Source organism: Brassica napus, chromosome C9, assembly GCF_020379485.1.
Source record: "Brassica napus cultivar Da-Ae chromosome C9, Da-Ae, whole genome shotgun sequence".
In the NCBI taxonomy this organism is placed as follows: Eukaryota; Viridiplantae; Streptophyta; class Magnoliopsida; order Brassicales; family Brassicaceae; genus Brassica; species Brassica napus.
The window spans coordinates 24,187,859-24,296,436 of record NC_063452.1 but is presented as its reverse complement, the minus strand read 5'-3'; the positions used below and the strand labels follow the sequence as shown (position 1 = coordinate 24,296,436).

General features: G+C 37.1%; 11 protein-coding genes and 3 pseudogenes across 12 annotated transcripts; 10 read left to right on the top strand and 4 right to left on the bottom strand.

Moving 5' to 3' along the window:
- Window positions 1-15,461: 15,461 nt before the first annotated feature.
- Window positions 15,462-16,547, bottom strand: LOC106404409. The gene is made up of 2 exons (XM_013845131.1): window positions 16,091-16,547; window positions 15,462-15,910 (listed from the first exon to the last, which is right to left on the bottom strand). Exons 1-2 carry the CDS (start codon window positions 16,545-16,547, stop codon window positions 15,462-15,464), a joined length of 906 nt encoding a protein of 301 aa, XP_013700585.1.
- A 9,236-nt stretch (window positions 16,548-25,783) lies between these two features.
- On the top strand, window positions 25,784-28,487 carry LOC106404408 (annotated as a pseudogene).
- Window positions 28,488-32,340: 3,853 nt separating this feature from the next.
- On the top strand, window positions 32,341-34,119 carry LOC106402727 (pentatricopeptide repeat-containing protein At2g01740). Its single transcript, XM_013843511.3, has one exon. It carries the CDS (start codon window positions 32,341-32,343, stop codon window positions 34,015-34,017), a length of 1,677 nt encoding a protein of 558 aa, XP_013698965.1. The 3' UTR covers window positions 34,018-34,119.
- Window positions 34,120-34,856: 737 nt separating this feature from the next.
- On the top strand, window positions 34,857-37,385 carry LOC106404407 (uncharacterized protein At3g43530-like). 2 transcript variants are annotated; one of them, XM_048768511.1, is made up of 5 exons: window positions 34,857-35,424; window positions 35,874-36,085; window positions 36,160-36,864; window positions 36,949-37,110; window positions 37,192-37,385. In XM_048768511.1, the coding sequence occupies exons 2-5, from the start codon at window positions 35,903-35,905 to the stop codon at window positions 37,237-37,239; spliced, it is 1,098 nt and encodes a 365-aa protein (XP_048624468.1). In that variant the 5' UTR covers window positions 34,857-35,424; window positions 35,874-35,902; the 3' UTR covers window positions 37,240-37,385. The 2 variants fall into 2 exon arrangements, with proteins under 2 accessions (XP_048624468.1, XP_048624470.1); XM_048768513.1 differs by having other exon boundaries at window positions 34,857-36,085.
- Window positions 37,386-37,884: 499 nt separating this feature from the next.
- LOC106405770 (protein FAR1-RELATED SEQUENCE 5-like) lies at window positions 37,885-41,657 on the bottom strand. Its single transcript, XM_013846311.3, has 2 exons — window positions 41,252-41,657; window positions 37,885-40,662 (listed from the first exon to the last, which is right to left on the bottom strand). The coding sequence occupies exon 2, from the start codon at window positions 40,653-40,655 to the stop codon at window positions 38,139-38,141; it is 2,517 nt and encodes an 838-aa protein (XP_013701765.1). The 5' UTR covers window positions 40,656-40,662; window positions 41,252-41,657; the 3' UTR covers window positions 37,885-38,138.
- A 7-nt stretch (window positions 41,658-41,664) lies between these two features.
- Window positions 41,665-43,423, top strand: LOC106405771. Its single transcript, XM_013846312.2, has 4 exons — window positions 41,665-42,311; window positions 42,396-42,479; window positions 42,640-42,721; window positions 42,800-43,423. The coding sequence occupies exons 1-4, from the start codon at window positions 41,763-41,765 to the stop codon at window positions 43,225-43,227; spliced, it is 1,143 nt and encodes a 380-aa protein (XP_013701766.1). The 5' UTR covers window positions 41,665-41,762; the 3' UTR covers window positions 43,228-43,423.
- Window positions 43,424-46,047: 2,624 nt separating this feature from the next.
- LOC106405979 (protein VAC14 homolog) lies at window positions 46,048-50,944 on the top strand. The gene is made up of 20 exons (XM_013846547.3): window positions 46,048-46,336; window positions 46,423-46,536; window positions 46,613-46,678; window positions 46,774-46,863; window positions 46,949-47,068; window positions 47,161-47,189; window positions 47,302-47,444; window positions 47,536-47,630; window positions 47,782-47,868; window positions 47,956-48,063; window positions 48,148-48,239; window positions 48,331-48,412; window positions 48,504-48,569; window positions 48,685-48,800; window positions 48,880-49,000; window positions 49,157-49,318; window positions 49,411-49,539; window positions 49,628-49,696; window positions 49,796-50,086; window positions 50,336-50,944. The coding sequence occupies exons 1-20, from the start codon at window positions 46,247-46,249 to the stop codon at window positions 50,468-50,470; spliced, it is 2,205 nt and encodes a 734-aa protein (XP_013702001.1). The 5' UTR covers window positions 46,048-46,246; the 3' UTR covers window positions 50,471-50,944.
- Window positions 50,945-59,983: 9,039 nt separating this feature from the next.
- On the top strand, window positions 59,984-61,050 carry LOC111213990 (pectinesterase inhibitor 10-like). Its single transcript, XM_048768510.1, has one exon. The coding sequence runs from the start codon at window positions 60,136-60,138 to the stop codon at window positions 60,748-60,750; it is 615 nt and encodes a 204-aa protein (XP_048624467.1). The 5' UTR covers window positions 59,984-60,135; the 3' UTR covers window positions 60,751-61,050.
- A 10,154-nt stretch (window positions 61,051-71,204) lies between these two features.
- LOC106404543 (HMG-Y-related protein A-like) lies at window positions 71,205-72,129 on the bottom strand. Its single transcript, XM_013845261.3, has 2 exons — window positions 71,965-72,129; window positions 71,205-71,882 (listed from the first exon to the last, which is right to left on the bottom strand). Exons 1-2 carry the CDS (start codon window positions 72,016-72,018, stop codon window positions 71,361-71,363), a joined length of 576 nt encoding a protein of 191 aa, XP_013700715.1. The 5' UTR covers window positions 72,019-72,129; the 3' UTR covers window positions 71,205-71,360.
- Window positions 72,130-72,569: 440 nt separating this feature from the next.
- On the top strand, window positions 72,570-77,554 carry LOC125592892. Its single transcript, XM_048768509.1, has 3 exons — window positions 72,570-73,487; window positions 73,596-73,939; window positions 74,323-77,554. Exon 3 carries the CDS (start codon window positions 75,804-75,806, stop codon window positions 76,866-76,868), a length of 1,065 nt encoding a protein of 354 aa, XP_048624466.1. The 5' UTR covers window positions 72,570-73,487; window positions 73,596-73,939; window positions 74,323-75,803; the 3' UTR covers window positions 76,869-77,554.
- Window positions 77,396-80,826, bottom strand: LOC106402391 (putative clathrin assembly protein At2g01600). The gene is made up of 15 exons (XM_048768508.1): window positions 80,564-80,826; window positions 80,386-80,455; window positions 80,210-80,307; window positions 79,865-80,003; window positions 79,644-79,771; window positions 79,458-79,550; window positions 79,302-79,352; window positions 79,144-79,209; window positions 78,994-79,059; window positions 78,827-78,907; window positions 78,657-78,737; window positions 78,395-78,574; window positions 78,233-78,314; window positions 78,006-78,121; window positions 77,396-77,921 (listed from the first exon to the last, which is right to left on the bottom strand). The coding sequence occupies exons 1-15, from the start codon at window positions 80,651-80,653 to the stop codon at window positions 77,550-77,552; spliced, it is 1,713 nt and encodes a 570-aa protein (XP_048624465.1). The 5' UTR covers window positions 80,654-80,826; the 3' UTR covers window positions 77,396-77,549.
- A 2,098-nt stretch (window positions 80,827-82,924) lies between these two features.
- Window positions 82,925-87,145, top strand: LOC125592891 (annotated as a pseudogene).
- A 9,868-nt stretch (window positions 87,146-97,013) lies between these two features.
- LOC125592890 lies at window positions 97,014-99,898 on the top strand (annotated as a pseudogene).
- A 6,381-nt stretch (window positions 99,899-106,279) lies between these two features.
- Window positions 106,280-107,080, top strand: LOC106404405 (uncharacterized protein At4g02000-like). The gene has a single exon (XM_013845129.1). The coding sequence runs from the start codon at window positions 106,280-106,282 to the stop codon at window positions 107,078-107,080; it is 801 nt and encodes a 266-aa protein (XP_013700583.1).
- Window positions 107,081-108,578: the final 1,498 nt, after the last annotated feature.

Here is a 108,578-nt window from a genome sequence, read left to right as displayed (position 1 = left end):
TGATAAGTAACTTCAAGATATGTAAAACTCATATTTACAAAATATGTTCTCTCCCTTAGTTTTACTAAATTTGACTAAGTTTTTCAACGCAAACTTATAAAAAAATATGATATGCCTTGACTAGTTACTATTGTTTGTTTCCATCTCTTAAGTATTATTGTTATAGACAATAATGATGACTATTGTTATGAGTTGGAAGAAGGGTTAAATGCTTCTTAAGATGTTGTATCAATATGAAGCTACCAACATTCTTGTTTATTAAGATGAGAAAAGGCCATTGGAGTTTATTATTGCATATGAGAGATCCAAAGATAAGAAAAAGGGTACTGAAGTCTATTATTTCATTGATTTGTAAATGTGTAAACACATTGTTAGCACATTTAATACATCTTGGAAAACATTATTACTAATTTTATAAAAAATTCACAACTAAAAGAGTAGACATGCAATTCACAAAACAAACCACAAACAAAACTATTATAGATCATTCCTCTACAAAGACAAGCTTGGATTCCACTTGAGTAGACAAGACCAGACGACTTTTAAGAAGTCCAGACGACTTCTAAGAAGTCCAGACGACTTCTAAGAAGTCCAGACGACTTCCAGGAAGTTCAGACGACTTTGTCAGAAGACTTTGAGGAAGTTCAGACGACTTCCAGACGACTTTACAGGAAGTCCAGACGACTTTTAGGAAGTCCAGACGACTTTCAGACAACTTCCAGACGACTTCCAGACGACTACCAAGTAAGTCGTCCAAGAAGTCTTCCAGATCTGAAAAACCTGCATATTAAATCCAGATCTGAAAAACCTGCATATTCAAAAACGTTCAAATGGCTTAAAAACAGAAAAAAATGAGTGGAAGATTAGATAAATCTACCTTTACAGAACACACCAAAATACATATCTAAAAATAATATATCTACCTTTAAATTAGTGGAAGATGAGTACCATCTAATTAAAAACCTGCAAAAAGATAGATTAGTAAGAAAGACATGAGACAAAACTGAAAAATTCATATAAAGTTTGGTGTTTTCAAGTCAAAGAGATTAGAGTGGGTTTGGAGAGTTTTAGTTTGGGAAAAAAGTAAGAACTTTATACAACAAGAAGTTACCAAATGAAGAAAAATCAGACATAAGAACTTACCAAAACGCTCAGAAAAATCCAGACGACTTCCTGGAAGTCCAGACGACTTCCTGGAAGTCCAGACGACTTTGTCAGAAGACTTCCAAGAAGTCCAGACGACTTCCAGACGACTTCCAGACGACTAACAAGTAAGTCGTCTCAGAAGTCTTCTAGATCTGAAAAACCTGCATATCAAATCCAGATCTGAAAAACCTGCATATCCAAAAACGTTCAAATTACTTAAAAATAGAAAAAATGAGTGGAAGATTAGATAAGTCTAAAATTAATAGATCTACCTTTAAATTAGTGGAAGATGAGTACCATTTGATTAAAAACCTGCAAAAGAGATAGATTAGTAAGAAATACATGAGACAAAACTGAAAAATTCATATAAAGTTTGGTGTTTTCAAGTCAAAGAGATTAGAGAGAGGTTGGAGAGTTTTAGAATGACGAACATTACATTTTTGTTGCAGCCATTTGAGAGGAGGAGAGAGAATGTGTAAATTTTTCTTTATATAGGGAGACAAAAAATCCAATTAGGTTAAATATTTTTGACTCAAACGACTTCCTAGACGACTTACATTTCAGTCGTCTGTTGAAGAAATTAAAACAGACGACTTACATGTAAGTCGTCCAGAAGAGTTTAATATTTTTAGTGGGAAATTAAATATTTTTAGCGGGAAACTAAAATAGAAGACTTTCCAGACGACTTACAAGTAAGTCGTCTGGTTTAAATTATCTAAGCGGGAAAATAATTTTTTTTTTAAAAATTTAGGGGGGAATATTTGGACGACTTACATGTAAGTCGTCTGTTTTAATTTCTTCACCAGACGACTGAAATGTAACTCGTCCGAGTAAAATGATCCGGTTAGGTTAAAACGTACATTGGTAAAATTAAAGGTTCGGTACGATGTGGACGACTGAAATATACGTCGTCCGGGTAAATTATTCAACAGACGACTGAAATATAAGTCGTCCACACCCTAAACATAACCCCTAAACTTAATTATCTAATTAAACACTTCATAAAACCAAATCAAACTTGAAAAATGTTTACTATACACAGAAATAAACGCATATAGGTGAAAACTAATTTTTGAAAAAAACATTTTAGTTTTCCAAAATCTAACCCTAACAATACATACAATATTACAACATATGTTTGTCAAACTCCTAAACCAAAGTATTTCATGACTCACTACTTCCACTCATCTATCTTCAAAACAAATCAATTTTATCATATCTTAATTTATATCACTTAAAACTGTTTATAATTACTTGATTTTTATTTTTCACGAATCAAAATATTTTTTTACAAGATTTATAAATTATTTTTAAAATAAACTGGTACCAGACGGCTTACACTTCAGTCGTCCAGACGACTTCCAACATCTCAGACGACTCAGACGATTTACTGGGGCTATATTCGTAAAAATGGCTTCTGTTTTTTTGTTTGGTCACAAGGGGTTGAGCTGTAATTTCACTAGGCTTTTAGGTTAGTTTTGCATTTGATTCAAGTTTGGGTATAGGTTTGGGATTAAAATCAAGTTGTGGGTTAGTTTTGGCAAAAACTCCAAAATTGTAATAGGGAAAGTTTCAAAAGAATATTTTTCAAGTTTTGTAAGTAAAGAAAAACATTTAGACAAGATAACAATGTTCTAAAAAAAATGAAAAAAAAGGTTCAAATAAAATAAAAATCTTGCATATAATAAAATGTTAAAGTCAATAAGTTAAAATAAAATTACTTTGATAATAATATACATACAAAAAATGCAATTACTCATTCTAACAAATTACTCATTTTAATAAGTATAATACAAATATTTTACTAAAAATGCATGACGAATATTTATATATCAGGTTGAGAAATTAAAAATTAAGACTACTTATATAGCGGGTTGGAATTAGTAATGCATATAACTAAAAATAAACTAAAATATATATTTTAATTATTATGCGTAATGTCATAATAAAAAAAATACATAATACCTGATAAAAAAACAAAAGTATATTCCTAAAAAATGAAAAAGTGATTTCTCTTTTTTACTAAGAACTCAAATGTTGTAAATAATTATTTCCAACGCTACTGAAAGGCTACTAGCATTTCCTTTACCACTAGCCAACTCGATATCGGGTAAATAAAAATGATATTGGTTATATAAAAACAAATCGCGTGATATTTATATTTACAGTTATATAAATCATTTTATTTTTACTATTAGTGGAATTATGTAACAGCAATATATGTATTATTGATGTATTTTTGTCATCATTTTATTATAATTTTTATAGATTATATAATGGTGTAAAAAATATTTAGTTATATTACGTAAACAAAAAAAACACCCGTCCGGTCTATATATTTGTTTTGTAACACAAACTATATATAGTATAACTATTTTCTTTCAAAACAAAATTATAAAAAAAAATATTTTTTGAAAAAAATGATCTTTAAATATATATATATATATATATATATATATATTGTTTTTAAAAACTCATAAACGAGCTTAAACGGGTACCCGTTTATTTAGCGGATATACCCGTTAATGAGACAAGCCTAAACGGACAGACCCGTATAAACCCGTTATATCATAATAAACGGATCACGGATCCGTCCGTTTATAGTAAAGCCCGTTAGGCCCGCGCGTTCAAGCCCATTTTAACATCTCTAATATCTTCGTCCAAGTCACATCAGCACCCAATTGTACTCGTTCACATATGTACCTGCTACGTTTTCGGCAGATTATAAGATTTGTTGGGGTCAAAATCGGCCACGACGGAATCGATGTCCGAAAGTCCTTAGAAAAACCGAATCTCGGTCAAAACTTCAAAAGACGAGAAAAAGAACAGCCGAAGAGTTGCCGGTTGCCGGTTGACTCGCCGCCGAGCTCGGCCGTGACACGGGCCAGCTCGCCCGACGAGCAAGGCCGTGTTGCCGGTCAGCTCGCTCGATCGTGCCGCGGATCGGCTCGCCCGGCGACCGCGGCCAATTCTCCGTGGACCATTCCGAACCCGGTCCCATCCCATAACCATGCATCTTCGTCTGAAGTTTCCGTAGCTCAGTCTTCGGGTCCGTGGATACGACACCAATGTTCCGTCTAAAAAACATCGTCGAAAGTATTCGGGAAGGTTATGTCTCTCGAACGGTTTCCTATTCTTCGTAGTAGAGCAGGTTACGGTTAACTTAACACCAACAGCCTCATGCGAAGAAACAGGGTTCCGTTGGAAGAACCATGCCTATACCAACGGCTACTTCGCGAGTAAAATCATAAAAACGCTAAAGTCTCAATACGGTCCAAAGAGGGTCCGAATTGCGGACAACGGCCCATCTTTGGTCCCAAAAGACTTGAACCCAAAAATTGATATGACGGTTTATCTCATCCGCGGGAAGAGATAAATGTTAAATTTCCGAAGATAATCACAAGGAAGAAGGAAATATGGAAAAGCCCGCTTCACGACAAATCCGGCCCGAGAAGAGGTAAACCGACCTAAGGAGGAGTATATAAGGAGGACCTAGGACGAAGAGCAAAAAGAGAGCATTCTAAGAGCAAACTTAATACTTAGAGCAATTTAAGCATTTTTCCGTTTTTACTATCGAGCTGCGACTCGACTAGGTTAGAACTTAGGTGGCTAGACTAGCGAACATACCGACAGCTCTCGGGGCCTAGGATATTACCTGTTGTTCACGCTCAAACGCGAATTCGGAAATAAGACCTCTTTGTTCTCTTTTCACTCTTTTACGATTTATTACTTTCGAATCTTTCATATTGATTGTGTTGTGTGTGGCCCAGCAGATAACCGGGACCTTCAGGGAAGGCTAGGTTAACTTGGCTTTCCTCCGACTAACAAAACTCGACGGTGTGAATTTCGGTTCCCACAGTTTGGCGCTAGAAGAAGGGGGGGTATGGATCTATCTCTCTCGCAACCACACACGCTCAGTCCGATATGACGACCAACGCTGACAAAGACCTGCACACGCACGACGGGACTCCCGTCGATGCCAACGCTGATAAAACTCCAGCCGGAAACGTATCAACGGTCACTGCCGACGCCGCGATACAAGACCAGATGAAGGAAATGTTCGCCTCCGCTCAGAAAAAGACGGACGAACAAGGAAAACTCGTGGCCTCTCTCGCAAAACAGGTGGAAACCTTAACGGCGAAGGCCAGGAGCAAAGCTCCGCGCGGAACCACAAGAGCCCGCAGCAGCAGAAGACTTGATTTCGAAACTCCGGACAATCGAGCTGCACACACGGACAAGGCTTCCTCAGGCCAAAGCCCTGATGAAATGCTCCAGCCAGGTGCACAGCCAACTGCGGAGAACCTTCCACCTCCTACCAGGAGCAACGAAGGAGAAGAAATCGAGCGCATCGACCTGGATATAAGCGACCAGTCCGAGCACTCGGACGACGGTGCTGACATCCTCCCAAGAAGAACGCGAAGCTAGTCCGCTCGGCAGGACGCGTCCTTCGAAAAACCCATGACCGAGGAAGAAGAAAACCTCTATTGGGTAGAATAGGAGGAGCTGGCCGAGAAGCTGGCCAGGATCCACCGCGGCCAACACATACAAGCTCGCAAGGCTGCCAGAAATCTTGATGAGATCCACGATCTCCGCGAGTACATTGCGAAAACCGCAGCGGAGGTGAAAGCGGTGAAATCACAAATCCACCACTCGACAAGCGCTGCGCCCGAGATCGACAGACTTCTCGAGGAAGCACGCAAAACCCCGTTCACTGCCTGGATTACTGAGACCAATGTCTCGGACCCGGGGAAGATCAAAATTCCCATCTACGATGGCACCACCGACCCGAAAGCGCACCTACAGTCTTTCCAGATCGTGATGGGGAGGTGCAAACTCAAGGAACGCAAATGAGAAGCTGGCTACTGCCTCCTCTTCGTCGAACACCTCAAAGGAGCTGCGCTCGAATGGTTTTCTCGCCTAAAACGAAATTCCATCGGAAGTTTCCGCCAACTTGCTTCAGAGTTTCTCAAGTAGTATTCCATGTTCATGGACAGAGAAACCTTGGACGTCGATCTCTGGAGCCTATCTCAAAGAGAGGACGAGCCACTTCGCGAGTTCATGAACAGATTCAAGCTAGTAATGGCAAGAGTCACCGGGATCAGCGACAAAGTGGCGATCGATGCTCTGAATAAAACTCTCTGGTACCAGTCAAAATTCTGGCAATGGGGATCCCTCGAAAAACCGAGAACGATTCAGGATGCTCTTCATAAGGCAACAGACTTCATCGTAACGGAAGAGGAGATGAAAATCCTCTCCCGAAGTACAACCCGCAGAAGACGCCCACGAAAAAGAAAAGCTCTCAAAACGACAAGTATGTCCACCACGAGGGAGAAGACATCCAGGGCGAGCACAACTACACTATCAATTCCGAACAAGGGAAGACCTCCGGAAACACCTGGTCCAGAAACCAGTATAAGGATAACTCCTACTGCTAGTTCCACCAGACCAAAGGTTATTCCACTACGAACTGCAAAGTTCTCGGTGCAAGCCTAGCCGCAAAACTCCTCGCTGGCGACCTCTCGAAGGTCACTAGCATAAAGGACCTCATCCTGGATTCCGACCGCCCTCCCAGGACTGATAAAGAGTCTCCCGAGAGGGACGCACGCGCAAATCAGTCTGGCGAGAAACGCGGAAGAAGGCAGGATGACCTTGGAGACAATAGTACCCGCCGGAGGATAAACATGATCATTGGAGAATTGCAATTCTACCGCGACTCTGTTTCGTCCATCAAGGCCTACGGAAGAAAGGCGGAAACAAGTTCTAACTGGACGAATCGGTCCCTGACCGACAACGTCCAAACGATAGGATTGTTTTCGAGGAGGAGGAAACCGTCGGACTCGATAAACCTCACTGCGACCCGCTGGTCATCGACTTGGTGTTTCGAGACCTCGAAGTGGGAAGAATCCTCATCGACACAGGCAGCACGGTCAACGTCATTTTCCGCGACACTCTCCGGAGGATGAACATCGAACTCGGGGAGATCATCCCAGAACCAAAACCACTGACCGGTTTTCCGGGCACAACATCAATGACCCTCGGATCGATCAAACTTCCGGTCATGGCAAAGGAAGTCACGAAAATCGTTGACATTGCTGTAGTCGATAACCCAGCCATCTATAATGTTATAATGGGAACCCCATGGATCAACGCAATGAAGGCGGTACCGTCGACTTAGCACCTTAGCATCAAGATCCCAACACCAAACAGAACAGCAGTAATCTGGGTATGCCAGAAACAATCTAGGCTCTGCTTTTTGGCCAAGCATAAGCTACGACAAACTCAGAACACCCCTGCGGTTAGCGCGAAGCGAGTCAAGAAAACTCAGAGTACTCCCGAAGGTTCCACGAAGAGCGATTCGGATTCACTCACCCAGGCAACAGCTCCGGACAGCGACGCGATCCTGGAGTCCATCGCCTTGCCAGCGGAAAACCCGACTCACGAAACGGCCGCCGATTTAATTAAAGCCTCAATGGCCGAAGTAGTAGAAACGGCCCTATCCAACGAGTAGGAACACCCGCAACAACAACGCAGAACTACGAGATGGCTTGATTCTCGAAAGAGGTACGTAGGCAGCTTGTCCTATTGACAAGTTCAGCTATCCCCCTCTCCAAAAGGGGAGGAGGGGAGTGGGTACGTATACTCATATACTCCCACAAAGTTCAGAATATCCACACATGTACTCGATATTTTCGAAACTTTTCCAATAAAACTCATTTTATTACGGTCTCCCGATTCACTTGCAATAAGCCACAACAATCAGAGATTAACCTGAGAAACACCCAAGACAAGGGTCTCCAAACATGCATACCTTTCAAGCAGTCCTTGGATGGGAACTAACTTAAACAACAATCACTGCGTATCAATGGTCAAGTAAGACCAAATACATCTTCTCTAAAAACGAAGATCGTAACTTTCTCACTACAAAGGATATACCTTTCGGAAAAAGCGAGACGTCGTAAATATTTTCGAGAGACATTATCCAAACACACGGTCCGTCCGCGACCCTAAAAATTGCCCGTCGATTGGCCCCGACGGACAAACCGAAAAATGTTCTCAAAAAAAGAAACTTGTAGTCTAACCTTTCGTAAAAGCAAAGGTTCTCTTACATCCGACGAGGATACCATAGCGCGCTATACAAGAAATCCGAAATTTTGGTCAGCACTCCAGACGGTCTCTGGAGAGTGCTCGGTTCATTCCATACAAGTCGTATAAGCCGGCGCCAAGTCGCGGACTTTAAATCAGAAAGAACCAAGTGGAAATCGCCAACAGGCAAAACGAGAGCCAATCAGTCGTCGCACAGCCTTAGAGCCGAAAGTAAACCTAGGTCAGGCCCTAAACCCAGTCCTACTGGTCCACTAACGTCTCAAGACATGATACGAGATCTTAAAAACGTGTCCCATCGGCTATATCTAATACGCTCACGAAACTTTGCGAGACTCCTAAACGTTTCCGAACGCCCTCGTTCAGTAAGAGCAAACGAACAAGACGATAAACTAAGAGTTAAGATACGAAGTGACTACTCGTATCTTTCCCTCACACTTGGCAGAAGTATAAACTAAAACGTACAGAATGTCAATCATTCATCATATATATAGAAGCCGCAAAAAATGGCTAGGACCCAAAGCCACCAAACGACCGGTCTCAAACACATAGTTCACATAGCCTCGCAAGGCCATAACACACATAAATCAAATACGGCCACACTCGGCCTAGATACATCAAACCTCGAAATAAAACTAAGGAAAAAATAATCCCAACAATCTTCAAAGCTCGAAGTCGAGGAACCCGGACATGGAGATCCCGAACGAGCTCACGGGCTGATCCACCTCTCCGTACGCAACTCCGGCACCTCCATCACCGACACCGGTTCCCGCTTCCATCGTGTCCTCCGAGACCTCGATGGAGTCCCAAAGCTGTCGGACCCTTCCTTCGATCGGAGGAACCAAGGATTCGGCATGGGCACACCTGTTCATAAGACCCGACATCTCGGCGACCTCGGCAGGAAAAGAGAAGTCCTCTTTCTGCGACTCGTAGAGGGTAGCAACCGAGCCACGGCACTCGCGAAAATCGCCCACGAATTTTTGAGCATCCTTAAAGCTCTCGAATTCGCTGGCAAACAAAGCAGCCCTCCGCTTCATTTCGGCGACAATCGCTCTCTTTCCTCTCCTCTCCGCACGGACAAGGGCCCGAGAATGGAGCTCAGCCTGTCTTCGGCTCTGTTCTTCGACCTCCTTCCGAAACCGAAAGAGTTCCCTTTCAGCCTCCTCGGCTTTGAAGTGAGAGATACGCGACTCCCGAAAACTTTCCGTCGAGCGCCCCATTGAACACCCTCATCCCCTGCACGAACTTAAGATCGGAAAGGGAAACAAAAAAATATAATTTAGATCAAAGTTCAAAGGATAAACCTCGTTGATTAAGATGGAGCCTTCGGTGACTACTTTCCTCCTCGACTCTTCGTCCAGCGACTTATGAGTAGTAAAACCGGGAGGAAGGTCGGCGAAAAAGTCGCTGGGAAGGGGAACCTCGCTGGTTCCACTCCTTTCCCCTGGGGAGAAACCAGAGTTCCATTCTGGCAGTGGAAGGTTTCCCAAGACGTTCTCGGAGGCAACTCCCTTACCTTTCCGAGGCCTGATTCTCTGTCTCTGAGCAGGCAGGACGTCAATGACTGGTTCTACGCCATACGGAACGTCCAGAGGCTGAGAGACGGCTCGAGATCGATGTAGCTCCACCGCGCTTCGAATCCGTTCGACGGTAAAGGAATTCCAGAAGAACGGCCTGCTGCGGAGAAGATCTCGCTTGGCAAAAAGATCGGCAGGAGTCGGCGGAAGGATCATGTTCACTGCAAGATAATAAAAAATCGTCTTCACATGTTTTTAAGGTATCAAAACGAAAAATGTAGCTATTCGTATTACCACGGGTGAAGTTCCACTCCCGACGGAACAGGTGGAGGTAGCTCTCCTCGACAGACTCCCCATTTATCCGGACAAAGAAAAAGCGCTCGAACTATGCCTTAGGATGTGAAGTGTGCCCCTGAATTATAGCCATACCCTTCTTTGGCGCCATGCGGTATGAGCCATCGATCCCCGTTCCTCTCGTAAACCAAAATCCCTCGAAGTCGCCAGTGTTAAGGTCCATTCCTAGCTCATAACTCAAGATCAACACGCCAAGCCAATGCTGCAAGGCCGGAACGCTTAGCTGGCTGATCGAAAGCCCAAAGTGGCGAAGCGAGCGGACGATGGTACCAGGGATCGGAAACCGCATACGTCAATACACCAAGAAGGCCTCGTAGCAAGTAAAGAAACCTTCCGGAGGGTTCTTTGCACTCTCGTTGCCATTCGGGATCCAAAATACGACTCCACTTGGGATCTGGTAAAAGTCCCTGAGAGTCGTGAGGTAGTCAGAAGAGACCATGCTCGGTGAAAGGGGTGCGGTTGGCGACCTCACGGGCCTCTTAGGAATCGGAATGTCTTGCGAAGGCGGAGGCGAGCCGCAAAGAGCTTTGTAGTACGCATCCTTTGCTTTTTCCTCAACTTCGAACTCTTCTTTCGGGGCGATCACCTCATTTGCAGAAGAGTCACCCGAAGATGAGTGTGAGGAAGAATTCTTCATTGAAGATCCTTTTCTTGAAGACATTTTCTTTGAGCAAAGAGAGATCTTGGAGAAAAAATTCCTATCTTGGAGAAATCTTTTCTTAAGGGAAAAAGTGAGTAAAGAATTTGAAAAAATTACTTCCCTTACTTATACAATTTTTTTTTTTACTATTCACCTTCGATCTTTCGACAAACGATTACGTCTAAATTCCACCTAGAACAGACCATACCGCAAGCTAGGACCTAACACCCAGTTCCACGGATCCTAGCTAGCTGGGGGACTAACTGTTGGGGTCAAAATCGGTCACAACGGAATCGATGTCCAAAAGTACATAGAAAAACCGAATCTCGGTCAAAACTTCAAAAGCCGAGAAAAAGAACAGCCGAAACGGATCGCCCGGCGAGCTCGGCCACGACACTAGCCAGCTCGCCCGGCGAACACGGCCGTGTTGCCGGTCGAGTCGCCGGCGAGCTCGGCCGTGACACGGTCCGGCTCGCCCGGCGAGCACGGCCGCGTTGCCAGTCGAGTCGCCGGCGAGCTCGGCCGTGACACAGGCCAGCTCGCTCGGCGAGCACGGCCGCGTTGCCGGTCTACTCGCCGGGGAGCTCGGCCGTGACACGGGCCAGCTCGCCCGGCGAGCACGGCCGTGTTGCCGGTCGGCTCGCTCGATCGTGCCGCGGATCGGCTCGCCCGGCGACCGCGGCCAATTCTTTGTGGACCATTCTGAACCCGGTCCCATCCCATAACCATGCATCTTCGTCTGAAGTTTCCGTAACTCACTCTTCGGGTCCGTGGATACGACACCAATGTTCCGTCTAAAAACATCGTCGAAAGTATTTGGGAAGTTGGGAAGGTTATGTCTTTCGAACGGTTTCCTATTCTTCGTAGTAGAGCAGGTTACAGTTAACTTAACACCAACTGCCTCGGCTATGCGAAGAAACAGGGTTCCGTTGGAAGAACCATGCCTATACCAACGGCTACTTCGCGAGTAAAATCATAAAAATGCTAAAGTCTCGATACGGCCCAAAGAGGGTCCGAATTGCGGACAACGGCCCATCTTTGGTCCCAAAAGACTTGAACCCAAAAATTGGTATGACGGTTTATCGCATCCGCGGGAAGAGATAAATGTCAAATTTCCGAAGATAATCACAAGGAAGAAGAAAATATGGAAAAGCCCGCTTCACGACAAATCCGGCCCGAGAAGAGGTAAACCGACCTAAGGAGGAGTATATAAGGAGGACCTAGGACGAAGAGCAAAAAGAGAGCATTCTAAGAGCAAACTTAATACTTAGAGCAATTTAGGCATTTTTCCGTTCGACTAGGTTAGAACTTAGGTGGCTAGACTAGCGAACATACCGACAGCTCTCGTGGCCTAGGATCTTACCTGTTGTTCACGCTCAAACGCGAATTCATAAATAAGACCTCTTTGTTCTCTTTTCGCTCTTTTACGATTTATTACTTTCGAATCTTTCATATTGATTGTGTTGTGTGTGGCTCAGCAGATAACCGGGACCTTCAGAGAAGACTAGGTTAACTTGGCTTTCCTCCGATTAATAAAACTCGGCGGTGTGAATTTTGGTTCCCACAAGATTCTATAGTTTGGTAATTTCAGACCGTTGTAATATAGTATTATTCCTAGAGAATTTGTAGTACAATCTGGTGTTTGTCTTGTCCACATGTGCTTTAGCTGCCAACATCATTATTCATGCCTTTTAGGATTCACCTGCTACGCAAAAGGTTAGAATCAGAGTAAATATGAGGTAACTGTCACAAACATCATTTCCATGGATTTAGGATTCGATCTAACGAAACGTGCTGGGACTGTTGGGTTTTAACGAAACTGGCTAGAAAAGTTTAGATTTGGGTTATTTTATTAAAATCATGTCTGTAATCGTAACTCAGTCCCGTCTTTCAAATAGTTTAATATAATAAGATCCGCGCGGAATGAACATTATATATAAAAATTATTTTATGTATTAAATATTTTTACATATGAAATAACACATATTTATATATATATATATATATATTGAATCAGTAACTATTAAATATATAATAAAATTGGTGTAAACATATAAATCAATTTTATTAATCCAAAGAATGTTTTTTTTATATTTGATAGGATATATAATTAAATTTAAATGATAGTAACATACATAGTATATTTTAGTGTCTTTTTAATATTAATGTCTATTAAATGATGATTTCTACTCATATAGTTTTTTTTGATCATTTGTATCTTTTATAGAAATTGTTTTTAAATTACAACTGATAACAAAATTTTCATTATGGTATTAATAGTTTTAGTAATTTATAAATTTCTTAAAAAATAAGTTGTCAATGTTCGTTCAAAACTTTTATAAAAAAAAAATTGTTCAAAGTAAATTTTGAAACTAAAATATTTATGTATTTTATATGGTTTATAGTTTAATTCAAAACGATATATATATAGTAATCTTAATAATTAAATTTTAAACCATGGATCACAAAATTTGAATGTGAGACTTTTGACAGTTTTACTAATTTATAGTTTTTTTTTAAAATTCAAAATATAACATATACAGAAAAATCTAAATTTTTATTATATGATTATTGTTGTTGTTTAATTTAGTTTAAAATTAAACAAATATGATAGATCATATACTAATTTTTATCAAATCTTTATTATTCAAAATCATTAATTGTCTTATATATGTTAGCCACATTATGCAATTCCGTAAATTTTATTAAAAGAAATAATTAATACATTAATAATGAATTTATTGTTAGTTTAATAAAAAACTTATTATATAATTAGATGGACCAACATATTTCTTTAATGATTATAAGAATCATTTTAATGATGACATGTGGTTACGAAAAGAAATTGTAATGTTTTTAAAATAATAGATAGGGAATTTTTTTAAAAGATAGTCCTTATCAGAGCGTCTTTTTTTTCCTCAGAGCGTTCTGCTCTATGTGAACATGGCTAACTTCACAGAACTCTCAAACAGCAATTATCTCATGTGATGTGACCGTCGCCGCATGTTTGTCATCTCTTTTTCTTTGTTTATTGATTTTTCACCGGCGACTATCTCCCACACTACACGAAGCTAGCATATGAGAAAAGAAACTGTTCCTAGACATAGACTTTTATTTTTTTTTTCGACAAACGGCTATTCTATTAATCAAACTTGAGGTGGTCTGGGAAGCCAGACCGGAATAGAACAGCCAATAAAACATAAGGATCTATAAAACGAACGTGCATTCCTAGCTAACGAATCTGCAATCTCATTCTGTGTCCTTGGAAAGTAACTGATCTTGAAGTCCGAAAAACATAACCGAAGAGTTTGAATGATTTCCAGCTCAGTTGAGAAGTTGGGCCAATCTTGTGGTTGTTCTATCATTGCATTCAGGTCATTGCAGTCCGTCCCAAACCTCTGACAGGTCGAGTGTTGTATCATACTCTCCATTGCCCACTTTAGCGCTTCCAGTTCCGAGTGCAGCGGTGTCTCTCTTCTCCGCAAGTTCCTTGACCCCATGAGCTGTATCTTCCCCATTGTATCCTTCCAAACCCATCTCATTCCACTAAACTGAGTTGTGGAGGTCCGTGAACCATCCACCATACAAATATTACCCAAGCTTAAGGCTTGTGTTTCTTCATCCGTCTGTACATGTGGTGGAGTCGGTACAGTGTCTCTTGCATTATACCAAGCTTGGCACTCACCCTCTGCATACCTAACTAGTTCCAATGGATCTTTGTTTATGCCTTTAAACAGCTTATCATTCCTAGCTTTCTAAATGTACCAAATTATCCAAGGATAATGATCTCTATCATCATCTCGCTCCAGAATACCATTCTTTCTCCAAAAAAGGTAGTCCATATTAGCATAAATACTTGGTACAAGGAAAATTTCAGAACTTGACGGCGTTGATGATAATTCCCATGCTTGTAAGGCCGGTGGACACTCGAAGATAACATGAGTAACGGTCTCTTCTGGTGCTCCACATCTTGGGCAGTAATTGTCACAGCGCATATTGCGACGTACCAGATTCCTTGTTACAGCAACATGTCCTGGTATTAATTGCCATATAAGATGACAGATCTTTTGTGGCGCATTCACCTTCCAAGCAAAGGCTTGAAGTTTTGTAATGCTGGGCTGTAGAACTTCTAAATCCTCCTCCTCTCTCATCAAGTTTGTAACAACTCAATATCCCGACTTAATAGTATATTGTCCGTTCTTTGTGTAACTCCAGCAAAATGTATCCCGTCGATGAGTAGAGCTTATGGCCAAACTCAGAATCATCAGAATATCTTCTTGATCTACATATTGTTCCAGTAGTCGAATATCCCACTCTTTTGAAACAGGATTGATAAGGCTGCTTACGAACATCTTTGGGTTCAATGCTGGAGCCCGGGCCCGTGCCGATCTAGCTGGCGTCGAAGGGATCCAAAGATCCTCCCACACATTGATTTCGTACCCTGAATGCACTTTGCTTCTGATGCCCAAAAGTAATAGCTTCCTCGCAGCAGTAATACTTGTCCATATATACGATGGGGTATCTGCTGTGGCCATTCGCAACGGCGAACTCAAACGGTAATATCTTCCCCGAAGAATTCTCGCTATAAGTGAATCCGGAAATTGAACAAGACGCCATAGCTGCTTAGCTAAAAGAGCTAGATTAAATTCATGGATCATACAGAAACCAATTCCTCCCTCTTCTCTAGGTGCACACATCTTTTCCTATTTTGCCCAATGGATTCCTCTTCTTGGAGGATTCGAGCTCCACCAGAACTGTGCAATGGTACTTGCTAGGTTCTCACATATCTCCAAAGGAAGCAGAAAGCTGGACATGACATAGGTCGGAAGAGCTAGCAACATTGATTTAATCAAAACCTCCTTTCCTCCCTTCGATAACCATCTACCAGTCCAGCCATTCACTCTGTGTAGGAGCTTGTCCTTTAAGAAAGCAAATAATTTACACTTTGATCCACTGATGTCCTCTGGGATTCCTAAGTATGAGCCCATCTCACCTTCATTTTGTATACCAAGAGTATCCTTGATTTGCTGCCTATCTTTCGCTGGAACCCTTTTACCGAAGAGTAATGAGGATTTGTCAAAATTAATACGTTGACCTGATGATTTCTCATATTTCCTTACTACTTTCATAAATTCTTCACATTCACAGGGCTCTGCCTTGCAAAAGAAAAGGCTATCATCAGCAAAAAGAAGGTGAGATACCGAGGGGCAAGCACGAGCGGCTCGCATCCCCGTTATCTTCCCTTGATTCTCTGCTTGATTAAGAAGGCTAACGAGCGCTTCCGTGCATAGAATAAATATGAAAGGAGACAAAGGATCTCCTTGTCGTAAACCTCTCCCAGGGACAATGTTACCCCTCGGTTCTCCATTCATGAGGACTTTATACTTGACCGAGGTAATGCATCTCATAATCCAGTCAATCCACATTTCTGAAAAACCCATCTTCCTCATGACTGCCTCAATGAATGACCACTCCATCCTATCATATGCTTTGCTCATATCAGTTTTTATGGCCATTCGTTTAACCCGTCCTCCCGGTTTAGTTCTCAAAGCGTGGAACATCTCCTGAGCTATCATGATATTATCTGTAATTTGTCTACCAGCAACGAAGGCTGACTGGGTCTCTGATATCCGCTGTGGAAGAACCTTCTTCAATCTTTGGCATAAGACCTTAGATACTATCTTGTAGCTGACATTGCATAAACTGATAGGTCTAAACTTTGTCATCTCACTCGGCTTCGTTGTCTTAGGGATTAAACAAATGTTCGTGTCATTCAGTCCACGTGCCATAGTCCCTTCAAAAAGAAACTGATTAACCATACGAGTTAAATCATCTTTTACAATATCCCAAAACTACTGATAGAAGAGAGCTGTCATTTCATCCGGTCCTGGAGCTTTCTCTGGATGCATAGCAAACAATGCTAATTTGACCTCCCATTCAGTCACTGGAGCAGTCAGGTCCTCATTTATTGCCCCAGTAATCGTAGGTGAGATTTCAGATAGCGCTTCAGCTATATCCTCAAGGTTGGATGACTCAAATATTTGTCGGAAATAACTAGGAGCAATGGCTACTAATCCTTCCTCATCCTCCACGACATTCCCATTTTCATCCAGAAGTTGTGTTATCCTATTCTTAGCTCTTCTCTGCTTTACCAGCGCATGGAAATATTTTGAGTTCCTATCACCTTCCCTTAACCAAAGTACCCTACTTTTTTGTCTCCAAAACATCTCTTCTGCCTTAAGAGCAGTAGATAATTCCTTCAGAGCAGCTGCTATTTATTCAGAGGTAGCCTCATCATTCGAGTATAGATCCTCCACCTTTTCTTTAAGCTCCTCTATTAACTTTGCGGAATTCACATTGTTTTGTCTCCTCCAATGGCTTAAAGCTTTCCTACAACTTGCAATGTGTTCCATAATATTCGCCTCCGGAGGCAAGTCCTCCGACTTCCATCCTGCGAGGATGACTTGCCTTAGTTCTTTATTATCCAGCCAGCGTTTGTCAAATTTAAACTTCTTTTTTCTCCTCACTGGCTTTGTTAAAATGTCTGCTAGGACCGGACGATGATCCGATCCCCAAAGCCTGAGATATCTGACAGTTGAGTGGGGAAACTTTTCATGCCAATCCTCATTCCCCATTGCTCTATCCAAACGACATCTAACAGTCGTCCCTCCTGATCTTTTCCCTACCCATGATAGCATATTTCCGGTAAATGGAAATTCCAGCATGCCACAGTCAGTGAGCATTTGCTTGAAAGGCAAGAAAGAGCTATCTGAGCGCCTTCTGCCTCCCACTTTCTCACTATGATCAGTTATTTCATTAAAATCACCTATCATGAACCATGGTCCATTTCGTGTTGTTGAGAAACGCGTAAGACGTTCCCAAACCTGATCCCTAAGTTCTAAAACAGGGTCTCCATAAACAAATGTCATAAAGACTTTTATTCCGTCAATGACTGCCTCAATGTCAATCATTCTGTTATTCTCAAATAAAACATTAACTTGATATTCATCCATAAATAAAAGAGCTAAACCTCCGCTGAGACCAAGTGGCTCAACGGTAAACAAGTGATCAAATCCTAAGTCGGCCTGAATGTTTTGCAACAGCAGCCGCTTGTTCTTCGTTTCAGAAAGGAATACAAGTCCTGGGTGATGCTTCTGACACATCTCCGTAAGGCGTCGAACTGTGAGGTCATTGCCTATCCCTCGACAGTTCCAACTGAGCGTCCTCATTGTAGACTTTATCATGTGCCATACCAATAATATTATACCATAACACAAAATATACACAGCTAAAGCTTATTAAGATTTTCAAAAAAATTTCTTGTCTCAAGAGATTAAAACATTTGAATAATGTGGTTTAGGTTCGGTCGGTTTTAGTGGCTCTATTAGCATCGGAACCGGCCAATTTTCCTCTTTTTTCTGTTGTGGTCTATTGTTGTTTGTTTGGGTGCCTCCTTTAGGTGTTTTAGCTTCTGATTTGGTGATATCTAGGGTGTGAGGGATGTCTTCAGCCTCAGATTTGTGTTTTTTTGTTTCGAAGTTGAAGGTCCGGATTTATAGGATCGTCGGTGTGACTCATCTAAAACCTCTAGCTATGGTACAATCATGTTTTGTGTGGCTGACCTTCCTTTATTTAGTGTGTGGCTCATACTTTGTTGTCAAGTCTAGGGTTGAATTGATTTGGGTTGTGGTGCTTTTGTTTTTTTTGTTGCTTGCAGTCATGGTCAATTCGTTTTCGTCTAGTTATGGTTTTTTGGATTCTTCGTGTGAGGTATACTTGTTGTGGAGATATCTACTAGACCTATCCTTTATCCACCATGGATTGGATGAGTGTTTTGGGACAAAGCAGTGGTTTGATTAGCAGATCTTCTCTTGCAAGGAAGAGACCAGTTGTAGTTGTAGCTCCGTAAATCGCTATTCTGCCTAATGAGTGTATGCATGTAAAACATGTGAATCTTCGCCGGTGTTTTCCTTTTAGCGTTTCAAGTTCGTGGGTCCTTGAGCCTAGGTGTGTGGTTTTGACTTGGTTCTGCCTCGCCTATGTTTTGCAACAGTTTCTAGTGTTGATGAAAGTTTATCCTCGCACATGTTTTTACCGATGTTGCGCCTGTTTTGGTTTGTTAGTGTACCCTTCAGAGTTGGGTTTGCTTAAATCATTGGTTCTTTGGTTATCCTCTCTAATGCTTATTTTTCGTATTATCCTAACTTATTGTTAATTTATTTTTTTGGACTGTTGCTTCCGGAAATATTACTATTTTCTGCCGGCTTTTGTAGTTTACGATGTATTTTATTACAAAAGATTTAATAAAATTTCAGAGTTAAAAAAATGTGGTTTACGAATTACTTTCATTTCCTTGCTGAATAAATGGCTGTATGTATACGTAAGTCGTAGTTTATGAATTGTATAAGCGGTTGTCTCACGTCTGACCACCACTTGATCTAGTTTAAATGAGTAGCTGATTAAAAAAAAAGTGGATGTCTCACACGTTTTGTATGCCATGCAAAAAATGATTAGATATATATTCAATATTTTTATTATATAAAATTTAACGTATTTAAACATATATATTATATGTAGAGTAGTTTTTATTTGAGAAAGGTTTATTTTATGTAGAATAGTTAAATTTACCAGAAACTTTGAAATTTGTGAATTATATAAATTAGTAAAAATTACCAGTTTTTTTTTCATATCAAAACAAAATAACAAAAGGAAAAGTATTAGTTTCTGAAAATGAAAATTAAAGTAATATATATAGTATATTTTTAAGGATGATCTAAAAAGCACATTTAGTCTATTAGAATATTGAATTTAAATTGTAGCACAAACTAAATATTAAAATGATTAAAAATAATAATATTAAAATGATTAAAAAAGCAAAATTAAAAATGTATGTATTTAAATAACAAAATTTATGGACCTAAGCACTATTCTAAATTTTTACCACTTAGGTTGAATCAAAATTTGTGGAATAAAAAACTTCATGAGAATCTTTAGAATCAAAATTTTTACCACTTAAATTTTATCTTTAGAATTTAAGATTCAGACAATAATTTAACAAATTCCACTAAACCTAAAAATGCGCAATTTTTGGAGGAAATATTCCTCAACAATTTTTTCATGAGAATCAGAAGATCCAATGGAATGAATTTAGTTTTTATTCCCTTCAGATTTGTTTGAATCATATTTCTTATTTATTCCACTAGTCATATATATCATAATGTATTTAAAAAAAAAACATTTGGTGATATTATTTAAAGTGTAAATTTGGTGTGGTAAGTTTGGAAAACTTAAAGTATGTTAGTCTATAGTATTTAATTTTCTATATCTTTAAATAACTGTAAGTTAGCAATAATCATCATCAAGAGTATATTTTGGCAGTATTAAAAATATTAAATATGTCACTAGTTTTTCCTAGAGACAAATTATCATAACCAAAACATTAGTTTTAACAAATGAATTGAGATCTAACAATACTAAAAGTTGGATATTATCAAATTCTAAGCTATCCACGTCGGATTAAAAATTCAGTCCAACAAATGTTTGCCAGCTCATCCTAATATACACGTTAGCTTAAAAATTCTCTGCAAAATCACAACATTTCTTTTGACCCTTCGTCTCTCTCTTCCTCCACCATGAAACCCTAACCTTATCTCAGGTGTAACAGTTTGTGTTCCACGATCATGTTTCATCAAATCATCCTCTTCATTATTGTAACATCTAAACGCATTAAGTCTCTTCGATTCCCCAATCCTCACACTATATATTTCAGACCTTATTCCATTTACCTATCTTAAAAATAGATGCTGAAAAATATCTGATGACTCCTAGCAAACAGAATGGCCAATTCCACGACGGCTCATCATCGACGGCTCCGGCTACTCTCTTTTCTCAACGACGTTCTTCCTGGACGTGAAGATGAAGAATCCCTAAACAGTGTGACAGGAGGCCTCCTAATTGGTCTTGAGATGCTGTTGAAGAGAAGCAGAAGAGAGAAGTTGCTGCTTGTGACTCATTTATCGAAGAGCGTTCTGCTATTGTGCCATAGGCTCATCTCTCAGGTACTGTTTTAACCCCTATTACGTTCAGCTTGAATATGACGTTTGAATCATTGACTTTGTGAAGAAAAAAAAGTGAACGAGTCTGTGTAGTGAAATTTCTGTGATGAGTTGTTTGACGGATGAAATCAGCTTCGTCTGATCTGTTAATACAAGTTGTTTGGTCGTTTGTCAATTATTACAATTCTCTTAATGAAAAAAAAGTTTCAATCCGTTGTGAAGTTGGATGATTAAGAAAAAGTAGACGCCGATGATTCATTTAATGTGTTAGTCATATATTAAAAAGCTGAAACCTTTGTGTGCTGATGTAATCCTTTAGTTGCAGGATGTTAATTTTAGAACAGAACACCCTTTTGATTTGGTTTTTATATAGTGATGGAAAATATTTGATGCAGAATACTTTGTGTCTCAGTAAGCGAGCTACAACATAGTTTCATCTGGACCTATGAATAAAGCAGCATTCATTGTAAACCAGTTTGAAGGAACTTCTTTATTTTGTATTCAGCTGAGGAGTTAGAAGCTGCTATGGGCATTGTACCTCATGAGAACTCAATTCTTCACCAAGTACACAAGGTGAATGGGGGAAGTTAATATGTATGTCTCTGTTCTGCTACGGTTTCTATCTGCTTTGATTATGAAAAAAAAATCTGTATTTTCATTTTTCAATCCTAAATTAATAATACACCGTCATGCTTTTCCGGTGATTTCAGGCAGCAGATAAAAGCATTCAGAAGCTGGTGGAACCAGTTCCATTACTTTACCATGTCATACTTCCAGGAGTATCATTTATCAGTGATAACAATGCGTTTGCTGACTTTCTTACACTGTCTCTTTTATCTCCTGGGAATTTGTTAATTCATATGTCTGTTGTGATTCTCTGACTTTACTTGAGTAAGTTGGACAACTCAGTTTTATAAGTTTCACATTGATATATATATATATATAGAAAAATGAGGAGCTTAATTTAGGATAAGGTGCTGCAAGATGACCATAACAACGGCCAGCGAAGCACAAGAACATGTCAGAGCTAGAGTTCTTTGAAAAGCTTTTTGTTCATTACCTTACAGAAACGTAGAAAATAGTAAACCGCAGCCACCAATCAGGAATTTTTGTACGTTTACTATTTTCTACGTTTCTGTTTACAGATTATCATATATAAGGCACAAAGTAAAGGTCCGCGGAAATATGCGATATCCTGAACAACTTCAGAAATAGTACGGAGAGAAAATATCCCTCCATGCTACTAAGAAAAATGATTGTTCCAAGGTTCACAACTACTCATCAGAAATCCAGGTTAGAATGCATCTCCTTCTCAGTTCGCAGTGTAACCCCTCATATGTTTTGGTTTCAGTTTCATGTCATATAGACATTTCTAAGTTTTACAGGAAATTGGTATGATTAGGAGAGTAAAGTATGGCCTTTTCGACTTCCAACCAGAAAGATCCACAGACCGTTCTCTATGGTGTGGCTCTGCCAATGGAAATCTTGTGGTCATTTTCCCACTGTGGAAGCTCTTATGTCTTTGGTAAAAATATGCGCTTTGGTGGACTATTTTGTTGCAAAAACGGTGGGGTTTTTGAGATTGCTTGGAACATGTCAAAAGATCTTTTGTTCTCGACTACTAGATTCTGTGAGGGTTTAAATTCTAATCTTTTCCTGCAGAGTGCTATCTTTATATAAATATTAAAATGCCAAATGAACTGATTTTCCCCGTCTTATATTGGCTGATGCAGGTAACGGAGCAATACACATTAACATACTCGATAGTTAAAGTGGAAGAATAAATAAGAACGAGGACATGCTAGGCTGATCGAAAGCACCACCAATGGCCAAGCAAAAGACTAAGTCTGGCACTCTTGCAAGTCGGGAGTCCTATGTAGAATATTCCCGGCCTTCCAACACTTCGACAAAGACAACAGTGGGTAAGTACAGTAATTAGCACATGCATAACAGTTTATTATAGTTAAAACGAGTGCAACAAATCATGGTCTCCGTTTCCAGATATATCACAATGGAAGCGCTGGAGCAATCCCTGAGGGACATTAATGGCGGAAGAGACATCAATGAAATTATTTATGAAGTTGATGGAGACAATGTAAGTCCTTCTACTATCTTTTATAACTTTGATAAGCACATAAAACAAAAGAAAGACGTTAATTTAAGCTGATTAGGTTGTGTTTTTATGTTCAGAGACGTATGCTTGTGTACCTGGGTTTGGAAAACTCTTGCTGTCCATAAATAAAGAACAAAAACTTGATTAAATTGACAACCAAACAGTTTTGTGCCTTACATTTTCAGCATTCTCACATTGCTTCACTAATGGCTGCCAATTTGGTTTCGATTCAGACTTTCAGAGCAGTTGAGCTTGCGTCGCTTCTTCCTCTTTGTGTCACATTGCTTCTCTGATGTGATTTGGCTGGAGAACTGAATTTATTTACACACTGTATTAGCCTCAACCTTAACCACTAACATACGCTATCTCAAAAGATTTGCTTGCTTGAGAAAGAAAGCTCAATTGTATGTTTTGATCAAATTGAATATGCAGCCATGAAAAAATATTGTGGCTTGACTTCAAATTGGTTGTAATTCTTTCTCTTAATTTTATGCTTTATTAATTATCAATTTATAGTGCTTTTTCAAAGCTTATTTCTGTGAAATCTCTGTACCAGATAATGGGAATGCCAGCTTCAGCATTCTAAAAATCGATAATTGATTATATATTATGAAGAATGATTCACATGACTATGATACAAAAAATCTAAAAAGCATTGACGAACAGAAGGGAAAAAGGGAGGAGTGTAAAAATGAAAGCTGAGAGGTTGAACACCAGAAGACTTAGGAGAGCCAGATGTGTAGCCTCAACAAAACTTATAAATGACACAGCCAGAATGAAAATAAGAATCATAAAAAGTATGGACTTATCTAGCTTACTACATTCTGTGGGTTTGTTTTTGAAATTCTATACACACTTAATGTTACAGATTATCTTTTACACGTATATAAGTTTTATGTTAGCTTTTCAGTCATAAAATTGTAGAATGCAGAATTAGATGTTTTGGTAGTAGGCAAATTTTTTGATAGGAAGTCGTAGAAATGGGACTGCGAGTTTCTGACAATATTATGTTATGGTTTAGAAGGAGGCCATACTCAATCGGAATTTTACAATTTACTTTCATTTTAAACAAAATAGATAATGTATCTCAAGTTTTTTCTTTCGGCTGTCTCATATGATTTAGCATTTAACTTTTACCTCTTTAGTGGACTGATCTAATATTACAAAAAATCGATTATAATAAAGTGAATATTAAATCTATTATCAAATTCAGTCATAGTAGTTACAATAACTGTATCTAAAATTTTACAAAGCAAAAGTTAATTTTCACAAATTGATCTAAATTCTGAATTCTCAACGATAATTTGAGAAATTTCAAAATTTTAAACTTTCTCTGTTATCGACAAAAAATAGCCAAATTGTTGCTTCTGACTGTTCATCAAACACGTTCTAATAATGTTATCCTAACAATTCAATAGGCTAAAATAAGAAAGAGCATCTAAAATGGTACTTGCCAAATCATATAAAACTATATAATAGATACAATGGTGAAGCTTACACTATGGGACAACCAAACAACCATGTTCATAGAGCTACAAAGCATAAGTAATCGAAAATATTAAGTTGTTCTGGTGACAAACATTATCCCAGAATATATAAAGATAAAATAAAATACAAAATTAAAGGTCTAATTTACTGATTAATAACCCTAATTTACAAAAAAAAAAAAAAAAAGAGAAAAATTCTACCTCATCATCAACCACAAGTTTCACTTTGACAAAACAACAAAAATCACCAACGACTTCAAAAAAGGATAAGAGTCATGTTGAATATGAGTTAGAACTAAATCTCCCATCTACAACTCAGAAGATAATAATCGAAGAAACACAACTAAGAACAACTCAACATCATCGGGACTATATATGTATTCAAAACTCAGTTTTGGTATTTTAGAAAATTAATAAATAGATATTTATTACATAAAAATGCTAAAAATTATATGCAACATATAAACAACAAAAACATAGCACTTGTCCCATCTTATACTATATCCTACACACTATATAATTCATATACACATGAAAATTCTACAATGATTTATATTTACACAACAAAACTAATAGTAAGATTTAAGAAGCAATTAGAAAACGACCTAGTATATATAATAATAGGAAGTTTCCTTGTGGAATTTATTACTACAAGCTAACATGATCAATGTATGTCATAGTCAATATATTTATTCACCCATATCCTACTTCGTGCACCAGCAGTGATTATTATCTCCAATGGTCACCGGGTGGGGCTTGATTTGACAATCTTTTTTGCCACGACTCCAACAGTAGTTAAGAAATCCACCCTTAGGAGGTATAATAACAGAAGACTTACTTCCCGGGAGGGTTGGGATGACTGCCGACTCGACTCTTAGAAAGGAAAGAGTGGTTAAAACCAAAAGTGAAAAGAGACAACTCGCTATAATTCCTCTCCATCCGCTATTCATTACGTTGTCTTCCAAAAATAATAACAAATTTTTTCTTTGTTCTGGTCTTGAGGCTAAGTTAATGCTGGTACCTTTCCTCCCAAAAATAATCGTTGAAAATTTTCTAAATTAAGATATAAATGGGTGATTGAATCGTTAAAATTTGTATTTAGCTATGCAATTCTAATAATATAAACACTATGTTAAGATTCACATTTTGCGCATGACGGACATTCGCTATACGGATTTTTACGTATACTATTATTTATTCTGCATTTTACATATTATAAAATACTAAATAATTAATATATTGAATAATTGAGAAGCAAATAAATATTACATTGGTAGAATACATAAATCAAAATAATCATTTTTCTATTTACAATTTTTTATGATAAATAAATCAAAACAATTATTTTTACCTATTTTCTATGGCTTATAATTAAACTTAAATGATATTAACATACATATATAGTATACTTTTTAATATGATTATTTATTAAATAAGATTTGTTATTCATATGATTTTATGATCATTTGTATCTTTGCACTGAAAAAGGAAGGAATTACTTGATCCAAGCTATAGCCGTCTGGTTCGACTATCGGGAATAGAGTAGAATTTTATGTTTCTGTTTTAACACAAAAACTAGGGCCACAAGCTAGATCAAAGTTGCACTAGTTTGTAATTTTTTTTCTCATTTTGAATAGATTTAACATTCTTTAAAAAAAAAGAAGGAATAAAGAGAACTTTGGGATACAGAAAAAACCCCTTAAAACGAAGCTAGATCAAAGTTTTGCATTAGTTTGAAAAAAAAAAAAACTTTTCTATTTGAATAAATTTTAGAGAAAATTGAGAAAAATAGACACTTTCAACTAAGATTTGTCTCAATAAGATTTGTTGAAGATTATTTGGGTAACTAGGATTTATATTTCTTTTAATACCATTATACCCTTTAATTAACCCAATTTATTATGATTTTTTGTAATATATTTATTTTTTTTAAGGAAAAAAAGAGTAAAATACACATAACTGTCGCGTTTCACTTTTTACCCTAATTTCACGACACCCTCTTTTCTCGACCGAAACCTTCTAGTCGTATCAAAGGCCATAAAACTCAACCAGATTCATCATCAACTCCCGAAATAATTTCATATTTCCGGCAATGGAAGGACTATTTCCTGTTCAAAGTGCTGGACAGAGACTGATCTCACCTTCTCTCTATCGGGGTATCGGTTCTGTCTCCATCAGACGTTCGGTTACAGGTTTTTCCATGGACACAAGGATCAGTTCTAGATCTCCGTCGCAGTTCACAATCCGATCTCAACAGGTGCGGCGGCACCGTCTTCGTCCCTTTGAACTTTCTTGCTTCCTCTGTCTCTTTTGATTCAATGAAAAAACCATTAACAAAGGTCGCATCTTTCGTTTGATTATTTATGATCTCTCGCATTTTCTCATGTTCGATTTATAAACCCTAGCTGAAACCAATTTGGAGGTATTCTTATCTAACTATGTTGCTGAAAGTATTTGCCTTTTTCTGTTTGGTTGTCGGATTTGAAGGAGAGCTTAGGTGTTGACATCTTCTTCAGTAGAAAATGATGTTAGAATCAAGGAATGGGAAGTAGACATGTATCAGAATGAATTAGCTATTAGCAAAGGTATCAGGATCAGGAGAAAACCACCAAGCATTGGTCCACTGGGATATTCTGGCCCGTTTGAGCTGAGATTGCTTAACGGCCAAGTTGCTGATTCTCCCAGTAACATCTTGGAAGAGATTACATGGTACAAAGAACAAGAAGTTTCAAGGGTAAATAGTTTTTTTTCCTTCCTTTTAAAAATCCTTTTGGCTTCTTCAATGCTTTGTGAGTTGTTAATGGTGACTGTCATTTTACAGATGAAGGAACTTAACCCACTGGAGGCGTTAAAGAAAGCTGTAGAGAATGCTCCTCCCATTAGGGATTTTGTAGGTGCGCTTAGGTTGGCTCATCATAGAACTAGCTTCCCTGCTTTGATCGCTGAGGTTAAGAAGGCTTCTCCAAGTAGAGGAATATTGAAAGAGAATTTTGATCCCATATGTTTCTTATTTTATATTCCTTTCTGTAATGTTAAAGATCATCTTCTCAAAATATAGTTATTAGGACTCTTATTAAGCTTAGTAAAAGTTGAAGAAAAATTGTAGTCTTTGTCATTTTGCAGTTTCACCTTGAGGACAGGGTTAACACTTTCTCTTTTGAATAGTTCTTGTATGATTCATGCGGATGTGTTGCTGACAGGTTGAGATTGCTCAAGCTTATGAAAGAGGCGGTGCGGCATTTCTCAGTGTTTTGACTGACCAGAAGTATTTCAAGGTTTCACTTGTTGTGTATTCACTTGCAGACATCTTATACACATCTGCAAAATATTTATTTTTACAGAATTTATCTTGGTTTTGTTTGACATGGAGGCTTTGGAAGCAATAAGAAGTGCTGGTGTAAAGGTATTCTCACTTAGCAAACTCTCGTTTCTTCTTTTGTTGTTTTTAAATGATGAAGACAATTTTTTTTGTAAGCCTTGCTTCTCTTGAATATTATTTGCATTGTCCCCTATATTGCAAAGAGTTTGTTGTAGATCCATGGCAGATGATCTACTATGATCGGACTAAAGGTGCCGACGCAGTATTGCTTATTGCTGCTATATTGACTGACTTGGAAATAACCTTCTTGCTTAAGCTCTCCAAGTAGCTTGGTTTGGCTGCCCTTGTTGAGGTACTTGCTTTGATTATTATTGTTGAGAGTGTGAGTTTATTCGAATTTTCCAGGTTTGGTTGGTGAGTCTATTGTGAAGCAAAACGACCCTGAGAAAGGCATAGCTGGACTCTTTGGCAGGACATTACAGAAGACGTTCCCACGTAATATGGTGGAAGCAGGCTTGACCGTTGATATGGGAACTGCGGTTCACTGGTTTAAATGCCTGTGCAAGATCGAAGGTTCTGGTGGTGAGCTCACAGAGACATTACAGAAGATGTTCCCATGTGATTGGAGCTTGCATCATCATCATCACCATAGATTTTTGGATCAGGTTTCTGATGTGGATTCTGAGGAGGATGATGATGGCGAAGATAATGATGATGATGTTAACGTGGTTTCTGGTTTCTTATCTTCCAAGTAAGGAAAAACAGTCATGTAAGCCGTAACAACTTTAGTATAGAGCAAAATCACATTTTTGGTTTGTTTTTGTTTCTTATTACTGCAAATAAAAAGTGAAACTAATCAAATGGTATGATTGATCTTCTTTGTTTAAACTGATATTTCAACGCCAAAAACAAGACAAGAAAAAGAAAATACATATTTAAGTATGATCAACAACATATATTTTGTCAATATGGTGGTGGAGTGTTATGGCTGTCGTGGAGGCATCATGTAAGCTCTGTTGTTCTCGCTGGTGCTTGAACCACCCATTCTTTGCGGGTCCATTGATGGGTAATAAGGTTTGTCCTGGTTAGGTGGTGTTGGGTGCATATGCTGCTGCATTGGTGGAGTTGGTAAAACACTTTGAGCCACACTGCCTTGTTGGTACTTCCAGCCATCTTGGCCATGTTTTGCGACGTGATATCTTTCCCATGTAAGTTTTAGCCTCTGACTGTTAAGGACTAGCCTGTTGGAGAGTTCAACAATGAATAACTGAACTCGGCATTAACAACATTATGGTCCACCCCATAGTCCTCACACACCATCATCTTAAGCTTCTCCAATGGAGTAGTAGTTTCTAATGTTACCATTCAATCCTGCTTTTCTTTGTCTACCACGAAACTCCACTCTTCACTGCAACTAGACATCCATTCACCAGATTTAACATAGATTAGAACCATGTTGTATTGATAGAGAAAACAGATGATTATGTCGATGAAGAAGAGAGAAATACAAAGAACGAAGAGAAAAGATCGTGGGAGAAGGAGAAAAACGTGGGAGAAAATATTCTATGAGATATTTAGGGAATATTTAGTTTAGATCTAGGAAACATCTTTAACCGAATATGGAAATTTCCATATTTTCCGGATTTCCCTAGAATATATATCTTAGCTTACGCAGAACACATTATAGTAGATGAGAAACATATTCTTTCTTAAGCGTCACATAAGGTAAAAGGCAGAACATGTTATGGCACAAAATATAGATAAAGTATATCACTGCGTTGTGGCTATATGTCGTTATCAAGCTGTAGGTATACTAAAGGCATCTTTCTTAATTATAATGTTTCGAAATATAGTTGTGTTAGAATATATAAGAAATGCTAGTTTATGTTGTATATCCATGATATATCTATCTATGTATAAAACTTAGTATCCGATTTCTAGACTAAGTAGATGACCAGAATAAGTATTCTAACTGTAACTAGAAGATAAAATAAAATATGATTCTACTTTTAAAAAAAAATTTAAACAGATATATTGTCATATTTATGTTTACAATAGTTTTCATATTTTTGCCCATTTTTAAAATTCAGTTTACTATTTTTTCCATAAAAAAAGGTAAAATATGTCCAGAATTATCCAAAATATCAGAAATTTCAGTGTGACAAATAAAAGTTTAAAGTGTCCAATTTTTTCAATTTTCGCTAAATTTTAACCATCTTTCAAAAGAGGAAGAAATAAGAGAATCATTATCCAAGTATTTTACACGTGTCTCTTAACATAATTATGATTATTTTTTTTTAAGGAAAATTGTAATTGACATAAGAAACGTCTGGTTCTGGAAGAACCGTCTCCTCCTCCTCTCCCTGTCTCTCCCACATCGATCGCTAATTCAATTCCTTACCTCAGATGCTCTCATCATCATCCGCCAGCCTTCAAACGATCCCTGATTATTCCAATTGCACAATCATCCACCGTGATTGCTCAAACGACGCGTAAAGGCGGTGAAGAAGCGCGAGATTCTTGATTGCTGGAGCGTCGACGGGTTTGTTCGGCCGGAGAACGTGAGACATGGGATGACTGACGAGGAGCTGTTCTGGAGAGCGTCGATGGTTCCGGTGAAGGAGTGCAGATGTTGAACATGTGCAGATATTTGTTCCTATCCATGGTGTTGTACATTGGACCCTTGCAGTAATTAACAAAAGGGAATGCAAATTCATGTATCTTGATTCGCTTAATGGATCTGATCCTACAATTTTGACTGACGTGGTATAGTTTCATGATCATAAACTTAATCCCATTTACTTTTTTTTGGAGATACAATGCTGTAATAGTTGTAAGTAATGATGTGACTTGAGTTGGTTTAGGCTAAGTACTTTGGTGTGGATCTGTTGTGAAACTTCTTAGTCGTGTGAGTTCTCTTTTGAATTGGTTCGATGGATTTAACTCGGATTGCTTGCTGAGTGTTTGTTTTGGCAGGATGATAACTGTGATGGAAGCAGGAAAAATGTGGGTTTGACTTGTCTTCAATGTAAAATCTTCAAGAGTAAGAGTGATGTTTTCTTCTGTTCAAAATGTATCAAGGTTAAGAAGAGCTATTGCTATGCAGAGCTTGTTTGCGAGAGCCTTTGCTTGTCAAGGTAAGTGGGCTTCAGATTCCTTTGTTCTGGCTCAGGAGACCTCCCGCTTGAATATCAGACCTGATATAATATGTAATGATCTCTCTCTTCTCCACAACATATAGTTTCTTATCTCTTCTTGTGCTGATTTCTCTTTTATGTTGTAAAGTGATTACGAAAGCGATATAAAGCTGATTTCTCTGTTTCATTCTTTCATTTGATGTCAGATTCAGATTCAAATCCTCTGTTTTTGTTTCAGGGTGTTTCTAGCTACGTGGAATATAGGTGGAAGAACACCGAACAACAATCTCAACCCAGAAGACTTCTTGCTCATTGAAGGCACAGCAGATTTATACATCTGTGGGTACGAATCTTGATTCATGGGTCTTGATAAAGTCTCAACCTTTATGACACATCGTGTGCTGATTCTATGTTTTTTTTTCTTGTCTCTCAGGTTTCAAGAGATTGTTCCGCTTGAATAGACCCGATATAATATAATACGTAATGGACACAACCTCATATGCTTCTTTGTCGCCTCTCTTTTTCTTCATTGCATTTTCTAATAATACAATTATAATGTTATTTTCTGCTATATTTTATTTAATAAATTTATTTATTTTAAAATTAATGTTTAAAATGTTATCTTCTATTATGTTTTATTTAATAAATAAATTTTATTTTAAAAATTAAAAACTTTTAATTAAGAGATTTGTATTGGAGCACATAAATGTTATTCTTAGCCGAGTTTCTTAGCTTTACAATAACTATAAAAAAAAAAAAAAATTAAGAGATCCTAAATGGAGTCAATGATGGTCTAAGGAACTTTTGGAAAACATATAAGAGCACCCACATCAATGAATTTCTTCTTGGGATTCATCTTTTCAATTTTTTATTGATGAACTTTAGGAGAGAGAGGTTCAGCCCAGAAAGCTTTAGAAGAGATGGGTTCATGGGATTGAATTATTTTATTATTTTTTTTTTTGATTTATGTGTGAACTCCCCCATAAACCCTCAATGCGGATGCTCTTAGTAGGGATTATTGGTTATTGTATTTTAATGGATTTGAAAATCCGAACTAAATCTAGTGTTATTGGTTCTATGATTTTTAAATATGTATTAAAATCATGTGTTATTGGTTTAATGATTCATAAATTCTATATCAAATCAAGTGTTATTCAATCGTACGTATTTACTAATATATTTGATTTAATAATGTATTTGATTGAATTTGTTTAGATTTTTTAGTTAAAAATACAAAGACTCAAATCCGAGGGAAAAAACTCGGGATTTGCATATTTTACTTTGATTTATAAATACTATATGGATTTCTAAATCAACCAAACTATATAACCACCTCGTCGTTTAGAACCGAAACCCGCTGTGGCTTCTTTTAACCTTCTAGGGTTTAAGCCTCTCACTAGTCCGTGAGATTTTAGCTTTTTGAAAGTTGTAACCTTTCGAAATCATCTGAAGAAGAATCCCATGTCCATGAATGGTCAGAGAAGCTCTCCAATTTCTCTCTCGCCTGAGAAAGTCTTCGTCTTTCCCAGACCCACTCACCTGCAACAAGCACATCCATCGGCTCATCAACTCCTGCTGCGGCGTCCTCTCTCTCAAACTCGTAGCTTACCTAGTCTCCAGAGGCTACACTCCTCATCGCTCTTCCTTCAATTCAATCGTATCGCTTCTTTGCAAATCAGGGCAGGTTAAATTCGCTGAAGACATCGTTCGGGCCATGCCCAAGTTCGGATCTTTACCAGATGTTGTGTCTTATAACTCTCTGATCGATGGGTACTGTAGAAACGGCGATGTGGGTAATGCTAGTTTGGTGTTTGAGAGGCTAAGAAGAGTCTCTGATGGTTTGTTTATCTGCAGACCTGATGTGGTTAGCTTCAACTCCTTGTTTAATGGGTTTGGCAAGAAGAAGATGTTGGTGGAGGTTTTTGTGTATATGGGTGTTATGTTCAAGTGCTGTTCGCCGAATGTTGTTACTTACAGTACTTGGATCGACGCGTTCTGCAAATCCGGGGAGTTGGAATTGGGGTTGAAGAGCTTTAGGTTTATGAAGAGAGATGGTTTGGCTCCAAATGTGGTTACTTTCACTTGTTTGATCGACGGGTATTGCAAATCCGGGGTGGGCTTGGAGGTTGCGGTTTCGCTATACGAAGAAATGAGACGCGCTGGGATGTCTATTAACGTTGTTACTTACAGTGCGTTGATAGATGGGTTCTGCAAACAAGGGGAAATGCAGAGGGGCGAGGAGTTGTATTTGCAAATGCGCGATGATGGATTGGAGCCTAACTCTCTTGTATACACCGCGTTTATCGACGGGTATTTCAAGAATGGCGATGCTGATAACGCCATGAAGTTTCTTGCCAAAATGCTTAACCAAGGGATGAAGCTTGATACCGCGGCTTACGGTGTAATCGTATCGGGACTCTGCGGTAACGGTAAAGTGAAGGAGGCAGCAGAGGTGGTAGATGATATGGAGAAAGGTGGTTTACTTCCCGATGAGATGATTTTGACGACGATGATGAATGGTTATTTTAAATCCGGGCGGGTGAAGGATGCGGTTAAGGTGTACGGCGAGTTCATAGCGAGAGGGTTTGAGCCTGATGTTGTAGCGCTTACGGCTCTGATCGATGGGCTTGCGAAGAGCGGGCGGCTACATGAAGCTGTAGCTTATTTCTGCAAGGAGAGAGCTAATGATGTTATGTACACCGTGGTTATCGATGCTTTGTGCAAAGAAGGAGACTTTATAGAAGTTGAGAGACTCTTTGAAGCTGGACTTGTTGCGGATAAGTTCATGTACACTTGTTGGATTGCTGGTTTGTGTAAGCAAGGGAACTTGGTGGGTGCGTTTAAGTTAAAAACCAAAATGGTTCAAGAGGGTCTCGAGCTCGACTTGCTGACGTGCACGACATTTATCAACGGTTTAGCTAGCAAGGGGTTGATGGTGGAGGCTAGACAGGTTTTCGACGAAATGCTGAGAAGAGAGATTAGACCTGATTCAGCTGTGTTTGATCTGTTGATTAGAGCTTATGAAAAAGAGGGAGACATAACTGCTGCTTCAGAGTTGTTTCTTGATATGCAAACGAGAGGGCTTGTAACAGTGGTAAGTGATGCGGATTGCAGTAAACAATGTGACAATGAAGTCACCTGTACTTAAATTTACTAGTGATTTTGTTATATGGGATCTTCTGAGTTTTAGCTGGGAAATGGAACATGTGTCTCTGCTTTATTACTTATTAGATATCGTCTTTAAGATTGATCAGTGGTTCCTGATGTTTGTATTTGAGGGAGGGCATGTTGCTCTAATCTTAAGCCATTTAACGATACAGTTAGAATAGAAATGGTACTTGCAAGGTAAGGAAGAGCATGAAGCTCTGCTCCATCCTCATAAGAACTCAGGCATGCACAACAGTTCTGCCGAAAAGAAAACCAAAGTAGACATCTTTCAAACTTTATTAAAAAAAGTAACAAAAATGTTGTCATAACAGATTGGCTTTACCGCATCGTCAGCAAGAAATGTTCTTTCAGTTGCACAAAACTAATACAATCATTCCTCATAATGCAGTCATCATCATACACGAATGAATCCAACACTGAGATAGTCAAACATGTATCCAATATAAGAGCCCAAATTATTATACCATAGATAGAGCTCAGAAATTATTTAACAGAACCTTGGTTACCTACATTATTCCGCAAATATCACTTGAATAAAGAATCCTCAAATGAGATGATGAGTTTCGAATTTGAACCTAAACTTTATAGGTTGATCTTATCAAATCTAATGAAACAAGTATCCATTTTATTGGATTTGGTAAAATAAAACAAAAGGATGAGGTAGGTGGGCCAAAGGCCCAAAGACAACCACAGAATCGAAATGATAAAACTCGTGGCGCATACTCATCTGATTTACAACCGAAAGGAGACAAAAGCTGCCTCGAACAGCGGGCCTATAGAAATCCTCCCCAAATCCTAATCCTAATCCTTATCCTTTTACGGACTTTACTCTGGATTGCCCCAGTAACTCCTATGTTCATTCTATTTTATCCCACCAATTAAAAACAATATAATTTTTAATATATTTTAATCAGAAACGTGGTGAAAATCGAAATTGCCCTTAATGAAACTAAGTATTTACAGGATCCAACCTAAACTATTTGACTCGACCCACTATTAGTCGGATCCCTAACCAGATCCGCGCGTTCTTTTCTTTTTTCTCTTCCTTTGTCGTCTCTCACTCTCTTCTAAACCTTCTAAACCTGAAAATTGAAAAAAAATCCTAGAACCGACGAAAACGATGAAGCTCACCGCATCGACTGCTTCCTTCACTGTTTCTTCTCTGATTTTCCCTTAGTCCCTCGTGCCCTTCCTTGTTAGATTTCATCATTTCCCCAAATCAGTCTGTAACCCTAGATTTGACGAAATCAATTGAAAAAATTGATCGAATCAACTGCTCCTGCGGCGTATTCTATTCTCCCGCTCCTTCTGTCGGCGACGCAATCGACGGAACCCTAGACTTCATCTCCCATCTCCTGTTTTCGTTCTCGTCTCTTCCGTGTAAAAGGTATGTTCTCTCTCAAATTTTTGATTGATTTTGTTGTGGGTTTGGGTTTGAAAGTCCGTTTGAAAGTATTGTGGTTGAAAATCGGTTAGGTTCAGATTTTTTTCAGAATGAGGATTACAGAGACTGAAACTTGGACACGTTTGGTTTTGAGGTTATAGAGATTGAAAGTTTGGTTTCAGATTTGAGATAAGTCTAGTGATTATTGAAGACTAACTGTTTTGGTGATAGAGTGTCCTAGACTGTTTGATATGTGAAACCGAGTTGAGTGATTGATTAATTGTGATGTAGTGATCGAATTGATTGGTTGGAGTTTTATTATTGAATGAATGATTTAGGGTTTTGAGATCAGACAGCTATAAGAATCAATGATTTATTTTGTAGATATTTCATTGAATGGGTTTGTTAGCGTTGGTGGTTATTGAACGTTTATTGTGTATGTATATATTCAGGGGATCAAGATATTGAGAGGCTATAGATAATGGCAGGCCGAGGTCGAGGGAGAAAAAAATCTCAGCAGAAAAAGTCCACAAAAAGAAACAGTGCTCCTGTAGAAGAGCAGCATGTAGAAGAACTTTCAACAGAGAATGATAGTGATGATCTGTCAGCACACGGAATTGAGTCTGATAATCAGGGAACCGATAATCAGTCTGCATCATCTCAGGTAAATTATTTCCAAATGCTAATAAACAGACTAGTAAGGAACAAATGCTAATGTAATTTTTATTTGGTTTACAGGAGTGCCAACCACTGCCACCTGATGAGCTATGTTTCAAGAACACCGAGTTCACCCAGACGTGTAAGATACAGAGCAAGTGTTATGTGACCGAGACGGTGAAGTTTCTGAAGAAGGCTAGGTTTAAGCCTGAGCTCCAGTGGTTTGAAAACCACCCTCAGTTTTGCCATTTTTTCCACATGCCCGATGAACCAAACTTGAAGCTGCAGGGTATGTGGATGCTTCTACTGCGCACTGTTCCTTTACATGAGTCAGAGGACACATCTTGGTTTGCTGTTAATGGAGTGCCCATTCGGTATTCAATGAGAGAGCATGCTCTCATCTCGGGATTGGACTGCCATGACTACCCGGCTAAGTATAAGAAGATTGGAAGCTTTGCGTTTGTAGACAGGCATTTCAAATCACATAAGGAGATCACTATGCTATCTGTGAGAGAGAAGTTGTTGAGTATGAGTGCGTGTGGGGATCGGCTCAAAATGGCAGTGCTTTACTTCTTAGGCACGATTATCAGAGGGAAGGGAAGGTATAATGCCCCGTTCGACCCTTTCATATTAAGAATCGTCAACGATGTGGAGGTTTGTAAAACCTTTCCTTGGGGTCGGTTGACGTTTGAAGATGCTCTCCGGTCCATCACTCGCGTGATGAAGCATCTGAAAGGGAAACCTAAGAATAATGTCAACTTTCCCGGGTTCATAATTCCTTTGGAGGTAAATTTGATTTATCCTTATGATTTTTCTTTTTTTCGAGTGTATTTTTTTTTCTTATGATTTTTTTTTTCTTTTGACAATCAGATTCTGGCATTTGAGTGTATCCCAGCTCTGAAAGCACGATTTAGAGAAGGTGTAGAAGGCTGTATGAGTAAGTGTCCGAGGATGTGTAAAAAGCGGTTCCAAAGTAACAGCATGAAGGGCTATCCTCTTGAGGATTTGTACGACACACTTGGAGAAATTAAGGTATGTGTTACGTGTTGTTTTGTTTTTATTAAGTGAGTGGAATACAATGTGTTTGATATATTGTTTGGTATAAATTTTCAGGTTATTGAAAGTGTTCTTGTTCCTACTGTTGATGAGGAACTTATGTAAGAAGTTATGTTTTGTTGCTTGTTGGTCTGTAAAACTTGAATGATATCTCTTATGTAGGATGTTCTGTGTTGTGTGATTGTCTTGCAGCAGGTTTGGCCCAATTGAGGACAAAATGATCTAAGTCTTAAGAAAGCACATTTGTACTACTAGGTTTATTATGTATTACTAAGACAAACAAAATTTGTCAACAATAAGAAAAAAAAAATATAAGAAACAAAATGGCACATGTCTAAAACGTGTAAAACGTGTAAAATATAAAAAAAAAAATAGCACATGTCTAAAACGTGTAAATATAATATTAAACAAAACATGTTTGAATACTCTTAGTAGTACTCAAGGAAGTAGTAATATTTCATTCTTCATAGTAATATTTTTGTAAAAAAGAACATTTTTAAGTAATACAACCTGAAGAAATTAAATTTATTAGTAATACAAATATATTTAGACAATTTTAGATTATATATAACACATTGGCATAATTTTTTTAAATAAAATGCGTATTTTCGGAATTTCATCCCATTATGGCCTTCACATCAAGACATTAGTATAGAAGTAGAAGGATGTTTTCTATAGAAATGAGAGGTTTTCAACTAATTTCAGAATTTAAGAGTATTCTATGTCTAATTTGGCAAATAAACACAAATATGACCATATAATCTCGTAATATATGAGATATTTTTTCTAAAAATAAATAATAAGACAAAAACAAAAGTTCTTTGAAACATGCATACTACATAGTAATTCAAAGTAGTTCAAAGTAGTTCAAGGTAGTCCAAAGTAGTACCTAGTAGTCCATATTACACATAGTAGTTCACAGTAGTACCGAGTAGTCCATATTACACATAGTAGTTCACAGTAGTACCGAGTAGTGCAGTGTTACCTAGTACAAGAGTTCCATGTTACTCAGTGGGGGAAGAAGTACTTCCACATTCAAAATACTCATGCAAACGTCCGCCTCTCCTTCCCCTGCCCCTGCCTCTTCCCCTTCCGCGTCCTCTTCTTCGTCCACGAGATTCTCCGGCTGATGGAAACCTTTGCTTTTGAGTGGGTCCTTTCTTTTTTTCGTATACCGGGGGAAGAACTTTAAGTGCTCGAATCTCATCAGGTATGACCCATTCAGACATATGAGGAACTGGATAAATCGTCCTACAGTATGCCAATGCCCACAACTCCACCAAATAGTATTTTGAACAAAACTCTTGTAGATGAAGATCTCTTCCTACGCTCAAGAACTTGGCAGCAGCAGCAGCATGAACACATGGGATTTTGTCTAGATCAAAACACCTGCAGGTGCACATTTTTCTTGCCAAATCAACCGTATAAATCTTTCCGTCACTACCATTGACATTGTACTCAAGGTGGAAGCTGTTTATCTCAACAACATCTAAACACCTCGCTTCCAAACATCTTTTTGACAACTCCTTTTCCACTGTTGGCACAAGCTTCTTTGTGACTGGTATTTCAGCTGCCTTCTTCCTATGTTTGTTAAACCATTCAGTCATTTTCTTGATGATAACATCAATCATCGGTAGCATGAAGAATTTCCTCGCTTCCCGAAGAACACCATTAATGGATTCTGCTGCATTAGTTGTGTTAACATTGTATCTGTCTCCTTCAAAGTAACATCTTGCCCATTTTCTCACTTCAACACTTTTCTCCAGATACGCCGCAGCAGAAGGATACCTTCTGGAAAAGGCATCGTAGAGATCATCGAACTCAGCCACTGTATAAGCATGTGCACACTCTGTAAACTTGCTTGCGCAAGCGTCTCTGTTGTTGAAAACATGTCCTTTGACATTTTGAGACAAATGCCAGATACAATACCCATGTGCAGCCATTGGGAACACCTCACGTATTGACTTGATCAAGCTCGCATTTCTATCCGAAAGAAACACCAATTCGCCTTCATCTGCTATCACTGACCTCAACTTATTCATAAACCACATCCAGCTTTCGTCTTTCTCACCATCAACTACACCAAATGCGATAGGGTAGTGGTGACGATCCGGATCTTGAGCCGTCGCAACAAGCAGAACTCCACCATAAACATGCTTTAGATGTGTTCCATCCACAATGATAACTTTCCTCATCGCTGCGAATCCTTCTATGGAAGCTCCAAATGCGAAAAATAGATACTTAAATCTTTTTGCCGCATCCACTTCAACATAACTTACTGAGTCAGGATTCTTCAACTTAAGCATGTACATGTAGGAGTGTATCATAGAAAAACTCTCTTCCGGAGTACCTCGGACTTCATTAGCAGCCATCCTTTTTCCTCTCCATGCTGTGGCATACGACACATCAACACCAACCTTGTGGGTAACCATACTGATCAGATCAGCTGGTGTTGGTGTGTCATATCTACCGGGATATTCTTCACTCAAAACAGATGCGACAACATGTGGTGTGCCTCTTCTTCTGTTTCTAAGGGTACTTGTAGTTACTACTGAGCATGTATGAGACTTGTTGTAAGTTCTAACCGTCCAAAGATCTGAATTCTTAAGCTTTACTACACGCAAATACCACTTGCAACCTTCTTTGGCTCCTCGACATTTTGCCACAAATCTCACAGTATCGGACTTCAATGTTTCATACTCAAAACCATTCTTATGCGCACCCCTCTGAACTAGAACTTGCATGGCTACCTTAGTTCTGAATTCTTGACCCTTAACCAAATCGAGACCATCATCCCATTCTTCTTCTACTGCAGTCGTGGCTTCAACTCCTCCTCTTGCAGCTGCAACTCCGGCTCTTGCAGCTTCAACTTCCGCTCTTGCAGCTTCAACTTCCTCTCCTCCAGCTTCTTCTTCCACTCTTACTTCTGTTCCTTCATACCCATGCTCTAAATTCTCATGCATCTCAATGTCTTCATGTTGTTCGGGTGTGTAAAGCGCGACCACACCATCCATCTCATGATCCTGATCAGTTCCATCTTGCTCAGTGTCATCTTCCTCGGTCCCATCAGAAAGACCAACATAACTATCATCAGTTTCATCATCATCTTCATCAGAAAGACCAACATAGCTATCATCAGTCTCATCATCATCTCCTAAAAGTGACATACCACCATATGTATCATCCATGTCGCTGCTGATCTCCACATGTAAAACACTTCTACATTTATCATGATTTACTTGCATGAGATAACCCAAAACGTCTTCATCACACCAAATATATGATGGCTTGTTCGAATACAATACCATTGGAAAGTAACTAATCTTCACCATCCCATCTCCATTTGCCTTAATCTTTCTGCATATACTTTCAACCAATTCAGAATACGTAATCTCTTCCACAGCTGTCTTCATCACTAGAGTGTGAATTTCATCTTCTCCCGAGATCCATCTTCTCTCACCCCCATCTTTGATGTAACTTCCTCCGTAATCAAAACATATGATTGTAATAGGTGAGGCCATAGATTTCCTGAAACAAAAATTATGATGAGTTAACCGTTTAAAGAATTTAAGTTGTCCAAGATCTTTGGTACATACTCTATTTAGTAATACAAGTAATACAAGTAATACATATTGTAGCTTAGTAGTACTAGTAATTCCAGTATTTTCTATAAATTTTCATTTTTGTTGATTTAAACCTTTTAACAAACCCAGAGGGTATTATACAACCCACAATATCATCTACCAATATTTTAATGTATTATTTTGGTTTAAAACAGTGAAAAATAAGTAGAAATATACAAAATAGTCCTGAAAAAAACATCATTTTCATACCAATATACCTAAAACTTTAATCTTTCATCAGTTTAAGTATGTTTAATCAACAAATAACATGTTACAAAACCCACATTATCGTCTAACAACATTTTTATGTTTTTTCCTATCAAACTCGTGTTAAAAGAATCGTGTTAAAAGAAGAGAACCTTCTCCAAGTTTTATTTTCAAAACCTTTGAAAACTTTTAAGATTTTTACAGCTAAGTTTTTATTTTTTTCGTTACCCATAACACATAGAACATAAGTAGTATATTAGTATGAAAATTTCGTGAAAAAATCGTACCAATTTTCGTCAAAATAACCTCCAAAATACGCCAATGGAGCTTGAAAGAGAAGAAGAAATCGCAGGTGGTTGGAAAAAAGGGAGCAGGATCTGAAAAAAGGGAACAGATGGACACCTGTGCGAAGGAGAGAGGTAGATGGAGTGTGGGGTCGCCTGTTAGGTGTCCATTAATTATGGACTTTATGTGGGAGGATGAGGGGTCCGCTTTCTATTTTTAAAATTAGAAAGTAAGTTGTGGGGTCCGTGTTTTATTTTTAAAATTAGAAAGTAAGGTGTGGGGTCAGCAAGAAATAGATAATAATATAATAGCTGAGGGTAATAAAGAGAAGGGAAATATGGTAGGGTAGTTAGAAAAGAAGTGGGGTATTGAGAATACAAAATTTCCAACTGGGTCAATATAGATTACTTTCCTCCTTTTACCGTCTCTTTTATTCTCCCTTTCCTTCTCCTCCCCTTGGTCTCCAAGCAATCACCCCGATTACTTCGTTTCTCCATCATCTCAGTGGTCTAGATGATGGAGCTGAGTTCTTTCTTCCCCACCTTCTGCTCCCCTGATCTCTTACTTTTCATAGCGCCGCTCTGGATCGCTGTCGTTGTCGGGGTTTTGGTGGGTTGGGTATGGAGACCAAGTTGGGCCAGAGATGATAAAATCTTCACCTTCTTCAACAACAACCTTCCCCTTCCCGCCGCCACTACTACTACCACCGTCAATTCATTTGAATCTCGCCAGGTTTATAAAGAGAAATCTGGGTTTGTGACGGGCGATGATTTTAGGCATCTATGGAACTTGGTCGAGGTCAAAGACGGTGGTCCTTCCTGGATTCAGATGATGGACCGGTCTACTCCCACCTTCTCTTACCAAGCTTGGAGAAGAGATCCTCACGATGGGCCCCCACAGTACCGTAGCAGAACTGTGTTCGAAGACGCCACTCCTGAGATGGTGAGGGATTTCTTCTGGGATGATGACTTCCGTTCCAACTGGGATGATATGCTTTTGTTTTCGTCGACGCTCGAGGCTTGTAAGGATACTGGGACTATGGTTGTTCAATGGGTCCGCAAGGTTACACACAACTCTCTTCTTGTTTATACCAAGCTTTTTTTTTTTTTTTTGTCGCTCTATTGACTGTGGTATCTTTTGTGGCAGTTCCCGTTCTTTTGTAGCGACAGGGAGTATATCATAGGCCGGAGAATATGGGACGCTGGCCGAGTCTTTTACTGCGTTACTAAGGTAGTGTTCTTTAAAAAAAAAAGTTAAATATATATACAGGCCTTTAAATTTGTAAATAAATAATAATATAAATAAACTCTTACAAAATTGTCTATAGCCCCAAAATTTGTTTAGGTTCTTGTGGATCTGAGTTTTGTTATTCTATTGTATTTTGTTTTAGGGAGTACAATACCTGTCTGTACCACGACAAAGCAAGCCACGGCGTGTTGACTTATACTATTCAAGCTGGTGCATCCGTGCAGGTATGTAGTACCACTGTCATGTACTTTTGTCTATGTTATGTAATTTCATTTTTTTTTTTTTTTTTATCGTTTGTGTAGTTGAATCGAAAAGAGGGAATGGTGAGATGACATCTTGCGAGGTTCTACTATTTCATCACGAAGATATGGGGATACCGTGGGAGATAGCAAAGCTCGGGGTGAGACAGGGGATGTGGGGTGCGGTGAAGAAAATAGAGCCAGGGTTACGTGCGTATCAGAGGGCTAAAGCAGCAGGAGCAGGTTTATCACCAAGTGCCATCATGGCTCAAATCAACACTAAAGTGAGTGTGGAGGAGTTTATGAACGAGAGGGATTCGACAGGAGAGGTTGCAGGAGATGAGAAGCCGTTGTCTGGGAAAAACATACCGAAGATGCTAGTGGTGGGAGGGGCGATTGCGCTTGCGTGTACATTGGACAAAGGGCTGTTGACAAAGGCGGTGATATTCGGAGTAGCGAGAAGGTTTGCAAGAATGGGAAAGAGGATGTAGGAGAATGAATGTGTACATGTAAAGTGGTAAGGGAGCGAATGATGGTGATGTGAGGCAATTCAAATAGAGAAAGAAAGGCTGTTTCATTTGTCTTGGTGAATGTATCAATCATGTAAAAGCAAAGAGGAAAAGAGAGAGAGAGGATTAATTCTTTTAGTGTTGGATTTGTGATAATAAACATATCAAACCTTTTTTATATTGTCTGAATTTCTGATGAAGTGAAAGTCATGGGGATTTGATAACAAAACACAAGAGACGATATATATTTTGAAGAAACAAGAGTAAATTTTTCCTTTGCTTTCAATAAGTCTGAAGTCTCGAGACATTTTTTATTGTTATTGGAACATATCAGAAGCAAATAGGCTTGGGAGCTACCCCTTTGGCACGGGTGAAACTGTTACGCTTGAAGTGCTGCTATATATATTGACTCATTCCTTAGGACCTTTCCCATTGGAGATAACCCAGTCAGAATCTCAGTTGGTTTACTACCATGATAGTGCAGTGATATTGTCACCACCATATCATACTAAGCCATGGACAACTTTCTTTAAGACTCCTAGCACTAGAGTATAGTCGTTCACTAGCGTCGAACCTGCTAACCAAGCTGGGAAAAAGATAACATATGGACCATACTCAATTTCGCACTGGGGTTGCCTTCAGATAACAAGAGGATTACAGGTTTACTCATGGGGGGAGGGGAGCTCGGCAAAAGGGTGTTTTCTCAAGCTATAATGGCTTATTCTATGTAGGAGATTGATGACCTATGGAGCTGGCAGATGTTACTTGAACTTGACCTTTGGCTGACCGCTTGTTGAAACTATAGTTAACAAGTTGACTATCAAAGTGAGTTTAATTAGCATTTTCTACCAATCGCTATAATTTCTTTTCTTGTTGTTAGCAAGCACTCGCTAACACATGGTGCAATCGTAGTATAGCAATAGGCGTAGAATTCATATTTTTGTAAAACTGATTAATGTTATGTGACGTTTTTTGGCGGGTGTACTATACGTTCAAACCAATAAACATGCTTGTATCGGCGTTTTTCTTCGTCTTTGTGTCTTCTCTTGCTTATGTACACATGGATCTCAATATCGCAAAAAAAAGTAGAAATCTCACATAAAAGTCCTTCACTTTCATTTATCGACTCCTAAAAGATATAGACTGTTGTAGTTATCTTTGACTCACTGTGTTTCCAATGAACTGTTGTAGATAGTATTTTGCTCTCAAGTCTTGATTTCCTCAGTTTTGTTAAGCGATGACAAGAGTTAGCCATGGGCATTTTAACCTGACCCGAAAACCGGAACCGACCCAAAAATACCCGATTCGGAACCGGACCGAAAATTTACAAATACCTTTTGGGTCTAAATTTTTTTATCCGAAAGAACCGGAACCGAAAGGAACCGACCCGAATAGATCCGGACCCGAAAAGAACCAACCTGAATATACCCGATCCGATAAGAATCGATTTGTACCCGACTTAAAAACATGTATATCTAAAACTATAATGTTTTCGTGTTCTATTTTATATATATTATTTTATGATTTAGTTGAAATATCTTTTGTTAACAACATTTATTATTATTTTTTAACATTTTTAAGTAATATGAAGTTTTAAAATGTAAAATTTAGAGTTTAAAAATGTTTTATTTTAATTATTAATAGTTTCATTTAAGTTATTTTGTAAAACTTTAAATATATATGACAAATATCAACTAAATTTGATGGAATTAAGTATATCATGTCTTTTTTAGATCCTAAATACCCGGACCCGATATGGATCCGAAAAATTACGGACATTTTATGGGTATTTTAATTATAGACCCGAACCGACCCGGATCCGAGAAGAACCGGTCCTAACCGAAAATTTTTAAGTACCTATTAGGTCTAAATATTTAGGACTCAAAAAACTCAGACCTGAAAGGAACCGGTCCGAACGCCCGGGCCTAATAAGAGTTAACCATTCCACCAAGTGAAGTCGAGGAGATAACCTTACAATGGCAATGAACTTTGAACATTCAATTTCATTAATGTTTTGTAGTATGAGTATCCATACTCGTGAGATTGTATGTATGGTTTCTCTTCAGATAATCAACTTAGAATATAATGATGAAGGTAACAAATTAATTAGCCATCTACATAGTTCTTATATTCACAAAATACTTTAATTGTATACCCACATAGTTCATTATATTATTATATAATAGCCACTACTGATATGTCAAACATGTTAACTTTCATAACACTAAGTCACTAACACATGCAAACATAAAACTTAAAAAAACAGCTATTACTTTTACAGTATGTATAGTTACTATTTTAGAATGTAAACTTTTTAGTTTTAGATGACTTTAGGTGAGTTGAAAATTACAATGATTCTAGTTAAAACTAATTTAGAAACTCATAAAATATGAGATTTTTGATTTTTTTGTAACTAAAAATTTCTACCAAAACACTGAATCTTAAAATTTATAACTTAAAATATTTTCAATAACAACAGATTTCAAAATAATTTATCAAATAAAAAGTCCAAATGACAGTATTTTTTAATAAAAAAATCATGTTTAAACAAAAATGTATTTGTAATTTTAAGAAAAAAATACATTAGTAATATTTAGAAATCATTAAAAATTAAATTTAAAAATATTTGCAAATTCTATATATGGTATTAATATCATAATATGTCATCTCGTACTGTGATCACGCACTTTTCATTGTGTCTCTACTTCTTTTACAGAAAAACACCACTTGTGACTTGTGTGTTGATTTTTTTCCCATCAAAAACAAAATAAAAGCATTAACGAAAATAAATAAAATTTAATAACAGTCATAAATTTCGTTAATCCGCAAATCAAAACTCATTCGGGGAAAGCGAGTAACTGCGTAGCCACAGATGAGTCGCCTCCATCTTCTTCTTCTTCTTCAGCAGATCTGATTGCTTTCGTGTTGAACACTCCGCCGCTCTTCTGATCGCGATTTAGGTCGTCGGAGATTTCGATTTAGGTTGATTCTTGTTTACAACATGTCAGACGCTCTTTCGGCGATTCCCGCCGCCGTTCATCGCAACCTCTCCGATAAACTCTACGAGAAGCGCAAAAATGCTGCGATTGAGGTTTGTCAATCAAATCTGCATCTTAGGGTTTTCATAACGATGACGATGATGATGATATGTGCGTTTTGCGTCTTTTTGATTTGTAGATTGAGAATACTGTGAAGCTTTTAATTGCTGCGGGTGACCATGACAAGATCTCCAAAGTCATTGATGTGTTGATTAAGGAGTTTGCTAAATCTCCTCAAGCTAATCATCGAAAGGTTTGATTTCTTTAGCATTTTTAGATCTGTTAGGGTTTTCGATTTTTACTGCAATGTTCTTTGTATTTTTGCATAGGGTGGACTCATTGGCTTAGCTGCTGTAACTGTTGGTTTGGCCACAGAAGCTGCTCAATACCTTGAGGTATCTATATGTAAATAGACTGCTACATTGTTTATCAATGTTATTTTTTACTCTAATCCAATCTGATTGTTGATTTTGATTTGTCGAACGTGAAGCAAATAGTCCCACCTGTGATTGACTCCTTTACCGATCAAGATAGCCGAGTTCGGTACTATGCATGTGAAGCTCTCTATAACATTGCAAAGGTAAAGACTATAGTACTTAACATCCGTGTCGATTGGTTTTATCTTATGTGCTATAGCCATTGATGCACCATGTGGTTTACTACAGGTTGTGAGAGGGGAGTTCATTTTGTTCTTCAATAAGATTTTTGATGCTTTATGCAAACTCTCGGCTGATTCTGATGCCAATGTCCAAAGTGCTGCTCATCTTTTGGATCGCCTCGTTAAGGTATGGATAGTTTTTTCTTACACATTAGTGGTTTATATATATTTTGGTTGATCATATGCTGACTAGAGTTATACTTGTACCTTGTTGAATAGGATATTGTGACAGAGAGTGATCAATTCAGGTGTGTAAGCTAGCTTTTTCGGTTGTGCTTGTCAGAAACAAAACTGATATTGTTAACTTCAAAGAACTGACTCTCCATGTGATTTCACTTTTTTGGCATTTGGATTTTGCAGTATTGAGGAATTCATACCCCTGTTAAAAGAACGCATGAACGTTTTAAACCCTTATGTTCGACAATTTCTGGTAGGATGGATCACTGTTCTTGACAGTGTTCCAGACATTGATATGCTCGGGTTTCTGCCAGATTTTCTTGATGGTAATTGTAGTTTTGATAACTTCAGCTAGATATATATATATATATGGCCTTATCCAAGTTTATTTATTTGTGTTTTTCGGCGAACTCCCAGGGTTATTCAATATGTTGAGCGACTCTAGTCATGAAATACGACAGCAAGCTGATTCAGCTCTGTCAGAGTTTCTTCAAGAGATTAAAAATTCACCAGTAAGCTTTCTGCTGTGTCCTGATTTAAAATCCTGCTACAAAATCCCTTTTCAGTATGTTTTTCTTTAGGTTTCTCATTTCTTGTTATTAGTGTACTTTCTATAAGATTTCATCGCTACATTTCTGACCGGAGTAGTTCTATTGTTGAAAGTCTGTAGATTATGGTCGCATGGCTGAAATACTGGTGCAGAGGGCGTCTTCTTCTGATGAATTCACTCGGTTAACGGCTATCACATGGGTAAGAAGAAAAATCCATGTTTCTGTTTGGCCTCTTACTGGAGATTCATAGGAATATGTGTTTAAAATAAAAATTGTACTCTTGTAGATAAACGAGTTTGTAAAACTCGGAGGTGACCAGCTCGTGCGTTACTATGCTGATATTCTTGGAGCTATCTTGCCTTGCATATCTGACAAAGAAGAAAAAATCAGGGTGGTAAGTGCTTTTCAAGTGATGAAAACTGTAGCTCTCGTATGCAACGTTTCACTTTCTTTGTGTTTTTGTTTTGGTTTGCATAAGGTTGCTCGTGAAACCAACGAAGAACTTCGTTCAATCCATGTTGAACCCTCAGATGGTTTTGATGTCGGTGCGATCCTCTCTGTAGCAAGGAGGTTAGTTTTTTTTCCTATGCCTTTGTTTGATCCTTCTGAATGCTGTCATTGTTCGCCCGATTTTGTGACCTGTGAGTTTTTGCAATTACAGGCAGCTATCAAGCGATCATGAGGCTACCCGAATTGAAGCCTTGAATTGGATATCAACACTTTTGAACAAGCATCGTACTGAGGTGAAGAGATCAGCTCTCTTTGGCACCAATCTTTTTTTAAATCACTCCTTTTGTTCGTGGCTTTATAACTAAATTGGGAATGTCGTAACAGGTCCTGTGCTTCCTGAATGACATATTTGACACACTGCTAAAAGCACTATCTGATTCTTCTGATGACGTGAGTTTTACTTCCATGAGTTTAGTTTGGTGAATTTTATGCTGCATATGGTTGGTTTTATCTAATATTAAATTTATTTGATATTGAACTATCTTGACATGAAAATATATCATAGGTGGTGCTCTTGGTTCTGGAGGTTCATGCTGGTGTAGCAAAAGATCCACAATACTTTCGCCATCTTATCGTCTTTTTAGTCCACAATTTTCGAGCTGACAATTCTCTATTGGAAAGGTTACTCATATCTTATAATCTGTCTTAAAGTTTCTGGAAATAACATATTATTAAGTTGGTCGAAACATATGTCGTTCAGGCGTGGTGCAATTATTGTCCGGAGATTGTGTGTACTTTTGGATGCCGAAAGAGTCTATCGAGAGCTCTCAACTATACTCGAGGGAGAAGATAATCTTGACTTTGCTTCAACCATGGTTCAGGTATTTATCCTTTCCGAAGTTTCTTCGGTTAAGGAATGTTTGAAACATTTAGATGATTGGTTTAGTTTGCATGTTTTAGAAGTCTTTTTCCGTTCATGTTATTTCTCACTTTGACTTGTTAATAACCAGATTTTCTTTTTCCCTTTAATGTTTCAGGCATTGAATTTGATTTTGCTTACAGCCCCAGAGTTATCAAAACTAAGAGGTCTTCTAAAAGGTTCACTCATCAATCGCGAAGGGAGAGAACTTTTTGTTGCCTTGTACGCCTCATGGTGCCATTCACCTATGGCTATTATAAGCCTCTGCTTATTAGCTCAGGTAGCCTACAACAGCAAAAAAAATGATTTCTTGTATATTTCTTAAAAGATCACCATCCGATATTGAATATTAGCAAATGAAATTATTGACAGGCGTACCAGCACGCAAGTGTCGTGATTCAATCATTGGTAGAAGAAGACATAAACGTCAAATTTCTTGTACAGCTTGATAAATTGATCCGGCTTCTCGAAACTCCAATCTTTACTTACCTTAGATTGCAGGTTTGCTTGATTTATCTCAACCCAAATAGATATCTCCTTTTTCCGGCCTCTTCTTTTCATTGCTATTGAAACCTTTTCTCCTTTACAGCTTCTGGAACCAGGAAGATACACATGGTTGCTGAAAACACTTTATGGTCTTCTAATGTTACTTCCTCAGGTAAAAAACCGAAGTAGAGAACAACAACTTGTCCGATGTTTTGGCATTTGGCAACATCGGTGGCTCTTTATAGTAGTTTTGTTTTTCTCATGTATGCAGCAAAGTGCGGCGTTTAAGATACTTCGGACAAGACTCAAAACTGTCCCAACGTACTCATTCAGTGGCGGTGGAGACCAAATAAGCAGAGCATCGTCAGGAGTTCCATTCTCGCAGTATATGAATCATCACGAGGACGATGATGCAGAAGACATTAATATCACCAGTTCTCACCAGGGAATCAATTTTGCTGCACGGTTGCAACAATTTGAGAATGTACAGAGTCAGCATCGTGTCCAGGCAAGGAATAATGTCAAGTACACATATACCACTTCCTCTTCTTCTACATCAAAGGTAAAGACAGCGCAACCTATGTTTGATCACAGAACGATTTCACAGTTCAACAGTTTTTTTTATACAAATTAAATTACACAACTTTGCCAAATCAAGTTCTATGTTTAGTCATATCATCATTCAGTTTTACGGAAAAATGTGAAATAAAAGAAATTATGTAGCTGTTGTTAGATTTACAAACGTTACCAATTGGAGTAGTCTGTTAAGTGTTGTTTTGACGTAATATATATCTTTAATTTGATGTTTTAGGAGGTGAAGAGATCTGAAGATGAAGAAGAAGAACAACATAAACCACCACCTTCCTCGAGATCATCATCAGTTGCAGACAACAGTCGACCTCCATCAAGATCCTCAAGAAAAGGCCCTGGTCAATTACAGCTTTAACATCCCTGGTATGGTAAAATGATATATCGTCATCAATCATAATAATAATATCCATCCCGTGCATCATCATCAGTATTCTTCGTTTGGACACCACCGATCCATTTTGTCTACTGTAAAATTGTATATCTCTCCATTCTTAGTAACTCTTCAAGTTTCCTCGGAACTTGTCTAAAAAAAAAGCTACTACGGTCGTGTCCGTCCTCTCTTCTCTTATCTCTCTGTCGGGTTTTTTATTTACGAGAGATTCTTCAGTCTACCTTTTTTGTTTTCTTTTTCTTGAATCTGCTGCTTCACTGTTGTTCCTTTTTATTGAAGGGGAGATTATTTGTTTCCTTTGTGGATGTAAGCAAAAAAAGAAAGTCATCATGTGGTTTTGTGTTGTTTTTTATATAACTGGAAAACCACATGAGGAAAATGGTGTAGAGATTACTTGATTGGATATTTATGTTGAATGATGCTTCTTGCTTGCTCCTATGATCTCTACTCTCTTGTTTTCGCAATGGATAAATAATATATACATTCTACAAAGTTTGTTGCTGAGACTAGGCATGAGCATTATGGGTACAACCGTACAAGGTTGGATAGTCGGATAATATAATTGACTAAAACTGTCGCCTGAACTATAACCATGTAAAGTAAGGGTTGGATCAATTGGGTATCTGATAAAAGTAAGGGTGATTTCAAAACGATAACTTTTTATTTGGATGGCAGTTACGCAAAGTATACTTACGAGTAGAAGATGTTGCATCTCGGTGAGTTTATTAGAGGTAAATAAAAACGGTATCGAGTGAATTGTTTTGAAAATATTTTTTTTTCAAAAAGATGTTGAGGAAGATGCAAGATGCAACCCTCATCTCGGTGAGTTTTTTTTTGAAAAGATGCAAGATGCAACCCTCAAATACATCCAAGCCGCTCTCGTCACAGCCAATCTCGTCAGATCAAAGTATCAACCCACATTCTTCAACCATCATTCTTGATTCTTTCCCTCCTCGAGCTTTCTTCAACAAGACTTGGGATCCAGTGATCATCCCTCTCCTCAAGTTCCTACACTCTACAAACTCACCGTTCTTGCTCAACGTGTACCCTGACTGCGTCTATCATCAGTCTAACGGCTTATACCGTTAGACTACGCACTGTTCCAGCCTCTCCAAGCCAAAAAAGAAGCTGTAGACGCCAACACGTTACTACATTACACAAACGTCTTTATGACGCGGCTTACTTCTTATCTTAACTCACCAACATTCCCGTCGTGGTGACGGAGTCTGGCTGGCCATTGAAGGGAGACGGTCTAGAGCGCGACGCGACTGGAGAATGCAAACAATTACAATAGTAACTTGATACAGCACGTGATCAACAAGACAGGTGTTGGTTATAGAATTGACTTAAATTATTCTTTCATATAATCAATGTACAAACTCTACACGGGTATCTGCCTCAATGGTGTTTTGTTCATAACTGGGACTGAGAGTTCCGGTTGCTACGTATATCTACGAGCTTTACAATGAGGACACAAGGCCTGGACCTTTGTCTGAGAAGAACTGGGGGTTGTTTTACACAAACGGGACTCCGGTTTACGCGTTGCGTTTGGCGGGTGGTGGTGCGGTTTTGGCGAATGATACAACGAACCAGACGTTTTGTGTAGCGAAGGAGAAAGTTGATAAGAAGATGCCACCGCACCCTGCTTCTTGAATCTCAGTGTCTGGTCCGAGGCAAACTGAGCACTCCATGCATCTAAGGGATGCAAAACCAGCACCCTTGCATTTGCGTCTATTAATTTTTCCCCAGTTCTTTAACCAAGAAAATACATATGGTGTTAGAATTGGCTCAGAACCCAAACTCCCCTTTTGTAACAAAATCTTAAGTTTACTTACACAAAGAGCTTCTTTGGCCTGCTTAGCTCAGAACCCAAACTCCCTTTGTGAGTTACAATATGAGCCTGAAGCCAATATAAAATCATTTTAACGAACAAGAATGATAATAGATTAGCAGTGATGGTCAATAATATATATATATATATATATATAATGATCGTTTTTGTCGATGCCAACAAATAATAACAGTAAAACAAATCGTATTCCTTCGTTTTTTTTTTCTGTTTCCTTCGTTGTTGTTGGCTTAAAAGCAGAAGGGAGTTAACAGCTTTTAAGCGATTAGAGAACACAAATTCAATATGTTGTCGAAAATATTGTTGAAAATAACACAATCTTTCAATTATATTGTTAATCAATAACCACAAGACAAATACAATTTTTCCAAACGACCATAACTTAACGTTCACTACAAAATTTGCTATATTTTTACATACATATTTAATATTTGCATACCGTAAAGTGTATACGGACTATTGCAAATAACTTACGATCCACATCAATTCCATCGATACAATTTATACCATACAAGCGCCAAGTACAAAAAAATGTAAGGTAATAACTAATAACTATATCAATAGCCTATTGGTATATAAAAAAAAATAGCCTGTTCGTATGGGATCATCATTTCATGCAAAACGAAACAACCATATTACTGCCGGATACTATTAAACAAATATTTTCCATGGTCACAAACTTATACTGCATATAAATTTTATCATAAGTATATTTTAGCGTACATTATCAAAAGTATATTTCCTCATACACTGAATTCTCTATGAGCCACTTGTTAATATCTTCTATCAAACTAAGTCAGTCACATTGGTAAGGATATTGAGGAAATAACTAATTTACATTGCTCTGATTCATGGTCTAAAGAGAGACAGTAAACCTAAGCTCCATAACCTAATTAGACCTTCGTGGATGTCCATGATCAAACTATATACGTAATTTGGATATACTTGTATCACGTTATGGGGAGATTCTAAGCCACTGTTTGGTCTTTTAGAGGAATCGATTTCCTTATCAAAGTAGGATGTAATGGATGGAAACATCACCACTTTCTGGCCCTCTCCATTAAAGACATCATCCGTTTAGCTTAATCTACGTACACAATCGTTCAATTATAACGTTAAATCAATATCAATCTTTCATTTAAAAAACTATTAATAGTGTAGTAGATGTTTTAGCGTAAGAAGCTATGGTAAAATTTCTTCCTTGTTTTTCGTGTTCGTTAATTACACTCTGCCATTTTCTTATCATGAAATTAATATTGTTTTTGTTTTTGCGTAAATCATGAAATATTGTTACAGCCTACAGGCAAGAAAAGAAAGAAAAAGGTAACAATCAATTCTAATGATATAAATGATTATACTTTCGACCATGTTTTCTGCTTATTTTTTTTATATTTTCAGCCATATACAAAGTTTGCTGTATGGATAAAATAGTTTTTGCCAATAAGATAAATTATGTGAATTTGAATTTTTTGTAGACAGCCAAAAACATATCGATGAAAGAAAAAGATAACTGAAAATTACTTCAAATTCAAAAACACACCTCGCATGACAATTGTTTTTAGTTAAAAATGACAATTTTGTTTTTGAGAAACAAACCACGCCTTTAAAGAATAATCATTTGTGCTGCCATAATTCACGGCATTTGGATATTAGACATAATTATATCCTTTTGACTTTTTCATTTGATTTCACTTGACCTGACAAATTAACTTAATGAGTAGAACAAGAAAAACAGAAAATCCAGTATTCCCATCCATAATCGCAAACGATCAAACTAAATTTGTATCGTTAATATTAGTAAGTTTATCTCTATGAGTATCATCAAAACACCATCCATTTTTCTCAAAAATAATTTGGTCGAGGTTGTTGTTCAAAATGTCAAAGGTGGGTTAGTTAATCAGAGAGTGCTTTAGGAACAAAAGGGGAACGTTATAGGATAATAGGAATAAATGTTCCCCTGTGACCCTATCTTTATGTCTTATCTAAATGTCATTTTCTTTTGCTGAGTGTAGATTTTGAGCCAGTCTCGCCACGAATCTGTACAAAATTAAAATCCATAATTAATTAAAAACCATCATTATGTATTTCTGAATACTTTTTCATTTGAAAAGGTGACTAAATCAAAAGGGTAGACCGTCCCACACAGATAATGTCAATGGTCCTCATGTAAAAGAAAACAGCTCGAGCCAAGTAGCGACCGAGAGCATTCTCCATCGGGACCATAACATTCTTAACCAACACTCTTCAAAAGGTCAAATCAATATTATTATACATCATTTGGAATACAAACTAGGCAAATGTCAAAACTGAAAAATAAACATAAAATGAGTAATGCATGTATATATTACCTGTCTTAAGGTAGTAACTATGAGTGTGATTGGTTGTTTGTGGAGTAAATGAGAGGAATATAATAAGTGGAAGTGGGAGGAAACAAAAAAGTGAAAGAAAAAAATGGAGTAAAAGAGAGAGAAATAAAATTACTCTCATGTAACCAAGAGTAATATTTAGTGTATATTTCCTTTTGTTTCAATAGTGAGTGGAGTAAGTGAGAGAAATGAAAATTTGATCTGATTGGCAATATTTCAACGTTAATAGGAGTAAAACAATTTCTAGCGTAATATGTTGCACTCAACAAGTAAATGAAGCTCTCATAAAGGAACCATCTATAACTGAGATCAAAGAACCTACATTTGTCATTCATCATGATAAAGCTTAAGGCCCTGATGGATTCTCATACAGTTTTTTCCAAGCTAATTGGGAAGTTGTGGGCCCTGCGGTCACCAAGGAAATCCAACTATTCTTCTCCACTGGTATACTCCGACCCTCACAAAACGTAACACGTTAGACTAATACCAAAGATTGTGGGGACAAAGAAAGTTGCAGATTATCGCCATATCGCTCTATGCAATGTCTTTTTCAAGATTATCTCTAAGCTATTAGCATTAAGACTGAAACCAGTTCTTCATCTGATCATTTCGGAGAATCAGTCAGCATTCATTTCAGGGACGTCCATAGCAGACAATATTCTAATCACACATGAGGTTCTTCAATTTCTCAAAACATCACAAGCGAAAAAAAATGTACAGTGGCAGTGAAGACATATATGTCTAAGGCTTATGATAGGGTGGAGTGGAGATTCATTGAAAGGGTCCTCCAACAGTTGGGTTTTCATTGAAAATGGACACAATTAATTATGCAATGCGTATCTACAGTGTCCTATTCGTATCTAATCAATGACACAGTACATGGTTCCGTAATCCCTCAACGAGGTATAAGACATGGAGATCCACTCTCCTCGTACCTATTCATCCTATGTGGACAAGTGCTTTCAAGGTTATGTCAAAGAGCAGAAAGAGAGGGTATCTTGCAAGGTATCAGAGTGGCCAATGGTAGTCCAAGGGTGAATCATCTCCTCTTTGTGAACGATACAATGTTTTTCTGTCAAACTTCCCCAACCAGCTGCGACACACTGATGAGCATCCTGAAAGAGTATGAGTTAGCTTCAGGACAGAAGATCAATAATGATAAATCTTCAATCACATTCTCAATAAAAAAACAGTCGAGATAAAAAAATTCTGTGAAAAAAACCTTTGGAATTGATAAGGAAGGAGGATCCGGAAAGTATTTGGTTTTACCTGAGCATTTTAGCAGGAGAAAGAAGGATCTATTCACAACGATTGTGGATCGCATTAGACAAAGAGTTTCGAATTGGTCTACAAGACACCTCTCCAAAGCCGAAAAGTTAACTATGCTGAAGGCAATTCTGACCGCAATCCCCACATATGCTATGTCCTGTTTCGAGCTTCCTGCGAGTTTATGTAAAATAATACAATCAGTTCTTACTAGATTTTGGTGGGATACATCTGATGGAGTAAGGAAAATGTGTTGGGTGGCTTGGGACATGTTCACTAAGCCTAAAGCAGGAGGCGGCTTAGGACTAAGGGTGTTCAGTTATTTAATCAAGCCTTTCTAGCTAAACATGCGTAGTGTATCCTATCAAACCCGGAGTGTCTACTGACCAGGGTACTTCTAGGAAAATATTTTCATAACAAGTCGTTTATGGAAGTTCAAGTTCCCACGGTCTGCTCTCATGGGTGGAGAAGCATTTTACATAGTCGAGAACTACTTAGAGGAAGCGTGGGCAAAGCAATACGAAATGGGCTGTCAACTAAGGTCTGGAAAGACTCCTGGATCTCACTCGACAAGGACCTTAGAGTCAAATTACAATACAGTCACAACCTATGAGTCTTCTATCATAAGATTGTGTGGTGTTTTGTATGTTTTCTTAAATAGTATGTTTGACCTGTTTAAAAAGAAATTATTTTCTTTCTCCTAATACCATGATAGTAATGGATTTTCAAATCTTAACTTAAACAGGGCCGGCTCAAGTAAATTATGGGCTTTTGGGCAAAATAGTTTTTCAAAAAAAAATTTACATATACTCTATGGATAACTTAAAAATTTTGGACCCCTTTTTATTTTTATTTTTTTGAAAATCAGACCCCATTTTAACACTAATTATGCAAAAAAACAATTAGGCCCTGGGCCCACGCCCCCTTGTCCCTATTCCTCAGCCGGCCCTGCTTAAACCCTACTCATATTTTATATCAAAGCAAAAAAAAAAAAAAAAAAAATTCTATCAAAGCTTAGAAATCACATTTTTTTAGTCAAAACAGCATATGTTATGTTTTATTATCAGGTTTCTAATATCCCAATTCTTATTTGTATATGATTCTATTTGACTTTAAATCATCAATGTCCAAAGAAATAAAATATTCATTTAGACGTGAATAATTCATTTGACATCCTTACTTATAATAATATACTATGAGAACATCTTAAAAAATTTATCATGAAAATCGTATAAGCTATCATAAATGTTAAAATTCTATACTATTAAAACATGAAACATAACTTTTAATAGAAAAATGCGAGGTTACTCTGCTTATTACAAGTTTTTTTTGTCACAAACTTATTACAAGTTGGTTATTACAAGTTGGTTAAGATACCATATAGCATACGACTCCTTTATTATCAGAGCCCAATAAATTAGCCAGCTTTGTGCTAATGTATTGATTTGGAATTATATAAAAAAAAACAGAACCATGTATATTCCTAGTAGTGCGAAAACTGTATATTGGTCATAGGCTAAAACATATTTCGTGAATTCAAGACGTCAGACAAAATGACTAGTAGCAGGGACGGATCTAGTAAGGGAAGGCGTGGATGCACTTGCCCTCGTTAAACTTTGAAATAATTGTAAATTCCCCCTATATCATTGGAGAAACATTTTAAAAGTTATAATTTGTAGTTTGTATTAATTAAAAAAGTATTCTGCTGAGTTGTCACGTAAGTAGAATGTTAATTTTGCCTACGGCGGTTTGAGAATCAATTAAGAATTTTGTTAATCCAAAATTAAATTGCTAGTGAATGTTATATATTATATAGTATGTCTATTATGGACCTTTCATTTATCAAATTGAAATTATTAAATATTCTTTCTTTAAATAAAACCTATAGAATTACCTAATGTGATTAAGATATATATGGCAATTAATAATTTTAAAAATAAAGATTTGCTAACAATTTGTATATTTTCTATCTTTTTTGTTTTAATTATTTATTATTAAAACAAATTACACAATTACATTAATCATATAATAAAAATTTAGATTTTTTTTGTATATGCTGTATTTTGAATTTTTCAAAACGAGTATAAATTACTAAACTATTAAAAGTCTCACATAAATTTTTGTGATCAAGGTTTAAATTTTTTCTATAATAAGATACAATGATTATAAAATCATATCAATAAATAATTTTATTTAATAGTTGTTTATGTTAATATATATATATATATTTATATTTCACATCCTTTAAATTAAACTATACATCATATGAAAATACATATTTATATTTTGATATCTACGTTGAACATATATTGAAAAGTTAATATTTTATTTTTAAAATCTTCATTGTTTTTTTCAAATGATTATAAATTATTGAAACCACTAAACATTCCACATTCAAAAAAAATCGTTGGTGTAAAATGTTGTTACAAAAATATGCAAATAATCATAAAATCATATGAGTAGAAACCTCATTTAATAAATATTTGTATTAAAAGTATACTATATATCTATGTTAATATCATTTAAATTTAATTATGTATCATATACGATAGATAAGATTGATTATTTTGATTTATTCCCTAAAATGATTGAGAATAAACAAGAACGGTTGTTTGATTTATATGCGCACGCCAATTTATTAACTGATTTCTTAGATATTTAAAATATAATTATTATTTTATTATTTCATAATATGCAGAAACACATAAAATAAGTAATAAAAATAAAATATTTATTTTGCACAAGACGCAGATCTTAACCTAAGTATGTATCTCTTTAATAATTTTAAATCTTAAACATTTTCTAAATCTCAAGCCAAAACAAGATAACGAAATGAGAATAAACTCAAAAATAAATATTTACATCGAGCAATAACCAAAATAAAAAAAACGACACAAAAATGAGAAAAATATTGAAAATATATAGGATTTGCACGTGAACGTAAACTTTTCATAACCATAATTAACTTTTAAATTGCTAAATAATGATATAAAACCGAGCTGACATAGTTTCATTATAACCAAATAGTAGGCCTAGATTCTTCGGCCTAAACGTTAGGTTCTTATGCGATAAGTGATTTTTTTACCTAAAATATTTTTAAAAATGAGATCAGCTCATCAGTAAACAAATTATGTAATTAAAAAAAAGTTTTTAAAAAATTGTTTAAGTGCCAAAAATATTCATTCGGTTAAGAATATAAATTTTATTTTTCAATACAATATTTCTTAAATAATTTTCATATAAATTAAACATGTGTAAGACGCAGATTTTATCCTAGTTTGTTAAGTAAATCTCAGTTGATTGAAGAGATTCATTTCAAGTTTCTTTTTATTACCCTAAGGTGCTTCTAAATGGAAAGATATTGAGGTCTTATCCGTGTTACTTGCAAGTTGCAACTGGGTACTGCCCGATTTCATTCCCCGTTAATTTAATGTGTTTCCATTTTTAGTTTATAGATATGCTGCTGGTGGCAATCTAGTAAATACATAAAACAAAGAAGGTTAATACAGTAAAATCTCTATAAATTAATATTCGATAAACTAATAATTACCATAAATTAATAAATTTCGCCGGTCTCAACTTGGACCGGTTCAAAATTTGACACAAATCGATAAAATAATAAGATAATATTTTTTTTAGAAAATTCTATGTAAATATATAGTCTTATTAAAATTATAAATTAATAATTTATATGTATACATATTTTATATAACTAAAGACCTATTATTATACTGTTTGTTTTATATTCATAATGAAATTATCTTTATATTTTCTTAACAATTAATATATTTTTGATGAGATTTAGTAATATTATATTTAAAACCATAGTTAAGTTCTATGCAAATATATTATATACACCAAATAATATAATAAAATTAATATAAATGTCAATTTAAAAAAAAAATAACAATTAAAGTCTATACATTAAAATCAAATATTTTTCTTATCTTTGAATAAATATATCTTAAAATGAAAATTTAAATAAGGAAACTTTTATAAATTAATATTTCTATAAATTAATAAAATTTTAAAGTTCCTAACATTATTAATTTATAGAGATTATACACCTTTAGGCCTACATAAACGGCCACCACTCAACTAAAATCTTTACCGGAGCAAGAAACCCCACCAAAGAAAAAACAGTGAAAATGGTTAGCCAGAGCCATACGTCGACGTTTCTTCTCTTCACCACCTTTCTCTTCATTTACCGATCAATTTCAGCCGCTCATTCCCCTCCACGACTTAACGCCACAACCAACGATCTAGATTTCATACGAACAAGCTGCAACGCTACTCTCTATCAAGACCTCTGCTTCAACTCTCTCGCCGGCTACGCCTCCGTCGTTCAAGACAGTCCCGCGAGGCTAGCAAAGATCGCAACCGGAGTGTCCCTCTCAAAAGCAAAATCCACGCTGGCTTTTCTATCCAAGATCTCACGCTCCGCCGCCGAAGTCCAAGACTGTGTTTCATACTTAGATGAGGCAGTTGGTTCCATTAGAGACTCTCTCCGAACACTACGCAACATGAGCCGCGTTGCGGCGGCTCCTTCATCGGAGGAGACGTTTAGTTCACAGGTGAATGACGTGCAGACGTGGATGAGTGCAGCATTGACGTATGAGGATACGTGTACGGACGAATATGAAGAAATGGATGAAGCAGGAGAGATCAAGACGACCGTTTATGATCGAGTGAACACACTGAAAAGGTTTACTAGTAATGCTCTTGCGCTTGTTAACACTTACGGCAACACTGGAGCCCCGTGAGATGAGATTATGAAGAGTTTTTAACTTTAATTAAAAAAAATCTTTTGATATATTTTTTACGTTGTTAAAGGTTTCTTTTGATTTTTAAGTATGTTATGGGTTTGATTTTAATTATATCATAATGGCGTGTGAGAAAGAAATGAAAGTTTAGTGGAGGCTTCGGAAAAGGTAGTAAGTAGGGAGTTTAATTCAACAATGGAGCTTTGAGTCTGTTTAATTTTAATTATGCTTATGATTTGATGAATTGTTGTATCAACTTGGGGATTTTGTTTTAATATGAGTTTAATGTGGGTTTAGATAGGTGTTAAATTGCCAGATTCTGTATGTTTTGTTAGGTCAAAATAGTAACAAGAAATAACTTTCACAATTCCAAAGTAAAGTATAGCTAAGAGCATCAGTACTAGTTCGAGATCCACTAGATTTTTTTATTTTAAATTTTTATCACCAAGTATATTGATTATTGAAAAATGACATGTATTCCCTTTTTTTAATGAGTTTGAATTTCTTAAAAAATAAATTCATTTCTTTCTTCACTTTTGCCCTTTATTTTCTTACAATTTATTTTAGCTAGGAAAAACTTATTTTTATAACGCTGATTTATTATGATATTATATTTATGAGAAATATTACATAAACGATTCAACAACCGATAATACTACCTGCTTTATGACGATCTACGCATAACTGCATCATCTGAACCGTCTTATAAAAATCCATCCCTGTCAAGATTTACTTGCACCATGTTAAAGATCTCTTGTAAGCATTTCTTCTATAGTCTGCATTAATAAATCGCTGTATCCGAAACTTGAAACCTGAATTTCTTATAATCTGCAAGAAATTGCATAGTCTGGGATTCGAACCCTAGACCTGGGCGTAGAAGCTTTTAAACTTTAGCTATGTTTGAAGGCACTTAAAACTGTAATTGGAAGATCGAAGATATTAAATGCAAAATTCTTTTATTGCCTCCATTTAAGTGTATTTACATCATGTATTTTTCTCATTCACCTAGCCATCCTTAAATAACTGCTTTAAACGTTACTATATGTTTTTAATTTCTGTAAAAAATGTTCAAGTTTCTAAAAGTAATTTATGTACAACATTTTACAAGAAAAGTACGTAGCTAAAAAAGTTTATAAAATATACATATTGTACATATGAATATATTCCCTCTGTTTCATTAAGTTATACTTTTAGAAAAAAAAATTATTTCACAAAGATAATTTTTTTGTATTTTCTATGAAAAAGTTATGATCTTTAAAAAAATTAATTGAGTTTATTGAATTATTATTAGTTAAAAATTATTGAAAATTACAAAAAATAATATATTTATTATAGTAATTAATGTGTTTTTTAACATGTGTGAAAACACTAAAAAAATCTGTTTTTGTAAACGAAAGGAGTTGTAAATATAGATCACAGTCATATGTCGACCACAAAAAGAAGATCAGTCATACGAAGTGGTTATGAGTTTTGATGTGTTTTTTCTTTTTTTCTCGACCCGTGAAATAAGTAGGACATATCCACGAGACCAAAAATCGATGTGTTCATACCCATTTCATATTTTTGTTTGTTTGTTAATGGACCCACTTGCGAGGCCTTCAAAACAAAAAAAAACGTCTTCTCTTTTGTTCACGAAATCACTGTCCCAAATTCACAGGTTTTGGTCATCACATGCCGCGCCATGCCGGTATTTGTGTAAATATGAAAGGATGTTACTGGTAATGAGAAACGACATCTCGTCGGAACTTGGAAGTCTTTTTATACATACTTTCTTAGAATATTCGAACTTTATGAGTAGACTACATACTTTTAAAACTAGCTTTCTCAATGTTAAGTTAGTTATATATTATGAATATTGCTGAATATAATCAAAAAGGAAAAAAATTATGAATCGTGGCCTACTCGAAATATATTTTATCCAAAAAAATCCTCTTCTGAGCAGCAGGCTTAAGTAGGCCCGGGCATAAAATCCGGAACCCAAAATCCGAACCGAACCCGAACAAAAAAACCCGACCCGTTATCCGACCCGAAACGTAAAAATAACCGAACGGGTCTTGTAGGGTGGTACAAAAAATATCCGAACCCGAAGTGTTATTAACCGAACCCGAACGGGTAACCCGAAAAATTCGAAATTAATAGTCAATATAAATATTTTGAAATATATATAAGTATTCCAATTATTAAATTCAATATTTGTGGTAATATTATATACAATAATAAATATTAAAATTCTAATAAATGCTTTAAGTACACAATTAGTTATAAATAAGTATTTTATAATTTGCTCATTGAAATAAAAAGTCTACTCTCTATAAGGCAATACATATTTTTTACTAATGATGTTTGTTTTCATGTTTGATTTAACATTTTATTGTTATTTTATCAATTTTATATGTGATAGATTAATTTTTATTTAATTTAGATGTTTTTCTTTATGTTTTACTTCAAAAATTTTGTTTTTTACTTTGGCTATATCCGAACCGAACCGATATTACCCGAATCCGTACGATATATGATTACTTTATGGGTTTTATGATGCAATAAAATTTTGAACCGAACCCGAAGTGTTATTATCCGAACCCGACCCGTACTAATAAAATTTTAGTATGCGACCTAGAAGCGTAAACCCGAAAATCCGAAAACCCGAAAAATCCGATCCGAATACCAACGGGTACCCGAACGCCTAGGCCTAGGCTTAAGCATGATTACTAATATATCAAAATTTGAAGTTCTGTACTAATTAGGTCCAATGCATGTCCATGACAGGCCCCCTTCATCCATGACAAGCCCTCTTCATCATTTTCTAAGTTTTGTTTATACAATCAAAATGGAAAGAATAATAGTCTAAATCATTAATTTAACCGTGTGCTGTTCATTACTCATATCACATTAATTCGAATTGTGATCAAATATATTTCCAAGTTGTCGTTGTAACATACAACATCCCGAGTCGTGAATTGAAATATATTGAAAAGATTTAAGAGAATTGATTTAGCTATTTATGTTACCAAAGCTAACTTACCTTTTCCGTCGCATATCCGTTTAGAACTCTAAGGTTAAGCGTGCTTGGACTGGAGTAGTGAAAGATGGTTGACTTATCGGAAAGTGATTCGTGATACCGTGCGAATGAGGCCAAAGCACATGGAAAGGTCGGATGATGATTGCAGGATCACTAAACAGTGATTTCAAGCCTTCGTAAAATTAACGGACCGACCGTCGGATGGAATGGGGTCCACGGACCGAGTGAACGAGCGTGGATGGCCCATTAGTCATGGGCGGTCGGGGCGTTACAAGTGGTATCAAAACCAGGTTAGTCATCTCAGCTCTGAGCCTAGAGGCATCTTAAGACATGTCGTGGGGCACAACGAGGATGTTGCGTTCTTTGAGAGGAGGTGAATTGTAACATCCCGAGTTGTGATATATGGAAAAGACTTAAGATGATTGATTTGGCTACCTATGTCACCAAAGTTGACTTACCTTTTTCGTCACACATCAGTTTAGAACTCCATGGTTAAGCGTGCTTGGGTTGGAGTAGTGAAATGATGGGTGACCTATCAGGAAGTGATTCGTGATACTGTGCAAGTGAGGCCAAATCACAGGGAAAGGTCGGGTGGTGATTTCAGAGTCAATAAACAATGATTTAAAGTCTTCGTAAAATTAACGCACCGACCGTTGGATCGGGATGGAACCCACAGACCGAGAGAGCAGACGTAGATGGCCCATTAACCATAGGCGGTCGAGGTGTTACCGTCGTTATCATTTGAGAAGCCTAGCTCATGCTGAGACCGAAAGGAACAACAAAACCTCTTTAAATATTGAAATGACAATGTTAATAATTTCTCCAACATTCACATTACATCACAGCAAATTCGAATTACATTCTCATCATACGTCGTTTATCTACTCATCCCTTAATTTATTAATAACTAGGGGATTTTCCGCGCATCGCTCGGAATATTGTTTTATTGTTCTTAAATATGATTTTTTTTATGATGTGATTATGTGGTTAGTATTTATTTGTGAAGAACGTGATTTAGTATTTTATTGTGTTATGTAGTATTTTATATGTGCTTTTGTCTTTCCCGACCTTCTTTTTTCTGTGAGATTATCTGGTATTTGTTATAGATCAGACATATTAATTCCATGTTGTGCGGTTGTTTTTTATAGCGTTCTATGTTATTTCGGTCAATATTGGTCCTCTTTTTCCTTAGGTTTTGGCTAAGGTTAGAAACTACATCTCGTTGGGTTGGGTCAGAGTTTAGTTGTCATTGATGTTGTTTTCTTCGTCGTTGGTTTGCCGTCAATAGTCTCTGCTCGTCGTGGTTTTTAAGATCGGGTTTTTGGTGATCTGACTTCTATGCTCTTTTTCATAGCTCGAGGATGGCTCCACGGTTTGTTGATTTCATTTTGTCTCTTTTCATCTTTTTGTTCTCTCATTTCGTTGCACCTTTTATCGCTGATCATGTCTCTTGTGGCTCTCCCTTTCGCCATATTTGCTACTCCAGGTTTGGATAGTGTTTTTCTCTGTGTATGTTTTGTACGCTTGGAAGGTTGTTTATGGTCTCAAGCTTAAACTTTGGTTTTTTGGTGGTTGGCTTCCATTCTTCCCCATTCAGGTTGTTTATCTTCTTCTGATGCATCACTTGGTGTAGGTGTGCGGAGTTAGTCTTTTGGAGCTTTGGTTTTTTCTATTCAGAGTTTTGTGGTTCTTCGCTGGCATGAGCGCCTTGTATGTGCTTGTTTAGTTTGCAAGGTGCTTCTTATCTCTTAGCTAGTGGCTGTGTTTCCGATGCTTTAGACATGCGTCTTTTCGTTTCGTAGTGACTTTACCGATGATTATTCTTTCTTTGACTCGCTTTTTTTGGTTTTTTGCGCTGGTGCTTGATCGCGATCTTTTGTGTTCTGGGGATTGCTTGGTCTCATATTTTATTTTTTTACCTTTTTCTGACATCTGCTTGTTCTAGCCAATACATTATATGATAAGATGAGTTAGATTAGTCTTATTTGTTGATCTTTTTCAGCTCCAAACCTTTATTGAGGTAGTGTTACTATGGTATTTTACTTTTTCTCTCTGACTGTGGAAGTTTTATGTTTAGATTATGTATTAGACTATAATTTCTTCTTAGTAGTTTGGTCATTTTATATTTTTAATAGTTAAAAAAATATATAATTTGTAAATTAAATAATAATAAATGGTAAAAAGTAATAAAATAACAAAATTTATGTAATGTTTAGTTGTGAATAAATTAAATATGTAAAATATATTTTTATTATTTTATTTATTTCTTTATGTATCTTGAATTTTAGTGAACAATAAAATAGATTATCAAACTTCATACGATAATAGTTAGTGCGAAAATGATTAAATGGTTCACGATTATAAAGTAATTGGCCAAATTGCAATAATCTTATATTATATATTAAAACAGAAGTCACAACCTTGATTCATGTGTGATTTTTTTAAAAATGGACCCAATGGACCTATTCTTAAAGGGATTTTTGCCAAAACTAACCCACAACTTGATTTTAACCCCAAACCTATACTCAAACTTGAATCAAATGCAAAACTAACCTAAAAGCCTAGTGAAATTACAGCTCAGCCTCTTGTGACCAAACAAAAAAACAGAAGCCATTTTTACGAATATAGCCCTAGTAAATCGTCTGAGATGTTAGAAGTCGTCTGGACGACTGAAGTGTAAGTCGTCTGGTACCGGTTTATTTTAAAAATAATTTATAAATCTTGTAAAAAAATATTTTGATGCGTGAAAAATAAAAATCAAGTAATTATAAACAGTTTTAAGTGATATAAATTAAGATATGATAAAATTGATTTGTTTTTAAGATAGATGAGTGGAAGTAGTGAATCATGAAATACTTTGGTTTAGGAGTTTGGCAAACATATGTTGTAGTATTGTATGTATTGTTAGGGTTAGATTTTGGAAAACTAAAATATTTTTTTCAAAAATTAGTTTTCACCTATATGTGTTTATTTATGTGTATAGTAAACACTTTTCAAGTTTGATTTGATTTTATGAAGTCTTTAATTAGATAATTAAGTTTAGAGGTTATGTTTAGGGTGTAGACGACTTATATTTCAGTCGTCTGTTGAATAATTTACTCGGACGACGTATATTTCATTCGTCTGTTGAATAATTTACTCGGACGACTTACATTTCAGTCGTCTGGTGAAGAAATTAAAACACACGACTTACATGTAAGTCGTCCAAATATTCCCGCCTAAAATTTTTTAAAATAATTATTTTCCCGCTTAAATAATTTAAACCAGACGACTTACAAGTAAGTCGTCTGGAAAGTCTTCTATTTTAGTTTCCCGCTAAAAATATTTAATTTCCCGCTAAAAATATTAAACTCTTCTGGACGACTTACATGTAAGTCGTCTGTTTTAATTTCTTCACCAGACGACTGAAATGTAAGTCGTCCAGGAAGTCGTCTGAGTCAAAAATATTTAACCTAATTGGATTTTTTGTCTCCCTATATAAAGAAAAATTTACACATTCTCTCTCCTCCTCTCAAATGGCTGCAACAAAAATGTAATGTTCATCATTCTAAAATTCTCCAACCTCTCTCTAATCTCTTTGACTTGAAAACACCAAACTTTATATGAATTTTTCAGTTTTGTCTCATGTATTTCTTACTAATCTATCTCTTTTGCAGGTTTTTAATCAAATGGTACACATCTTCCATTAATTTAAAGGTAAATCTATTAATTTTAGATATGTATTTTTGTGTGTTCTGTAAATGTAGATTTGTCTAATCTTCCACTCATTTTCTCTATTTTTAAGTCATTTGAACGTTTTTGGATATGCAGGTTTTTCAGATCTGGATTTGATATGCAGGTTTTTCAGATCTGGAAGACTTCTTGGACGACTTACCTGTTAGTCGTCTGGAAGTCGTCTGAACTTCTTGGAAGTCTTCTGACAAAGTCGTCTGGACTTCCAGGAAGTCGTCTGGACTTCATGGAAGTCTTCTGACGAAGTCTCCTTTTCATAATAGATCTGAGCGTTTTGGTAAGTTCTTATGTCTGATTTTTCTTCATTTGGTAACTTCTTGTTGTATAAAGTTCTGACTTTTTTCCCAAACTAAAACTCTCCAAACCCACTCTAATCTCTTTGACTTGAAAACACCAAACTTTATATGAATTTTCCAGTTTTGTCTCATGTCTTTCTTACTAATCTATCTTTTTTGCAGGTTTTTAATTAGATGGTACTCATCTTCCACTAATTTAAAGGTAGATCTATTATTTTTAGATATGTACTTTTGTGTGTTCTGTAAATGTAGATTTATCTAATCTTTCACTCATTTTTTCTGTTTTTAAGCCATTTGAACATTTTTGGATATGCAGGTTTTTCAGATCTGGATTTAATATGCAGGTTTTTCTGATCTGGAAGACTTCTGGGACGACTTACCTGTTAGTCGTCTGGAAGTCGTCTGGAAGTCGTCTGGAAGTCGTCTGGACTTCTTGGAAGTCTTCTGACAAAGTCGTCTGGACTTCCTGTAAAGTCGTCTGGACTTCCTGTAAAGTCGTCTGGAAGTCGTCTGAACTTCCTAAAAGTCTTCTGACAAAGTCGTCTGAACTTCCTGGAAGTCTTCTGGACTTCTTAGAAGTCGTCTGGACTTCTTAAAAGTCGTGTGGTCTTGTCTACTCAAGTGGAATCCAAGCTTGTCTTTGTAGAGGAATGATCTATAATAGTTTTGTTTGTGGTCTGTTTTGTGAATTGCATGTCTACTCTTTTAGTTGTGAATTTTTTTGTAAAATCAGCAATAATGTTTTCCAAGATGTATTAAATGTGCTAACAATGTGTTTACACATTTACAAATCAATGAAATAATAGACTTCAGTAGCCTTTTTCTAATCTTTGGATCTCTCATATGCAATAATAAACTCCAATGACCTTTTTCTCATCTTAATAAACAAGAATGTTGGTAGCTTTATATTGATACAACATTTTAAGAAGCATTTTAACCCTTCTTCCAACTCATAACAATAGTCATCATTATTGTCTATAACAATAATACTTAAGAGATGGAAACAAACAATAGTAACTAGTCAAAGCATATCATATTTTATTATAAGTTTACGTTGAAAAACTTAGTCAAATTTAGTAAAACTAAGGGAGAGAACATATTTTGTAAATATGAGTTTTACATATCTTGAAGTTACTTATCACTCTTAAAAATACAAGTTATTCAAAAACTAACGTAGAAGACTTAAAAACTAGCGGAGAAGACGCGGACGACTTCAATCTAAGTTGTCCAGACGACTAAACTATACGTCGTCTGGTCAACGCAGAGGTTATTTTTGCAATTGACTTTGAAATCTGTTATTTCGGACGACTGAAAAATAAGTCGTCTACTATTGTTTGGCTAAAAAAAAACTCCAAAAAAGCTAGACTACTTACATTTCAGTCGTCATAGGTTAGTTTTGCATTTGACTGGATTATTTCAGAAGTTTGACTTTTCTGGACGACTTACATTTCAGTCGTCTAGTGAAAATTAAAATAATAATATTTTTTTAAAAGTAGACGACTTACAGTTAAGTCGTCATAGGTTAGTTTTGCGATTGAAAAAAAAAACTTCAAGATTTAATTATATACAGACGACTTATAATTCAGTCGTCCACGAGACGACTGAAATGTAAGTCGTCCAGGATTTACGAGGTTTGACCAGAATCTCGGAAAAAAATCCTAGACGACTTACAACTAAGTCGTCTCGTGGACGACTGAATTATAAGTCGTCTGTGTATAATTAAATTTTGAAGTTTTTTTTTCAATTGCAAAACTAACCTATGACGACTTAACTGTAAGTCGTCTACTTTTTTAAAAATATTATTATTTTAATTTTCGCCAGACGACTGAAATGTAAGTCGTCTAGGGAAGTCAAACTTCTGAAATTATCCAGTCAAATGCAAAACTAACCTATGACGACTGAAATGTAAGTCGTGTAGGTTCTTTGGAAATTTTTTTGAAACCAAACAAAAACAGATGACTTAACTTTCAGTCGTCTCAGGTTACAGATTTCAAAGTCAATTGCAAAAATAACCTCTGCGTTGACCAGACGACTTCCAGGTAAGTTGTCTACAGCGAGACGACTTCCCAAGTAAGTCGTCTGACGAACAGATCTGGAAAAAAACTCGATGTCATACCTTAAATTGGTGAGATAAGTTCCTTAGCATACATAAGGCTTCTCCAAGCACACAGAATCACAAACGAAAGTAACCCACCCAGAATCGTTAGCTTCTATGACTCTATGAACCATAAAAAATTTAGAATCAAAATCTTGGGTTTTTTAGCTCATTGTGGAGAGAAAGTGAGAGATATGTTGTGTTTAGTTCACAAGAATGGAAAAAGAAGAAGGGTAAATCGATTTTGGGAGCATTAAGAGCTTCAAATTGGTTGTTCATGGTGGTTGTGGTATTGATGACAATGGCAATCTTGTAATTACTTGAAAATGATGAGGGTGAAAGAGTAAAAATGTTATTTTTGAAAAAAAAAAGAAAAAAAAAATTGATGGCATTTTCGTAAATTATATGAACTTGTGGGGTGAATAGGGCAAAACCAATTTTTTAAAAAAAGAGGTTAGTTTTGTGTTTGACTTTAAGTTATAGGTCAATTCTGCAAAAAACTCTTCTTAGAAAGTCATGTTACATTTAATCTCTATCTAATCTTATCATTTAAATTTTGGGCTTAAGAGAAATTTTTATTGGACTATCAATAATTGGATTTAAACAATAGATGATCCATTGGATTTATAGATAGTATAAATTAAATAGATATAATTTAATGTTGTAATGCTATACCTCAATATGTTAAATATTTAAATATTTATCGATGTTAACTTTTAAAATTATAAAGATTTTTTTTTAAATAACAAAAATCATATTATCTAACAATGATTAATCTTTACTACCTTAAACCAATGAAAACAAATTTTAAACTATATAGTTTATTTTAAAAATTAAAGAAAAACTAAATTTTTAATTATTTACTCGATAATATAAATCTATGAAGCGAAAAGTTTAATTTTTTAAAAACTTTTTAAATTTGTGAAATGTTACAATATCTTTGAATATGACAATAAAACAATATTTTACTAATCTTTATATATATAGTTACGATTTTAATAATGAAATAATAATCCGAAAATATATATATAGAAGAAGATACAAATACATGTGACAGTTTGAAACAATCTATTCAATGAAAAAATATACCGTAAACTTATTATGTTTTAAAATTTGATAGACACATATATATTATAATATATACCAATTTAGAATTAAAAACAAAATATTTATATAAAAATAAATGAAAACAAAAATCCGCGCGGTTGCGCGGATCGAGATCTAGTATAATCTAAAAGAAGAAAGACCTAAAATGTAAAAAAATACATGGATAACACGTGTGACAAAAGCCCTCTACCACTTGTCAGAAAAATGGAAAAATCTAACTTTATATATATATAGACAAACACACATACAATTAACCATTAAGAAATGCCAAAACCGGAAATTAAGAGAAAAACTAATTTTTATTTAAAAGGTTAAAAATTGCTAAAGTTTCTAATCAAAGCTTATTCGGATTGCTTAAGGCTTACGCAACAGGCACCATCACTACTGGTTTCACTTTCAGTGGGCTTCCACGACCCCGACGCTCACCATTGCTAGGCTGAGACGTGGCCTCTTTAACCTTCTCCGATTCAGTCTTCGCCTTCTTCGGAGGTCGTCCTCGTGGCCTCCCAGAAACATTCGGCGATACCTTTGATTTCGCCTCTGAAGAAGAATCATTCACCTTAGGAGGACGACCTCTAGTCCTTGGCGGAGAAACCGAGGGAGCAGGGATCGCCACGTGGCTCGAATCTCCCTGAGGTTTCGGTTTCGGTTTCAGAGGACGGCCACGTCCACGCTTGGGCGGAGCATGTGGATCTGGTTTCATGTAGTTGTTTTTCACCATCACGATCTGGCCGGATTGTTTCATCTGGTTGAGATGGTAGTTGAGAAGCGTGGAGTGAGACGGTGGTAAAATCGACTGAGTTGACTCGATGTGCTTCGCGATCGCCGTTTTGTTGCATCCGTTTGCGTTGTTATTAGATGCTTCGATCGCTGCCATGATCATCTAATTCCCACAGAAATTAGAATAATTAAAAAAAAAAATCGAGGATATAATTTCAAGATCTGAGGCGGTTAAATTGTATTACCTGAGGATATGGTGGGAGTGAGATCGGATGCTGCTCCGTCGCCATGTCAAACATGAATTCGCACAGAGAGCGGAAGGAAGAAGAGAGAGCGTGTAATGCTGCTTGAACGGAGAAGTTGTGTGGGTTAAAGAAAGGGATTTTTGTAAGGCCAAATCTCCAAAATAGCACTTTTCTAAGTTTATATAACAAAAATAACATTCAAAAACTAAAATGACCAAAATAACATCTTTCTAAGTTTATCCTTTGAAAATTTTAATTTTTTTATTTTTCAAAATTTGAAATCTTAAATCCAAAACCTCATTTCTCAACTCTAAACCCTAAACCCTAAACTCTAAACCCTAAATTTTAAACCCTAAACCCTAAACCCTAAACTCTAAACCCTAAATTTTAAACCCTAAACCCTAAACCCTAAACCCTAAACTCTAAACCATAAACCCTAAAATCTAAACCCTAAACCCTAAAATTTAAACCCTAAACCCTAAACTCTAAACCCTAAACCCTAAACTCTAAATCCTAAACCCCACCCTTTAACTCTAAACCCTAAGTTTGTGACTTTTGATAAAACATTAAATGCTATTTTTGTGACTTTTGACCTTGAGTGCTAGTTTGGAAACAAAAACTTGATTTAGTGCTATTTTTGTCTTTTTCTCTTTTTGAAAATATAAAATTGGTTTTCTTTTTTATTAAAATAAAAGAAATATTTTGTGTTTAAAGATGATCGGACGGTTAGTGTAAGAGGGATACGAGGGATACGAGGTTGATCTAACGGTTCCAGAATTATTAGAACATTATCCCGCTGGATTGCTAAGACCATGAATATCGCTGGTGCTTAAGGGGTCCTTAATGAAATAAGCTCATTTAATTAAATGTAAAGTAAAATAAAAGGAAATAATCGATCCTTGATTATGCATTTTGGGAACCGAATTTAAAGGGTGTTTTCTTCTACTTGTCAGACTGAAACAGCCTCTGTTTTTTTTTTCATTTTTCTTTTCTCTCATTTTGTCTGTCGTTTTCTCTTCTGTTTTCGTTTTCTCCGCAAGCGATCGACGACTCTGTCGATGCTGTCGACCTCTCCTCCGTCTTCTATCCTCTTCACCGTCAGATCAACGATGACAACCCACCACGATCGACGAGTCTCTCGGTTCTCACGGCGTTGCCTCTGTCTTCTCTCATCTTCGCCGTCAGAGAAACGGTGGAAACCCACCACGATCGACGACTCTCGGAGACTTGACGGCGACTCCTCCATCTTCTGTCGTCTTCGGTGTCAGAGAAACGATGGAGAGGGCGACGACTCTCTCGGTCTACTCACGGCGTCGCCTCTGTCTTCTCTCATCTTCGCCGTCAGAGGAACGGTGGAAACCCACCACGATCGACGACTCTCGGAGACTTGACGGCGACTCCTCCGTCTTCTGTCGTCTTCGGTGTCAGAGGAACGATGGAGAGGGCGACAACTCTGTCGGTCTACTCCGTCGCTCTTTCAGATGGCTCTCATGTTCTATTCAACTTCCAGATCAACTACCCAAGTAATTAACTTTCTCACCTCATCCTTCTTTGTATTAATCTCTATTAGGGTTTTGATTGATCATATGTCTAAAGTTTAAAGGTGAATCCCTTTTTTATTTTCTTATCAGGTAGTGTGAGGAAGATTTCTCTATCTGCTATTCTGGAGAGGAAGAAGTCTCCCAACAGACTCTATCGGTTTTGATTGATCATATGTCTAAAGTTCAAAGGTGATTTAATTAGGTGTTATGAATATGAAGACACTTGTTTTTAATTATATGGTTCTTTGTTACACTGTGTGCTTTGCTAATTTGGTTTGCATTGATGAATCATGCGAGGAAGGAAAGATCAGAATGCACAAATTAGTGAGAACTTGAGGAGTGAAACACAGGAGGCGTATCAAAACCGGTAGCTCTCAAGTCATCTCAACGCCACTCTTCAAGCTCTTGGAGGCGTATCACCCTCTCTCGGTTAGGTTAGTGTGCAAACTTGATCTCATTACTTATGTTAATAAATGCTTAGAGTTAGGTGATGGTAATTAGAGTTAGGTGATGGTTAGAGTTAGGTTAAGGTAGTGAATATGCTTGTTATATTGTGGTTGTGGTGGTGATGAATGCTTCTGATAACTCTCAAATCTGATTAATGCGTGTTAGGAGAGTCTGCTTGGTAATAAACTTGTTAGAGTTAAGGCAATCAAATCTAATAAATTTGTTAGAGTAAAGGCAATTAAAAGCCAACTGGTAGCTCTTTTCATTTATAAAATCCTGTAGCTTTCTCTCTTTCTTTTCATCTTCAAACACGATCTCTCATTCTATTCTTCCTCAAACACATGGAATCTTCTACAATGACCATAAGAAGAAGTTTAACCTTCACCACGCTTGGGAGGAACTGCGGCATGACCAAAAGTGGTGTGAGCTTACAACAAGTAAGAGGGATCGCTAGGAAAAGAAAGTGTGAGGATGGAGCACAATCAGCCAGCTCCCAAGCAACTGTCGATCTTGATGATGAAGCAACGAAACGTCCTCCTGGTGTGAATGCAGCGAAAGCAGCATCTGGTAAGAGAAATGTGGTAGATCAGCAGGCTGCCTCTCAGTTTCAGACCATGTGGTCTATTAGAGAGAAAGACTTGGCTGTGAAAGAAAGACTCTCGAAGATGGGTTTGCTAGAGAGGCTCATTGGCAAAAATGAACCACTATCTGAATTTGAAGAAGCGCTTAAGCAGAAGCTAATAACAGAGATGTTGGGTTAATGTTCTGTTTGATGTCTACAAACTAGTGTCTTTGGTTAAATTTTCGGTTTGATGTTCTGTGTAATGGTCTGTTTCATGTTCTGTTTAACATCTATCTGTAAAATATTGTATGCTTCAATGTTAAATGTGAAATGCTCTGTTTTATTTATTTGCTTGCCACATCCTTGTTTCCTTATATATTTGAGATCACTGATGCATTTACATGAACTATGTTGAACATTGGGTTGACTCACTGATGTATTTACATGTATATGATTGTAGGACCATTTGAAGCATAGACACAGAGGCAAGAGAAGTCACGAGATGCACGAGATGTCATGTTCGGTTTGGCAAGAGAAGTCACGACAGGTTATGTTTGTATGTATGTGTCACGAGATTGTTTTTGGACGTGCATGAGAGTCAATGGTTTTATTTGTATGCATGTTTTGGTCACGAGATGTTCTACTTGTCTGCATGTTTTGGTCACGAGATTATCCACGGTTTTGGACGTGCATGTCACGAGATAATGCATGATTTCAGTCACGAGATTATCTATGTTTTTGTATGTTTAGGACAAAACAACTCCTCTTACTCTATATAAAGTTATTCATGATACAAGATTTCAAAACCACTTCTCTCGATCAAAATTAAAAATCACACAAGATTTTAAAGTCACTCCTCTCAATCAAGATTTCACTCTCCCATTTTTTCTTATTTGCTCAACTTCTTCACTTCTTTACTACGTTCACATTATTCAACATTTTGATCCTTCTTCACTCTCACGTTTGAAAAACCGTCCTTCACTCTCACATTTTGATCCTTCTTCCGCAAAACACTTTTTTACATTTTCATCACATATATGGCTTCATCTTCTAATAACAATTTTGAGGGAGTAGATGATGAAAGTTTTGATCAATATTTTGATCAACATTTTGAACAAACATTCGAGAATTTGGCGGAAAATTATGGTAATCAACAAGAAGAAAGGAAAAGAAGGAAAAAACGAATTCATATCGAAAGAAATCGTGAAGAAGACGATCTACGTTTATGGAATGATTATTTCAGTGAAACTCCAACATATCCTGAAAATCTATTCCGATGACGATTTAGAATGAACAAGAGATTGTTCATGCGTATTGTTGATCGACTCTCCAATGATGTTGAATTCTTTCGACAAAAGAAAGATGCTCTCGGAAGGCTTAGTCTCTCTCAACTTCAGAAGTGTACAACAGCCATACGTGTCTTGGCCTATGGTTCTGCGGCTGATGCTGTTGACGAATACCTCCGACTCGGTGCCACGATAGCTCGGTTGTGTGTGGAACATTTTGTGGAAGGAATAATATATTTATTCGGCGATGAGTACCTCAGAAGACCAACACCAACTGATCTTCAACGTCTACTTTATATTGGTGAGCAACGTGGCTTTCCTGGGATGATAGGGAGCATCGATTGTATGCATTGGGAGTGGAAGAATTGTACCACCGCTTGGAAAGGTCAATATTCACGTGGTTCGGGTAAACTCACAATCGTGTTAGAGGTGGTTGCTTCGTATGATTTATGGATATGGCATGCGTTTTTTGGACCTCCAGGTACCTTAAATGATATCAGTGTTCTTGATCGCTCACATGTTTTTGATGACATAATAAAAGGTCAAGCTCCGCAAGTTACTTTCTCTGTCAATGGAAAAGAGTATCATTTGGCTTACTATCTCACCGATGGTATTTATCCGAAATGGGTAACTTTTATCCAATCTATTCCAATACCACAAGGTCCGAAAGCGGCTTTATTTGCTCAACATCAAGAAGTTGTCCGAAAAGATGTCGAGCGTGCTTTTGGAGTCTTGCAAGCTCGATTTGCCATTGTTAAAAATCCCGCACTTTTTTGGGATAAAGCCAAAATTGGAAAGATTATGCGAGCATGTATCATACTCCATAATATGATAGTAGAAGACGAACGAGATGGATACACTCATTTTGATGTTTCAGAGTTCCAACAAAGAGTAGACACCGGAACTCCACATGTCGATCTCACGTATTCTGCAGATATACTTTCAAATATCGCCAATATGATGGGTGTTCGAACTAGAATTCGTGATAGACAAATGCATCAACAGCTCAAAGCTGATTTGGTTGAACATATATGGCGTAAATTTGGACGTGCTGGAGACAACTACTGAGCTCAGATGTTTTTCCAAATTATTCTCGATTATTGTACTAGTCTTTATTTTTATGTTTTTTTTTTAAAAAAATATATGTTTTAAATGTTATCTTTTAATATGTTTGAATTAATAAATAAATTTTATCTTTAAAAAAAAAAAAAAAATTTTAAGAATCCCTTATTAAGAAACTCTCATTGGAACGTTCCAAATGGGAATTTCTTAACTATGGTTCTAAACTCCATTTAAGTACATTTAAAATATTAAATAATCATTAAGAATCACGCTTAAGATCAAGGGATAAACATGCTGACATGGGTGAAGGCGATAAGTTGGTAACTGTGATAGGCCTAGTAACTGATAATGTTGTGTAATTTACGACTTTCTCCCTGAATTTGAACTTTATAAGAAAATAAATAATTCGGTGGTTTGGTTCACTAAAGTAAAAACGTGTCGAGTTATCAATAGACGCAAAGGGGAAAAAAGCAATGAGAACCAAAAGATGAGGCCCATTAGTGTGTAGTTCGAGAGCCCATAAGTTTTAAGAATGCGAATAAAGGGATTTACTCGTATTAAGAACAACATAGATCAAACAAATCATGTGAATTCAATTACTCACAAGTCACAAATAAAACCAATTCGCTCTCTACCTCCCCTCCACCAAAAAAAAAAACCAATGAAGATACAAACGTGAAAACATAATCAGATGAGACCAGTGCTGCGGAACGGATTATTATGTTGGTTAACCGCAAAATCACCAAACCCGCTTGTATTTGGCTGCTGCGAAACCGGGAATTCCCCAAAATCACCAAATGGATTACTACTATTATTATTGGCTTGGGCGTTTGGTGCTCCTACTAGCTGTAGTTGATGCTGCCCATAAGTTGGCTGGTAAGCACCAAAGGGGTTGTTCACAGCTGGCTGCTGAGGTGGCAGAGTACCGTTGGACGTTGCAAAAGGATCGTGAACTTCAAATGGGTTGGGGGCTGGTGCACCGTAGACAGGGCGTTGGGAGGCTATGTAGGCTCCATCATCGTATAGACTGTTCAGTGTAAGCGTGTCTAACCCTCCAGCCTATTCATTTAATGGTTTTTTGAAAAGTTAGCCTACAAAAACATTTTTTGCGTTCTACACAAAACAAAGAGAAGAATGCTTTACCAATTGCCTATCGGTGGCTGCAGAGATATCGTTGCTTGGTGTTGTTACCAGGGCAAGCTCCCATCCTGTAGGGTCGTAATCGTTTGCTTGGAAAGAACGAGGCGTTGAAGCGTTACCTGGAAACATAGGACCAAGAACAGAAATGAATCAGCCAAAAAAGGGTAACATCACCTCACTGGAAGGAGATTTATGGGCATACAATTAAGATGGTATAACAAGAAGCTCACCACCATCAGTTGAGATTATGGCTAAAGCAAGTGCATTTTGGTCCTCGATCGCTGATGCATCAGGAGCGGCAGTGTTCAGACCCTGCGTGGAAATCGAACAAAGAGAGTTCAGAATAGCAATGGAAATCAACACTCGTAAAGCAACAACAATAAGATTTTCACCAGTAGATCATCTGTATCAATAATGTCCTGAGACTGAGTGGTAGCTGAAGGAGGAGGCGGTGGGGAATGTTCTGTCTCTTCAGATACAAGAACGACATCATCTGAAGGCAGCACAACTTCACGTTCTTCATGAGACGGTTCAGTATCCTCGAGTCCATCATCTGGTCTATAAGTTAGAAGCTGGGATGTAGACAACTTCATTAGCAAGAGGCTAAAAGGCCAAATATTCCTGGATCATTAGTATGAGAAGATATGAATATACCAGTGGTTCAGCAGGGGCATCAACAGCACGCGGTGCTTCTTTAATATACTCTTCCATTGTTGTCAGAAAAGATTGTGGGGGCTGGAGAAAACATAAAACAACACACTGCATTAAGTGACAGGTACAAACAATAATTATCCATTTTGATTCAGAAAAAGCTCACGCAGTACCTCTCTTAACACAGGAAATTGAAAATTCCTAGCGAGTTCCAACCCTTTACAAGCTTCATAGAATTCAGAAAGGCTACGAGCCTGCAAAATTTTACATTTTCTCTCGTTTTAGACAAGAAAGTGACTACACACGTGAAAGTGTAAAGAAGTCCAATAGGCATCATCACCTGCTGACCAGCACGCTTGTATATTTCAAGGGAAGTGACGGCTTCATGTTTAGGCATTTCAAAGAACTGCAATAAATGAAAAACTGAGTAGGGAGAAAGGAAAGAAGATAGAGAGATATAATAACAACTATGATTAAAAACTAGACCTACTTTGTCAATGAGATTGATGATTCCGTCATTGATGGCACAATAGACTTTAAAACTCTCCTTCAACACCTATCATTCCATCACAAAGAAGCAAAGAAATTTCTAGCTTTGCTTTTCAACATGGAACAGATAAGTATGTGACCAGGACCATAATCACGTACCAGAGCCAGAGCATATTGTATAACATGATTGTGGTTAGCAGCGCCTTCTGGCTGAAAAAAAAAAAAAAAACAAAGTAAAAGGGCAAGACAGTTCATTGATAAGTAAATGCAGCAACAAAGAGTCAGCTACACAAACAGAAGAGATGAAAAAGGTACCTTGCAACCGATGAGACGATAGAGAAGCTGCTGCAAAGCAGGCAACTGGAGCAAGAGTTCTTCACCATCTAAATCCCTGGTTCTACTGTACCCCTGCCAATCCATAATATATACACAAATCTAAACCACCAGAAACAGAAAAAAAAAAAAGAGGTTCAAACGCAAGACAAAGAAAACAAGTGATACCTTATCCTGCCCTGGGGTAGCCTTAGTAAGAGGTTCAGCCTCAGTATCATATCTTAAAACCCTGAAGCATTCAAGCCGTTCCTCAAGGAATAAAGCATAAGTACGCACCCAAGCTGAACAATCCCAAGCTGTGATAGAAACCAAAAAAAAAAAAAGCCCAAGTTAGCGTTGAACACTCTCCGATTAAAAAAAAAAAAAAACAAATGTAGTAGACGACTCACCGATAGGGCCTGAATCATCCTTGAAGTTGGAAATCTGCAGAATCCGGCCTCTCTGCGAAAAATTGAGAAGCTCCTCTCTAAATGTGGGGTCTCCTTCCCTTAGAAGCCGGTGAATCACAATGAGTGTTTTCAGAGCAACCTATTGAAGCAGCAACAACAACAACAAGAGAGAGGATACGCATAAAGCAAATAACACAATTTCAAAACCTAAAGGATCATTAATCATTCAAAAATGAGCAAGGCTGGTCTTGAGATTCATCCGACTTGAAACAATTACTAAATGATTTATACATATATATATATATATATTTATATTTAAAATAAATTTGACGTTTAAGTGAGTACCGTCCAGTTTCTAGTTTTATGCAAACGGCGGGTAAGGGCGTGAATGCAATAGGCAACATCTGCTCGAGCACGTGTCACTGCTGTTGCTGCGAATATTTCTGATACAAATAGATAGAGAAATTATTTTCAAAAAAAAAAAAAAAACAGAATTCAAAAAGAAAATCGAAATCACTCACTTCTGAGATGGCGATCTTTGGGAGGACACTCGACGTGATTCGTAGCTTTGACTATGGCAACATCTAAATCCTATAGATAACAACAACATGAAATTTTATTTTAAAAAAAATATTCGAACGACTAACAGATGGATTTTCATATAAACAAAGAATTGAGAAAATCGGGAGAAGCGCGTACGGCGTAATCGCTGTTGACGCGGACAAGGCCGACTTTGGTGGTGTCTTTTAAGGCTCCATAAGCCTTACGCCACGACTGAAGCGTGCCCATCGGAGTAGACTCCTTCAGATCTCTTCACTCTCTCTCTCTCTCCCGACGACTCCGGTGATTACGTGTCGCAATCTCCTCCTACCTTCTTCCCGAGAACACTGACGAAGAACAACCAAGAAGGGGCTCGTTCCGTTTTTAAAAATGTCAATAAATTCATACCAGAAAATATATATATGAAAATGCTATTTATTGAATTTTCTTACCAAGATGAAGCAAGAATTGATTTTCTTTTGATTTTATTGGACTTTTACTGTACATTTTAATAAATTATTTCTATGGCCATGTTCGTTTACGTGTCGTGCGACCTGCGACCTGTGACTGATCGCAGCTCGCAGGTTGTTGTTCGTTTTGCTGTCGCGTAACATGCGACCTGCGATTGGTCGCATGTCGCAAGTCGCAGGTTGTTGTTCGTTTTGATGTCGCGCGACTGATCGCGCGACCAGTCGCGGGTTTCCATTCAAATCGCCCGAAAAAACAGCTACTAAAAATTAAGAAAATTTTGATCGCGCGACTGGTCGCAGGTCACAGATCGCAGGTCGCGCGACACGTAAACGAACATAGTTTTAGTCGCAGGTCGCAGGTTTAGTCGCATGTCACAAGTCGCAGGTCGCGCGACACGTAAACGAACGTAATCTTAGTCGCAAGTCGCAAGTCGCAGGTCGCGCGACACGTAAACGAACATGGCCTATATTTGCCTTACAAATTTATTTCCATATTTACATCATGATGAATTTATTTTATTTTTTTCAATAGTAGGATTCATAATTAAAGCTCACGCAAAGCATAATTGGTAATGATATATATTCTTGAAAATTTTGACAGTATTAAGAGCATGATTATTGGGGGTTTTTAGGGTGAAATTTTTATCGTTTTAAGAAACGGATTTTTATATTCTGATAAGAACCTCACTCTAAGAATACTCAATAATCATGCTCTAATGACCTAACTAGTAACAAGAATAGAATCTGTTCCTCTGGATTGTTATCTATTTATCTATAATTGTGGCACCTTTTTATTATACAATCACAAAGCCATGTGTGCCTAAGCGATATATTGCTCATTGTACACATTTATAGCATCTCCAAAAAATATTATATAACTCTAAATATGAAGTTTTTTGCTTTCCAAAAATAAATTTCAAAAATTTTAATTTTAAGTTTACACATAAAATTAAATAAAACTTTAAAAGAAGATTTAAAATATTTAAAACTAGATTTAAATAACAAAAATATACAAAAGAAACTTAACAAAAAAACTTTCAAAAAATTACATGAAATTACACATATTTAAATATAACAACAACACTGATAGTCATGTAAGTTTGATCTGGAACCTTCAAAATTTCCAAATATTGTCCAATTTGTTTTGTGTAACTGAAAATAGTTGTTGTTGTTGTTGATGATGTCTTTTCGTACAATTTTTTTTTATTCATATTGAATATATTCACGAGTATTAATATTATCGATAAAAGTTAGTCTTTTAGCAATATTTTATGTTTCTCTTTTGCATTCTTGTTACGATCTAGTGTATTTACAAGTATTCATATCACCTAATTTCAACAATTTCTATACCTAATCTACAAATTAAAAATGAGGAGAGCCATTTTTACTTCGAAATGCACTAGTATATCATATATGCATTACGAAAATCACTTTATGGAATAATATGGTATTTTGCTTGAAGTTTAATATTAATTAAGTTAGTCTGTTTAAAATTTTATATTTTAATATAATATTTTATTAGTTAATATTGTTTTAATATGTTTATATATGTGCTAGTTATTTTCAAAAGTTTTATGAATTCAAATTGATTATGACAAATATAAGGACCATATTATAAAATACAAATAGTTTTGAATTTGAGTTTGAAATTTTGTTTTTGGAGAATAACACCTTTAAACTTCAAATAAAAAGTTTGGGAAACTTCAAAATAGAGTTTCTTACCGGAGATGTTCTTTTTGTAAGCTTTAAAAGATGGTTAATGAATAAATAAATTAAAAAAGGTTGAGAAATACGGTGGAGATTACAGATGGGAGCTTGAGAAATGTTGGCCACCGAACCAACATCTGCCCACCCATACGCTTGTCAATACAAGTCTACTTGGATTACATTGGCGGCTCTTGTCTCACACTTTAATTTTATTGCTCGCAAAGCTAATGTGCTAGCTGACAATTACTAAATTGGTTAGGGTTTTATTTACTAATTGGATCGTAAGTCGTAACTATTTGAATTCACCATCCAATTAGGAGTATGACTGGTAAATTTTAGAATAACTTAAATAGAATAGAGAGATAACGACCTATTTCCACGTCAAAACTTTTGTATACCAACAAATATACACAATTTTCAACACGGTCATAATTGCATACAACTAAAGTATTTTAACCTATTATCTCTCCATCAGAAAGAAGTATAGTAAGAAAAATGTCAACATAGATAGTAAGAAAAATGTCAACATAGTTTATTTCTCACTTCAATAATAAGCGAGGGAGTAAGGTGAACTATACACTTCTAAGACCACAATTAACGCTGAAACCCGAAATGGGTTTTAAAAAAAAATATTTATTTTTATTTTATTTTTTTTGTCTGAATAAAAAAAAATTAAAAACCAACCAATCACAGGCCGCCACGTGTCAGTGGACCCGCGAACAGTTGAAAAACTCAGCTAACAGAGATCTTTATTCTGGACTTTCTAGCACCGGTTTTTCCCTCCATGTGGGCCCCTCCCCCCTTAAAACCCCACTAAAACCCCACTAAAGCCTCCATATAATCATGCCCTAACAAAACAATAATATGAGTAAAAGAGATAAAGTTAGTTTCACCTCATTGGTAGAAAATAAGTTGAATTAAAAGGGAAAAAAATGTCACTAAAATATTCTAGATAGAACTGTTTTTTAGTGGAGGTTATTGGTTGTTGTATTTTAATATATTTGCAAATCCAAATTAAATCTAGTGTTATTGCTTATGTGATTTTCAAATATGTATTAAAATCATGCGTTATTGGTTTAATAATTCATAAATTCTATATCAAATCAAGTGTTATTCAATCGTACGGGTTTACTAATAAATTTGATTTTATAATGGATTTAAATGGATTTTTTTGGATTTTTTTGTTAAAAATACAAAGACTCAAATCCGAGAGAAAACCTCCAGATTTGTAAATACAAATCAAATTTTTTTTAAAATCTGCATATTTTACGTGAATTTATAAATCAATCAAAATATATAAACCAATAATAATAATAGTAAAAATAGTTAGCGACTATACTCCACTGATCTAATGCAATGGAAAGGTTTTGATTATAAGCAGTGTCGGTTTATGAATTCTAAGATTAGAAGCGTACAAAAAATATTTTGGCTACTTCTCTGAAAATAAAAATAAAAGAAAAAAGGATTATGAAAGGTCGGAATAGAGGAAGATTGTAATCTTGAGATTATATCACTACACCAAAAGAAATTTTGAAAATTTGTAACTGAGAAATGTTTGATAAATGAATTACTCGAAAATTCATGCTTTCTTGGCATGGTCCAAGGGCCGGTTCTGATTATAACTATCAATTGTTTTTGCTGCTACAAACCCAAATTTGATATTTAGTGTAGAATTAAAATTTTTTTATATATATGACCCCTATAAAACAGTGAAATGGTGGAACATAGACAGAACTATATGGTATATAACCGGTGGTGGATTAGAAGAGTCATGCTAAGTAAAATAATTTCTTTTACAAATATAGATACACATGAAAGTTATCAGCTTATTTAATTTTAGAAGTTCAGTAGAAGCAGTAGAAGTAGCCCTGGGATTTCTAACCGAATCGATCGGTCCGAACCGAGCATTGTTGAATTCGGTTATTTTTCGGTTATGAAGAACAAACCGATCGGAAGATGTTTTAAGAATGTTCGGTTAGTGTCTCGGTTCGGTTCGGTTCATGATATCCGATCGGTTAACCGAAATTTAATCTATCTATATATACCTCTTATCAATCTTATTTGTCGGCTCAACCCTAAGAAACCTAATCAGTCGCTCTTTTTTCCTCTCAAACCCGTGCCTTCGCTTCGCCAATTTTCAACCCCAGTAATCTTGTCTTCCTCGTTTGATTCTCACATCTTTCTGACCACAAGGTAGGTTCTTCACTCACTTATGTAGTTCTGTGCAGTTCTTGAGTTTGGTTTCGTGTTTGCGATCGATTTGGGAGTTAAGGTTTCTGCCGAAATCAATTAGGGGTTTATGATTTAGGTCGAATGAGAATAAATTATTAACTTGACAGTGTGTTAGTGAAGCCAAGAATATTATATTCTGGTTTAGATTAAGTCTCCTAGAATCGTGGACATATCCCACATATCTTGTAACAGTTTACTCTTTATATACTGTTGTAAATCACGTTAATGATTAAGGGAAAATACTTCCATTTTCATGGTATTTGAGGGTTCATCATCTTCTCGATCTTGAACCATTCTTCCCGTTCTTTTCTTCCTCCTTCTCTTACAACTCTCACTTCTTATCTCTAACCTCCGATCTCCATGGCTGCTCCTCTTACATCTCTGGAACGCGCCTATGGCGTTACAAATATCAAACAGCATATCCCAATCATACTTGACCGTGATGATCACAATTACGATGCCTGGAGAGAGCTTTTCTTGACCCATTGTCAGAGCTTTGACGTCTCCGGTCACCTTGATGGAACCTTGCTACCGACGGACGATAATGATACTGCTTGGACTAAACATGATGGGCTAGTTAAACTGTGGCTGTATGGTACGCTAACCAAAGAACTATTCAAAATCAGCTTCAAAACCGGTGGAACCGCTAGAGAAATTTGGATCCGCATTGAAAATTTCTTTCGCAACAACAAAGAAGCGAGGGCTCTGTAATTGGATCACGACCTGCGAACAAAAGAGATTGGTGATCTCTCAATCCATACTTATTGCCAATACCTAAAGTCAATCGCTGATCTGTTGGCTAATGTTGACGCACCGGTAACTGATCGTACGCTCGTTACTTATCTCCTCAATGGCCTCAGCAACAAATACGACAACATCATCAATGTGATAAAGCATCGCCAACCGTTCCCTTCCTTTGATGATGCTCGTTCAATGCTTCTTCTATAGGAAGATCGGCTAAACAGAGGAAAGAAAACCTCTGCCGTCAGTGATTCTTCATCTTCAGACAAAGTCCTTAACGTCTCAGCGCCACCATCAAAATCCAACAATCAGTCTCATCAACAAAAGTTCTACAACAACAGAGGAAAGAAGCAGAACAACAGAGGTCGTGGCCGAGGCTACAACAACCAAGCACGGCCAATGTACAATCAATGGGGCGTTCCTTATTGGTCAAATGGCTATCCTATGTGGATGCAACCACAACCTATGCACTGGGCCAATCAACAACAGATGCCTCCGAATGCAAACACAGGACTACTCGGCCCACGTCCTCTCCAAAATCAGCAAGCGCTCTAAGTCCAAACGGCTAACATCATGGAACAACCTCAGATGACTACCAACTTTGCCTCAGCCTTCAACACAATGACGTTGATGGATCCAGCAGATCATCAGTGGTATATGGACTCCGGAGCTACCTCTCATCTGACCAACTCCGCAGGTAATCTCAAGTCTATTCTTAATGATAACATCAGACACACGGTAACAGTTGCCAATGGGGGTCAGATTCCTATCTTTCAAAAGGGCTCATTTTTTTTCCTTCTTCTTCTCGTCTTCTAAATCTTACTTCCGTTTAGTCACACCTTCTATAATCAAAAATCTTGTCTCCGTTCTCAAATTTACTAAATATAATGCTTGTTCCATTGAGTTTGACCCTAATGGTTTTTCTGTGAAGGACCTTTGGACTCGACGGACACTTCTCCGCAGTGACAGTACTGGCGATCTCTATCCTGTTTTTCCCACAAATAAGCTTTCTTCTCAGCATTCAGCTTTCCTCACAGCAACGTCCACTACTTGGCATCGTCGTCTTTCTCATTTGAATAATCAAACACTAAAGTCTTTGCTTTCTTCCAATGATTTACGATGTAATAAACATGATCATACATCGGTTTGTGATGCTTGCCAGTTAGGCAAACAAATAAAATTGCCATTTCATTCATCTGATTCAACTGTCACTGCTCCTTTCGACATAGTACACTCTGATCTTTGGACCTCGCCAGTCCTTAGCTTAAGTGGTCACAAATACTATGTTCTTTTTCTTGATCAGTTCAGTCACTTTCTTTGGGTTTATCCCATTCGATCTAAAGAGGAGGTTTTCTCAAAATTTCACCTCTTCTCTACCTATGTTGAAAACCATTTCAAAACTCAGATCAAATCTTTGCAATGTGATAATGGAACAGAGTATAACAACTCAAAGTTCCAGAATTACTTTGCCACAAAAAGGCATCACATTTCGTTTTTCTTGCCCTTACACGTCGCAACAAAATGGACGATCAGAGAGAATGATTCGTACTATTAATAATTCAATACGATCACTTCTCTATCAAGCCAAACTCACTTCCTCGTTTTGGGTCGAGGCTCTTCATGCTTCTGTTCATGTCCTAAACCTCTAACCTTCAACTTCTATAGCCAACTAAATACCTTTCTCTAAGCTCTTCAAAAAGCCCGTTTCTTACTCCCATTTAAGAGTTTTTGGCAGCCTCTGTTACCCAAATCAAAATCACTCTAATGCATCTAAACTTTCACCGCATTCCTCGCGATGTATGTTTCTGGGGTATCCACAATTCCATCGTGGCTATCGTTGTTTTGACTTAACCACCAGAAATATTATCATATCACGAAACGTGATCTTTGATGAAACCGCTTTCCCGTATAACAATCCAAACACCCCATCGGATTCATCTTACAAATTTATTGAGGAAGAAACACAACCATCTCCATATCTAAAGTCTGTTCTTATAAACCCAACTGCTACTCCTATCCCAACAACGGCAGCTATTGCTCCGTCTCCACCGCCAGTGTCAACTCAAGCTGCTCCCGCGGTCTAATAGGCTCCTAGACACTCCATGGCAACTCGATCAAAGAGTGGAATTCATAAGCCCAAACAGGTTCCGTCTCTTCTAACACAAAATCAATCTCCTTTACCAAAAATCTACAAAGATGCCCTTTCCGACCCCAATTGGAACTCATCTATGAACTGTGAGTTTGATGCTATTATTAAGAGTCGTACTTTTGATCTGGTCCCGCGCCCTAAGAACACTAACATTGTACGTTGTATGTGGCTACACAAGCACAAGTATGATGCGCAGGGGAACTTCAAGTCTCATAAATCGAGACTGGTTGCAAATGGCAAATCGCAACAAAAAGGCATCGACTTCTCTGAAACCTTCAGTCCCGTTGTAAAACCGGAAACAATACGGAGTGTGCTTCATGTCGCGTTGGCTAACGACTGGTCGGTGCATCAATTGGACGTTCAAAATGATTTTCTTCATGGCACTCATTGATGAAACCGTCTACATGTTCCAGCCTCCCGGGTTCGTGGACTCAACAAAATCGGATCACGTATGTAAGTTGAATCGCTCAATATATGGCTTGAAGCAATCTCCTCGCGCTTGGAACGCTCGGTTTGTGCGATTCATCACCTCTCAAGGTTTTAAGCAAAGCAGGAGTGATGCGAGTCTGTTCGTTTACAAGAGAGGGAACGACATCAGTTATTTACTACTATATGTGGACGACATTATAGTCACTTCGTCGTCTTCCCTTCTCACCTCAAAAATCATCACCGCAATGAAGCATGAATTTCCTATGACTGACGGTGGTTTCATCAATTCATTCTTGGGCATTGCTGCAGTTCACAACGACAAAGGCATGTTCTTGCATCAGTCGCTATGCCGAGGACATCTTGCTCAGAGCTGGCATGCAAGACTGCAAACCGGTAGCTACACCAGTGGATTTAAAGTCCAAACTCGCAAAAGACATAGGAAAACCGCTAAACAACCCGACCGAGTATCGAAGTCTCGCAGGAGCTTTACAATATCTAACATTTACAAGACCAGATATTGCTTATTCAGTTCAACAACTTTGTCTCTTCATGCATGATCCGCGAGACATACACATGCAAGCTCTACGTCGCATTCTACGCTACTTACAGGGAACTAAAGACAGAGGGTTACAGCTACTAAAACATCAACAACTTTCTTTGACGGCTTATTCAGATGTCGATTGGGCCGAATGTCCTACTACGAGGCACTCAACGTCAGGGTTTTGTGTGTGTTTTAGGCGACAACCTCATGTCCTGGTCTGCAAAACGCCAGCCTACAGTGTCACGATTAAGTGCCAAAGCCGAATATAAAGGAGTCGCAAATGCGGTAGCTGAAGTGTGCTGGCTACGCAACCTCCTCCTAGAACTGCATTGCCCTCTCCAACATGCCACCATTGTGTACTGCGACAACATAAGTGCTGTCTACCTCTCCTCAAATCCAGTGCAACATCAACGTACTAAGCACATAGAAATAGACATACACTTTGTTAGAGAAAAAGTACAAATGGGCAAAGTGAGAGTTCATCACATACCGGCTGGTTCACAGTATGCGGATATCTTCACTAAAGGACTACCCACCTCCTTGTTTAACAGCTTCCGCTCCAGTCTTGGTGTCAATACAATCGACCCTGCGACTGCGGGGGGGGGGGGGGGTGTTAGTGAAACCAAGAATATTCTATTCTGGTTTAGATTTAGTCTCCTAGAATCGTGGACGTATCCCACATATCTTGTAACAGTTTACTCTTTATATACTGTTGTAAATCACGTTAATGATTAAGGGAAAATACTTTCATTTTCACAGTGTCTCTTAGGGTTTGTTAATCGATTTTCAGTTTAGGGTTTGAGTTTACGATTGATTTGGGAGTTAAGGGTTTCTATCGAAATCAATTATGGGGTTATGATTTGGCTTGAAAGATGAAACGGTTATCATTATGGGAGTGTCTAAATTTAATGAGTTGGTATGAATTTGATATTTAGATGTTCATGGTGGGTTCAGGCCGACGGTTTAGTCATTAACGAGTGTCTTGTGTTTGTCTGTCGATACTCTCTTTCTCTCTAACTTGATTTTTTCATCTTATTATGTAGATGTGAGGTTGTGAAGACAATGATGAACTACTTTAATCAGGAGTCATTAGGTAATCTGTTGGCTTCTTCCTTTAAGATTTCATATGTTTTCAATGCTGATTGTGACTGTCTTTCTTTTTCATTGTGTAGATTAGGATATTCTGCAAGTTTAATGAGAATCTTTTAGAATTAGAGGTAATATTCTTCTGTTGCTTAACTGGTTTTAGTGTCAATTGTGCATTGTTCTGTTTTCTTCATTGACTTTTTCACTTCAACACGTTGCAGGTTTCAGTGCGAGCCTCATGGTGACTTTTCCTATAGTTTTGTTTGGTTACTCTTTCTGCTTTGTTGGACATTCTAAGACGTTTTTGGAATTATATGAATCTTGCTTTTTGAAGTGTGTATTGCAAAGTGATAGATTCAGAATGTTTGACCTTTGTTTTTTTGTTAGATTGCGGAAAGATAAACAATTACATGTAGGTTTTGCTGATTACGTTTGTTTTTACTGATAAATTTTAATTTTTTAGTTACAAAACCGAAAATAACCGAAAAGAAAATTGGCTATTCCGTAAATATTATAAAAATTCGATTATTTTCGGAAATAAATTGAAAACCGAAAAAACCGACCTCCGAACCGAACCGAACCGAATTTAATTTCGGTTAATTTCGGAATTAATTTCCAAAATTTTGGTTAACCGAAAACCGACGGTTCGGTTCGGTTTCGGAAAACCGAAATTGCAGGCCTAAGTAGAAGCATAGGCTTCCGGCTTTTAAATAATAGATTGTATTCGGCCCTAATTTCATAAATATCTCCTTAGTCTAATAAAAATAAACATTTATTCCCTAACGTAAACATCAAGACTGGTTTCCCTGCAACATCAATCATCTGATTATGGTATTAGACTTTTGTGATTATCAAGCATAAGCTTAGTCCTAACACGATTACTTTACCACCGGCAAAAAGAATATGGTTAACGTGTAAATCTGTTATAACGATGTTGTGCACTTGAAGAAGCCTTTACTTTCATACCCAAAGGAAGAAGGTGTGATCAACTATCGTTACTTCCGTAATGACTTGAAAATGGTTACATTAGTCACTAAACATCACAACTATCGTTTTCTCAAGGCTAATCGTTCTATACCAAAGCCCCACCCACTCTTAAACCACATTGTTAAATCATTATAACACAACAAAAGAAATGATCCCATCTTAAATGAAGAATCTGTTATGAAATAACTTATAATTTATAGTATCGAGAAATTTAAATAAGAGTAGAATTTAATACCCGTAGGAAGCAAATAACACTACTATAAATGAGAGAGTTTATTATAAGTAAGAAGAAGAAGATGTAATGGTGTTTTCTTATAAACTCTTGTTCTTGTTTATGGTGTACAAAATAGTGAGATGAGTGATGATATTTATAGTGAACAACAATGCATAAAATATCAAAGATGGTGCTTGATTTGGTAAATGAGTGGGTGATCATAGTGCTTGATGAGTAGATGATCATAGTGCTTGATGAGTAGATGATCATAGTGCTTGAGTTGGTAAAGGAGTGGAGGATCATTTCAAAGTTTATCTTATAACACTCCCCCTTGATCATCCATCTTGTATTAAATTAAGTTTCGTAACACTCCCCTTGGGAACCGGTGTCACTCTCCGCTCTCGCTTAACGTCTTTGTTGCCTCGTTAAAAACCTTTCTAGGAAAACCCAATGGGAAAAACCATAGTTAGGTAAAAAGAGTACAACTACGTAAGCTCCCCCTCGATTGAGCAGTCATAGATCCTTCTGATGACGCATTCCAATGTTATGGACATGTTTTCTGAATACCGAAGTAGGAAGTGCTTTTGTGAAGAGGTCGGCTGCATTGTCGCATGATCGGACATATCTTACTTCAATCTCTTTCTTCTTCTCGAGCTCTTGGGTGTATGAGAAGAACTTTGGATGTATATGTTTTGTTCTATCACTTTTGATATATCCTTCCTTCGTTTGAGCAACACATGCTGCATTGTCTTCATATAGAATAGTTGGCCCCGTACTTTTGTCAATCCCACTACTTGAACAAATGTGTTGGCTTATTGATCTTAGCCATACACATTCTTTACTTGCTTCATGGAGTGCGATGATCTCAGCATGATTTGAAGAGGTAGCCACAAGCGTTTGTTTCTGAGAACGCCAAGATATAGCAGTGCCTCCGATCGTAAAAACATATCCTGTTTGCGATCGGGCTTTGTGTGGATCTGAAAGATATCCTGCATCTGCAAAACCAACCATTTGACCATTTGAATCTTTAGGGTAAAATAAGCCTAAATCAATAGTCCCTTGTAAGTAACGAAAGACATGTTTAATTCCATTCCAATGTCTTCGTGTTGGAGATGAGCTAAATCTTGCTAGAAGATTAACAGCGAATGATATATCAGGCCGTGTACAATTTGCAAGGTACATCAACGCTCCAATTGCACTTAGATATGGTACTTCCGGACCAAGTATCTCTTCTTTTTCCTCAGGTGGTCGAAATGGATCACTTTCAATGTTAAGTGATCTAACGACCATCGGGGTGCTAAGAGGAGTTGATTTATCCATGTTAAATCGTTTCAACACTCTTTTAGTGTATGTGGATTGATGCACAAATATACCATTTTGTGAATGTTCTATTTGTAGGCCAAGACAATACTGTGTCTGTCCAAGATCTTTCATCTCAAATTCTCCTTTGAGATAGTCTGATGCCTTTTGTATTTCTTTTTGAGTTCCAATAATATTTAGATCATCAACATATACCGCGATTATCACAAATCCGGATGTTGTTTTCTTGATGAAAACACATGGGCATATAGGATCATTCACATATCCTTCTTTTGTTAAATGTTCACTGAGACGATTGTACCACATACGTCCAGATTGTTTTAACCCATATAATGATCTTTGCAATTTTATTGCACATAACTCTTTAGGTTTGGAACTTAATGCTTCTGGCATTTTAAATCCATCAGGGATTTTCATGTAGATATCAGTATCTAATGATCCGTATAGATAAGCTGTAACAACATCCATGAGACGCATCTCAAGATTTTTATCAGCGGCTAGACTCATCAGGAATCTAAATGTGATCGCATCCATTACAGGAGAATATGTTTCCTCATAATCAATACCAGGTCTTTGAGAAAATCCTTGGGCTACAAGGCGAGCTTTATACCTTGTAATCTCATTTTTCTCATTTCGTTTTCGAACGAAAATCCATCTGTACCCAACTGGTCTCACATCTTCAGGTGTGAGTACAATAGATCCAAACACTTTTCGTTTGTTAAGCGAATCAAGTTCGATTTGTATTGCTTCTTTCCATTTATTCCAATCATGTCTCTTTTGACATTCATATATGGATTTCGGTTCTGGATCATCGGTATCTTCATTTACCTCACCTGACACGATATATGAGAAAGCATCATCAAGATCATTTTGTTCATTTCTATTCCATATCCTTTTATTGTGGATGTAATTAATAGAAATCTCATGATTATCTTTCGATTCATGATGCTCTGATTCATCAGAGTCCTTATCATTTATTTCTTCCAAAATATTTTCTGCTATTTTGGGTGCATCATATATTTCAGCTTTCTTCTGTTTCCTAGGATTCTTATCCTTAGAACCAGCAGGTCTACCACGCTTCAGGCGTGTTTTTGGTTCTCGTGTGTCATCCTCCTTTTCTTGTTCATTTGGCATTTTGATACGAGCAGGAGCATTTGCAGCTGGTATATGAGATTTAGTTACCGTCTTGGTATCTGCAAATGCATCAGGTAGCTGGTTAGCTATACTCTGTAAATGCATAATTCGTCGAACTTCTAGTTCTGACTCTTTAGTAGGAGGATCAAGATATAACAATGATGGTACACTCCATTTTATATCACTTCCAACATTTTTGTTTTCTCCCCCTAGAACTGGGAATACATTTTCGTCAAAATGACAATCAGCAAAACGTGCTGTAAAGACGTCACCAGTCTGTGGTTCTAGGTATCTTATAATTGATGGAGAATCACAACCAACATATATTCCCAACCTTCTTTGTGGTCCCATCTTTGTTCGTTGTGGTGGTGCTACAGGCACATATACCGCACAACCAAAGATTCTAAAGTGGGAAATGTTTGGTTCTCGACCAAACGCTAACTGAAGTGGGGAATACTTATGGTATGCACTCGGTCTGATCCGAATGAGTGCTTCTGCATGCAAAATGGCATGTCCCCATACAGAGGTTGGAAGTTTTGATCTCATGATCAATGGTCTTGCAATCAATTGCAGACGCTTAATTAAAGATTCAGCCAAACCATTTTGCGTATGAACATGAGCAACTGAATGTTCAACTTCAATTCCCATTACCATACAATAGTCATTGAATGCTTGGGATGTGAATTCACCAGCGTTGTCTAGTCTAACTCTTTTAATAGTATAATCAGGAAACTGTGCTCGCAGTTTGATTATCTGAGTTAGAAATCTCGCAAATGCCACATTTCGAGATGATAATAGACAAACGTGTGACCATCTACTGGATGCGTCAATTAATACCATAAAATAGTGGAATGGTCCACATGGTGGATGTATCGGTCCACATATATCACCTTGAATTCTTTCAAGGAACTTTGGTGATTCTTTATCGATTTTGGTTGGCGATGGCCTTACGATCAATTTTCCTAGAGAACATGCAACACATGTCATTTTATTCCCTTGAGAAATCTCCTGGATTTTCAGTGAATGACCATGTGAGCTCTCTATGATTCTACGCATCATTGTACAGCCTGGATGGCCAAGGCGATCATGCCATAACGTGAACTCTTCTGGGTTCCGTTTTACTACAAGATTTGATTCGATCTCATCGATATAAGTATGATGTAATCCCGAAGGAAGTTCTGGAAACTTTTCCAATATGTGCTTTCTGCCACATTTTTCAGAAATTACATACATGTATTTCTTTCCATCCTCAGTTGCAGACTGAGTATCATATCCGTGAAGATATATGTCTTTAAAACTCAACAAATTCCTTTTAGAACTCGGAGAATATAAAGCATTATTTATGGAAAATTTTGTTCCATTCGGCAAAGTAAAGTTTGCTTTACCAGTTCCTTCAATCACGTCTGCAGGACCTGATATTGTATTGACGACAATTCTTGTCGGTTTTATATCAGAGAAATATCTCTTTTGTCTCAGAATAGTGTGCGTTGTTCCACTATCTGGTATGCATATTTCACGAATCCGTTTCTTGGATTTTGCTCCATTAGTATTTTGATCCATTTCTGAAATTATTATAAACATTAAATAAAAGTGAAACGTGAAATTTATTCATTGATTATATAAAGAAAACACACAATAATTATACATATATTGTTGTTAAAACAACATTATTCTTTGAAAACATAATTATTATACATTACAAATGAGGACTATTCAGCAGTCTTATTAGAAACATTTTCGTACTCTTCAAGAGTATTCTAGTCCAGCTCATTTGCGAAATTAGAGGATTCAAGGTATGAGGTCCCTTCAACGTTTTCCGTGAGGTTACCTCTTTAGCCTTTCCTTTTATGGATTCTTGATATAACTTGCACAAATGTGGGGGAGTACGACAGGTACGGGACCAATGTCCTTTACATCCACATTTGTAACATTTTCACTCTTCAAGAGCGTGAGGGAGATTGATTTCCTTCTGATTATCGAATCTGTCTTTCAAGGCTTGCCATAATACGGCTGGGTCCTCAACGTCTCCATAGTCGTGAGTTAGATTCTCATCTAAATGCTTCTTCAGGAAGATTATCGCTTCGGCTATATGCTCGGGTGGCGATTTGTTACCGACTTTTATCGCTTCGGTTATATTTTTTTATTATTATTACAAGATAAGGTTTCACATTTGTGACCCATCTGACATAATTTTCGCCGGTTATTTTCAGAGCCGGGAACTGGAGTTTCTCGACGTTTGCCATTTGTAAAATGAAAAATAATAATTTTATTAGAACTTCATAATTTAAAAACCGTTTACATTAACCATACAAGCAATTACAAGGAGAAGCGATGTAAATAAAATTAAACCGATAATCATCTTAAATTCACTCGGAGTAAATTCTCCATCGAATAAACCATAAATAGAAACACAAATAAAAATGGCACATAAAAACAAAAGTGCGCGAATCATCTTTCTTGAAAAATCGGAGGAGAGCGATTTGAAATTTTTGAGAGAAGATGAAATGTTTTGGATGATGAAATGAAGTGAAAATGAGTTGTATTTATAGATGAAAATTACTGTTCATGACCGTTGGAGAAAGGGGAAATTTTTGAAAAATTTTCTTTGTGATCGTTGGGTTAAATCGAGTGCACCAAAAATTAGTCTGAAAATATCGTATTAAACGGTCAATCAAATCTATAAAATTTCATAAAAGTGAAAAATTATGACAATGAAATATTTATGTTATATGACAACAAATCATGCGACGGCTCAGCCGATCAATGCAGAATAATAAATAAATTATACGGCGGCTCGGCCGACCAATTAATAATAAACAGAATATAAGGTGGCTCAGCCGACCAATAAATAATAAACAGGATATAAGGCGGCTCGGCCGACCAATAAATAATAAACAGGATATAAGGCGGCTCGGCCGACCAATAAATAATAAACAGGATATAAGGCGGCTCGGCCGACCAATAAATAATAAACAGGATATAAGGCGGCTCGGCCGACCAATAAATAATAAACAGGATATAAGGCGGCTCGGCCGACCAATAAATAAATTAAATTACTAGTAAATAATATAGGCGGTATTCCGGCCATTATAACATGATATAAATAATAGTAGAGGCGGTATACGACCATTATAACAGGGTATAAATGATACAAATAAATTTTACCGAATCGCAGAGTGATCGTGCTGATAACGTGTTATGAAATAACTTATAATTTATAGTATCGAGAAATTTAAATAAGAGTAGAATTTAATACCCGTAGGAAGCAAATAACACTACTATAAATGAGAGAGTTTATTATAAGTAAGAAGAAGAAGATGTAATGGTGTTTTCTTATAAACTCTTGTTCTTGTTTATGGTGTACAAAATAGTGAGATGAGTGATGATATTTATAGTGAACAACAATGCATAAAATATCAAAGATGGTGCTTGATTTGGTAAATGAGTGGGTGATCATAGTGCTTGATGAGTAGATGATCATAGTGCTTGATGAGTAGATGATCATAGTGCTTGAGTTGGTAAAGGAGTGGAGGATCATTTCAAAGTTTATCTTATAACAGAATCTACTAATTATTAATTAAATCCACTACCGTTAGAAAATGGCAGATTCCGACATAGAGACCAGCAGCAACCATAACAGCAACAACAGTGTCAGCAACACCTCAACCGCTTCAACAACAAGCTTTCATATTTCTGCTCTCGACGGGATAGTCAACGCAAATTCTCTCTTCACCGTTGCAGTCTTTGTTGGAATCTCTTGCGACCAACCGAGTGACCTCACTCTCACGAACCATACCGAGTGCAACGCGGGACTAGACGTGGAACGAGACCTAGTTGTGTTTGAAGTCATCTCATTTGCATTCTTCCTCTTCTCATCCCTCGTGGCTCAAGGGCTGAAACTAACCATCAACTTGTTGAACAGCAAAGAAACGGACGAGGTGTTTAAAGCAGAGATATCGATTGTGGTCTGCTTCGTCTAGGTGTGGTTGGTCCAGCGGGTGGATCCATATTGGGATGTGTGTTCCTTCTGTTGTCAATGGTTGAAGTTATTCAGCTCCGTCTCGGACTGCTCTCTTGTGGTAGCTCATTGGCCATTCATACCGTGTGTCGGCGCTTGTGGTCTTGGTATCTTCTGCTCTTAGTGTTTATATATTCACTATAATTTATTCTTTCAAGAAATGATTGAATATTTTTATATGTTAAGAACTCTAACACTTGTAAAGTAAGATATAGTTGTGAAATTTGTAGTATAATGTATGATGAAGCCCAATACAATGTACGAAGAAAATACATGTATCAAGATTTAAAAGCAAGTCTGGTAAAGTATAAATATCTCTCTTAGAGAAGATTTATTGTAACACTTAGCTGCCTCTTTGAGCAGTCTCCTTCAAACTCTCTCTAATCTCTATGAAATTTATCAATCTTTAATCTTTTGGTGACAACTCACAATTTCGCTTTTACTTTTTGGTGCACATAATAAAAATTTCATGGCTATTTGCTTTTCTATCTACTTGACTATTTCTATCTAAAGAAAAGCTTTTAGAGTATAACTCTTCTTGTGTTTTTAATCCGCTATCAGTATCTGCGTAAAAAAGGATATGATGTTTAAATAACGTAAAGCAAATATATCCTTCGGTTGAAAAGATGCTTACCAATAATGTGAACTCTGAGAAACTCGGTCATCTCTCTCGGTATTTAGCAAAACCACAAAAAACTCCAGCAATGAAACCAGCTCTATTTCTGCGCATTCCGTGAGAATTGAATTCGACACTTGAGACTGTAAGAGCATAGAAACTTTTCAACAAGAATAAAGAAGTTGTGTGAAGCTATCGATGATAATAGGTTGAAGTGCATACAAGGGAAATCAAGAAACCACCCAAAACAGTCCATATATATTGCAAAAGAGACAGAATTTTCAAATACGTCATTTAATCACTAGAACATTATTACAAGCGGCTTATAATTAAACTTCTTGACTCCGACTCGATGGGCTGTAGGAAAACTCCAACAAACAAGACCAGCAAAATTAGATTTAAAGTACATATGTCTAGCTTCCTAATCAATTGAAGCTACACAAACGCAGTTGAGTTAATTTTATCGTCATGGAGTGTTTTAGTTATAGCCCTGCGGTTTACAACCGAACTGATCGTACCGAACCAAAATTTTTGGTTTTTGGCTTATGTTCGGTATGATTTCGGTTTAGTTTGACAAGATTTGAAAATCAATTCGGTTACTGGTTCAATTTGAACGAAAAGAAGAGTTAACCGATTTTTAATACATAAATAGAATAAATTATACCAAAACTAAATTGGTTTATACCGAAAGTAGATTGATGTTAACCATTACTTAATTAATTAAATTGAACTAAGTTAACCAAATTTAACCCAAAAATATCCGACTTCAATTGATTTTAACTGAATTATCAATTTACAAAAATAAAAATGAATTTCGGTCAATTTTGTTTTTGAAATTAAAAACAAAAATTAACCGATAACCAAACCGAATTGAAATGTTATTCGGTTTATTTTGAAATTATTTTTAAAAACTTCAGTTAACCAAAACCCGACTCACTTCGGTTTTGGTAAATTGAACTATGGAAGTCGCATGCCCCGTTTTATATATGGGAAAGAACAACATTGACGAAATATCTAAGAAGAATTCACCATGGCATGGGTCGGCCGTTTGGAGATTATAGACGATTTAATAAAGATTTCTATAGTTTGAGAGACTAAATTTTTCTTTTACAAATCTGGAGGTCTGTATATATAATGTTTTTCAAAAATTTTGGAAATTTGAGACGAATGTTTCATCCAGGATCCGCCCTGACCACATCGCTTAACACTATTTCTAGAAAATCGGCTATTGCTTCGTCAAGCGAATATGGCATATTTTTTTTCGAATGTGGCATTTCAGAATCATAATTTTCATATACTTCCGGTTCGAACAGGGTAAGGGACTGTGACGCCATAGTCACTCACTCCCTACCTCTTAGGGAACCCTTTGGCGTAGACTGGTGGTTGAAACTAAACGACACCATTTCCCTGTCCCCTGCGTTGCCCAATACAACAAGTGACAACGTGTAAATGTGCGATAATTAAACACGTCGTTCCTTCAGGCTGTCATGACATGACTTGTAAAGTCCACGTTTCTAATAGTATGAAACTAGGTGATCATCTGCGTGCTGCGTAGAGTGAATTGACTAAGAGTTTGTAATTTTTAGTCTATAAAAGTTAAAATTCGGGTCTCATATATTACATGTTATACAATGACGGATTGGACTAAATTGATTATGTTTATATAAGGTTAATTACTTAAACCGTTAAAAACTTGTGTTATTTGTTAGGTGTAATAAAAGTTTAATCTGTAAAAATAAATAATTATTTAAAGTTAGTTATGGTATAAAGATAAAAATAAAAAATCAAATTATTGTTTTCATAAGATTAAACGAAACATAGATAATATAATAATAAAATATGAAAAGCATAACTTATAAGGAAAAGTTTTTAAGGAAGTTTAAATTCATTATTCTAATGTCTACAAACAATGCAAAAAAAAAAATCTCTAATTATACGCATAATTCAAAACATTTAGAGATATTATGGCTTCAGATATGTAAAACTAAGATTTTGTGTCTTGATTATTTTATATTAACAGCGAGGTATGAATGTATATTCGTAAACAAATATTTTCATACCTAAATTGAAGTAAATATAATTAAGTCGTTGATTGGTCAACATCCATAATTATTCGGAAATTGGGATCAAATATGGCATATCTTCTATGACCATTAAGATTTAGCATGCGACTTTCCATAATTAAAAACATGATGAACAGTGATTGTGATATATGATCCCAATTTTTGACTTTCCATGCGACTTTCCATATTTAAACGTGATTGTGATGTTGTTGCTAGATGAACGTGATGTCACTTTATATATGCGACTTTCCATAATCAGATAATATTTTTGTTTATGTTAGATGTATGGTCAAATCCTTATATTTTTTACATGATCAAATATACAAAGTTATATTTTTTTATTATGTTATCTTTATTGGCAAATGTATTCATAATTCAAATTGCTAGCACATTCAGATTCATGATCGAGATTATGTTATCTGCAGTGCTAGCACATTCAGGTTCAAATATATAGATAACTAATAGTTTTTATGGTCGACAAATCTAGAATATGAAATAAAAGAGATTATAATATAATATTTTATTCTGTAGATTGTAATATACAATGAAGCAATCATGCGTTTGGTTTTTTTTTTTGGAAGACAAGAAATATACTTATGTTTATGGAAAGTCGCACGTATTAAGGTTGTATATTCGAAAATGTATGTGCCAATGCCTAATCATTAAATATACTTATGTGTACAATAAAGATGTATAAATGAAACTTATACTATATGTTTGTGCCAATGACATGACATGTAATTACTCTAAGTTAAAAATGGTTATTAAAAAAAGATGTGAGGTGGAATGTAGTGTTGACACATAAGTAATGACAAACTTGTGAATGACGTACGAAGACAAGGTTTATTTAAAAAAGTTCTCCTCTAATGATTAGCAAAAACAATATTATGATGTCAAGTTATGGATTGGAATCATGATCATTTATATATGGCAAATTCAAATGATATTGATTTCTTTTAATTTTAAAATACATTACCAAAAGAAGAAGCTAGTTATCAAATCATATTTTGCTGTCCTGCATAATGAATTTTCTAGAAGGAGAGTATGGTATAATACTATAATGGTATCATCTCTTTTTTTTTTGCCATCTATAATATTATTTATCAAAAAAAAATTTTACAAACATAAAGCCAACATGCTAAAGGACAACCAGGCTGAAATACAAGCCCAACTTTAAAACTAAAAGAGGCCCAAACAATGTCCCATTCAAACCTAAACCCTAGTAGCCGACAATCCTGCTACGTGTCGAAACCGCAGTGACACAGAGGACACGTGTTGGAACCTTCCATCGCCTTCACCGCTTGAGAAACTCCGTCGGAACCCACCGGACGTCCACTGGAACCGACGCATCTGAACCACCATCAATGAAACCACACCGGTTTCAACCAAACTCCATCATCTTCCTCGCTTGATTCAACGTCTTGAAAGAGCATCACCGGCCAATCGAGATCTCATCTCAAAACTGCAAGCCACCAAACTACCCACAAATCGATTCATCACCTCGCTCGGACCTTGCGTGCCGTACAACGCCATGCAAACCCGACCCAAGGCAGAACCACACAGATCTACGAAATCACCAGAGATTAAAACGTCTACCATCAATCCTCTATGACCGACATACAACATGCGACATCAATATAAGATCGAGAGACGGAGTATCGGATGAAGCACAAATTCATAGATCGATGAAATCGGGATTAACCCCAGAACAAAGCCGGCGATAGCGGTGCTGCAAAAGCCACCGCCTCCCGGAAACGTAGGCCGGCGAAGTGGAAGCTGGAAGCCTTCCCTTCCCAAAGACAAAGCGGACGAACACCACCGTAGATTAGGTGCCTCCGAGACCAAAATATATCAGAACCAAGAGCTCTGATCAGAGTTATTCAACACCAAAACAAAGAGCTCAGAGTTATTCAACACCAAAACAAACACAGGTAAATAAAACTATAAAAGGGAACAAAGGCCGGACCGACGGTGGCTAGAGGAGCCTCACCGTCGGCCGAAAAACACGATAAGCTTTTCTTTTTTCTCTCTGTTATAATGGTATCATCTCTAAGACGTAACAAGTTAAATAAATGATTTCTCAAAATACGCAATAAAGGAGACCACCACCAAAAGAAGAAATGGGCTAGAGGGTTTTCAAATTTAATATTTCTCATTGATGACCGTTTAGGAGATTCTTTGCCATCAAAACTTGCTGAATATGGTAGACTCTTTTGATTTTCTCTTTTTTTTTTTTTTCTATTTTAAATCTAAGAAACTTAGTTAGATATTAACGATGGATGCAAGTGCTCTATAGGCAGGCATTCTCATCTTGGATAAAAACATCGTATGTTTCGTCGAGTGTAACCAAAAGATAGCAAATTTGATAATAACCATTGTTTTATGTTCTCCTCCGTTGTTTTAAGTTAATACTATGCAATACATGTCCAAATTTTTGTTGTCTATGGTACGATTCAGTCGATACTCTTTGTCGACAATTTGTGACTTGTAATTTTACGCGTTGAATTGTTTGTCCGTTTTTACTATAATTACTTTTGAGTGAGAATCCATTATCGGAGTGCATTGTTTTAGTAGGACACAAATGGCAAATTTTTCATCAATGGTGAGCTTGATACAAAAAAAAAAAAAAAAAAATCTAAGATAGTCATTTTTAGTTTATTTTCGCAAAATAGTTTTCATCGAAGAAAATGACCAAAATAAGTTTTATTAAAAGGTAAAAATACATTTTTACCCAATGATTAATTAATCTAGACTTAGAGTTTAAAGTTAAGGGGTGGAGTCTTGGGATCGGATTTCAAATTAAAAAAAAAAATTTAAATATTAAAATTTTCAAAATAAAAAAGATTATTTTAGTCATTTTTTTTAAAGATGTTTTGTGACAAAAACTTAAAATTACTATTTAAAAAAATTGCCCGAAAAAACACAAGTGCTTTTTGAGCTTGAAAAATACTTGAGTACTCACGTTTCATAATTCGATCTTTGCAACGCCGGTCGTGAGATATACATGTCATGGTTATCTTCTGATGTATTTCAACATGTATTCTTGGTTGTTAACTGGTTCACCATCAGACGTGATGAACAAAACATTGTTAGAATAAACAATGAACTTAGGTTTTTTAACATGTACACCAAAAAATAATGAACTTAGGTTTATTTTGCTCCCTTCGGTCTCTAGTCTGTACCACTTCGGTGGGGCCAGGACACTCGGTTATCAAAAAAAAAAAAAAAAAAAACGGAAAACAAAGATTTAAGTGAGAAAGAAGGTTAATTAGATTGGAGTTCTCACACTCGCAAAAAGGGAGAACAAGAAGGTGTCTCTCTTCTTTTTCTCTCCCTTAACTTCTCTCAAGCAAAATCCTAGCGTCGCTGCCTCGTCCCTTAGCTCCGACGGCGGTGGTTCCGTAGGCCGTCGTCGGGAGCTTCTTTTCCTTTTCTTCTTTGCTCCATCGGCTCGTCTCCTCCTCTTTGCGGTCTTTGTCGAAACCCTTGTTCTGTTCTCGCCGCCCCAAGTCTCGTCTCCATTCGCGGTGGATCCGAGAGGCTAGGTTCCTGTGGCGACAGATCTAGTGTGACGTTGACGCTTTCGAGCTAGGGCAAGTCGATGGAGTCGTTTTCGTGGGTGGTTGGTACCCTGAATCTCTTCGTTGGAAATCTCTGTACATCTGTAGGTATCGAGGTGGTGGAGAGGAAAGTGCTTTAACCGGCGTCGATCTTTTCTCCTGTCTGTTCGGATCTCCGGAGTATCGCCAACAATTTTTTCGGACCTACGGTTCCAACCAGGAGTTCGATGGAGCGTGGAGTCTTGGTGAGACTCCTTTCCCGGCGGTTCTGCCTGGCCTGGATTGTGTCTCGGTTTCTTGGTTCGTACGGTTCCCCCTGACACTGGAAGATAATGTGGCTGGTTCTCAGTCGTGGGTGTGTGTGGAGAGTTTCTTTTCTCGGTGTTGTCGCCCGGGCTTGGAGGCTCTGTGGCAGCGCGTGTCGAGCCACGAGACAGCATCCGCGTCTCTTTTGGTGTCTCTGTCTTCCGGTTTCAGGCTCTTGACAGTGGCAACGCGTTCTTCGCTCTCTTCTCCTATAATAAATATCATCTTCTGGCCGGTCTTTTGTGTCTACAAGGGCTAGTTGAGCACTCAACCACTGGCTACTTTGAATGTCGCTTCTTCCGGAGGAGGTGTACCCGACATGTCCCATTACTCTATGTGTGTGGTGGGTTAAATGGGTGTATACGGTCCTAGAGTTGGAGGGTTGGTGACAGCAATCTCCAGAACTCTGTTCCGAACAACAGCAACGCCTGTTTTGTGAACTCCTCTTCGTGCTGTCGGTGAGGCGATTTCGAACGGGCTCACTGTCACGTGGATGCATTTCTCGGTGATGGTCTTGGTGGTTGGGTCTCTCGGAAGCTGTAGGTTATCTCGTTGCTTCAAGGTTTGAGCCGACTTTCTCTTTGGGAGCTCGCGGCAATCGGGGTCTCGATCTTCTCATTCCTTCCCTTGGGCATCAACGCTTTGCTATCTCCAGTTCTCATGAAAGGCCTTAGTCTGTAAACTTAGATTAGGCTTGTTCAAGATGCTTTGTTTATTTTATTTTCTGCATTATGTTTTTTGTCTCCTTAATCCTTCTGTAAAAAATTAAAAGCTTGGTAATATAATTTTAACATTTTACCAAAAAAAAAAGGTTAGATGGAGAAAGGTGGAAGAACCCGATTATTGATAATCCGAAAATCAAGTATATTTTTTTAGGTTATGATATCTTATTTAAAACTAGCCTGATAGAAAAAAATCATTTATGAAGAAAAAAATGGCTTCGATCAGTGAATTTTTGGTGAAAAGTAAAATAATTAACAAATTTCTTATGAAGAATCAAATAAAAAGTATAAGTTTTGTTCACTTTTTTCCTGACCAAAATTGGATAGAGAAACATTTCTTCATAAATTCACTTGAACATAACAAATAAGAAAAATATAGTGAGACCCATGTGTCAATAATTTTAAAAATGTTAACCTGATTGTTATTGAGTCTTAGAGACAATATGTCTATCATACTTTTCCTAAAATGTGATCTAAAACCAAGATTTTTTGTACAAGTTTATTTGAACCTAATATTAGACAATATTCCCTCCGTCTTTAAATAGATGATGTTTTAAGGAGTTTTTGATGTTTCAAAATAGATGATGTTTTCATATATCAATGTACTTTTTAACGTTATCAAAAATTGTGTAACCAATGATATCTTGTAGTCTGTTTTGTGATTGGTTGAATAATTTTTAATTTATGTTTTAATAATATTTTTAAAATAAAAACTAAATTTCTTAATAGTTGTGAATCTTAAAATCTCATGTATTTTGAAACAGAGAGAATATTTTTTTAGCAAAAAAAATATATATATATTTGACAAAACCTTTGTCCACAAAAAAAGATAATAAATAAATATTAGATAAAACATTAGACTTTAATAATGATAGCCCATAGGGGCCCAATACAAAGGATCACTACATAACATTTACTGTCTGGTAATCAGTGGTGAAGAAAAAGTCTCTCCCAGGCACGTTCCCCAAGAGCAGTCTTTGACCTGCGGTCTTAACCGCTCCACCATCTTTTAACCGCCAGTCCTTTCCTTTTTCCTCATGTTCCTTGCAGTAATTGTCTTTGATTTTCAAATTTTTGCCATTTCTGGCTTAAACCCCTGGGTTTTAGCAAGACTCTGATCTTTATCCACCGGGTTCTCCCCCGACCCTTGTCGGAGGGCCGCCGTCCAGCCTCCTTCTAACTCCGGTAAGCTTCAATCCTCATGGCCCCTGGTATCTACTCCTCTAAGTTTCTTGCTTTACTCCTTTCATAGTAGCACAGAACCTTCAAGAGTAAATCCCAAAACTCACAGAACGCTTACAATCCTCACAGAGATCCCATCTCTCAGAATTATCTCGCTACGGCGAAGAACTTTCCTCAGGAAAAGTAACTCTGAAACTCTCTTGCTACGGCAAAGAATCTCTCACCAGTTGACAATGTCTCGATGCTACTCAGCTCTTGAAAAATGAAAGGGTATCCACAAACAAGCTTCTCCACCTCGTAGAGGTAGAGGCCAAGTACATGCTTTCGACAACTCAGAACTCCTCCGCAAGCATGAGCTCACTCTAATAGGAAGAGTCACAAACCCTAAATTCTAAAGAATGTGGTCTCTAATCCCCTTCCTCACAGACCATTGGAAGTGTGCCACAAGACCTATAGGCTCAGATCTTGGAGAAGGAAAGTTCCAGTTTCAGTTCAGCTCAAAGGAGGACATGCAGATGGTACTGGACAACAGACCATATCACTTTGCACACTGGATGATAATTCTCGAACAATGGGAAGCCACAACGTCTCCCTCCTTCCCTTCAAAAATACCCTTCTGGATCCAAGTTCTAGGGGTCCCAGTTCACCTCTGGAATGAAGCTATCCTGAAACTTATTGGAGAGGACATAGGCTGGTTCATCTGTGGAGAAATCACAGCGACAAAAGCCCGGCTAAGAGCTCATATAAACGGTCTCCTTCCCCTTATGAAAGCCTACACCCTAGAGTTCTCAGATAGAAATGAGGTCGTAGCTACCCTCCTCTACGAAAAACTGGAGAAACACTGCACATTATGTCAGATGCTCGATCACGAGGAAAGTACTTGCCCACAAAAACCATCTCAAACTCCCCTCCATGCAGCTCCTAGGCATTCTCTCCCTCCTCCTCCCACTAGAGGTTCAACACCCACATCAAGCTCCATTAGTGGAAGGAGAGACGTGAGAGCACACTTCTCAAAATACCCAAAACCCCTGATCACCCCAGGAAAGCACCTGACTCTAGAGACCGTCCCTACCACTGCAGTAGCGACAGGAGAGCATTTGAAAGGAACTCTTCAACTTTCTCGGGCAACCACTCCAAATACCCTAGAGAAGCATCCCACCACTATGCTATCAGCAGATCCTCCACCCCTCAATGGATAGATACTGGAAGAAGGGTCACCTCTTCTCGCTCTGAGCACCGCCGTTCTCCTTCAAGGGCATCTGCTCCCCAAGCAGACATGCATCCTCCAGCTAACAGATCTCCCGCATCGCGATCCTCAGAAAGAACCAGAACCAACTGCACCGAATCTCAATCTCGTCAGCCACCCTCTTCTCCCTCGATGGCAGCTCATGACATCCCACTGGAAACCCTCGCAGTGGTCCATGAAGAAATACGTGAAGCTCTAATTCAATACACAAGCTGTGCAGACCCTTCTGAACAAGCTGCAAGAAAAGAAAGACTCAGATTTGCTGAGGAGCACGGAGAAATTGAACAAACTTCAATAAACATAGCTATCTCTAACCGCAATATGGAGGGACCCTCTAATCAATTTGAGACTCATGTCCCCACAGTGACAAGACCATCATCACTTGAAAGAGTAACTCAAGATCCTTCTTTACAGAGCACCCCGAGAACCTCTGCTTTGGAAAGGTTAGGACAACCTCTTGATGATCAAGCTCCACCCACTGCAAACAACACAAAAATCTCAATAAAAACGGTTGGGAAGACCCCCAGGATCAAAAAACACCACCTCAAAACCTCTAGGGATCTCACCTACCATTGGGAAAAAACGGAGGGTATCTCAGCTCAAAGGTTCTCCAAAGAGACGTGGACCAACAACGGCATCTAAGAAACCTGCTACTACCACTCTTGGTGACCAACAGGCTGGCCAACCCTCTTCAAATCTCCCAAGGAGACAGAGACCTGTCTGCCCAATGGTGCCAGCGGTAGTGAATAGATCGATGGATTTTCGGATCCAAGCACCTCCAGCTCCTTAAAAATGGTGAGCTGGAACTGTCAGGGGCTGGGGAACCCCCAGACAGTCCAGCGTATAAGAGAGATACATAAGAAAGTATCTCCAGACATCTTCTTCCTCTCTGAGACAAAAAAAACTCCGACGATTTTGTTCTCAGAAAACTCCAGTCGGCCATTTTCCCAAACCATTTTCTAGTGCCTCCTGAAGGACATGGCAGAGGAGGACTCGCCCTATTCTGGAAAGCAGGAATAAATCTCTCAGTTCTCAAAGCTTGCAAGAACTATATAGACACAGAGATAACTTAAGAAGGGAAAACCTTCCACTCAACCTTCATCTACGGAGACACATATAAGACAAAGAGAAAACAAACCTGGGATGACCTCGCTGCTCTCTCATCTAGCAGAAACACTCCCTGGCTCCTCTCAGGTGACTTCAACGACATCACGGGAAACCAAGAAAAATCCGGAGGAGTTACTAGACCAGAAGGCTCTTTCATCGACTTTAGAACTTTCCTCTCCTCTTGTGACCTTTTTGACATGCCTCACTCAGGAGACTTCCTCTCCTGGAGAGGAGTTAGAGGAAACGATGTAGTAAGATGTCATATGGACCGAACCATAGCAAACAGTCAATGGTTCGACATCTTCTTTGCGGGTAGATGTGAATACCTCAAGTTTGAAGCCTTG

Coding starts and splice junctions, on each gene's coding strand:
- LOC106404543 (XM_013845261.3), bottom strand. CDS start 72,018: ATGTTTGACATGGCGACGGAGCAGCATCCGATCTCACTCCCACCATAT. Junction 71,883..71,964: donor CACTCCCACCATATCCTCAG/GTAATACAATTT, acceptor TGTGGGAATTAG/ATGATCATGGCAGCGATCGA.
- LOC106405771 (XM_013846312.2), top strand. CDS start 41,763: ATGATGGAGCTGAGTTCTTTCTTCCCCACCTTCTGCTCCCCTGATCTC. Junction 42,312..42,395: donor TTGTTCAATGGGTCCGCAAG/GTTACACACAAC, acceptor CTTTTGTGGCAG/TTCCCGTTCTTTTGTAGCGA. Junction 42,480..42,639: donor TCTTTTACTGCGTTACTAAG/GTAGTGTTCTTT, acceptor ATTTTGTTTTAG/GGAGTACAATACCTGTCTGT.
- LOC111213990 (XM_048768510.1), top strand. CDS start 60,136: ATGGTTAGCCAGAGCCATACGTCGACGTTTCTTCTCTTCACCACCTTT.
- LOC106402391 (XM_048768508.1), bottom strand. CDS start 80,653: ATGGGCACGCTTCAGTCGTGGCGTAAGGCTTATGGAGCCTTAAAAGAC. Junction 80,456..80,563: donor GCGTCAACAGCGATTACGCC/GTACGCGCTTCT, acceptor TGTTATCTATAG/GATTTAGATGTTGCCATAGT. Junction 79,353..79,457: donor ATCGTCTCATCGGTTGCAAG/GTACCTTTTTCA, acceptor TTTTTTTTTCAG/CCAGAAGGCGCTGCTAACCA.
- LOC106405770 (XM_013846311.3), bottom strand. CDS start 40,655: ATGGCCTCACCTATTACAATCATATGTTTTGATTACGGAGGAAGTTAC.
- LOC106404409 (XM_013845131.1), bottom strand. CDS start 16,547: ATGGCACGTGGACTGAATGACACGAACATTTGTTTAATCCCTAAGACA. Junction 15,911..16,090: donor TAACATTGTCCCTGGGAGAG/GTTTACGACAAG, acceptor TTTGCAAGGCAG/AGCCCTGTGAATGTGAAGAA.
- LOC106405979 (XM_013846547.3), top strand. CDS start 46,247: ATGTCAGACGCTCTTTCGGCGATTCCCGCCGCCGTTCATCGCAACCTC. Junction 48,413..48,503: donor TGAACAAGCATCGTACTGAG/GTGAAGAGATCA, acceptor ATGTCGTAACAG/GTCCTGTGCTTCCTGAATGA. Junction 50,087..50,335: donor CCTCTTCTTCTACATCAAAG/GTAAAGACAGCG, acceptor TTGATGTTTTAG/GAGGTGAAGAGATCTGAAGA.
- LOC106402727 (XM_013843511.3), top strand. CDS start 32,341: ATGGTCAGAGAAGCTCTCCAATTTCTCTCTCGCCTGAGAAAGTCTTCG.
- LOC106404407 (XM_048768511.1), top strand. CDS start 35,903: ATGGCAGGCCGAGGTCGAGGGAGAAAAAAATCTCAGCAGAAAAAGTCC. Junction 36,086..36,159: donor ATCAGTCTGCATCATCTCAG/GTAAATTATTTC, acceptor TTTGGTTTACAG/GAGTGCCAACCACTGCCACC. Junction 37,111..37,191: donor ACACACTTGGAGAAATTAAG/GTATGTGTTACG, acceptor ATAAATTTTCAG/GTTATTGAAAGTGTTCTTGT.
- LOC106404405 (XM_013845129.1), top strand. CDS start 106,280: ATGTGGTCTCTAATCCCCTTCCTCACAGACCATTGGAAGTGTGCCACA.
- LOC125592892 (XM_048768509.1), top strand. CDS start 75,804: ATGAACAAGAGATTGTTCATGCGTATTGTTGATCGACTCTCCAATGAT.